Below are 125,304 nucleotides of genomic sequence, written 5' to 3'. Positions count from 1 at the left end.
CAAACATGACCGGATGACTTATTGGTATACAGTACTGTATTTGTATCCACTAGTATGTCTGCTGTACTCTCACATTCCCGGAATGTGACAGTGCAGAACTGCACTGACACCTGTGGAACAATATCATCAGAATTATAACAGTACAGTATTATAACAACAAGAACTTCAAAATGTTAAAATTGTTGAGCTGGAGTAAAAAAAACAACATTGAGAAAAGTGAATACAACTTCATTGCCATTTTAGAAGTAATTCCAATTGTTACAACAAATGTGGTGTGTAAGTGAAGAGCAATTCGATTCAATTATTCATATTTTTATATCTGGAAGCAGTTTATGCAGTAGGCTAACAGCCAACTGGACCAGGGTTCAGTTCCCGGGGTAGTACGAGAAGTTTGGGTACGTTTCTTTGCAAGTGATGTCACTTTTTTTTTGTTACCTAAGATTTAATACGTTCCCGGGAGTTTCCTAACTGTTGTGGGTTGCATCCTGAGGACGTACAGTTGCTGGTCTAGGGCCCAAGACCTATGGGGGATCTAGATAGCCTAACAGGCTTCCTTATGGCAGCCTGTCCTCTTCCCTAATATATCGCATTTTTAACATTATCGACCAATCCGTTAAAAATTAGACGTATTAGTAAACATTCAAGCACAGTAAGATTTACGTAAAATGCACTAAACATGGTCTAATAAGCAAGGCCCGATTAACCTTACAAGCAGAACGATTTTCCATATTTTCAAATATTTCCTTCCAAGTACAATTGGGTTCGTTCTCGACTTAAAATCGAAAATTCCGGGTTCGAATCTTTGGCGGTACAGAAATGGTTGGGCAGGTTTCCTTTCACATAATGTCTCTATTCACCTAGCAGTACATAGGTACCCCGGGAGTTATGCAATTGTTGTGGTGTTGCATCCTGGGAAGGGTCTGTAGTGCGACCTGGGGTGGGGAGAGGGCTCACTGTCTTAAGTATATATATATATATATATATATATATATATATATATATATATATATATATATATATATATATATATATATATATATATTAGTCATTAGACCCTTCAGATATGCCGGTATGAGGTACCTGGAGCTATGCAGTTACTATAAACATCCCTGTGTTATTGAGGATATCCTCATAAACCACCAAAGGTTCCCTAGTGCAGGCTAACAGATTACATTCACCTGTGTGACAATTGTTGCTAAACATCCTGCAAGATGCGGGCCGGGGGACCCAGTATCACCTAGTTCTTTGCAAATACTCTGCAACGAAGGATATATAGGATAGTTTATGGTAGTCGCATAAATTCGTATGTACTGTACCTAAGTACAGTACATACAGATTGTGTAAATCAGTACAGTACAAATCAATAAAACATTCATAATTCACACAGCGCCCAGAAAACATAGCATAGTGGGGACTGAGGTTAGTGTGAATTGCACCGGCCGCCTGCGTTTATGTGTTGCTGGTTGGCAGATCGCTCCGCCGAACTCGTTCCTCAGAAATTGTTCCTCTTATTTTATTAGTTATAGCGTTCGATAGGTTTGCATTAACATTTTAAACTGAAGTGTATTTAATTTAACTGGAAGGGTAATCAACTTTAGTGGTTTTGACACTGCATCATTTCAGTTGGTGGTATTTGCGTGGTATTCAACTACTATGTGCCGGGTGACTCACTATGGAATGAGAGATTCGTCAGTTGCAGCCGACACCTGTCTGCCACAGGTACTACTACTCCTACTGTCTACAGGTACTACTCCACCAATCACAAAGTATACTTTACAAAGGTCAGATCAAATAAACTAACTTCGTGAATATACACAAAGAGACTAGGCTCGATTACATGTGACTCAAAAAAAAAATTGTGTTTCATACACAAAGAGACTTGGGGGGCTACACTAGGCTCGGTTACATGTGACTAAAAAAAAAATTGTTTCATATATACACTGCCAGAAATCTTAGCTAGATATCTAAAGTTTGCTTACTGTATGTAGGTAGTGCACATGAATAGTAAATTGCTAAATTAATTTTGGGATTCACTCAGATGTGGCCAACAAATTTCTGAACTATACAAGCACATAGAACTATAACCAAATAATTTATAATTTATCCTTAGCAATATGGAGGAGAAGCCCCGAAAACACCTCAAAGTAACCTTAATGTCAACCTCAATAGAAAAATAATAATTAACTTTATAAATAATAATTCAACTCTTAATTGTTCTTCAAGACAACGGTTATGTAACATTATGCTTATCCCTGTTTCTACAAGAGTATCCGACTCATTATTCTTACTCAATACTGAGTAAAAAATATATACTATCTTTTTAATTATACTAAAATAATTTACATTTTTCCATTTAATCATATTTAAACTATTTGCAAAATAATTCCAGTTTTATGAGAGTCAAATTGTAAGAACTGGCTAGAATATCAAGAAAAATATTACACAGGCATTTCGTCAAAGTTCTTCTAATTGGTAAACTCATGTATGTTTTTTTTTTTTTTTTTTTTTTTGAAATATATACAAGAGTTGTTACATTCTTGTACAGCCACTAGTACGCGTAGCGTTTCGGGCAAGTCCTTAATCCTATGGTCCCTGGAATACGATCCCCTGCCGCGAAGAATCGTTTTTTCATCCAAGTACACATTTTACTGTTGCGTTAAACAGAGGCTACAGTTAAGGAATTGCGCCCAGTAAATCCTCCCCGGCCAGGATACGAACCCATCACATAGCGCTCGCGGAACGCCAGGCGAGTGTCTTACCACTACACCACGGAGACTCCATTTTATATCATATGATTACGTTAAGTGAGACCGATATTAAAGCGTTTGGTGAACCATACTGTGTAGTTACTAAGAGGGACCTGTATCCAGCTATTACGTTTCTTGACAAAGCCACACACGTGGTACCTGACCTGTAGTTCTCCAAGAGTTTCATCTGATGCAACATCCCAGAGTTGCATCGCTTCAATGCACATCAAACTTTTGCACAATGAAGGTAACGAAATTTACCTATTTTGGGAAGTATTTCTCCAGGTTAAAGTATCGTTTTGGGTTTAGTAAGGAAGTGCTGTTCCTCGTGCCATTATACCAGGAACGTATTATACTCAGTAACGACATATTTTTATATCGTATAATGTTACTCCTCAAAATATCGTTTTCTTTTATAGCCCCAAATAATTTAGTTTTCTTTAGTTTTAAATTGAAGGCTGACTAAATTAAAAGCTGACGGCCCCTATAACTGATACATTTTTTATTTAATAATCATTATTTCGTTTTGTCGGAGACAGGAAGCGCGCATATATAAATATATATATCCAGCAATTATATATGAAGTTGAATATGACCAAAAGGGTAGATAATTCTAACACGAATTTTCTTACATCCTTCTTCACTGTCGAGGGTAATTGATAGATTAACTCTCCAAAATTCATTCTTTATTCCTGGTCTGACGCCTGAAAACGTTTCGTAATGCTTATTACATTTTCAAAGATTTACTTTACACATAAAATACTTTCATACTGATACTCGCTTTGGGTGAGGTGATATGGCACAAAAGTTTTGGGTGAGGTGACAAAGCTATGACAGAACACGAAACAATGGGTATGAGAACATAAGAATGGAAGTAACTGCAGAAGGCCTATTGGCACATATTTTCTCTTGCTTTTTTCATGTTGATTCGGGGTCTTGAAGTGGGTAGAATATAGTTGTACATTAATTGGTTGTTGATTGCTGGTGTTGACTTTTTGATGTGTAGTGCCTCGCTGATGTCGAGTCTCTAGCTATCGCTGTATTTATCGATGATTTCTGTGTAGCTTGTTAAGATTTCTCTGGTTCAAGTATGTTTATTGAGATAAGCAAGAAATACATCTCAAAGGGATAGAGTAGCTTAGGCTATTTCTACCCCCCATTTCTCTGGTGATGGTCTGGTTGTGAGAAGAGATTATATGCTCCTTGAAAAGCTCGGAATTTTCGTTATGTGATATGCTACTCCTTTTCAAGTTCGGTGAAATGTACTTAATTACTGTCATGTTTACTCACGAGATTTTGATGTTGCTTAATTGTTTTATTTATTGTATGTATGTACCTTACCTAAATAAAAATTATTATTATTATTATTATAATTATTATTATTATTATTATTATGTTGGTGTTCTAGTTTTGGTTCCTTGTGATCTATGTATTTGGAATCATGCTACGTGCTTTTTTTTAATGTTGTTCTTTTTTATATAAAAAGAAAAAAAGTATATTGATCAATGCAAATCAATGCCATAATTGTCCTGAATTCCTTCGCTCCACATTAATAATGTTCATCGTGTTCTACTGATGATTATGATCACATACTCATATTTGTGTACGGGCAACATAAAACATCCACTAGACAGTGTGACATTGTAATTGCCAGAATTAGGCTGGAATATTGATATCCTAGCCACCTACGATATTGATATACCACCTGCAGGTGGCTGCAGGTAATGAATCCCCCAATGGTGAACATTCCAACTGTAAACTATGTGAACAAGAGCTGGGACATGCTCTCCAACACTATATCTGTAATTGCCTTGTTATCAGTGATTTCAGACCAAATGGTATGAGGTACTATGAGCTCTGTAATTACTTCATACACTCAGGAATATTGGAAGATATTTTGTGCTGTACCCAGATTGATTTTGATGGTGGGGGCTAATAGTAGAGTAGTATTAATTAATTAGTCTACTATTAGTTATTAATAGTAGATAATAATAGCCTTACATTTCATGTTCTCTCCTAATTCCATGCATGACTAACCATCCTGTGAGATGGTGATATTAATTTAAATTAACTTATAGCTATTTTTGATCGACACTGTGTTATCTTTCATACAGAATAGAGTAGCAACACATTGCTAGGTATGCCTAAGTTTGTTAATAAAAAAAGGGCATAGCTAGGCATATTATCTGAAAACAGAAAATATTTTTTTCCTGCAGAAATGTAAGATAAATGTGTGAGTGGGATCCCTGGCGTTTATGGGTCTCTGTTGCGGTTGTGTAAGACTCTGGACACTGTGGACCACCTCTGACTGAGACTGAGTGAGAGAGGTATGTAGGTGGAAGGAAATAAATGAAAGATAGGCTAGTGGATATGAAATAGAAATAATATATACAAATCTTAAAATATAACTAATAACTAAGAATACAAATTTCATATATATATATGAAATTTGTATTCTATATTTGTATATATGTATATATTTGTATATATATATGTCGTACCTAGTAGCCAGAACGCACTTTTTGGCCTACTATGCAAGGCCCGATTTGCCTAATAAGCCAGGTTTTCCTGAATTAATATATTTTCTCTAATTTTTTTCTTATGAAATGATAAAGCTACACCTTTCATTATGTATGAGGTCAACTTTTTTTTATTGGAGTTAAAATTAACGTAGATATATGACCGAACCTAACCAACCCTACCTAACCTAACCTAACCTATCTTTATAGGTTAGGTTAGGTTAGATAGCAGAAAAAGTTAGGTTAGGTTAGGTTAGGTAGGTTAGGTAGTCGAAAAACCATTATTTCATGAAAACTTGGCTTATTAGGCAAATCGGGCCTTGCATAGTAGGCTGAAAAGTGCGTTCTGGCTACTAGGTACGACATATATATATATATATATATATATATATATATATATATATATATATATATATATATATATATGTCGTACCTAGTAGCCAGACATATATACAAATATATATATATATATATATGTCGTACCTAGTAGCCAGAACGCACTTCTCAGCCTACTATGCAAGGCCCGATTTGCCTAATAAGCCAAGTTTTCCTGAATTAATATATTTTCTCTAATTTTTTTCATATGAAATGATAAAGCTACCCATTTCATTATGTATGAGGTCAATTTTTTTTTATTGGAGTTAAAATTAACGTAGATATATGACCGAACCTAACCAACCCTACCTAACCTTCTTTATAGGTTAGGTTCGGTTAGGTAGCCGAAAAAGTTAGGTTAGGTTAGGTTAGGTAGTCGAAAAAACATTAATTCATGAAAACTTGGCTTATTAGGCAAATCGGGCCTTGCATAGTAGGCTGAGAAGTGTGTTCTGGCTATTAGGTACGACATATATATATATATATATATATATATATATATATATATATAAATATATATATATATATATATATATATATATATATATATATATATATATATATATATATATATATATATATATATATATGTCGTACCTAATAGCCAGAACGCACTTCTCAGCCTACTATTCAAGGCCCGATTTGCCTAATAAGCCAAGTTTTCATGAATTAATGTTTTTTCGTCTACCTAACCTACCTAACCTAACCTAACCTAGCTTCTTTTGGCTACCTAACCTAACCTTACCTATAAATATAGGTTAGGTTAGGTTAGGTAGGGTTGGTTAGGTTCGGTCATATATCTACGTTAATTTTAACTCCAATAAAAAAAATTGACCTCATACATAGAGAAAAGGGTTGCTTTATCATTTCATAAGAAAAAAATTATAGTAAATATATTAATTCAGGAAAACTTGGCTTATTATGCAAATCGGGCCTTGGATAGTAGGCTGAGAAGTGAGTTCTGGCTACTAGGTACGACATATATATATATATATATATATATATATATATATATATATATATATATATATATATATATATATATATATATATATATATATATATATGTCGTACCTAGTAGCCAGAACTCACTTCTCAGCCTACTATTCAAGGCCCGATTTGCCTAATAAGCCAAGTTTTCCTGAATTAATATATTTACTGTAATTTTTTTCTTATGAAATGATAAAGCAACCCTTTTCTCTATGTATGAGGTCAATTTTTTTTTATTGGAGTTTAAATTAACGTAGATATATGACCGAACCTAACCAACCCTACCTAACCTAACCTAACCTATATTTATAGGTAAGGTTAGGTTAGGTAGCCAAAAAAAGCTAGGTTAGGTTAGGTTAGGTAGGTTAGGTAGACGAAAAAACATTAATTCATTAAAACTGGGCTTATTAGGCAAATCGGGCCTTGAATAGTAGGCTGAGAAGTGCGTTCTGGCTATTAGGTACGACATATATATATATATATATATATATATATATATATATATATATATATGTCGTACCTAGTAGCCAGAACGCACTTCTCAGCCTACTATGCAAGGCCAGATTTGCCTAATAAGCCAAGTTTTCATGAATTAATGTTTTTTCGACTACCTAACCTACCTAACCTAACCTCACCTACCCTTTTCGGCTACTTAACCTAACCTAACCTATAAAGATAGGTTTGGTTAGGTTAGGTAGGGTTGGTTAGGTTTGATCATATATCTACGTTAATTTTAACTCCAATAAAAAAAAATTGACCTCATACATAATGAAATGGGTAGATTTATCATTTCATAAGAACAAAGTTAGAGAAAATATATTAATTCAGGAAAACTTGGCTTATTAGGCAAATCGGGCCTTGCATATTAGGCTGACAAGTGCATTCTGGCTATTAGGTACGACATATATATATATATATATATATATATATATATATATATATATATATATATATATATATATATATATATATATATATATATATATATATATATATATATATATAGTTGGCAAGCACAACTAGGTGAGTACATTTAGTGAGCTGGGAATATTTGGCTAAAAAAATCTGGTGCTATTTTGAAATGTACAAAATTATGAAGAAATTGATATAATAAAATATTAGTTTAAAATTGAACCTAAACTATGTTTACAGAATAATACAGAGCTGCTTCCATTATCTCAATTAATGAGTGTCAGCAGTCTTTCAATGATCAGTTAATTCAAGATTTCTCAAAATTGTACCATACTGAATATATATATATTCACATGTATGAACTGAATGCATTAGCTCGGGCTCTTTATATTAATACAAGTAGAAAGTTAATGTTGTATGAGTAAAACTCCACAAATATTAAATACTATAACAACAAGTATTAGACAAACAGTAGTTTGGATATATGGGATATTGTAGAGACAGTACAGAAAAATAGGGAAAATTAAAGGCTTGAGATAGTTAATGGAACTGCCAGACTGGCTGTCTGCCTTCACTAAGATACAGTTTTGAAAAGCTTATTATGATTATAATTATACACAGTATATGATCACACCATACGCAGTAATTGTAAGAGAAATATGATTATACAGTACTGTATTAATACATTAGATCTTTAACAAAAACCTGTGTGTGTTTTTATAACTGTTTAGAGTATTGATTGATCTTGCTGTATTAAATTCCTAAACCTGTAAGAAAATAACATGCAAGTTTAGCAACTATTCAAAACATTCAAAGTTTTCCAAACCTGGAACAAATTATCATGTGTTTCTATAACTGTCCATGGTATTGATATGATCATTCTGTATTAATACTCCAAACCTGTAAATATCCACCGTTTTCAATAATGATATAATCATTCTGTAATAATACCTCAATCATTTGTAGCTACTAAATATCAAGTGTTTTATTCTGCAGAACGTGTGAGTGGTATATGTACTTACCTAATTGTGCTTGCGGGGGTTGAGCTTTGGCTCTTTGGTCCCGCCTCTCAACTGTCAATCAACTGGTGTACAGATTCCTGAGCCTGCTGGGCTCTATCAGTATGTGTGTGTGTGTGTGTGTGTGTACTTACCTAATGATTGTAAGTAACAAGTATTACACACACACACACACACACATCATGTGTGTGTGTGTGTGTGTGGGTGTGAGGAGGCGCCGAGAAGCAGCCTCGTGTGTTATGGGGCGCTGTTCGTGGTGGGCGGACATCAACGTGCTTCCTTCCATCCTCTTCTCTCCGCTGAGAAAAAAAAAACGAGAATCGCCGCTCGGCTCGCTCCTTAATTTGTTAGCTCTTGGACTCCGTCTTTCTAACCGTCGGCTGTCTGATGTACTGACTCCTAACTTATTTTATCTCTCTCTCTACCCTCCCGTCCCATCCCAAATCCTTATCCTGGGAGTTAGACAGTTAGCTGTTACGGGCTGCTTCCTGCGGATATGTGTGCGTATATGTGACATAATAGAGGAAGAAAATAGATCAGTTAGAAAGGCGGGGTTCAAGAGGTAATAGCTCGATTCTGCAGTCACACATAGTAAATTCAGTAGTAACAAGCTGCCTTATGCATCTATCTGTTTGTTACGAGGCATATATTTTTTATTAGAAGTGGGAACAGGAAAATAGATCCTGTGACCAGGATATATTGTTTACCAGCTTATAATATTGAGCCATGTCCTGCTACCGGAACAACCAGGGGCCCCAATTACTGCTCAGAGGGCGAGCAGGTGATTATTTCCATCCCGGTGCAGGGGTAGAGACCCTTCTATCCCGGTGCATGGATAGAGACCCTTCTATCCCGGTGCAGGGGTAGAGACCCTTCTATCCCGGTGCAGGGGTAGAGACCCTTCTATCCCGGTGCAGGGGTAGAGACCCTTCTATCCCGGTGCATGGATAGAGACCCTTCTATCCCGGTGCATGGATAGAGACCCTTCTATCCCGGTGCAGGGATAGAGACCCGGCCGGGATTCCAGCTTAACTGTATATAATCATTGGTCTTATTATACCTTATGCACATTTATAATATAATGAATGCTGACAGAAAAACCGCTGCCAATGGTGTATATTTTCATACATTAAAATTGGGCATAAATAGTGTACCTTATCCTTCTATAAGTTGTAGAAGGAAAGCTTATCAATATATACACACCGTATACTCAATTTATTGGTGTACCTACACTGAGAGTTTACTGTTGGCCTGAAATATGTTCAGGACTAAAGTATACTTACTGGTTGGTCAGTAAGCTGTTATGGTGGTTTTAATAACCCTCCAGAGGTTGATAGGCCTAAATCCCAACACCAAACCAATCTTCGGAGGCATATTAACATATAGTACTCCAAAATTAGTTTCACAATTGTATTGATCCTTGACTCGTGTCGGTGACGAGTCAAAGGACACGTTTCGGTGACGCTCTCATTAATATCTTCAGAGGCAGATGGAAAATTAATACAAATTTGCTAGTTTGACAGTATGTAACATCATGCAGGATGAGATGAGGTGTTACCCAATAGAGGGGACTGTGCAATCTTGACCTGAATTCTCAATGGTCGGCTGGAGAAGTTGGTAGGGTGTCAGCTGGCAGTTCTTAGTCCAAACAACCATGCTGCTAGATTAGCTAAGCGTATATAACACTCTTGAGTGATTATCAAGCAATGAGGCAATAAGATGAACCTGAGTGGGTTCATGCTTAAGCGTCATCATAAATTGTCAACACCATTAATCACATCATAGTACGTAACCTGAAGTGCATACGTAGGGCCTTATTGATTTTCTACCTGTTAATGCCTTACTGGTCGTTATTATCTACGTTAACAAGCAAATGCCGGATGGAAGGTAGTCTCAAGTGTGGCCGCGGATGGGTACCTTCATTTATTTATAGAGTGCGTATGTAAACAGTGATGGACGACCCTGATTGGTCAAGTCTCCTTTGTCTCAACCCCCAGTACAGTGACTCGCTCTCTATTAATTACCCTTTCTCCTCTAGAATCATGCCAAGTGGCCTTAACTTTACAAGTATACATGTAAAAAATAATCCGGATACAACATTATTTATATTCGCTTGACATATTTGTAGGAGTTGAATGGACTATATAAAGAAGGTTCCCGCGTCTCTGCCTGCGTCACGGTGACGTCACGATGTTTACATTACGAGCCGGCGCCATAATGAGCGGGATGTTGAGTGCTCTCCAAAGTCTTGTCATTCGCAAATCTAAACCTCACCAAATGCTGTTAACTTTAATCTCCGAATTAGTTCACTTACGTCATTCAAGTAAGATCTATTATACTGAGTTACGGTAGTATGATTGTCGGTGGGAGGGGGCGGTCAGCTTGGTCTCAGAGGGTACCGATGCCTCACCTGCCCTGAAGGTTGACGGCTTATGTATTCATTATCTGTGTTTTTCATTTAGTGTCGCCAAGTCTCTCATGCTGGTGTTATTTTGGGGTCATAGGCACTGCGACATAGTAACTATGAGGATTAGTTTCAGCGGAGCAGTTTACATCATACAAGACTTAGATTCGTCACAGCAAAATGCCACATTATTAAACTGGTAAGTGACGATTCTTACAGTCATGTAGGATGTAAATTGCTCAGCTTATGGGGTGTTGTGGTCTTCTTAACCCAACTGTGTAATAGAAAACTATTGATATATATATCCCAAAGGATACTTGATCAACTAGGCTGTGACTCATACGTCAGTGTGCGAGCAGCCGCGTCCAACAGCCTGGTTGATCAGTCCAGCAACCAGGAGGCCTGGTCGACGACCAAGTTCAAGTATGTTTATTGAGATAAGCAAGAAATACATCTCAAAGGGATAGAGTAGCTTAGGCTATTTCTACCCCCGACCGGGCCGCGAGAACGCTAAGCCCCGGAAGCACCTCAAGGTAACCTCAAGGTAAGGTAAGGTATACATTAAGCCGTGCAACTACGTTATTAAAATAGTAACTTCCTTAGCTAAATGAATTTTGTGGTTCAGTTTCCGAGCCCCTTTTGTGCCCTTTTTACTGCCACCCACGGAATTGGGGCACATAAATGAACAAATCATCATCCTGAACACTCCACGTGTAAATTCTATTAGCAAAATGCACCCCGGAACTGGGTCATCTATGGTACTTTACGTTACTGAATCTCCCGTCATTAGAATAGACCTGCTGGTATGAGGTACATGGAGCATTGTAATTACCCATTTTCATGTTCTTCAAGATAGCCTGGAGATAGAGTTTGGAGATCTTAGCGCCTGTTATAAACCTCTGTTACCTGTCATGTTTAGGGTACCACATAAGTGCAGATCTTCGTCAGTTTGATAATAAAAGCGGTCATGTATTTCTTAATTATGTTGGATTAATTTCGTTATGCAGCTTGATTTGATTGAAGACCACATTGACCGTGACAAGGTAACTGAGAAAAGGAGGATAGAAGAATAATCAGTCAATCCGTACGCTGGTACATTTGTTGCAGCCGGCAATCCCAATCATTATGGACGAAGGGGAGGTGGCCGCGGGAGAGAATCAGTAATAGCAAAAATTCGTCTTGGATATGGGATGAATCCATGGAGATTCGGGATGGAAACAACAGCTGAGCAGCAGAGTTGCAGAATCTGTGATGAAAGTGACGGGCACCACCTTGACCCACTACCTGAAAGAATGTGAACATCTAAGAGACATTATAAATAGTAGTAGGCTGCCATCAGTCTCAGAAGACTGTGGAGTTGCGTTCTGGTTGTCTACAATTTCTTCTTCATTTATTCTATATGTGTATAATAATAATAAACCCCACATTGTTTGAGTTTGGGAAACGCGATTTGTCAAATATATATGTTCTTAAAGGATTCGCCTATTTTGTACCCGCAAGATAACGTAAACTTGAAGAGTTGATAAATGTTAATCTTAAGATTTGTTCATTTGTTAATCTTCTTGTTTGTCTCAAGCTGTTCACTTGAGACAGTTAAGCAGGTATCAGCTGTGTCTAGGTATAAGTGACAGGATGAACAACCCAGCGGGTTTTCTTCCTACGGGGGGGGGGGAGGTATCGTACATTCTGCTATGGGGGTGTGTCTACTCGCAGGATGAGTGGCGCTGCCCAGTAAACTCGCCCTTAGGAGGCAAAATTAAAAGAAATTTTACTGGCTACCGCGTTTTCTGCTGCTTCGTATCTTTTTGGCTTTACACTTCAATGCATCCCTTGTTCGGGTTGTTCCCCCCTTTTTAGTTTTCCTCCTAATTATTAAAGTTACATGTTTCTTCCGCAACCTTCCTTGCGCCTCTTCTGTGATTATTCGTTATGTTTGTTTTAATACTAAGTATTCTTCTCTAATTTTTTTTAAGTTACATTTTCTTTCCTCTTCTGTTTTCATGACATCTTCATGTTTTATGTCCCTGTTTCCTATTTTAGTCACTCAAAGTCATTCTTTAGTCACTTTAGTCACTCCTGACATTCCTTCTTCCTCCTTTACATCCTCCTCCTTGTTCCTTCTCCTCTGGCCTGCCATGCCTCTCCTCTCCCTCACCCCCTCCCCTCACTCCTTCTCAACCCTTTCCCCCCCCCCATCCATCACCCCCCCCCCTCCCCTGCCGGCCTGAAGTAGTCACGTACACCCGCAGAGTAATGCAGCTTCCTATCATTGTTGATATTTGCTATCTCCTCCCCCCCCCCTTCACCCCTACCATGAGCCCCCTACACTGTCCATCCCTCACCCCCTACCAGGAGCCCCCTACACTATCACCCATACCAATAGCTTATTACATTATATCTCCCTCACCCCAAACACCCCCCAATACACTATCATACACCCCCACCAACTCCCCCCATTACATTACATTACAGCATATCACCCTCACCCCCAACACACACTTATACAGGCCTCAGAGAGCTGTATCTTCCTCACCCCACTGAAAGAAGTCGTGGAAGCTACCTCCATGGACCAGATTCGATTAAAGACCAGATTAAGGCCAGATTCGACAAAGAACTCGAACATCAGAATAGTTAGATTATAGCGTAACAGGTACAAGAAGGCTGGGATAGGCGGGCATAAAGAGGTAGATACACCTCTTGATTCCGCATGCACTGTACGACAGCCGGGTGTAGTGATGAGTAAGTACACCAACAGTCTCGCTACCCTTCCTAGGATTCCCCCCCCCCCTTCTCCACCGCCAACCTTCCTAGGACGGTAGAGCGATGGTCTTGCTTCATGCAGGTCGGCGTTCAATCCCCGACCTTCCAAGTGGTTGGGCACCATTCCTTTCCTCGGTCCCATTCAAAATCCTTATCCAGATCAGAAAAAAACTCAGAACGAAGTGTGCATGTAGCACGGGCTATGGTGAGCCCGTAACCTTATCCTGATCTCTTCCAAGCACTATATAGTCGTGATGGCTTTCCCTTTCCCTTGATAATTCCCTTCCTTTCCTAGGATCCCCCCTCCACGGCCACCCTTCCTAGGACCGCCCACCCTCCACTTCCTAGCTCCTGGCGCCCGCACCTGCCTGGCTGAGTCAAGTGTGTGTGTGAGGGAGGCGTTGTGTGCCTGTTTATGTTGTGTTATATTAAAGAGTTCTCGCGCACTCCTGGGTATTGCGGTGGCTGCTACTGCTACTTCATTTAACCCTTTATTGATTGCCCGAAATGCTGTGCGTATTAGTGGCTCTAGGCATTGTATGTACTAGCTCTATCTAGAAATCCAACATTATGTTTGTAACTCATCTTGTATGTATGTACTTTTACCTGAATAAACATTTGGATGAAGGATTTTAGTGCGATTTTGGAGTTCAGATATAAAGGGAAGGCAGAGCACAGTGTTGGAAGCAGGTTTGGTATGAAAGAAATTATGTTTAGCTTGAGAATAGGCACAGTTGATAAAATGTAAGAGGTACCCAAGGAGAAAGAATGATTAGTAAATAAAAAAAATCTGAATGCAGAAACTGAGGGTCACAGATGTGTAGAGTACGCAGGAAGACAAGACACAAGGGCCAGATTCACGAAGTCGTTACGCAAGTACTTACGAACGTGAACATCTTTCCTCAATCTTTGACGGGTATGGTTACATTTATTAAATAATTTTCAAGCATGAAAACTTCCCAATCAACTGTTGTTATTGTTATAAATAGCCTCCTGGTGCTTCGGAGCTCATTAACTGTTTAATAAGTTAATTGTAAACCAAGCCGCCAAAGATTGAGAAAAGATGTACAGGTTCGTAAGTGCTTGCGTAGCTGCTTTGTGAATCTGGCTCCTAAGAACACTCCTTAAACCTGCACGTAAGTTTGGATGTCTGTGAGAGTAAGTTGCATTAAAGTGATGCTCACTTGGATCAGTCTGGATACGTTTTTACTCCGAGAGCATATGGCGGTGTGCTGGCAACTCTTGTGGGCCAGAGTATGGGGGGTAGAAATAGCCTAAGCTACTCTATCCCTTTGAGATGTATTTTTTTCTTGTCTCAATAAACATACTTGAACTTGTGGGCCAGATCTTGAACTAATTGCGATATAAAAGACTATCGATATATTAAACTGTATGATAAGCGCATCAAAACTGTAATTTAGCTAAATTAATTTTGGGGTTTAGTTTTTTAAGCCCATTATGTGCCCCTGTAACCTGTTCCCCTACCGTCCACGGGTGGGTATAGGGTGCATAATAAATGATCAAAATGAAGCAACAGTCGCTCACTTACTGACGACGCAACACAATTGCTCTGATTAATGCTGGAGATGACGTTGATTTCATGATGTATAGTTCCATAGAGGAAAGATATAGAGCACATGGATGGAATATGAGGACACGCTTAGAGCTGGGGTGTGAGAATGGAGTTTTTTTTTACTATTTTCTACCACAGATGTGGCCACACATTTATAATGCTAACCATCGTATATACATTTTCTTCTGTCCTCCATGGACAGGATGATAGATTTGTCAAACATATAGTTCAGGGATTTATTGAACAATCAACCACAGAAAGTGTTTGTAGTGCTTTTAAAATGCTAGGCTAAGCTACATACGTAAATGCATAGATACACAGATTTATGTATGCTGCATAAAGTGTTCGATGTGTCTTTTACATAATGTCATTAATGTACATTTACAAAGGCGAAACGTAACTCTGATTATCTTCCACATATACTTTATACACATACATATACATACATACATATATACACACATACATTTCTCTCTTTTACTCTGACAGGGTGAGATAGCTGATAGAGAAGCTAGTGAGCAATTAAGAACTTTACCACTGAAGGTGATTTAGATGCCTTTACAAGCTCAGGTTATATAGTTACATCACATACATAAATTGTATAACTGATACATTACATGGTCAATCTAGGGTACAAGTCCAATATATCATCAAGTGTTCCAGTACTCATATAGTAGTTACAGAGTTCAGCATACCTCAGCCCAAGAGGGCGAAAGTCAGTCAATATGGGACATTCTACAATATAATGTTCAAGGGAGTGCATGTTTTCTCTTTCACAAAGTTGACACATTGTGTACTCGACATTTGGGGTTTTGAGAAAGCTGCCAGATACGTCTATATCCCAGGCGTATTCTGGCCACTATAACAGTATCATGCCTTGAGATGCCAACTTGTGATGGTATCCATAGGAATTTAATTTCAAATCTGTTTTCTGTAGCAGCTAAAACGTTCATTCGAATATCACTGACTATTTTCTGGGTGTCACTACTATGTGCGTTCAATGTCAGGAGTGCACTCTGCGAGTCACAGTATATAAGTCCACTGCCTTTGTCTTTTAAAAATTCAGTGGCAAGGTATATGCCTGCAAGTTTGGTTTGAGTTGTACTTGCCCAGTCATTGACGCGCTTCATTGCTGTATGTACGAGAGAAGATTGTTCAAATCAGAGGGCTAAGAAATTGAAATTGAAATAAGTTTATTGAGGTAAAATACACACAAGGGGATGAGGTAGCTCAAGCTATTCTCACCCCGTTCAGTACATCGTGTTAATACATACATATACACACACATCACCAACAATAAACATATTACCAAACATTCTGAGAGATAAACATATACATTTCCTCCGTTACACAAGGCTAGGCTATCCCTCTACTTCACCAAGGAATCAATGGTGTCATTAATGTCGTTTATAGATGCATTTTATTTTTTTAAATTTTGCCCCGGAGGGCTCTAGTTTATTGGGGAGCGTTACTCATCCTGTGAGTGAACATAACGCCACGATCCAGGCCTTGTGTTGCCTTGGGAGGCAACACGACCCAAGGCCAGGGGCCAGATTCACGAAGCAGTTACGCAAGTACTTACGAACGTGTACATCTTTCCTCAATCTTTGACGGCTTTGGTTACATTTATTAAACAGTTTACAAGCATGAAAACTTGTCAATCAACTGTTGTTATTGTTATAAACAGCCTCCTGGTGCTTCGGAGCTCATTAATTGTTTAATAATTTTAACCAAAGCCGCCAAAGATTGAGAAAAGATGTACAGGTTCGTAAGTGTTTGCGTAACTTCTTCGTAAATCTAGCCCCAGGGTCATTTGTACGACCCTGGCCTTGGGCCGTAGAAAGGTTAGTAGATGGGTATGTATGGATGTAGATGGATGGGTAGGCAGAGCGGTAGGTGGGTGGGTATGGTGGGAAGTATAGATTCGTACTCGTTTGGGTTCGAGGAGTATGACAAACAATTCTGCCTGAAGAGTGGAGGCCTAGTTATCTATACGATCTCACCATTCCTTCCCTCCCCCGTCCTATCCCCGATCCCTTCCTAGTGCTATATAGTCATAATGGCTTGGCGCTTTCTCATAATTCCCGTCCCTTCCCTTCCCTTGCTCACTACTGCACTTGCAGTAGTGAGCAAGGAACCATTAGTTGAAATAGTTAGGCAGAGGGAGCGCTCAATGACCAAAACATCAATTTGGGTTGAGGCCTTTTAGTCTGCTTCAACTCGAACCATGGATGGATCTTTAATCATCTTGGGTGGGAAGGGATGGGTAGTAATTTTGAAAGAGGTGATCTCCCATGGTGCAGGAAATTGTCGTTGTTGTCTCTCTTGACAAATATTGCCAACCTGATCCGTTCGGAGTTAGTTGCAGTTTAGTAATCTATTTTGAGGGATGCTGACCATCGATAAGACAGGCTTTGAGAACGTCTGTGCAGGGGTTAGGGTAAGCATCTTGATACCAATTAAAGCATTAATTTCACAGTAATGAAATTGTGAAATTAATGAAACTAATCAGCATCCTATTCCCTCATGCGATGCTGAATTCTTTCCTCATGTTTAGTAACTTGAGGATGATCCTCATGGCTTAGTTTTGCAGCTTTTTCTAGCCCTGCAAGCATTCTCAGGCACTAGAACCCAACAGAGGTTCAGAATAATCAATTAAATATCATAGGTATTAGAAAGAACAAAGAATTTTATTTAGAAACTATGTGATCATGGAATTATGTGAATTTTATTTAGAAACTATGTTATCACTCCTATGATTATATGAATTCTGAAATATTTTCATAAACCTGATCTCTGAAAAACTTTGAATTTCTCCCATATGAACTCTTAACAAACTTCTATGAAATTATTTTTCTCATAAAAATCCTTTAACTCCAAATGAGTGATTTTGAAAACAAACAAAAATTGTCCGTAGAGTTTACCTGGAACGATTTTTAAAATTAACTGGAAACCCGACAGTCCAGCGGACCCTTCCCTAAATTAACTGGAAACCCGACAGTCCAGCGGACCCTTCCCTAAATTAACTGGAAACCCGACAGTCCAGCGGACCCTTCCCTAAATTAACTGGAAACCCGATAGTCCAGCGGACCCTTCCATAAATTAACTGGAAACCCGATAATCCAGCGGACCCTTCCCTAAATTAACTGGAAACCCGATAGTCCAGCGGACCCTTCCCTAAATTAACTGGAAACCCGACAGTCCAGCGGACCCTTCCCTAAATTAACTGGAAACCCGACTGTCCAGCGGACCCTTCCCTAAATTAACTGGAAACCCGACTGTCCAGCGGACCCTTTTTCCCACAAAAAGAGAGCCGCTGGACTCTCATCCCTGTCATGCAAGAGAGTTATCTCTTGCAGCTCCGAGATAAAGCACATCCTGGCTGGCAGTCTCGGCGGGAGATATCTTATCAGGGACAGCCCGCTATAGCAGATAAGTGTGAAGAGCCCAGCAAGAACTTATAGAGTGGCATTACTCAAACTTTTTACTTAATAAAGCGTCAGAAAATATCAGTAGCCTAATGCAGTATGGTAATTTTGACGGAACAAGTCTGATACATGAACATACATAATATGTATGAAAGTACGATAAATAAACATTACAATATGTATGACAGCACAGTCAGTAGACACATTGCCAAGTCATTTGGGAATAATAGGAAATGACATTCAGACGAAGCTGCAAAACTTGCAACTAAGAGAAGAAATGTAGATATTTACGTACCACAGAGTCTGTCACAGATTAAGAAATTAATTAGAAATAGAGCAGTACAAAAGATGTACAGTGACCACAACACAGCAGTTGCAACATCAGGATCTGTGGATTGGTACAAGAATTCAACCAAATATGAACTACTTATTTTGCTGTGTGAAAGTAGAACAACAGAAGTACACTTACATCGCATCAGGCTTGGATACCCATTTGCATGGGAAATAGACTTACAGGTTCCAGAAGATAAGAGAAAATGTCAGCACTGTTGTTGATTCCTTTCACATTGGCCTGCAGAAACATGATAAAGTTGACGCCCTTGCTAAGGTTGCAGTAAATAAAGACAGTATTGAACGGAATCTTGAGTTATCAAATAGATTCCATAAAAGTGTCATTGGACGAGAACTCCTGGATGAATTTGAAGAAAGTAGAACAGTGCAAACTGGAACTAGCAGGTCCATTGTTTATCACAATGAAATGTGTGACGTAAAACATGTGTATGGGGGCAAGTAACAAAGTCAGTAGACTAACAGATGTTGTCACACCTCGTATAAGACTTGGCTACAAGTATCTCTGGCAGTTCGGCTTGTATAGGGATCTAGATGAAGTAAAGTGTGTGGACAAAGACAGGGACACACTTGAGCACTATATCTTGGATTGTAGTAAAATTGAGCCATTTAGAGATAAATCTAAACTCACGCTGTATGATATGGCAACCTATCTTATTACTAAGGATAAAATACCTGAAATCCTTGCACTGTATCCATATTTCGCTTCCAGTAGATAAACGACATATGAGCTTAAGAAACAAGTAGTGTATTATGAATTCTAATAATAAACAGCAGCTCCCCTATGACTCTCTAATATCTCCATTGCTCAAAGAATTATGTATTAGCGATAAGAACTACCATGTATAATGACTTACTGTACATATATAGCTCTTGAAATAGAACATTCTCTGTAACTAGCTGACATTGTAATTATAAGTTGTGAATGATAGATGAATGATATATTGTTTATGTAAGAGTCTAAGTTGAGGTCTGATAAAGACCTTTTGTGCCCTCTGTAATGCTTTTTGCGCTACCGCTCACAGGATGAGTATGGGGTGCACAATAAACTAGCCGCCCCCCCCCGCGGCATCAATTAAGTCAACAATGTGGAGAAATGCCCAACAGACCACTGGAACATTATCTAACAAAGTGCACAGTTACAAACCCAATACAATTTCAACTTAGATTCAACAGACCAGAAATTGTTAAACACATGGGGGGCAAAATATTACTTAAGCGACCATACGAGTCATAAATACTCATACACCGCCCAAGTAAAACAGACACAAGCAACACTTAGTGGGCCAGCCAGAGGCTTAGGGCCCGCGCAGGAATATCACTGCAAAAACAAAAGCAATTAGACACTGTATGACAGCACAATCAGTAGACACATACAATATGTATGACAGTACAATCAGTACACATACAATATGTATAACAACACAATCAGTACACATACAATATGTATAACAACACAATCAGTAAGTATATACAATATGTATGACAACACTATTATGTATGTTTGATGTATATAATATGTATGACAACATTATGTATGACAGTATAGGGTCTCGTAGTACAGTTGGCCTCGTTGTCGACTCACAATCGAGGGATCCCGACTAAGATTTTCGGGCGGAACAGAAGTGGTTGGTTGTTTCCTTTCACCTAATGTCTCTGTTCACCTAGCAGTAAACAGGTACCCGGGAGTTAGGCAACTGTTGTAAGGGGTTAAGGAGGGGTCAGTAGTTCGACCTTGGGAGGGAACCTCGATACAAGCCTATATATATATATATATTTATATACACACAGGCTTCATGTCCCCGAAACTGGGGATTTGGGGGATTATACATTACAACACCATAAGCATATAGTTCATCGTAGTCAAAGACAGGAAGCCTGTTAGGCTTAGGTTGGTCCTTCTCCTAGGCTCCTAGGGCCAATTACTGACGACCTTGCGCAGGATGCAATTCTTATTATGCTCCCGGGGTACCCATTTACTGTTTGGTGGACAGAGGCGTCAGGTGAATGAAACGTGCCCAAGCGGCTCTGTCCTGCCGCGGGAGTCGATGCAGGGATCTTGTGACAACACTTATCATAGACATGCAAATTATATATCACAAAAGTATCAGTAAACATAGGCAGTATGTAGGTTATAAGAGCACAATCAATGATTATAGCACAACATTAGCAAAGGTAGGCTAATTATCAGGAGAAAGCGCTAAGCCATTACGACTATATGACACTTGGAAAGGATATGAGGAATAAGGATTTAGGATGGGACGGAGGGAAGGAATGGTGCCCAACCACTCGGACGGACGGTTGAACACCGACCAGCATGAAGGGAGACCGTCGCTAAACCGTCCAGCCCAAGTGGTTGGGCCACAGCCTTGTCAATAAATATAAAAAAATCCTATAGCTCTAGCCTTTATTTAAAGGCTATAACAACGCATTTATCTGCTTGATATACATAACTATCATACAATATATATATAAAATATAAAGCTAATAATAACACAGTAATTATATCTTAAAGTAAACAATAAATGTTGGTTAACATAAGATTGTCAACATCTTGGAGTGACAAGATTATCAGCTGCTAAAGTGTCCCAAGACGAACCGAAACAGCGTCACTTCCTTTGCTTTCAGATGTGTGAGTTTGGGTGTCTAATCATCAGCCGCGTTTTACGACTTACTGTCTGCAAAGGGGCATTGTAAATGATTGTATATATGTATGTACATGTATGTATAACATTAACAATTGTGTGACTAGCTTCAAAAGATTGTCACACTTGTTTAGCTAAACGAACTCTGGGGTTCAGTTCCTGAACCCATTATGTGCCTCTGTAACCCTTTCCACCACCGCCCATGGGATGTGTATGGGGTGCATAATAAAAGAATCAATCAAGGATCATTGTGTACGTTTGGTTTTGGCCTCACGGCGGTGTTTATTAAAACACCAAAATAAATCACTATCCAACCAGCAAGTATACCTTAGTCTTGACCACAGATCAAGATTATAGTCAACTTTCAGTCTATATATTAAGAAGTAGGGTATACCTCTGTAACTTTATGTTATTATACAATTTGTATTACATTCAGATTTTTTTGTATTTTTTACTTTATATTTTAAAACAATGATTTGTCTACGTGCTAAATGTGTTATCTTCTTTTAACTTGTCACGGCTGGAAATACACAACTGAACTATAAACAACACCAATATATAATAATAATAAAAATAATAATAATTTAGATTTAATTAAACAAAACATTGTCCCATAAAACGCTACATACAAGTTTACGAATGCGAAATTGAAGAAACCTCCAAATTTGGGCAAACATAGCCTAAGAATTGGGTTACAAAATGCTTCACCTATCATACTTTCAACAGAGCCAAAATAACTAACCTAAACTATCCCCATGTAAATAGTCACATGTAATTGTATTCAATTGAAGAGATAGTTTTTGCCTTATATTGTAATATATTGCCCAACACACGTTTTGAGAAAATTAGTAAAGGTTTCCAACTTTTAAACAATTACAAAATAGCACGGAACCTAGGACCACCTCAACACAATGCTGTTCATATTAATGTGACCCTTCGACTATCTCGACGGTCGTAGATAACTTCCCGCTGGACACTAGGCTCTACTGTCGTCTCGTGGGCCTGACGTAGATAATAAAGCTGAACAGTATACTCGAATGTGTAACTTCACATGATCCTGTCGTTGATATTATCTCCACGAAGACAAAACAGTGATAATAACACCCACAAAGTGAAAAACCCGTGGTATTAAAAAAGCTTTCCACTTGTGAGGTTTATCATCACGTGAGCGGCCTGGCCAGCAAGCCTTGCCGACGGAGGTTTTTGACCTTTGCCCAAGTTGTGTGTTGACCACCATGTCTGCCAGCGATGATCTTTACATGGTGAACTCTGGACTCAGAGCTACCTATTTAATTGATCAGAGACAAACAGGCGACTCTGAATCCAGCGTAGCCCCATGACTCTGTCCTGGGCTGGGAGCCAAGTTGATGAGGTTAGTGAGCCCGGTCTTCTAAGGGATGTAACAGTTCTCCGCGACATTGGTTATTACTGGAGATTTGAGGTACAGTACTTCGTAAAACCTTTTACCCCAGATTTCACACATTCAAAGAATTCACACACACACACATTTCCAGAGTTATGCAGCAGCAGGGTTTTACAGTAGCAGGGTTATACAGTAGAACAGTATTGCAGTAGCACGGTATTACAATAGCAGTGTTTTACTGTAGCAGGGTTATACAGTAGCAGGGCTATACAATAGCACGGTTATACAGTAACACGGATTTACAGTAGCAGGGCTATACAGTTGCAAATTGTTATAGTTATACAGATACAAAAACTATGAGGAGGATTAAGACAGAGGAAGACAGTATGAGGCTACAAGATGACCTAGACAAGCTGAAGGTATGGTCCAACAAATGGCTACTAAAGTTCAACCCAAGTAAATGTAAAATAATGAAACTAGGTGAAGTAAATAAAAGGCCAGACACTGGATACCGAATGGGAGATGAAGTCCTTCACGAAACGGACAGAGAGAAAGATCTAGTTGATAGATAGACATTAAAAAGAACCTGTCTCCTGAAGCCCACATCAAAAGAATAACATCGGCGGTGTATACGAGGCTGGCTAACATCAGAACTGCCTTCAGAAACCTGCGTAAGGAATCTTTGAGAAAACTTGTATACCACGTTTGTAAGACCAATCCTGGAGTATGCGGCTCCAGCATGGCGCCCTTACCCTGTCAAGCACAAGACGAAACTGGAAAAAATTCAGAGGTATGCCACTAGGCTAGTCTCAGAACTAAGAGGCACGAGTTATGAGTACAGGCTGTGTGAACTGCACCTAACGTCGCTGGAAGACAGAAGAGCTGGGGAGACATGATCACCACATACAAAATTATCAGGGAAATTGACGGGGTAAACAAGGATGGATTATTTAACACGGGTGGTACACGCACTAGGGGACACAGGTGGAAGCTGAGTACCCAAATGAGCCACAGAGACATTAGAAAACTTTTTCAGTGTCAGAGTAGTTAGTAACTGGAATGCATTAAGAAGTGATGTGGTGGAGGCTGACTCCATACACAGTTTCAAATGTAGATATGATAGAGCCCAGTAGGCTCAGGAACCTGTACGCCAGTAGATTGACGGTTGAGAGACAGGACCAAAGAGCCAAAAGCTCAACCCCCGCAAGCACAACTAGGTGAGTACAGTAGCAGTATTATACTGCAGCAGGGTTATACAGTAGCAGTATTATACTGTAGCAGGGTTATACAGTAGCAGGGTTATACAGTAGCAGGGTTTTACAGTAGCAGGGTTATACAGTAGCAGGGTTATACAGTAGCAGGGTTATACAGTAGCAGGGTTATACAGTAGCAGGGTTATACAGTAGCAGGGTTATACAGTAGCAGGGTTATACAGTAGCAGGGTTATACAGTAGCAGGGTTATACAGTAGCAGGGTTATACAGTAGCAGGGTTATACAGTAGCAGGGTTATACAATAGCAGGGTTATACAGTAGCAGGGTTATACAGTAGCAGGGTTATACAGTAGCAGGGTTATACAGTAGCAGGGTTATACAATAGCAGGGTTATACAGTAGCAGGGTTATACAGTAGCTGGCAATATAGTATCAGATAATATAGTAGCTGGGTTATACAGTAGTAGGTAATATAGCAGCAGGGGTATCAGTAGCAGGATTATACTGTAGTAGGTAATATAGCAGCTAGATTATAGAGTAACAGGTGTTATAGTAGCAGGTGATACAGTAGCAGGTAAAATAGTAATAGGGTTGTACAGGAGTAGGATTATGCAATAGCAGGGTTATACAGTGGCAGGGTTATACAACGCCCGCCTTCGCGGTCGTCCACTTGATGCCCTGTGCTTCACTGTGTCCTGGTAAGAGGCATTTTGAGAGGGGAAGGGGGGGGGGAAGATTGGGGGAGGAAGAGGAGGGGGGGGTTATGGAGAAGCCTCATCACGTCCAACTCCCCAATCCCCCCCAGCCCCCCCCCCCCTTTCTCCTAGACCCAACAACCCTGTCTCCTAACACATAAATGTTTCAGCCACAAATGATTTTTTTTCACATTGAAATGCTTTTAGACGTTCAGTTGGCTTTATCACCACTTTCATCCTAAATTGATTTTTGGGGATAGTTTGAAAATATGAACTTACGTTAAGGCCACACTTGTTAATTCAATTGTTTATACAGTATTGTACTACAAAAATGCACTATCATTTATTTTGCCATAGAGTACTCTATTTGTAAGTTGTAATTATATTTACACATCACTTCTAGGACATTTTCCCCACTACTTTTCTAGGGCACTACCACAGCACTTCTCTAGGACACATTGCTCAGTAACTTCTAGGATACACAATCCCGTCGCCTCTCCAGGACACAGTGCACCATACACACTCCAAGACACTACTAGAATGCATTAAACTATTAACAAAATAGGACACATGCAACACGTGAGACACAGAGAGAGAGAGAGAGAGATTACACTCACGTAACAAAATACTTTTTATGGGATAATTGGCCACGTATCCGAAGGCCCATGTGTAGCGTGACACACGCAAGCCCCTCACCGATGTCACCGACGGCCGCCCCGAGACGCAGCCAAACACGGAAATAGAAATAAGTATTTCCTTTGTATACCTGTCCGACGGACGTGATACTGATCGCACACTTAGGGCTAGAGGATTTTACCACGGGTTTACCACAAGTTTACCACGGGGGTACACTGCCACCAACGGTACTTTGCACGTGTTGGAAGACTCTGGCGCGGGGGAAGGAGGAGAAGGAATAGGGGTTTCCAGGACGGCAATGATCACTTGCAAGATTGTCCAGGTGCCAGCACTAGAGTGTCTACGAGAGCTACGAGAGGAGAGGGACGTGGTATTCTACTGGCTGTGGGGGGATTTGAGCGTGACACATGGTCGCGGGGTTCGCTCGTTGCCACACCTTCCCCTTCCCGATAACTTGCCGGGATATCGATTTGCGCAGACTTGTGCTGGGGGAAGTTTGAAGGCGGCACAGAAGCATTGGCATTGTGTGTAAAGAGCGGGGAAGTGTGTGGCGAAAGCCAGGGCGGTGTGGTGTAGCGAGTGTAGCAGATCTTGAGGTGTTAATCCACGCCCCTTCGGCCCCTGTGACATCATATTACGTCACGGCCGACGTCACCAGGAGGCGGGGAGAGCCGGGCGGGGATTGGCCGAGCGCTGAGGAGCGGCCGAGACTACATGGAGATCTGCACGTACACACTCAGTGCGGGTCGGGGAAGGCGGGTCGACGCACGCACTCGGCCGCCTCCTACATGACTAGTGACATGAGTTGCTCTTAACCTCCCCGCCAACCTCTCTCACATATATAATTACGGATTATATATATTGGGTTGCAACATTATTTTAAGACGAAGTTAATGATGGCAAGGGTACATTGAACCACTTGTTGATACATAAAAATTTTTGTCATGGTCTTAATTTTGCTTTTTGACCATTCTGTACATGACATGTGACAGGATAGCTGCTCACTTCACCATCACAGATAAAATTAGAAATGCTATATTACGTTGCAACCTTTTTTTGCAGACGATGTTAAGATATCAAGCTTACACTGAGCCACTTTATGTGTACAATTTTTAGCACTACGGTATAATTTTACATTTCCAAAAGCCAACGCCTGGCCTGTGACGTCAACAAATACCAACTGGAGAGAGAGACTTCCGCTGTCACTATGAAGCCTGAGACTTTTTGAAATACATGCCAGGGTTTATTTTTTGTTTATCTGTTTCCCTATAGTGTAATTATTGATTTAAACGCAATCAATTACCCATTAATTAGTAATTTCTCAAACTTTAATTATTTAAGAAGTTGAAAATAGAATTGGGGCCGACTTACCATGCACCGTATGGGACAGGTTCTATTCACTCCAAGATGGTGTCAATAAGGATAGATTCTGTAGGCCTACCTGTCTATCCTATAGGCATAGTGTTTATCGAATGTTTGCTATTTCAATCGTATTCTCAAAATGTAACTTAAAGTCCTCTAAAGTTAATTTGTCTTAGAGAGTCACTTGGGAGATAATTAGCCTAGATTCCTGCTGCATGTGTTCGGGAGAGTTTTATGTTAGTAACATCGACAGTGTTTGTCTCACTAGCTTTGGGAACGCTGTAGAATTAGCAAATTTCTTAGTAATGCTTTGCTATCTATTTTGTGTTGTTTTTACTAATCGTTGATAACAAATTGCTTTCGAACTTACCAATATGTATATTGTTAAGATTTGACATCTTCCTGAAGTTATCTTGAATATCAGAAATACAAATCAACATTTATACAACAAAATATATACCGAGTTCGCAGATGTTTTATCATCATCTAACTATATGATATATGATTGTACGTGTAGGCGGGTTGAGCTTCAGCTCTTTGGTCCCGACTCTCAACTGTCACTCAACCGATGTACAGGTTCCTGAGAATGTATGTAATATATATATATATATATATATATATATATATATATATATATATATATATATATATATATATATATATATATATATATATATATATATATTATATATATATATATATTATATATATATATATATAATATATATATATAATATATATATAATATATATATATATATAATATATATATAATATATATATATATAATATATATATAATATATATATAATATATATATATAATATGTATATATAATATGTATATATAATATATATATATATATATATATATATATATATATATATATATATATATATATATATATATATATATATATATATATATATGTCGTACCTAGTAGCCAGAACGCACTTCTCAGCCTACAATTCAGGGCCCGATTTGCCTAATAAGCCAAGTTTTCCTGAATTAATATATTTTCTCAAATTTTTTTCTTATGAAATGATAAAGCTACACATTTCATTATGTATGAGGTCAATTTTTTTTTATTGGAGTTAAAATTAACGTAGATATATGACCGAACCTAACCAACCCTACCTAACCTATCTTTATAGGTTAGCTTAGGTTAGGTAGCCGAAAAAGCTAGGTTAGGTTAGGTTAGGTAGGTTAGGTAGTCGAAAAACAATTAATTCATGAAAACTTGGTTTATTAGGCAAATCGGGCCTTGCATAGTAGGCTGAGAATTGCGTTCTGGCTACTAGGTACGACATATATATATATATATATATATATATATATATATATATATATATATATATATATATATATATATATATATATATAATGTCGTACCTAATAGCCCTAATAGCCAGAACGCACTTCTCAGCCTACTATGCAAGGCCCGATTTGCCTAACAAGCCAAGTTTTCATGAATTAATTGTTTTTCGACTACCTAACCTACCTAACCTAACCTAACCTAACTTTTTCGGCTACCTAACCTAACCTAACCTATAAAGATAGGTTGGGTTAGGTTAGGTAGGGTTGGTTAGGTTCGGTCATATATCTACATTAATTTTAACTCCAATAAAAAAAAATTGACCTCATACATAATGAAATGGGTAGCTTTATCTTTTCATAAGAAAAAAATTAGAGAAAATATATTAATTCAGGAAAACTTGGCTTATTAGGCAAATCGGGCCTTGCATAGTAGGCTGAGAAGTGCGTTCTGGCTACTAGGTACGACATATATATATATATATATATATATATATATATATATATATATATATATATATATATATATATATATATATATATATATATATATATATATATATTGGGTTCTACCGTATTTACACTTGAAATTGGGTAGAGAGTCTGCCTTCAACACATCACTTTCTAGGGCATTCCATTTGTTAACTATGAAAAATTCGTTCTAACGTCTCTTTTAAGTTTTATTAATTTCAGTCTTACTTGGTTGCTGGATGAGTGTGTTCTGGCACGGGTGTTGGCCTCAATAAGGTGACCTGGAGTCATTGTACCAGGTACTCTCCGTGGCTACGGTATACATAATACACCTTACTATATACCTTCACACACACACACTACCATCACTACTGAGTATATACACCTTCGCAAACTACCATCGCTCATGAGTATACCCTCATTCCATACGCGCTTAGTTTCTCTAGATTCGTACGCTTAAAGTTAGGCAAGAACACTTAATATTAGACGCTTGTCCAGTCGTCTGAACAAGTTGAATCATCCGTATGAAAATGGCAACTCAAACACGCCACTACAATACCATATTTTATCAACACAATAGCGACCAAAATACACATGCAGATATGCTATTGTTGTGACGCTTTAAGTGTTGTGTAACTTGTGCTTTTGTGTTATTTGAATAATACTGTTTTGTTATTTATTCAGACTTTCTTTTTTAGGTTTAATTTTTTTTTTAAATTTTGCCCCGAGGGGCGAGTTTATTGGGCAGCGCCACTCATCTTGTGAGTGGACACACCGCCATAGTGACAGTATTGGGCAGCGCCACTCATCTTGTGAGTGGACACACCGCCATAGCAGCATGCACAACACTCCCCAATAGGAAGAAACCCCGCTGGGTTGTTCATCCTGTCACTTGTACCCAGACACAGCTGGGACTTGCTTAACTGTCTCAAGTGAACAGCTCCTCAAACAAGAAGATTAACATCTATCAACCCTTAAAAGCTTACGTTATCTTGCGGGTGCAAAATGGGGAAATCTTTTAAGAACAGTATCAATATTTGACAAATAGTGTTTTCCTAACTCAAACAATGTGGGGTTTATTATTCTACACATATTCCTAATGTCTCTCAGGTGTTCACATTCACGTAGATAGTGGTCAAGGCGGTGTCCATCACTCTCACCACAGATTCTGCAACTTCGCTGATCAACTGTTGTTTCCATTCCAAATCTCCATGGATATTTGTATCCAAGACGGATTCTCGCTATTACTGATTCTCTCCCTCGTCCTCCTCTTCGGCCATAATGACTGGGATTACCAGCTGCAACCATGTTGTACCATCGTACAGATTCACTGGTTTGTGCTTCTATCCTCCTTTCCTCAGTTACCTTGTCACGGTGATGTTGCCTGACAATACCTCTAATTTGTAGTTGAGTCTTGGGTATGAAGTATTCAATATGGTCTCCTTCAGCGCCTTCAGTTGCCAGCACATCTGCTCGTTCATTCCCACATATTCCAACATGGGAGGGGATCCACAGAAACTTGATGACTCTTCCCTGATTGGTAAGTACTCTCACAGCTATCTTAATTTCAGCGACGTAAATGATTGTATATATATGTACATGTATATATAACATTAATAATTGTGTAACTAGCTTCAAAAGATTGTCATTTGCTTAGCAGCTAAACGAATTATGGGGTTCAGTTTTTGAATCCATTATGTGCCTCTGTAACCTTTCACCACCGCCCACGGGATGGGTATGGCAGGCATAATAAAAAAAAGAAATAGAAAATTGAACCCCATACCCATTGTGTGTGTTGGTAAACACAATCTACAAAAGGTCGAGGTATACAACTCAATATTCGTTTAACTAGGCCGAAGTTACAACATTGATGAGCTAGTTACAAAGTTTAACATACGTCTACATCAAAATTCTTTCATCAAACTAGATCATTATGGGCCCCATCAATTCTAAACTCATTTTTGTTAAGCATTTCTTCACTCTTCATTTAATTTACTTAGATTGTAGTAAAATCAGAGAGACGTGGGTTGTTTGGTGAGGTCACAGGGTTACATGAAGCCAAAGAGAGCCAACACACTCCAGGAAACATCTACGTACCTGTTCAGAAAATTTGCCGCGCTGTGGACAGGATTCGAACCTGTGCGGGCAGAGCCCAATGGATTTCGAGTCCATCTCCTTAACCACTCGGACACCACAGCTGCGGATGTTTATAAACGCAGATTATTTTTGTATTGTTTTACTCGGAGTAGCTATTGGTAATAAGCGTATAATGATTAATAATTCATTGTCGGGGAACAGGCAGCCAGTTTATATATACAATACGTGTTATCCTTGCTTATAAAGAGGTCCCCTCCGCTCCACCCGCCCAGGCTGCAACCACACAAGCTGACTAACTCCTCGGTACCTATTTACTGCTAGGTGGACAGTGGCATTAGGTGATTAGGAAATGCGCCCAACCATTTCTGTCCCGCCCGGGACTCGAACCCGGAATTCTCGATTGTGACCGAACCCGAATGTACTACCGGGATCCTAAATATATTTATTATGTGATAGTGCTAAAGGATTTGTTTCATTTGAAGAAAGTCTTTTACATCAATTTTTATTAGTTTTATTATTAACAAGCTTAGGCATACACAGCATTGTGTTGCTACCCTATTCTATATGAAAGATTACACAGTGTAGATAAAACAACTAGCTATAAGTTCATCTAATAACCCCATCTTATTTATTTATTTATTTATTTATTTATTTATTTATTTATTTATTTATTTATTTATTTATTTATTTATTTATTTATATACAAGAAGGTACATGGGGGGTTAAGAGAGAACATGGACATGATGTTGATTTTACATTCTTGTAAAGCCACTAGCACGCATAGCGTTTAAACAGATAATTTTAAGTAGATAATTTACAGTAAAATTGACAAAAAATGTTTACAGGTACTTTACAGCTTTACTTTACTGGTACAGGTACAGATAATTTTAAGTAGAGAAATTACAGTAAAATTGAAAAAAAAAAATTACAGGTACATTGTACGAAATTTTGACACAAAAACAAAGATTAGAATAATACACAATAATAACAATACACTATAATGAACAAGGATTACTAGGTATATTAGGGTAAAATTTCAGGGTTATACATTGGTTCACTGAAGCACAATTTGAGGATCATTTCAAGGAATAATGCAGTAGATATGCACTCAATATAACAACCATGATATCAGATGATATCTCAGATTACAATGGTAAAGTTACAATTGAACATTGAACAATTACAGTGTTCATCTCATAGAACGGCCAATCATACATAGAATCAGGAGAGAACATAAAATGTAAGGCTGATCTATTAGCCTCTACTAGCAAAATCTGGGTACAGCACAAGAATATCTTACAATATTCCTGAGTGTATGAAGTAATTATAGAGCTCAAAGTACCTCATTTGGTCTGAAATCACTGATAACAGGGCATTCACAGATATAGTGTTGGAGAGTATGTCCCAGCTCTTGTTCACATAGTTTACAAATGGAGTGTAACTCGGTATATATATATATATATATATATATATATATATATATATATATATATATATATATATATATATATATATATATATATATATATATATATATAATATGTATATATATATATGTATGTATATATATATATGTATATGTATATATATATATATATATATATATATATATATATATATATATATATATATATATATATATATATGTGTGACATTCATCAATGTTTCCCATTGTTGTGTTTTTCAAGAGATCCATAACCTTTAAGCACCTTTTTGCATTATTATTTTTGTATCAACCCATGTATATCTTGTAACCATCAAATGCATAATAAAGCACAAAAAATAAAAAAGGAAGGGGGTGGTAGGAGAAAAGCACACAGAAACTGTATTGGAGGGGATCTAAACATTCCCTCTAATGCGTTATGCGTGGTTTCCTCCGAGGCTATGGGTCCCCCTTCTTCCAGCTAGAGGTGGTACTCCCTTCTATATATATATATATATATATATATATATATATATATATATATATATATATATATATATATATATATATATATATATATATATATATATATATATATATATATATATAGGGGTACCACCACTGGTTTAATTAAAGGGACCCACATCCTCGAAGAAGAAAATAAATAGTGTTCAGAGAAGACCTTGTGGATTCTCACTGAATACTTTAATCTTTTCCTCTCCTACCACCCCTATTATTTATATATATATATATATATATATATATATATATATATATATATATGCAATTGACGATCACAAAACACTGATCATTTTATGCGGAAAATCCACAGAGAAATATGAAAGGAGGTGAACGTTTCGGCTTGTTAAAGCCTTTGTCAACACCAGACTGACTGACTGTCAACACCAGACTGGTGTTGACAAAGGCTTTAACAAGCCGAAACGTTCACCTCCTTTCATATTTCTCTGTGGATTTTCCGCATATATATATATATATATATATATATATATATATATATATATATATATATATATATATATATATATATATATATATATAGTATATATATAGTATATATATAAGAGGAGGCCGCGTCCTCTCGCCTAGGTCACCTCTACATACACCTATCACTTCTCACTCTCTCACATAAGGAAATCATCTCCTATTGTTGACCAAACCACACACTAGAAATTCTCATATTAACTAACTGTGTGACCCACCATATATGTAAAGGGCCTTGTATAGTGACTGTTGTGAGCCTTTTGTTGAATCACTTGTGATACAAAAGATTATTGATGTATGTATTTGTGTAGGTGTTTAAATATGTATGTGTATGTATATGTGGATATATATATGTACATGTATGTATTAGTATGTGTACATGTATATATAACATTAATAATTGTGTAACTAGCGTCAAAAGATTGTTTTTTTGCTTAGCTAAACGAACTAGAGGGTTCAGTTCCTGAACCGATTATGTGCCTCTGTAAGCCTTTACACCACCGCCCACGGGATGGGTATGGGGTGCATAATAAGGAAAGAAATTGAACTTATGAGATATATATCATTCATATTCTCAAATTATTATCTCATATTAACGCCAATGTATATATATATATATATATATATATATATATATATATATATATATATATATATATATATATATATATGTATATATATATATATGTATATATATATATATATATATATATATATATATATATATATATATATATATATATATATATATATGTATATATATAATATATATATATAATATATATATATATATGTATATATATATATATGTATATATGTCGTACCTAATAGCCAGAACGCACTACTCAGCCTACTATTCAAGGCCCGATTTGCCTAATAAGCCAAGTTTTCATGAATTAATGTTTTTTCGTCTACCTAACCTACCTAACCTAACCTAACCTAGCTTTTTTTGACTACCTAACCTAACCTTACCTAAAAATATAGGTTAGGTTAGGTTAGGTAGGGTTGGTTAGGTTCGGTCATATATCTACGTTAATTTTAACTCCAATAAAAAAAAATTGACCTCATACATAGAGAAAAGGGTTGCTTTATCATTTCATAAGAAAAAAATTATAGTAAATATATTAATTCAGGAAAACTTGGCTTATTAGGCAAATCAGGCCTTGAATAGTAGGCTGAGAAGTGAGTTCTGGCTACTAGGTACGACATATATATATATGTATATATATAATATATATGTATATATATAATATATATATATATATATATATATATATATATATATATATATATATATATATATATATATATATATGTCGTACTTAGTAGCCAGAATGCACTTCTCAGCCTACTATGCGAGGCCTGATTTGCCTAATAAGCCAAATTTTCATAAATTTATATATTTTCTCAAATTTTTTTTCTTATGAAATGATTAAGCTAACCATTTCATTATGTATGAGGTCAATTTTTTTTATTGGAGTTAAAATTAACGTAGGTATATGACCGAACCTAACCAACCCTACCTAACCTAACCTAACCTATCTTTATAGGTTAGGTTAGGTTAGGTAGCCGAAAAAGTTAGGTTAGGTTAGGTTAGGTAGGTTAGGTAGTCGAAAAACAATTAATTCATGAAAACTGGGCCTATTAGGCAAATCGGGCCTTGCATAGTAGGCAGAGAAGTGCGTTCTGGCTACTAGGTACGACATATATATATATATATATATATATATATATATATATATATATATATATATATATATATATATATATATATACCGCTAATATACATCCAGCCCGAAACGCTGCGCGTACTAGTGGCTTTACAAGAATATAATTACTAGGCTATGTATCCTCACAATCCCAATGTACCTTCTTGTATATATATAAATAAAATAAATAAATAAATAAATAAATAAATGTAATCATTACTACGGATTACACTAAATATACATATTCGATAAACTAGAGCAGAAAGAAGAGAAAATAATACTGAGAAATAGTTTGGCGTCCCAAGGTTATGGTTTCCCATAGCAAGTGGGGGGTGTAATGGGTCTCCACAGAGGTGGCAGTGTGTGTGTATATCAGCCAGTACCCCGCCTTATGCAGCCCTCTTGTCATTCTCCTTCTGAATTTGAATGGCACACGCATTTTGATGAGGTGAGTGTGTGTGTGTGTGTGGTGGTTGGTGGGTAGGACGAGAGCTGTCTTTTTAACGTTAGTGGCTTCTTTCAATCGCTATGCAAGTATTATTGACTATTAGTTAACAACAAGAAGATGACAGACTTCATCCTTCAGACTTCATCAGCCATCCTGTGGCTGAACTAGCCACAGGATGGCATCTACATATACATATAAATGGCAGCACAGCATCTACATATAAATTGAAAACTTTTTAACAAACATTTAATGAAGCAATTTCAACGCTCTCCGTTTATACATAATAGCCGACCTCTCACGGTGTTCGAAAGAGAACTTCACAAACGCCTCCAAAGGATACCTGGTCAACGGGGCCAGGTATCATCATCAGACAGGGCCATTCTACATCAGACTGCGAGCAGCGGCCTCAAACAGCATGGTTGACCAGACCACTAACCAGTCTTGATCAGAGACCGGGATGCAAGGATATTGATCCTTGGAACCAAGGTAACCCCCCCCCCAAAAAAAAAGGACACTGATTGAATAGAAGTTAAAGATTTTGATCGACAAATAACGAGGAGGTGGAAGTGAGATATATAAATATATACATGGATCAAGATGACCCAGTGGGCACAATATCCAAAAATAACGTTCAATTTTTATTTTATATTTATACAAGAGTTCTTACATTCTTGTAAAGCCACTAGCACGCATAGCGTTTCGGCAGGACCTTAATACTAATGTTTCCCTGGAATATAACCCACCAAATCGTTTAACAACCAGGTACCCATTCACTGCTGGGTGAACAGAGGCTACAGTTACGGATTGGCGCCCAGTCAATCCTCCCTGGCTAGGATACGAAGGTAGTCAGTTATGCGCCCCTTGGGAGCCTAATGTAACACTGGCTATGTTAAGGCACACCTCGTAGGGCCGGCGTCAACGGCCTCTAGTACTCACGCTCTTCTCAAGAAAAAACAAATAGAGTACTGTACGTAAAAACTAGTTCACCATAGGCGGTTATACAGCTAAAAGGGCTAATGATTCGATTTGGTCCCATATCCTTTTTTTAAGAGTAGGTTTCAGCTAAATTGGACCTGCATGGGCAAGTTTTTAAATGGCCACTGCTTATTTGAAAGAAGTAATAAATAGGTCCCCCAATTCTGGCTTGTGTTTTTCTCCCCGATCAGAAATTATTAAGCATCTGGCAAGCTCTCTGCAAACGAATACCATGATTAGACAATGCTATTAGCGTTGCTTGGTTTAATATGTGTTGGTGAGGTAAACGATGTTTGTTGCTCGGTACTGATAATATCTTGTGTTTTTGTTATTATTAATACAATAGGTACATCTGCATTTGTGCAGCTGCCCTAGACTATATGAAGGGGAGTACAGTGTCAAAAAGCTATCTACGTGATGCTAAATAAGCCCCATCACACAGGATGGTTAGTCATACAGAGGCATGTGATAAGTAATCTGCACTGGCAGACTCCAGGTGCATTATGAGCCAGCATTCAAATTGCTGAATAACTGTGGGAAATATAAACAACATTTCAGACTAGACTTCATGAAAATCCCACGGGAGGAGGGGGGAGGGAAGGGGCCTTAGTTCTCTATTAATTTCGATATTTCCTGAAGTCCTTAAAATTGGGCCGATCCAGACTGGGTTATGCCACTCCCCTACCCAGCCCCAGGCCTCCAACTTCGAATAGATATTCTGTTGTGTAGACATACAGTAGATCAATATATCCCCCTTAATACTACCCAAAATATCTTATGCGATAAACACCCTAAATACATTCGATATAACAAACACAATCACTGAAAGGGGTGTAGACTTTGTTATGCAAGCCCCTTGGAAATCTCCGCCAGCAGACTTTAAGATTATGGTTCTTGAAGGAAAAAAGAACCAAACAGATCCTCATCTGCTACGTAATATTGCACAGATGCATATAGAAGCAAACTTGGCATCCGACAGCTTCACATACTTCACAGATGGATCAGTAGACCAGCAGGGACAAGAAACCGGAGCTGCAGTTAAAGCAGGAAACTCTGTAAATAGTTGGAGACTCTCAAATGGGTGTTCGACTTTACAGAGATGCTAGCCATTCAAAAGGCTTTGGAACATGCTCTTGCTGAACACGGACAACATGTTATCATACATACAGATTCGAGAACTGCCATTGAAACCTTGCAACAAGAACACATATGTGATAACATCCATCTTTATTTATTGTTGCCGCCGGAGGCAGCTAGTTTATTGTGCACCCCATACCCATCCTGTGAGCGGTAGCGCAAAAAGCATGGATGCTTGAAGCAGCCCGAGGGGCTGGGCCCACTCTGATCAAGAATAATATGATAATGAACAGGAAGCTTGTGTGCTTGGGTTCTAATCATGTGCTTGGAGGGAAGCCGATACCATCACTTGCTATAATGTTAAAATGTTAACTGGCTGATAAGTCAACATGCTAACAGATTAACATGTTAACTGGCCGACAGTTTAACAGGCTAACAAGTTAACATGTTAACAGACGGACAGATTAAATTAACGTGGTGATAGGTTAGCATGTTAACAAGAAAGAATAACAGTAGCACTGACCATAAAATGTCTTCTTCGGTTGACTGGGAGATGAAAGCATAGTATTTATTTGTGTTTATATTAAGAGGGAACACTTCGGGTGGATTTGTGTCCTGTTCTCTAAAGGTACAGCATGATTTGTGGGTAGGGGCTTCAGGAAGGATCGAGGGAGGGAGGTATAGTGATAAGAGAAGGAAGGTAGCCAGGAAAATAGGGACAAAGGAAGGAAGGGAGGGAGAGAGAGAGAGAGAGAGGAGGATAGGGTGATTATACAGGCATAGAAACTTAAGGTATTGTTATTATTGGTGGCAGCAGAAGGCAGGTAGAGAGGAAAGACTGAAAAGAGACATGAGACAGCAGGCAGTTTTTCAGGGCGGTTGGCAACCAGGATCAGTGGACAGTGTCAGCAGGATATACAGGTAAGTGTCAGAAGAGTCATGGCCTGTTTGACGTGGTCTATGACTCTTATGTGACGTAACCAACACAACATGGAGTACGTGCTCTCTCAACCGTCCGCCGCGACTCATTTTTAGGGCAACTAAACTATGTTGATCTTACTGGACCTGAGATCATCTTGCTCACCTCTCTGGCCTGGCCAGTGGTACAAGTGGCTTGCTTTCCCTCCCCCTCCCTCCCTCCCTCCCTCCCCCCTCTCTTCTCTCTCTCTCTCTCCTCTCTCTCTCTCTCTTTCTCTCTCTCTCTCTCTCTCTCTCTCTCTCTCTCTCTCTCTCTCTCTCTCTCTCTCTCTCTCTCTCTCTCTCTCTCTCTCTCTCTCTCTCTCTCTCTCTCATATATATATATATATATATATATATATATATATATATATATATATATATATATATATATATATATATATAAAATACACATGTGAGGATGTACAGGGACTTAATATCTAACATATTCAGAGATTTGAGTAAGGGTGCTGAGTGATGTCTGGGGGCCAGAGTTAGATATTGTCCCAATAGCAGCTTTGTGTTGAGTAATTAGAATGAAATTATTAATTAGTAAATTATTTTGGGTAGTAGAACAAATACCATAGTTGAGATAAGGATAGATGAGAGAGTAATAGAGCGTCACCAGGGCAGGGCGAGGTACATAATATCTGATCTTAGAAAGAATGCCAACAGTTTTGAAACTTTTTTTATATATTTAGAATGTGTCTCTGGAAATTCAGTTTGTGGTCAATGAGAACGCCAAGGAATTTGCCATCTACTTTGTTAAAAATTTGGGTCTTGTTTATCATGAGATTTATTTGATTTGAGGATTTATTGCCAAACAAAATATAGAAAGTTTTCTCAAGTTGAGGATGAGTTTGTTGGCAGTTAGCCAGAGATATTCACTGTGACATTTACAGCAAAGGGGTCAGGACTGGAGTAAATGAAGGTTGTGTCGTCAGCAAATAGAATTGGTTTAAGGTGTTGGGAGGCATTTGGAAGGTCATTAATGTAGATGAGAAAGAGGAGAGGGCCAAGTATGCTGCCCTGAGGAACACCAATGTTGATAGGTAGGGTGGGAGAAATTGAATTATTCACAGAAACATACTGGAGCCTGTCGGTAAGGTAAGATTTAAGGTATTGCAGGGAGTGACCTCTGACTCCATAATGATGTAATTTAAGAAGAATGTTTTGGTGGTTGACAGTGTCAAAAGCCTTACGCAGGTCTACAAATAACCCAACAGGGAACTCATTTTTATCAAGAGCTGCATGTATCAAGTTAATCATACTGATAAGTGCATCGTTAGTGCTTTTTTGGGGGTCTGAAGCCATATTGACAAGAGCTAAGTATATTGTGTTTGTCTAGATAAGAGTAAAGCTGCCTGTAGATTAGTTTTCAAATATTTTTGACAAGTTTGGCAGACTTGATATAGGTCTTAAGTTGTTGACATCAGTGAGATTACCACATTTGTGGACAGGGGTTACTCTCACTTTTTTTTTTAAGAATATCTGGAAAGGTTTGGAGTTTAAGTGACTTGTTGAAGAGCAATGCAATGGCAGCAGCTAAAGAGCTGGAGGCTTTTTTGTAAATTAGAGTTGGTATCTCCTCAAGGGCACTAGACTTGGTTTTAAGTGAAAGGATTATCTCATTAACATCAGTGAATTAGCTCCTTTCACATATTAAATATGCGAAAGGAAATACAGCAGACATATATATGTGTATCTTTGTTGTACGAGGACACCCAAGGATTATCCTCAAGGCTTCGTTCTGCAGTTTTCAAGCCCTCTAAGCTTTCTTTCAGGCACCAAAGCAAGCAGAGGTGCAGCATAATCCACTAAATCTGATGTATGCAAGGTACATATTTTCGACAAATCTGACATTGGCACTATAAATCAGCAGTCAGATAATTTTTTTATACAAGAGTTCTCATAGTTTTGTAAAGCCACTAGAAGGCATAGCGTTTCGCGAAGGTCCTTAATCCTAATTTTCCCTGGAATGCGACCCAACGAATCGTTTAACGGGTATCCATTCACTACTGGGTCAACAGAGGTTACAGTTAAGGATTGCTGCCTAGTCAATCCTCCGGAACCCAGGTCAAATCGCTTGCGAAGCGCGCACAAGGGCGAAACAGTAGCAATCTCCAGTCCCTGACAGAATTCGGCTTCCTTACTGAAATCTTTGAATATGTTAAATCAAATGCACATCCTCTTAAATGCATGTACTCTGTATATATAAAACTCTTCACTGCCACGCTAATTCTGCGGACCTTAACCTATAACAGTGCTGTAACAGAACCCATGGACACCTCACGAGAAATATATATTTTTGTGATATTCCAAGAGTGCGACTTAAACACAGTAGAAATGCTCTGCATATTAAGGGTCCCAGACTGGGAAATGACTTTTCTAATTTTCTTCATCAATTCATAAATGTTACCTTATCTCACTTAGTTTAAGAATTACCACATTCAATTTCTTTCTTTAAGCTTGTATATTGTTCTCCTATTGTTTTTTTTACATTAAACCCGAAATGCTGTGCGTATTAGTGGCTTTAAGCATTGTACATAATATCTAGGATCCTCCAAGGTTCATATTTTTTGTTTTCACGTATGAACTCTTGCTTAAATAAAATATTAATATGTTATTGACCTAAATTTACCTGAAGAGCACCATCTCTATAGTGGCCATGCCAAAGATATTAAGCCGGCGGCTTGTCAGATGTATAAATCTATCGATTTCATTATTAAATTCAGCAGAAATGTGATATTTACGGCTTCGGCGGATTAAGTTAAGTTCTGAAGAATGGTTCTGTTACAATGTTGGCTTGTAAATTACGTTCTTTCAAAGTTACAAAAATATCTAAAGATATAATCACCAAAATATGTACTTTCACAAACTGTACCTTACGTATATATTTTTTGTGTATGTGTATAATAAATATTAAAAAGGGGACTCATTTGACTTCACATGGCGGGAAGCATCAGCTGTTACTGTTTATGTTTGAAGTGTGAGTTGGAGCCACTGAGTATTGGTCGTCGCCTCTCAACCAACAAGATTTCCTGAGGTTTAGAGATCGAATTTTGTACTCAAAATGGACGATTTTCCTAATCCAGATGATGAATACGAGATGCTACATGCCGACGAGATGGAGCTCTTGCAGGAAATGAACGGTGAGGTGTTTGTTGGAGGGGAGGCGACTATATGCTATATAGTACTTGGAAGGGGTCAGGATAAAAAAAAAAAAAAAGTTGCTCCTGTGCCAGTAAAGTTATGAGCTCACCATAGCCAGTGCTACTTTGAAATTGTTCCGAGTAGCTGAATCAATAACAACAACGTCAGGATAAAGATTTGGGATGGGACGGGGGAAGGAATGGCTCTTCAAGCAATCGAAAACTTCTCTTGGAAGATCGACAGCAAGAACCTCATACTTCCAATTATAAATGACCTAATTGATGCACAGAGTAAAGGGTCTCGAATCTCCTTTGTATGGATACCTTCACACATAAATATAACCCATCATAATGAGACAGACATTGCAGCCAAATTAGCGTGTAACAAGTTTGAAGTTGAATTAGATCTAGGTATCCCCATCTCTGCTGTCAAAACTGTATTGGTCCAAACATTCAGATCTGATAGGAAAGAACTTACTGACTCCCAACGACCTGAAAGTACTAGTATAAAAAGCTATGATTTGTTCAGATCTGAAACCTACATCTATGGACAGCACAAAACGTCCACTAGACTGTGCGACACAGTGGTTGCAAGGATCAGGTTGGGTTACCGTTACCTGTGGCAGGTGGCTGCAGGTGACGGATCTCCCAATCCTGAGCACTCCAGTTGCAAACTCTGTGAGCAGGAACTACGGCACGATCTCCCGCACTACATTACTGAATGCCCAGTTATTAGACCTTTCAGACCAGTTGGCATGAGGTACCTGGAGCTTTGCAATTACTTTATTCACTCTCGTATTCTTGAAGATATCCTCACAGTATACCCAAAATTTGTCAGTGCAGGCTATTAAACACATGGCCCTGTATGACTAACCATCCTGCGAGATGGGGACTTGTATTACCACTGCTGCCTTATTCAATCTTGTGTTGTTGATATCCTCAAAATGCTTCCGGAGTCTGCCAGTGCAGACCGCCTATCACATGTCTCTGTATGACTAACCATCCTGTGTGATGGGAAGTTTTTAGCATCACCTAGTTAGCTTTTTTGACACACTGTACTCCACTTCATATAGTCTAGGGTAGCTGCACTAATGCAGATGTACCTCATATCTTAAAAAAAAAAAAAAAAAAAAAATGGTGCCCAACTCTCAACCAATTCCTCTTGTAATCCTTTTTTGATTGTGTTGTTCCTGTTGTACTCTACACATACCGAATGTCATTTTAAAAAATACCCACTGAAACACCATCTATACACATGTAACTCCCTATGTTGTGTTGAATTACTACTATATGGAAGGTTTAGCGACGGTCTCGCTTCATGCAGGTCGATGTTCAATCCCCGACCATCCAAGTAGTTGGGCAACATTCCTTTCCCCCCGTCCCATCCCAAATCCTTATCCTGACCCCCTTCCAAGTGTTTTATAGTCGTAATGGCTTGGCAATTTCTCCTGATAGTTACCTCCCTTCCCCCAAGCACGACCTAGCGAGTACATCTTTAAAATTTCCTTTTAAGGAAAAATATTAGTTGGCAAAAAGCTTCAATAAAATACAGTATTGTAAAGGTCTTTCATCATATTTCTTTAATACTGTATCTTTTCTTTTATTTATCAGATTTTGATGAAGAAGAGGCATCAATACAAGCAGCAAGTATTCCTCCAAGTATCAAACGCTGTCTGAAATTTGAAAGTCCGTCTGTAACCAAAGTGGCAACTAAGTCCAGTTTCTCTTCAGATAGTAGTGAGTGTCTTTTTTTTTTTTTTTTCCAAACAAACTACACTACAATTGTGTAAATAATGCATGTATTCAGTAAAAATATAAATTAAAATATTCATATAAATTAACAATTAGTTATATGCAGCTTAAGGTTAATAGAAAATGAAAGATTGTAGAAATGGATAAATGACAAATGAATACTGTACAATTATCTTGAGTGTGAATTAATGGATAAGAAAGAAAAAAGGATGGGAAGGAGAAGTTGATTGATATAATAAGGGAAATGAGATGGTTCAGAAGAAGTCGATTAATGTTTATTAAGTTTGTCTGAAGGCAGTTGGCCTGCAGTAAAAGGGCTCGGGTTGGTAGTTGACATGCAGGGAGAGAGCAACTTCAGGATTACCATGCTCCTGTATGAGAGTAAACAATTCTATTAAGGAATTTAATAACAGCACAAAGAAAATGCCCTGCACAACCTTGCAAGGCATTTTCACTTGCAGGGTGTTTGCAGAAAAAGCAAACGCACACGAACTCCGTGTATAGGCAAGACAACAACGTCTCTCTCCAGGCATTTAACAATGCACAAAGAACAGGGCTCCATCAAGGAACATGTAATCCCCACACACACACGAGATGATCATCAGGGATATTTTGACGAGCAACACCGAAATAATTGATACAATAACAATAGAAGATTAGACATCGGTGAAGTGCTGCATATCAAGAAATCTAGACCAGCAATCAATAACCAGCTAATACTCAGTTACACTACTCATTTCAAGGCCCCGGGCCAATGCAGAAGCTGGACTGAATGACCCTCCAACAGGAATGGAAGCAACCAGAAGAACATAAGCTGCCAACATGTCACACTCTTAATTTAATACCCATTAATTTAATACCCCATGTAATGTCATTCATCCATATATCACCTAACCATCTCACCATAAGAGGATGCAACCAGGTGCCAACACAGTAGAATTTGTCTTTGAGAATGTGAGGTGAGACCTTGCAAAATGCATCACTAGGCATCAGACCCAAATAAAAAGTAAAAATTAACTTTGGAGAGTTAATTTTTAATCTTCTTGTTTCAGTGAAGAAAAATATAGGAATACCGAGAAGATTCGTGCCAGAATCATCAATCTAAAACTTTGTCATTTTCAACAAAATTAAGAATACTGTATATAATATTGTGAAATTTGTTGATTATATGGACTGGGGGTATCCCCCCCCCCCAGTCCATATAACCAGTCAACAAATAAATACCCTCTCAAAAGCTGCCATAATGCTGTACTTGTAAGGAGAAATACAGTAAGTCAAATTGGAGGTTTCACTCTGAATTTTTTTTTATTTTGTATTTCCAAAGGTGTAATTGAAACCACCTTGCCAGAGGAGATCCAAAGTGGAACTACTAGTGTTCATAAGAGACTGTTGGATGATCTACGCGAAGATGACTTGGACCTGTACTTGAATGAAGATGCGGCAGAAAACAGTAGGTATCCCATTCACCTGGATTGCATGGATCTCGAACTGTGGGCCCCGTGCATGTGAGGCTGTAGCTCTATCAACTCGGCTATGAACAGTCTTAAAAAGATTGTTTTGGTATTTTTAATTTTGCTCATAGCCCAGTTGATAGTTACGGCCTCACATGAGTGGGGTCCACGGTTCAAGACCTATTCAGTCCAGGTAAATGGAATGTTTATTTCCACGGAAGTGTGGATGGCAATTTAAACAATAGATAGCTTGCACAGGTATAATAATAATAAAGGTATAATACAGTACAGATATTATACCTTTATACAGGTATCTATATTATATTATTATCTGTATTATACAGGTATCTGTCATATTATACCTGCATAGGTATAATATGACAGAGTACTGGGAAGACTAGATACCACGAGTGTAGTTCTCGTCCTGTAACTACACTTTGGTAATTACAGTAATCTGCAGTATCTTCCACCATCACAGTATCCTCTATAGTTTACATTCAGACTTGGCATTTCTATTCCTCTTTATTTGAATCTGTTAATGTTGATACTGTACTAGTAATCAAATTATCTAAAGCTAAGTACAATATCTTTGACTACTCGGATTACTGTTAACTTAACATTATTCATTAATATCTAATTTTCTTTTAAATCCCTATGAATAGACAGATCTATTGCACCACAAACTCTGCCAAAGGCACTCTTGTGTTAAATATGGTCATATTACAAGTGCATCTGCTAGCTAGGATTATTAGGTTGCTTAATTACCCGTAGTTTTTGGTATGAGATTGTCAACTTTGCTGTGAATGACAATCACTGCCTGTTAGTTATTTTAATTGAGGAAGAAAATAGGCAAGTAGAAAAATGTTATGCTTGAATGTAGAACAGTTTTTGGTAAATGAAGAACAGGTTAGCTGGTTCATATTACAGATAAATATGGCATTCCATAGTAATTTATTTACTAGTTAATATTTCAAAGATGCAAAGGAAAAAATATTTAAAATTTTTTTTATTTGTGCTTCAGGAAAGAAAAGGCGCAAACTACCGATTCCTCTTGTTGGTATAGGCACCAGAGACTCGACCTTAGAATTGGAGGCACATGAAGCAGACTTATCCCTCATTGAACGTATTACAGAAATACGCAAAAGTCTCCACGTCAGCGAGTTCCAAGAGTCTGCACCATCAACTGCAGATGAAAAATGGTGTGCTATTTCCTCTTCATGTTATTACTGAACATTTAGGTGGATTTCAGCACCAAGTCATTCTTTTTTTATTAATATTCTACATATTTATTTGCACACCTGTATGAACAGTGCCATAGTTCAAGTCTATTTCTTGGTCAATTCTTTCACTGTATTTTGTTCTCTGTTGTGGGAGGTTTGTAAGATCCACAGGAGGAGGGGACTTATTGTGGTAAATAGACTAATTTCCAGGCTGCATGTTATGAGCTATATTTGATTTTGGTATTTTAGTGACTTAGTGATGCCTCCCCCACCTGATGGTGAGAAACTGGGTAATGATAATGAGTGCTTGTATGTGCAGCAGTTACGAGAGAAGTTAAAAAGTCTTGATATGGTAAATGCATATTATTGTGTGCTCGTTGTATATTTCAATTTTTTTTGCCCCTGCAGTGCTAAACGTAAGTGTCTTTTTAGCACGATTGAGTATTTTCATAAATTAAATGTATAGTATAGCCCACTTATGGGTTTCTTACATTATCAATAACAGAAATAGTTATGTAGAGGTTTCTTTAGAAGATGGTTTGCTGGAGGTGGTGTCTGGCTGTCTTGCTTGTAGTCACTTTGTTAGATACATGTACACACTATATCAATGGTAGTATCCCAAAATGACATGAATCTTTTCTGGATATCACCCTTCTAGGAATTGATTTTTCCTCCTGAGTATAATAATTACACAAATATATATAGCTTTTATCCTCCTACATAAAACTGACTCTGTTGTTTTTAATTCATCCCATTTCCATTGTCACCTCTTTACAAAATGAATACAGTATAAACATTTTTTGTTACTTCCTAAGTCTGTACTGTATTTCAGGGAAATTAAATACAATTATTATTTTAGGGCTCGACATGTTGCACATATTCATCGACACATACCAGATGGGGCCTTCCAGGCCATCACAACTGAGACTGGTGAGCGTTTTTACCTAAATAAGATAGAAGATGAAGAATGGGACAGGCAAGTGACCTCTTTAGCTGCAGTTCAGAAGTCGGCTCGTTTTCTCAACATACCGTACTCTGTGCTGAGAGCACGAGCAGAAAATGAGGTGAGAAATGTTATTAAAGTAGATATGCATGTGCATTTTGGGAATGGGCAAATAGTGAAGATTGAGGTGAAGGCACATCTTTTGTAAAAAATAATAAAAAAGGCCAATGTAGCCATGAACTGAAAGGGGTGTATGCTGGTGTAGTACAGTCAGTGTCTTCACAATCAGAAGATCAGTGTCTTGGTAGAAGTATTAAAGGATCAGTGTTAACACATCAAGAATATTTGATGTGGGATTAATGTCAATGGGGTAGGAGAGGGAGGGTTGGGGTAGAATCTGTATTAGACAAATTTACCCTAATTTTTTGCAATTTTCTTCAGCAAATTCGACAAGATGCCAGACGAGCTGCACAGATGCAAGAAGCTGAGGATTCTGGCATGGAGTCTGGTGTGGAGGACGAGGATGACACAAACAAGGAGTCACTCTGGGTGGAGAAGTTTAAACCTAAGCATTATTTTGACTTGCTCAGTGATGAGGTTAGTATGTCTTTAAAGTTGAAATGGGCTTCAGATTATAATTTTAAATATTGAAATATTATAGGAATTTGTGACATACTCAGATCACAAACCCATTGAAATGAAACTTAACATTATTACTTGTAACACGTCTAAAAAAAATTGTCTAGCAAGAAGGATTATTTAATAAATTCAATTTTAATAATATGAGGATTGACTGGGAAAAAATAAACATACCAGTAGAACTTGCAAACATTCAATGGGGAAATTATTTTAAAACTCGATAATAAACCCCAACTAAAGGACTAGAACAATTGTCTGCTAAGGCATGCAAAGTTTGCTTGAAGCATGTTCCTCTGCAGAAGGTCAGAAAGAAAATCAGCTTAAAGACCTCAGATGAGACTACAGGACAAAAATAACACAAGTGCTAAGAAGACACAACTATCTCAACAGAGAAAAATCTTTTAAACAAGATGGTTGAAGAAATGGAGCAGAAACTGATGAAATTGACGTGATGAAAAAGAAACGTAACCTGTTCAAATATGACGAAAAATGCAGAGAACCCATTCAGACTTGATAAAAATAACATAACCCATTTAAAAATTAGGAAAAAAAGCACAGAACCCCTTCAGATATGGAAAAAGTAACATAACACGTTCATATGATACGAAAAAGACAGAGAACCTGTTCAGACATGAGGAAAAGGCAACATAATCCGTTCACATATGACAAAAAAGGCACAGAACCCGTTAAAAAAAAGTGGCAAACGCCCAACAAAAAGTTGCAAATGGCTAACAAAAAAGTGGCAAATGCCTGACAGAAAAGTTCCATGAGGCCAACAAAGTTGCTAAAATCAAAATAAATAACCTCTACAAGTATACTGTACTTACAAGTACAGTAAAGGTTTATACACAGGATGACAGGAAAATTAGTGAAATCGTAAAAGATCAGTATGAAGCTATGTTTAGCACCCCAAATAAATAACATCAAAGTGGTAAATCCGAGTAACTTCCTTATGAACGATATCAACATATATCAACATATCAACACGTTCACTGCAGATTTTAAGAGAAATTGACAATATGCACTCAGCCCAGGGTCCAGACTATTGTACTAGAATTCTCAAATTTGTAAAGAAAATAAAAGTATCACTAGCATAAACACTAGGTGTAGTGTGTGGAGAAAAAGCTTGGATAAAGGATAGATACTGAAAGCACTTCAATAAGAAAATATAGCTTCCCAACACAAGATAGGGAGCAAAGCATGGGCTAAAAATTATAGACAAGTCACAGTAACATCACACACATTATAAATTTTTGAATGAGTGATCAGAAGTCAGATCTCTAGTTTTATGGATAAAAAAGACCTCCACAACCAAAGTTAACATTGATTGGGAATACTGTATCATGCCTTTCACAATTACTCGACCACTATGACAAAATCACGGAACCATCAGAAAAAAAACAAAATGTAGATATGGTATACACGGACTTTCAAAAGGCATTTGGTAAATGTGATCATTGGAATGATAGCCCATAAAATGAGATCAGTAGGAATAACGTGTAAAGTAGGTTGATAGATTTCAATTTCCTGTCAAACGGAATGCAGTGAAAGAGTAACAGTGAAACAAAATCACATCCAAGCACAGTGAAAAGCTCTGTATCTCAAGGCACAGTTTTTGTATCCCTGTTTTTTCTTATTCTCACATCAGAGATAGGCCAAAATACAAATTGCAGCTTTGTATCATCTTTTGCAGATGACACAAAAATTAGCTTGAAAATTACTTCTAAAGAAGACATTGAAAACTACTAGCTGATATTAGTAAAGTTATTGATTGGGCAGCAGAAAATAAAAAATAAAATGATGATTAAAAAGGGTAAATTCCAGGTACTTATGTATAGAAAATGGACCTTAAATGAAATACAAGGAACAAGACACAATTTGAGCTATTCACAGTAGGAAAGCAGCACATAAAGGATCTGGGAATGAAGATGCCTGACAACCTAACATTTAGGGTAACTAAGCAAAGTTAGCATTGGCTAGATAAATAATAGGATGGATTTTAAGAACCTTCAAATCCATGAATCCCATCACAGCATTCATGCTATTCAAATCACTTGTGCTGTCCTGCCTCGAGTATTGCTCAATACTTATCCATTCAGAGCAGGAGAGATTAATGAAATACAAGGAATACAGATAACATGTGTGGCACACAGACACGATAAGGCACCTAAATTATTGGGATCGTCTCAAAACTCTCAAAATGTATTCTTTGGAAAGGAGGCAAGAGAGATGTCACAATATATATATGGAAAACACTGGAGGGCCAGGTTCCAAATTTGTACAGTAAAATACAGTAGCAACATATTGGAGTGAATGATATAGTAGGAAATGCAGAATAGAGCTAAGCCAGTGAAAAGCAGAGGTGCCATAGGCACAATTAGAGAAGTCTGGATGAACATTAGAGATCCATGGCTGTTCAATATCCTCCCAGCAAATCTAAGAAATATTGCTTGAGCAAAAATAGTTTGTCAAGGAAAAATATGAATTTCCTTGAAGTACTGTGGACCAACTGGGCTGTAGTAGATGTGGGCCTTTGGTCAGCTCCAAACAACAGTCTGTTGGATCAAACTCTCACAAGTCAAGCGGTGCCCCAGGCTGGGCTTGGGGAGTTGAATTCCCAGACTCCACTCCAGGTACATATGATAGGAAATTCTGGTGGTATGATAGTGGACCTTCTCCCTATTAATGTAAAGACAGTGATGATGTACAGTACTTGTATAATTTGTTGTCAGACAGAAAGTTTGTGTATATACCAGTATTAAGAAATATATACTTTAAGCCTATGTTGAGGCCCCCCCCCCCCCCAAGGGCAAACCACTGACCCTCCCCAGGATGCATCTCTACAACAGTTGTCTAGCCTCCTAGGTATCAATTTACTCTTCAGTAAACAGAGACATTAGGTGACAGGAAAGTGCCTAACTGTCCCACCCAGGAATCAAACCCTGGATCCCCAACTGCGAGTCGAGAATAAAACCAACTGTACTAAGAGACCCTGTATTTTAGTTGATGTTGAGTTTTATTTCTTTCTGAATTGAGCTTCAGAAATCCAGAACTGCTATTTTCACGGAAGGTATTAGTAGTTTTCTATATGACGGTTAGTTTCCCATAATCATGTTTGTTTGTGATGAGTCGCTGGAATAGTTACATATTTTGTAAAAGTTATTAAATTATTTATATAAAGTTAATGAAATTTTATTTAATGTGCAGTATTTATGTATATTATATGTTGGCTGATAGAGATGTAGTATTTTATTAGGATCAGTTAGAAACACAGTACTGTAGTGCATTTTATATGAAAATTAAAATTGCTTATGATTCATAAAGATTATTGTTGCTCGGTACTATAATCGCTATTTATATTTTCAGTCTACAAATCGTACAGTACTTCACTGGATGAAACTTTGGGATAAACTTGTTTTTGGGATTGATAAAAAGCCTAAAAAGAAAGAAGAGAAGAAAAAAGACTTTCCAGGTGAGGTGAATGACTAATGCAATGTTTCCCGAGTGTGGTTTGTCTTTTCTGCTCTGGTTGTTTTTAAAATATAAACTGGTTTATATTTAAAATATGTAATGTTATACTTAACAAATTTTAATTTCTCAGATAAGCCCTTCAACAAATTTCCAAAGAAAACTGGCACAGAAGTTGTAGATGAATTGGATGAAAAAAACCGTCCACAACAAAAGGTATGTACTGTACAGGTTATGCATGGTCTTCATATAGTACATTAATGTATTTTCTAAGTAGTAGTAAAATGCACTGTGTATCATTTTTTTAATGAATTAACTAATCTGAAGATGGGCGGGTTGATACTTGATAAGCAGAGTCAGGATGAATGGTTTACATTTTTGTAGGCTCCTTGGCTGTAAGAAACTGTAAAGCTTTGAAAAGTCATTTAGAAGGGGGAAGATGTGCGGTGGACAGCGTGTAGTAGATGGTGACACCTCGGAGCATTGCTTGTGCAGCTTTCGTGCGAGTGCAAATTTGTACCATTAGCAATTGTTATCCATACAGTAAATTAATTATATTAAAGTGCACAAAATATTTAGCAGTGTATTATTTTAAAATTTAGTTTCTTTGATCTTTAAGATGATAATGAAGCGAAAGTACATTCATTTGTATTTTTACATGTTCATTTCTTGATAGTACTCATTATATGTGTTTTAACAGGTTATTCTTCTATGTGGACCACCAGGATTGGGAAAGACCACATTGGCGCACATAATTGCCTGTCATGCGGGCTATAACGTGGTTGAAATGAATGCCAGTGATGACAGATCAGTCGACACGTTTCGAACTAACCTAGAAAATGCAACATCCATGAAATCGGTATTGGGTCCTGCCCCACGACCCAACTGTCTAATCATAGATGAGATTGATGGTGCTCCAGCTGTAAGTCTTATGGAGGTTATTTTTCCTTTAACAAAAGATGGATAATGCATCTCTTTATGTGATGCAAGTTCTGTACACTGTATAGTGATTTAGTCAAAATATTCATAAGCAATGAGTTCAGTTCCCTATATATTTTCCCCTTCCATGCTGTTACCACCCATGAAAGTAGGGAACGGGGTAATGATAATGATGAGCCAGATATAAAGTAGCAGTGAATAATATTGATCAATGAATCAATCATAATGGACATATTGAGTACAGTAAATTTTGTTTATAAACCAGTGTCACAGATTTGACCTTTGGTTCCACATGTGTGGAAAATTTTTCCTGGTGTGTGGAAAATGGTTCCTTGCTCATGGGTCACCATGTAATAATATCTCCATGACTTAAAAACTTCAAGTTATACCTGACTGCAGTACTACTGCACAATATTTTTGACTGGGTTGTCTACATCTCTTGCACAGCCTTCCATCAACCTTCTGATCAACATGCTCAATGGGAAAGAGACTGGTGGGAAAGGAAAGAAGGGAAAGAAGAAGGAAGGGCCATTATTTTTACAGAGGCCTGTGATTTGTATTTGTAATGAACTTTACACTCCAGCTCTACGACCTCTACGTCAGATGGCTCTTGTCATCCAGTTTCCACCAACTCCAACTTCACGGTAAAAATTTCCCTTTTTCATGCACTAAAGAATTTTTTTATGTATCAAAGATATATATACCATAGTTAAAAGTGTAGGATTCTACTGTTTTCTGACAACGTCTGCTTGCAATGACTGCCTGATTGTATATTGCATGTGATAGACCACTTGCAGAGGTTATTTAGGAAATTGGTTTAGATTGCCAGAGCATACATCCTCAGGTCCAACTTAACAATGTAGGGCTTCACTGCAAGTGGCTTTCTCAGACAGGTGTGCCAGAGATCATGAGAAACTCCTGCACATACTTGGGCAGGGAGACTCATTAAGGTCATCATTGTTATTAGTTTTTTATTAATTCTAGTGCGATTTACTGAATGAGCAAAGGGATTCACAGTATTTCTATAGGAGAAGGCTTTACTGAAATGTTGTGTTCAGTAACAAGTTTATTCAACAAGGTTTATCACTAAAACACTTGGAATTTCTTTACCCTAATTGGAGTTGTACAAAACTAATCTGGACAAAGGGACATGTATAAGGCAACTATAAACAGTAAATGGTACCCTAAGGAACACCTCAGTTTACACTTTACTAACCACCTAATTATTTCAATGCTCTGTTCACTGCCTTATTAAAGTGGGCACGTGGAGCTCTGATCAGATGCTCAGGTTTACATGTGCATATGAAATCAATAATTTCTGCCACATATGACTGCTGCTGGGCAATATCTGCCACATATGACTGCTGCTGGGCAATATCTGCCACATATGACTGCTGCTGGGCAATATCTGCCACATATGACTGCTGCTGGGCAATATCTGCCACATATGACTGCTGCTGGGCAATATCTGCCACATATGACTGCTGCTGGGCAATATCTGCCACATATAATTTCCTCGACATTAGATCTGGCCAAGCATCATGGAAGGTTTACTATGGGTCTATAACACCAAAACCACTTTCTGTATGCCTGATGGCAGGCTGTTGTGCCAAGTGAATGGTGTAACAATGGGTTGTCTCTTGGGTTATCTTCTTGAGGTTATCTTGAGATGATTTTGGGGCTTAGCATCCCTGCGGCCCGGTCCTTGACCAAGCCTCCTTTTAGTTACACACACACCCCAGGAAGCAGCCTGTAGCATCTGTCTAACTCCCAGGTACCTATTTACTGCTAGGTAACAGGGGCATCAAGGTGAAAGAAACTGCCCATTTGTTTCCGCCTCCACCGGGTATTGAACCCAGAAACTCAGGACTACAAATCCCGAGCATTGTCCACTCAGCTGTTAGGCCCCCTGTATCTTTAAGACCAACATCTTCCAATTTTTATGTAGGTGACATAAAAGCAGAGCTGCAAAATTAACCCTCAGATGTATGTTTTGTAGATATGTTGATATCCACATATTGTGTGTCAAAATTCATATGTGAGCTCTGTGTACACAACAAAATGAAAAAAAATAAGTGCACAGATTTCCTCAGTATATATATTATATATATATATTATATGTATAGATATATATATATAGATATAGATATATATATATATATATATATATATATATATATATAGATATATATATATATATATATATATATTATAGATATAGATATATATATAACTTACAGATTGTTTTCTGCTGCAGTCTCTGGTTTGGTTTTAAGTTCATTAATGTAAAGAAAAAAAATTTTTTTAGTGAGAACTTTGTTTTTGTCGTTAATTTGGAGTTTGAATGGGTGAAGCAGGAATGGTATGTTGTAGCTTGTTTGATATTTTTTTAATATTTATTATTGACTGTCTCTCATCAAAGGTTTATTTATAAAAATTTCTAATTAAATCCTACATTATTATTATATTCCTAAAATTCATGATTAGATTTCACACCTGATGTTATTTTGTTTACAGGCTGGCACACAGGCTTCTTGAAATTAGCAGGAAGCGACAATTAAAAGCTGACCTGACGGTCCTCATGGCGCTCTGTGATAAAACGGAGAATGATATCCGATCTTGTCTCTCTGTTCTGCAATTTGTCAGGTACTGTGTTTGCAAGTTTGATTTGAAGTTAATTCTAGTACCTTAATTTTCTTTACCAAGATGGCTTTTTAATAAACAATTTACTTGACCAGTTGTCCTCATTTCATGGGCTTAACTCGAACACTTCTGTACAATGTGGCAGTGTCTTATTTTTCTCGGCCAATACCCTTTCAGTAAATATTGTTGCAGTATTTGTTTCTGCATGTCTCTTGCTTGTCTTTTCATGTGGTGTTTCTTCCCTGCAGCTTTCTTCATTTAGATAAGCTTGTTGAGGGTAATCTTTATTCTGTACCTGCAGATTTTCTCAACTCAGATAAATATGAATTGTTTTACTCGCACACAAGACAAGCTACTATTTTCTCGACAGTCTTAGTGTGCAATCACTACATTCAACATCAACTTAGGACATGCTGTGTTAGCCGATGTTATGATGTGGGATCAGAACATTGTTAGAGAACGTAACGAAAGTGGAGTTCCTTATGGAAACTGGGGGGAAGAGAGGGAAGGTATAAGATGGTCTGGTACTGGGCACAAGTCCAATTTTGAAGCACTTCATTCCAGGAGTCTCTTAATTTATATACACTGTTTATAAATGTAAAATATCCATGAGTAGAATAATGGGCTTAAGTGTTTGTACATTTATTTAAAATAGGAAAGTAAAACAGAAAAATAGTGTGTAGTACAGTATCTTGCTCTTAAATTATGACTTAAAAAATTTACTAAATTTTGGAAATAAATATGTAAAAGGTAGTGGGATTTCAAATAAAGATTTGGGTAAGATTTTTATAATGATAATATAGACTGGTATATAATCACTGTGAATAAGTGTTTGCTAAAGGTAAGGATGGGAGGAAGGGAGGAAAGACAAAGAATAAAATAGGCATATGGCAATTGAATGAAAAGTCTGGTGTGTTTGTAAGCTATGCAAAAAAATATAATTTACTATAATTACATTGGAGAGGGTACTGCTGCTCTTTATTGCTGAAATATAATGGTGTTGGTCTTTATCAGTATCCTTAATACTCTCCTCTAGTTCTCATCTATCTTGTTATGGGCTGATGCCTCTTCACTGAACACAAGTGGTAAATAATGATGTAATGGTGATGATGATGACGACGACGTTTTACACGCAATTTATGAAACTAGAAATACCACTGTTAGGCTTTGCTGGTGAGTGGATTATTATTTTCCCCATGAAACTTCTTTGTAGAAGGTAGTAAGAGTGTTCAGGTGTCATTGAATGTTACCTCCATGACATCCTTTTCTGTTGAGCGCCTTCAAACCAAAGAAATTCTTTCAAGGCAAGAGCTGCCCCTGTCTATGCATCTTGTCTTGGTGTGTGTGTGTGTGTGTGTGTGCCTCTCTTGCCCCTCTCCACAATTCTCCCCCACTTCATAAAAATGGGAAGTGAGGTCAAAGAATGATATACAGTATAACAGTCCAGCATGACCTGACATTGGCATTTGGTTTCAGGAGTACAAAGAAATCCCTGAGTCTGAAGGACATTGATGGTGCTTCTGTCGGACAGAAAGACTATCAGCGCTCTCTGTTTAATGTCTGGCATCAAATATTCTCTATACCAAGACCTAAACGGTAAGTCTGCTCCCTATTAATTATACAGTAGTCTGCTATCAAGAACACACAAAAGATAGACATAACACAAATAAATCTGCATGTGACAAAAAACATTAATGTAGTCTTAAAAATTAATAATACAGATTACAAAGTTGAAAAAATGTCCTGAATTTTAGTAATGTGGGGTTGAACAAGCTTCAATACTGTACTGACTTGCATTCCTTTTTTCATAATATGATTTTTCAAGTCCCATGTTTTCATAAATTTTTTGACATCTTCATTTCTGGGCAGATACAAAATTAGTAGTGGGATAAGGATGTACTGTATAAGGATTCATACAGAAATCTAAGAATGCTATTAACAGCCTAATTTATTTTTCATACATTTATTGTTTACATTACAATCAAATTTTTAGTTTTGATCAATTATACTATACTAGCCCACACTGCACAATATATGTAAACAATGAGAGAAGCCAGAGTGCTAGCCAATTCTTAAATAAAATGGTAACAAATATTAGATATATATACTACTACAAGATACAGTACTAACAACATAATTATTTTTCCCAACAGAAAGAGACGGGCAAACCCGCATGAGCTCCAGCATAATGATGGCGTTCTCATAGCCATGCCAGAAATAAATGAAGACATTGAAAATTTTGGTGAGCAAACATCTACGGCTTTTCGTTTTCAGAATATATTGAAGACGACTCAGTCATGTGGAGAGTATGACAGACTCACACAAGGATGGTTTGAGAACTTTCCCAGCATCAAATTTAAGCACACAAATATGGATCCTGTAAGTAATTTTACTACAATGGCCAGTAGTACTGTGAAGTTTTATTTGAAGTAATGTATTTTTCTTTTTGTAATATCTGGTGTATGGCTTTGTGTATCAATTTTATCAATTTGAAATTTTTAAGACTTGTATATGTCCTTCCAAGGTGATTCTAATTGTTATTGAGCCATATTTTTCTCTCGTGACAGATTTTAGATACTTTATAAATTGAGGCAGGATTGACCTTTAGCAATATCTTGAAAACAAATAATGGAAGTGTTTATCTTTAATATTAGTTTAAGAGAGACCTGTCCTCCAGTCTCTGATACTCTCTCTTAATGTTTTTCAAAAAGAGCTTCTAATGTTCTGAATACTTTTCTTCAATTAGCCTCCCCATTTGCTTATTTTCTAGCTTAATAGATCTTTACTCTTATACTCCTGGTTTTCATGCCCCTTCTCATTCACTTTGTAATCCTAAAATTCCAATTTTCATTCTTCTATTAAGTTGTGCAGCTCTATTCATTTCTTTAGCATTCTTAACTAAATTTCTTGTATCCATCTCGCATGCCACTAAAGTTCTTTGTTTAGTTCCTTTCTCTAAGTTCACTATCAACTCTTCATTTGTACTAGCAATCCAATGGGTCCCAGTGCAGTGTGGTATACTCCATAATGAACTTATACATCACCTGGCCAAAGCGATGCACAACACGCCTTAAATTACCCATCATCATCCGGGAGCCGGTCGGCCGAGTGGACAGCACGCTGGACTTGTGATCCTGTGGTCCTGGGTTCGATCCCAGGCGCCGGCGAGAAACAATGGGCAGAGTTTCTTTCGCCCTATGCCCCTGTTACCTAGCAGTAAAATAGGTACCTGGGTGTTAGTCAGCTGTCACGGGCTGCTTCCTGGGGGGTGGAGACCTGGTCGAAGACCAGGCCGCGGGGACACTAAAAGCCCCGAAATCATCTCAAAATAACCTCAAGATCCAATTCCTTGTGTTGCACATAGTAGAACTTTCAATGATACCATCACTCAATATGTTGTAATGAAATGGAAAATGTGATGCTCATCTTTGTATTATGGGTCCATAAAAAAGAAATGGGAAACTTTGAAACATGTCAGGTATTAAAGCAGAGAAATTGATGTAACAGTGACCAGATTGGACACACCAAACTGGCAACACACAGCTCTAAATACAGAACAGACATCATTGAACTCTGCATCCACTGTCATGTGCCAGAAATAATTGAACACTATCTACTTCACTGTTTCCAACATTATAGGGCCAGAGTAAACTTCAAGCAAGTACTTATTGCACTTAAAATACCTTTTACCATATCTAGTCGGCCAACAAATTGGGCCACATTTGACCTGTCACATTTATACCTGGTGCCACCAACAGCCAAACACAGAGAACAACTGCCTCCTCACAGCACCAAGGATCAGTTGACACTATAAATACATCATCACGCCCTACGGTGCATCAAGTCTCCCTCTGACACACACTGCCGTTTAGTCGCCGCTCCTCTATTTACACTGCAACACAACAAACACTTTCGAAACCTTGTCAATCTCAACATTAACACGTCTCCCAACATTTGTAATCGTGCAGTCATCAGGAGGATAAACTTGTCATGCAAACTGCTTGTACCATCAAGAAGAAGAAGAAGAAGACATTTTAAATATAAAGTTCTTATAGGCCATTGCTTCCTGCGCCTCTGAAGGGGGCCAGTTTCTGGCTTTTGTGGTCCCTGGTAGATGAAGGACTTCTGAGAATGATGACCCCCAAGCTAATATAGCACTATATCAGTTCGGATAGCTTCAGGGAGCCTCTGAGGCTCGCCCAGAAAATGCATTTCATTACATTCAATGCTGGTTTTTTGCGTACGTTTTAACAATTGTCTGTAGTGAGACGTCACATTGTCATCAAAAAGGTTTACACAACAGCTTGCTTCAGCTTTATCTGGGCGAATCTTTTCAGCAAAACTTTGCAGTTCTTCCCATACTGTACACAATTTCCTACCCAGATCAACCATGCGCATACAGTCTTCATGTTTACGAATGATCACTTTTTTTTTCTTCTATCGTCATCCTCACAACCATTTCCTTGGGTTGAACTTTACTACTGACATTCTTTGAGCTCATGGCATGATATATAATGAGAACTTTTATGTTAAGCAATAAAAAAATAAGCACAACAATGATGAAATTGTTCACAGAATTCAGTCACGGTTATCATTAGGCGGCATACAAGTGTAAGCTAATCTTACCGACGAGACAAGTATGAACAAGCGTCATACTCTGGAGTGAATGTCGTACACCAAGGCATATTTTCCGACAATTTTCGTTGTATGAGAACAAATTTGTATTTGGGTGCAATTGTACACCGAGGTTCCACTGTATTTTTAGCTTATGAAGAAATTTTGGGAATATGAATCATTAGCAAAGTATGTTAAATAATTTCTAGGTTTATAGTTGAGCTATCATTTTTATATTTGTATTTTTTCAGGTTTCCATGGGACTTGAATGGGCAACCTTTACAGACTTAATGCAGAAGGAAATCATGCACAGTCAGTCATGGACAATGATGGCCTTTCTGCCATATGCCTGTGTGTCATACCACCTTCTCTTTGCTTCTCACCACTGGCCTAAAATACAGTATCCGAATCAAATGCACGAGGTAATTTTAGTTTTGTATTGTGAAGTAATTAACTCAACTTGCAGCCTTGTAATTTACTGGTGGCTGTTTCAGGAACTAATTATATATTGAATTATTTGTTTTGGTCATGCATATGACTTTTACCAACATCTTGGTAATGCTTATCAAATTCTCTCAGATTTAGTACACATGCCCTCTGGTTTGTTTAAGGTAATATATATTCATTTTAGGTTCTGTAGCCACTTTGATGGAGATTTAGATATTCAGTACCAATTTTTTCTTTGTAAGGGAGTTGTTCAGTCATTGTTGAATATTGTATTGACCACAAACAAAAATTAGTTTTACATAAGTTATACAAGTTAAATGCCCTTTTGATCATAAAATTGTCTGATCTGCTTTAAAGATGTACAGTCTTTTAGTGTCAGTTTTATCAATTTAATTTCTCAACTCCTACCCTCAGCTACTCCCTTGTGTAAGATACTACTACATCCTTGGAATTGGAATGAGTATTCGGCCAGGGGGTAACACATACAGCATACTGGCACAGTTAATTCTCAAAACATCCCAGCAGGGTTATAATGGGCTGAGGAAGTCACTAGAGAAGTAAATCAATTCAGTCAAGAGATAAACCATTAAAGATGTAATAAACCCTCCCTTGGCATGACAAGTGGCAGTCAAACAAGTATGGGGTTTCTCTTTAATTTTCACAAACAGTACTGTACTTTTAAATTCTTCATACTTGCAAACCACCTCCACCCAACCTTGTCTCTTAATGTATAATAATAATAATAATGCATTGTGTCAGGGGACAGGCAGCCAGTATATATATACATGTTAGATTTACTATTTATAGAAGTCCCCCAAGGTCCAATTACTGACCCTTCCCAGGATGCAACCCCACAACAAGCTGACTAACTCCTGGGTACTTATTTACTACTTGGTGAACAGGTGAGGTGCCCAACCATTTCTGTCCCTCCCGGGATTTGTACTAAGAATTCCCGATTGTGTGGTGTTCACACTTTGCATTTCTGCCCACTTGCCTCACCTTCCTCTCCTCCTACCCACAAATTCACTGGAATACTCTCTTGTCTGCCAACATTCATATGTTCAGAATGACAAAATCAACTCAATATGCTCTCTTCAGTCTTTTAGTTTATCGAATTTTGCACACATCTGTGACATTTTCAGTCTCTGCTCAGTTTTCCTCTTAGCACCATACATGCTTTTAAGGTTGTTCATTCCTAATCTCTAATTATTAAATTTTCATGTTCCTGGATGCATTTCCTTTTACCTGATGGACCTGTTCACCTAGCAGTAAAATAGGTACCTGGGAATTAGGCAAGTGTTGTGAGTTGCATTGTGGAAAGGTCAGTAGCTGGCCTAGGAGGAACCTCAATGTGCCTAAGTACAGATGTCCTGTTCTTAACAACAAGAATTATATTACACTATGGTCTCGCATCCATATATTAGTGTTGGAAGTTGTGCTGCTTCATGCAGCCTGGCTACGGGCAGAAGGCACTGAACTACAGGCCATGATCGTTAATTTGTATGACATGCAAGGCGATGTGGCCAGACCGCATTTTTGTGGAGTGTCAGAAAGACCTTGGCACAGTACCCAGTAAGAGGCTGGTGCAAAAGTTGGAGAAACAGGCAGGAGTAACAGGAAAGGTGCCCCAGTGGGTAAGGGAGTATCAAAGAAACTGAAAACAGTGAGTTAATGTAAGAGGAAAGGGGGGGAAGACCTCAGAAAGATCTCATGTTCCATCACATGACTTCATAATGGCTTAGGATGGACAAAAATGTCTTAATACCTTTATTTCCAGATTTGTGGGTTGTGTCTAATTTTCAGTGATGTTATTGTTTAATTACTTAAGTGTAGTTACAGGATGAGAGCTACATTCATCGTATCCCGTCTTCCTAGTAGTGTACTCTTTGTCTTGGGGTGCTTTAAAACCTACTTATGGTTTAATGTTAACCTCTTTTGGTTAACATTTTTTTGACAGCTTTGTTTTCTTACATAAAGTCTATGACCTCTTGTTCTTGAGGTTCCTGGTTTCAAGAATTCTTCTTTATAAATTTTGTCAATTCCCATTACTATTTTGTACATAGTGATCATATCACCTCTTTTTGTTGTCTTCTAGCTGTGGTGTATTTAATGTCTTGAGTCTCCTCATAGCTCTTGATTTTTAGTTCCAGAAGCCATTTAGTTGCATGTCTTCCACCTTTTCCAGTTTATAGATGTGCTTCTTGAGATATGGGCATCATACAGCCAGTACATATTCCAATTTTGGTCTTGCAAAGGTCATGAGCAATTTCTTTAATATTTTGCCATCTATGTATTTAAAATACAATTCTGAAGTTGGAAAGTGTAGCATAGGGTCCTTGCACAATGTCCTTTATGTAGTCCGTGGGCGACAGTTTTTTTTTTTTCTCTCTCCTTGAAGCACCCTATTTCTTTATCAGAAATCTTTAGAGCCTCTTCACATAATTCGCAGGTTTTGTGGGGCCTGTTTTCTCCAATTCCACATTCCATAACATGGCATTTATTCACATTATATTCCATCAGACAAGTATTGCTAAGTCACTTGTTTTGTCCTGGTCATCTACCCAACCACTTGGGCTGGACGGTAGAGCGACAGTCTCGCTTCATGCAGGTCGGCGTTCATTCCCCGACCGTCCAAGTGGTTGGTCACCATTCCTTACCACCCCCCCCCCCAGTCCCATCCCATCCCATATCCTTATCCTGATCCCTGCCCAGTGCTATATAGTCGCAATGACTTGGCGCTCTCTCCTGATGGTACACGTACGTCCTGGTCATCTTGAAAAGCATGCCACTCATCTAAGTCTTTTATCTTCCCTAGTAGCTCAGTATATCAGTAAACATGTTCATATAATTTTGCATTCCTTGTGACTTATTGTCTGCATATGAACCGTGGTTCCTCACAGACAAATCAGAAATTGTTGAAGAACAAGAATTTGCAGACAGCCATGGTAAATGAAATGAGTCCACTAACACGGGTGTTTGCGGGAGGAAGTTCACTAGTGCAAGATATTCTGCCCCATCTGCTCTACATCATTCAGCCTACTCTACGTCCAGTAAGTCATTGCAGTTTTGGTTAAAATAGGTAATGTGTGCATAACTTATTTATTTAATTATTTATATACAAGAAGGTACATTGGGTTTGTGAGAATATATAGCATAGTACAGTATTTACAATCTTGTAAAGCCACTAGTATGCGCAGCGTTTCGGGCAGGTCCTTAATCTAACAGATAATTTTAAGTAGGTAAATTCTATCAGAATTAATAAAATGATAACAAATACATTGCAAGAAAAAAAATGAGATGAGAGAGATTAGTATAATGATGATATGCAGAATGATATAGTGCAGTTTTTATTAGTTTTAGGGATGTAGAGTTATGGAACAAATTACCGGGTAATATAATGGAGGATTGTTTCAGGTGCAAGTTATAGTAACCTGTCATCAAAAAATTATAGTACCTATAGCTACTGTGGATGGTAATACAAAATGTGGACGGTTGTAGTGGGGGAGAAAAAAAAAAGTACACATTTTGTATTTTAGTATTTTGTCGAGGGTATAAGGAAGGAGAGAACCATATCTACATTTTCCTATTACAGGTAGAGGACATAAATGTGCTATATTAGACTTAAGATTTTATAGGTTTGACCTGGGATTGTTTATTGAAGCCTATGACAGGTTAAGCTTGTAGTTTGTTTCACTTTTTGTTATGCCCTTTAGAATTCCAATTATACAAAAACATAAGCTGTCTTTGGCGACAACAGTTACATATTGGCGGGTGTTGGGGTTGCCACACCCGGATATCACGTGTGTTTAACTAGTGGATATATATTTGATGTACAGTATTTCCTCAGGATGGTATGTACAAGATCTTTAGTGTGTGTGGATAAGAATTTATATTTTCAGTTTTTATGCTGGTACCAAAACTTTTGTGCTGCAAAACTTCTGAAATGGTAACTAATTTGGCTTATTTTTATGTCGGTTTTATTTCCCTTAGAATGGGTCTTTTAAGGCCTTGCAAACTTTCACTAGTTACCCATTTAATTCATAGGGTGTATTTTCTTAATCAGGTGAATACTCAGCTGTACAGTAAACAAGAAAAGGAAGACTTGGCTGGACTGATCAATACCATGATAAGTTACAACTTAACCTACACTCAAGAAAGAAGCTTAGATGGGCAGTACTCCTTCATCTTGGATCCGTGAGTTGATGAATTTGGCAAAAGATTTTAGATTTGTAATAAAGGGAACTACAGTGCTTAGGTACTTAATATACATCTATTTATCTGTATCACTGATGACTTATTCCTTTTTCCTTTTAGAAAGTTCCTTATCTTCAGATATTTCAAGATATTTGAGATTGGTGAAGACTTTTGATGGGACAATTCAAACATTTCCATTGAGAAACAGATTGTACAAAAAAAAAAAAATGGATTCCCTAATCATCATATACAGGTGTTTAAAGTAGAAAATCAAAGGCACAAGTAATAGAAATGCAATAAATGAAAGAATGGGGAACAGTAGAGAGGATGAAGATAAGTGGCTTTGGGTGCAATGCAGTTTGAGAGTAATCTAAGACAAGAAAATTATTCAGTAGTTCATCCATGGACAATTAGTCAACCTATGAGAGACTGAGATTGAGAAGCTTCATTTGCTAGGTTTTGGTTTGTGCATATGGTTACAGTTGTGGGTTGAACAAGTGGACAGTCAACTGCCTCATTTATAATAGAAGTTGCCGAAGAAATATAAGAAAATTCACTTTTGCAAACAGTGTGGTAGATGGATAGAACAAGTTAGGTAAGAAGGTGGTGGAGGCCAAACCTGTCAGTAATTTCAAAGCGTTATACAATGTGTGCTGGGAAGACGGGAAACCACGAGTGTAGCTTTCGTCCTATAGGACGTAGGTATTGTAACTACACTTAGGTAATTAAGTACAGTAATTGATAATGCACAGGAAGGTTGCATAGAAAATCTTATTAAAAAATAAAATATTAGTACGTTGTGTTTAGTTTATTTAGACTTGAGACTGAAGTTTTAAGAAATTATTTTACAATAGAGGCAAAAAAAAAAGCACCTTTCAGTTTTTCATTTTTAAATGTAGCTTTTATCAAGAGGTTCCTAATTTCCCATAATTGCAATAGTATACTGCATAACATTAATGTTAAGTTGTCGATCAGTTGGTGTTGGATACCTATGGCAGCTATACCTGGGGGACATACCTTGAGGTTACCTTGAGATGGTTTCGGGGCTTAGCGTTCCCATGGCCCAGTCCTCGACCAAGCCTCCTCGTAGCTGGACTGGTCAACCAGGCTGTTGGACGCAACTGCTGGCAGCCTGACGTACGAGTCACAGCCTAGTCGACATAGTCAAGGTTGTGATAGTCCTTTGTCTTTAGCTAAACATACACACTGCTTCACTATTTGGAAACGTAAATCTTCTATATCTTCACATTTCTCCTTTAATGAATTATGTTTATTTTACTTTTTTATTCTTTGTTTACTTCTTCTGTATTTTTCTTACCTTCTGAAGCACTCTTCATTCCTTGCATCAATTGCCATTTTTCTAAGTTTACCCCAAATGATAACTGTTGCACCCAGGTATTGGCCAGACTAATAAGTGAAAAACTTAACAAATGTTGCAAGAGCTTCTGTGGATGTGTTTACTATGTAAAAGAATTATATAGTGCTAATAATTATTGCAGATAATTCACCTTAAATATAAAAGGAGGAAGATTTAAACATCTGAGAAATATTCTACATGAAGTTTGTACATTACAGCTTCGTAACTTTTAAGTACTTTGAGCTGTTGCTTTCAAACTTTGAAATCCCGTGGTCCCCCGTGTCGTAGTGGTAAGACGCTTGCGTGGCGTTTCGCGAGCGCTTTGTACTGGGTTCGAATCCTGGCCGAGGAGGATTTACCGGGCGCAAATCCTTAACTGTACCCTCTGTTTAACCCAACAGTAAAATGGGTACCTGGTTGTTAAACGATTAGGTGGGGTCGTATTCCGGGAAACATAGGAGTAAGGACCTGCCCGAAATGCTACACTTGCTAGTGGCCGTACAAGAATGTAAGAACTCTTGTATATACAGTATAAATAAATAAATAGAAGAAAAATGAGCTCACTGTTTCAGGGCCCCCTAAATCAAACATGATTTAGATTAGTTATATGCCAGCTAAATGCCAAGATTAGTCAAATGTCAGTGACAAAGGTAAATTGTTCTTTGTAACTGGGATGAGTGCATCACCCGAGGTTACTACAGCCGTAACTACATTGTCTAATGAAATTTCTATCTAATGCTGTTTCAAGGACTGTCATTCATTTGGCTGCTTGTATTTTGGCTTATGCTTTCAGCTGTTAATTCATTGATTTGATTTTGTGTGTTTATATATGGACAAGAAGGAACAATGTGGGTTGTGAAAGTAGACATTTTGGTGATTAAGTGATACATTCTTGCAAAGCCAATAACAATATTTTTATCAGATTCTTATTTGGAAAGACTTACTTTTTACAGTCAAGCACACGGGCCAAGTAAAGAATCTTACCTTGAAAGTCAACTTCTAATAGAGAAACTTGTTTTTTCAACATGGTACTTTAAAATATTGTCTTCAGTTTTTCAGAAAAAGTTTGTGAGGGTTATCCTTGGAGTCGCAATGAATTTATAAGTGAAAACTCAAGGGTACAGCAAATGTAATTTGGCTACTTATTAACAATTAACTTTGATTTAACTCTTTAACTTTACCAGAATTCCTAAATTATCACCAGTTGGTCCAAATGCTGTCTTAAAGCTTTGTTAGAATAAATATAATTTTTTTGTTTAGTGTTTTTTGTCTCAATCATTTGAAGGTCACTAAATTTGTATTGTTTCACATCAAAGACAAATTTTTATTTGACTTAGAAATACTGTATATGTATAAATAAATACAGTAGAGAGACTGTTATAGCTATGGATAACCTTGTAGACTGTAGTGTTGTATGTTCTTTCAGGAATATGGAAGATGTTGTTCGTTTCCCTGATCTTAAGCCGTCGAAGCAACTTTCTTATCCTATTCGGCAATTAATTTCCCGGGAAATTGAATTGGAGAAAGTACGCAGGGCCGAAACATACTTTGTTAATCAAAAGCTGGTAAGATTCGATTTTACGGTATTTAGAAAATGCAATTAGGATAAGTTAGGATAAGTTCGTAAGATAAGCTCCTAATTTCTCTTTGTTGCCGATTGGTATTTGGGAATGAGTTTTTGACATCTATTTTCTTACATGGGTTAGGTACAGGAGAGGAATTAAAGTGGTGAGTACAGGAGAGGGGTTACGGTGGTGAGTACAGGAGGGGTTACAATGGTGTGTACAGGAGAGGGGTTACAGTAGTAGGTACACGAGAGGGGGTTACAGTGGTAGGTACAGGAAAGGGGTTACAGTGATGGTGAAGCATATGCTGTGGGAGAGGTAAAAGGTAGATGTAGATACAGTACAGTATACTGTATAATGTATCTGAAAAAATCAGGTATTTTGCTTTTGTTCTTAGAACCCTAATACAAGCACTTCCAGGACATAAACCCATTTATTTAAAAAGAGCCAAAGTGTGACATTACTGTCCATTGTACTTATCATTGTCATGTTAAAATGTCTTCACTTTTTTAATGTGTTAGACTTTTTTGTGACTTTCTTTACATGCACTTTAAATTTATATTATATAATTGTATGCATTTGTTTTTTACTATAATTCTGAATTTTATGATTATTACTTTTTTTTAGAATGAAGAGGCCAGATTTAGTGCAAAGCGTCATGCAATAGAAAAGCAGATTTCAAGCAAAAAATCAACTAAGGACCTCTCGGAGGCCAACACCGCTTCCAAAAGCTCAGTGCCAAATCATCTTCAGAAATTGCAACCTAAGCCTATAACTGAAACTTTTTCCATAAAGGTAATGCAAGGTTCTTTCAGCTTGGCTCTAGTAAAAAGTATTTACCACTGATAATTAATTTTTGACTTGTAGACATTGTCTATTGTTCTTACTAACCTGCTTTGGAACATTTTAGGACAGTGCCTCTGATGTAATTTTGATTTGATTACAGTGTGAAAGTTTTAAGCTGTGTGATCCACCATTCTGATTCTCTGCCATTTCTCTGTAATTTGTAATTCTATGTGATGCTGTGTTTTTTTTTTATTCTGATACAGACCCTTCCTGAAATAAGCATGTTGAGCTCGTGCACAAATATAATTGACAATAAAAAAAGGCTTAGCATATTTTTTTGAGAAATAAGGATGATAGACCATGAGGTGTATGGGGACATATTGCTCACATGCAATTTGTATTACCATGCACAATAGATTTTACCCCAAAGCAATTAATTTGGGCTTGTCCTTTGAGTCATCTAGCTTAAGTTTCTCCTGTAGTTACAAAAACCTTTCCACTACAAATAAAAAATTGCAGAATATCACATACACTATTGATATTGTGGGTATTGTTTTCCAGCCTTTCCCTTTCTCCACCCCTTCCTTATTCCTTCCTCCCTCCTTCCCTCCATCATTTGTTTTTACTTCAAATAAGCTGGCTATAACTCGTACTTTAGGCTGGCAGTAAATCTTAGGATAATGGATGCTTGTCTAAATCTAGGATCCTGCATCCAAGTTTTTGGGTACCAAATGTGTGTGTGTGTGTTCCTCTGTGTTCTAGAACTTTTTCATACTTGCTCTTAAGTCGTGTATGGAGGTGTGGCTTCCACCACCCTCTTTTTTTTTTTTTTTTTCCCCCAGTTCATTTCATTTGTTCTTCACTCTCACTGTATATGAGTATTTCCATACATCTCTTGCTATATTTGTTTCTGGCTTCCACCCATGCTCCCCTTCATTCTGTTTTATCACTGTGGAAGAGACTATCTCTATCTAGCTGGCCAATCCCTTGAAGTACCTCATACAATGTGACTGTATCTCTTCTGAACCTTCTCTTCCAATGCGGTCACATTGCACAACCTTAGCTTGCCAATTACATATGAATGTGATGAGCAATTTTTCTAATTTCATTCAATGTGTAGATTTCTTTGTTGCACTTGTATAGTATGGATTATATAATAATGTTGTTTTTAATCTCATCTTATCTCAAAACTTTAATCTTGAAAGTATTGTTTTGATTATGGACTAATATGATTTACAATTATAAACACATGTGAGTAGCGAGTAATGTTTTTATAAGTGCACGAGTAAAGTTAGCATTAGCTACGCGCACAGTAGCAAACATCTGGTATGGCTGGGTGTTGGTGAATACACAATGGGCAGGAGGAGGAGGAAATGTGAGGAAAATAAAACACCCTCGGTTGTTAGGGTCTACAGTTGTGATTTACTGATATACGAATAAGGAATAACAAATTAATATATGGTTTCTTAGAGAAATGGATATTCTGAGTATTATATATCTTTGAGGCCTTCTTTTTAGAGTTTAAAGTATCTTGGAAGATTTTTGTTTTCTATAACTCCCTAACTAACTATTAAGTTGTTAATTTAAGTAGAAGAACTCCCAGAACCTCGTCCAGCAGGTAACTCGTGCTGTATTTTAATTTGTGTTTTTATATCAGTGTATTAGAATTGAGTAAATAGAACTTATTTCATAACATTCACTGTAGATTTCGTGCACAAGTAGTCTTAAATATTATGATGTTCTAGCTAATGATGAGATTATCTTACTAAACACAATTTGCTGAATGGCATTCCTCAGGGAAGCTGCAAGACGTCTTCTGGAGAAGCTGTACAGGTATGATTAAATGGAAAAAGAGTATTTTTGCTGTTGATTTGAACAGTTTGCTTAGATTTTTGTTACTAATTGATATCTTGCATCAAATATGTTATTGTACTGTTTCTATTATATAAATGTTGCATAAGTTGATATACTACTTTGTCAGGAAATTAATATATATATTGTGGGAAGGACCCCCAGTTTCTCGTTGAGCATAGTTCAGTTACCACCAAGCCTTAACCCAATACACCGGGCCTCCGAGACCCATCTGTTGCCTACCAAGGTAAGGCAAGATATTAGAAACTAGATCAAAATCTGGGGCCAGATTCATGAAAGCACTTACGCAAGCACTTACGAACGTGTACATCTTTCCTCAATCTTTGAGGGCTTTGGTTACATTTATTAAACAGTTTACAAGCATGAAAACTTGTCAATCAACTGTTGTTATTGTTATAAACAGCCTCCTGGTGCTTCGGAGCTCATTAACTGTTTAATATTTGGAAACAAAGCCGCCAAAGATTGAGAAAAGATGCACAAGTTCGTAAGTGTTTGCGTAAGTGCTTTCGTAAATCTGGCCCCTGGCTCTGTGAGGTGAGGGGAGCAGGGGATCAGAGATTGGCAACAAAACTGTGGTGAACCCACCAGAAAGAATACACAGGATAAAACAAGCACGGTAAATACCCTGACTGATGCGCCTCACCACCACCAGATGGCAACCCAGGTCACTGGGCCAACATGCTCCGTCATTGGCTTCTCACTTATAGCTTACTGAACTTGTGTTTGCATTTCATGAACTTTGTTCTTTCATGAACTATTTTTTTTTTTTTATGTGCTGTCTTGTAGCCTTAGTACATAGTATTTGAGTGCTCCTTTCTCTGTTGGATTTTTTGGGCTCAGATTGATTCCCATGGTTCTCACATCCTTTGTTCTAAGGCCCACCATTCCCACGTCCTGTGAAGTGATTCAGTCCAGTCAGCTGACTGTTTCCCAATATAGGAATGTTTGCTAATTTGGTGGCTTTGCCATTTTGTCCACAGCTGATATCCGGGTTTGGGACCTCTGGCAGTCCCAATGATTACCACTTTTTCTTTGTATGATGCCTTTATCTCGCCACTCTTGTGTGCGTTAGAACATTTGGTGCATGGTTGATGTTGCCTTAGGTCCAACTCTTTTGTCACTCTTTTCTTACAAATCAGCCCAGTCAGTATTTTCTGGCTTTCATGAAAGCTGGCTTCTCTGGTGAGCCAGATTCTGGCCTTGGTTCCTGGTAGGCAATGGATGCATCTCGGAGGCCTGTGGTTTTAGGCCAAGACTTTGCAGTACTGTACTTGAGCTAAGCTCGAGAAGCCACTGGGGGTGGGGGTGTCGGACACCAGAAAAAAAGGTATTTCATTACATTCAACAATTTACTTTTATTCATTTTAGGCTCCGAAGGACTTTTTTGGCAGAATAATTAGTCGGCCTGTTGACCAGCAGATAAAAGGTAGGTTTATTTATTATGAATTCTTACTTATGATCCAGCAACCCAAAACTCTAAAGTTTATCTCTTGCTGAGGTGACATTTATTTCTAATATGGTTTAAGGTTTAAGCTAGTATACAACTGAAACCTTAAATATGCTGGGTTGTGGTAAAAATTTGCCCTATTCACATATCATTAGCTAAATTATCATTTATTAATTTATTACCCCATTTTCCACTTTTATGGGGGGGAAGGAATTATCAGCCTGGAGAATACAAAAGAGAAGTATTGGAAGAGAATGGTAAAGCTGTTCAAAATGTCACTCATCCATTTACCAAATCTTACACGCTACAGTATTTAGCAGTATGGAAAGCCAACACCAGAGTGGTGTTGGCTGTCATACTGGCCTGACAATTCAACTTCTTAAGTTTGATTCCCACTGAGACACTGCTTCAAATTTGTTTTAGGTATTTTCCAGAGTACAATCATGTCTTTAATGGCTCGTCACAAATATCCAGCCAAATAGGAAGATGTATGTTCCTGGTGTACTCGGTCTGAAAAGGTGAAACTAGATATAAGAAAAGGATACCTCACAAATACCTCCCTCCCTATCTCTCTTCTGATCTCCAGGCTGTTCCCTTCATTTCCCTTCTAATATCCTTTCTCCAGCTCCTTCCCTACCTCCTTTCTCCATCCCATTCATTTTTGTCTCATTCATCTCCTTCTTCCTTCATCTTCCTCCTTTTGCTTTTACTCATTTCTGTACTTTTCCCTGTTTACCTGTTCTTAAAAAAATATAAAATGCTTTACAGATTCCACCAATGAGATCGTCAAGAGCGACATTTGGTTCCGTTTCAAGGAGGGCTATAGTAATGCTGTTAGAAAACCCATCAAGATGAGCGACTTGGCTTGAAGTTTCATCGAGTTATTAAGCAAAAAGTGTTCGAATCCATTTAATGTAATTTTTGAAAATTGAAGTTTAAATATATTTTTTAATTATGTAAGCAAATTTTATAAAAAAATATTTAAGTCTGTAGATGGTATTTTTTACCTGATCAAACCTATATGTGCCACCTGCCCCTGAGGACTTGGCATCTTCACAGCAGAACTTGTGCAGTTTTGTATGCTCTTCCTCAGCATTTTTTTTTTTCAGTGTCAGTGTTCATTTGTCATTGTGATTGACTATCAGTGCCCTTATGGCTCTTGAGTTTTGACCCTTTGCATCCTGTGGTGGTTGAAATATAATACTGTACTGACCATTTCTCATTTCTAGCAGATATAAGACGATCAAATTTTGATGGGGTTCCCATTTGTATTTGCAACATTTCCCAGAAAAAGATTCCTTATTCAGATTTCCATGCAGTCATTCTGCAATCCTTGCTCGTTGGCAGGGTAGTTGGGCTGGCATTACAGGTAACAAACTGCATGCTCTAAAAAGTGACCTATTTCTTTGACCTTCCTCCTACCAACATGATAGATGATGGGAAGTGGCTATGGCTAGGTTGCATATCAGTCACACTTATCTTGTGGGCACTTAATATACAACGTCTTGCTCCTGTGTTTCCAAACCTCATTATCCCATTTAGTTGTGCACCTCCTCATAGAATGTCTCGATTTTCAGGATCGTTATATTTGCTTTCCTAATGTTCTTCCAGGTCACTTGTCCCTCGATAGAAATCTTGGTGAATCTGATATCTTTAATGTTACTATTTGTGTCCCTTTGTTCTTGTATTGACATCTTGAGTGATACTTGACATCTTTTGAATATCCTGCAATACTGTGTTAGTCTTCTTGGCTTGGTACCTTCTTTGACAATTACTTGTTGCATCTTTAGAAAAATGTAGTCAAAATTTTCAGCAATAAGTTAAAATGAGAAAACTTAAATTATAATAGTACTGTATGGCATAATTATTTCCGTTCTTGCACAAGATTTCCGCATGCACATTGAAAAATGGAACAGGGATATTATGTATTCTTCTGACTAAGGTCAATAATGTCGTTCGTGGATTGAGAATTCCCGGAAGATTGCAAGTGTGGTATCCATTTTCTAGAAGATTTAGATAAGGAACCTTAAATTACAAATAGGTGCCACTGACGTGTCTCATGTTAAACACAGAAGGTAATTGGAAAAGAGGATAGTGGAACATCCGGAGATAAATGGCTTTGTAATGGAGAGGTAGTTTAGTTTTAGAAAGTAAAATCATGCCTGAAAAATTTGATTAAGTTTTACAGCAAAGTTGCTGATGTATAACGACAGGAATGAAAATGGACAGAATACATTGTCTTAGATTATCAGAAACCTTTGATACTTTCACTTCCACACAAAAGGCTGATTCACAAGATACTGGACTGAATTAGAATTTTATATAAAAATTATTGTAATGCCTCTCAGGAAAAGGTCAAGGTCAGGAAAAAGGACGTGGCAAACATGGGGTCTCACAAGTTATGGTACTTGAACTATTCCTGGTTTCTTGAATACTTCCTGATAAATGTAAATGCCTTCTCGAGAGAAATAGGAAGGATTGTGCATGGCAACTCCTACAGGTGATGCAATACGAATAAGAAGTGTATGGACCAAAGAAAACTACACAATATAAACTAGAAGGATCTAATCAAGTTGCAAGAAGACCTTGTGATTCTCTTATATATATATATATATGTCGTACCTAATAGCCAGAACGCACTTCTCAGCCTACTATTCAAGGCCCGATTTGCCTAATAAGCCAAGTTTTCATGAATTAATGTTTTTTCGTCTACCTAACCTACCTAACCTAACCTAACCTAGCTTTTTTTGGCTACCTAACCTAACCTTACCTATAAATATAGGTTAGGTTAGGTTAGGTAGGGTTGGTTAGGTTCGGTCATATATCTACGTTAATTTTAACTCCAATAAAAAAAAATTTACCTCATACATAGAGAAAGGGTTTGCTTTATCATTTCATAAGAAAAAAATTATAGTAAATATATTAATTCTGGAAAACTTGGCTTATTAGGCAAATCGGGCCTTGAATAGTAGGCTGAGAAGTGAGTTCTGGCTACTAGGTACGACATATATATATATATATATATATATATATATATATATATATATATATATATATATATATATATATATATATATATATATATATATATATATGTCGTACCTAATAGCCAGAACGCACTTCTCAGCCTACTATTCAAGGCCCGATTTGCCTAATAAGCCAAGTTTTCATGAATTAATGTTTTTTCGTCTACCTAACCTACCTAACCTAACCTAACCTAGCTTTTTTTGGCTACCTAACCTAACCTTACCTATAAATATAGGTTAGGTTAGGTTAGGTAGGGTTGGTTAGGTTCGGTCATATATCTACGTTAATTTTAACTCCAATAAAAAAAAATTGACCTCATACATAGAGAAAAGGGTTGCTTTATCATTTCATAAGAAAAAAATTATAGTAAATATATTAATTCAGGAAAACTTGGCTTATTAGGCAAATCGGGCCTTGAATAGTAGGCTGAGAAGTGAGTTCTGGCTACTAGGTACGACATATATATATATATATATATATATATATATATATATATATATATATATATATATATATATATATATATATATATATATATATATATATATATATATATATATATATATATATATATATATATATATATATATATATATATATATATATATATATATATATATATATATATATATATATATATATATATATATATATATATATATATATATATATATATATATATATATATATATATATATATATATATATATATATATATATATATATATATATATATATATATATATATATATATATATATATATATATATATATATATATATATATATATATATATATATATATATATATATATATATATATATATATATATATATATATATATATATATATATATATATATATATAATATATGTCGTACCTAATAGCCAGAACGCACTTCTCAGCCTACTATTCAAGGCCCAATTTGCCTAATAAGCCAAGTTTTCATGAATTAATATTTTTTCGTCTACCTAACCTAACCTAGCTTTTTTTGGCTACCTAACCTAACCTTACCTATAAATATAGGTTAGGTAGGGTTGGTTAGGTTCGGTCATATATCTACGTTAATTTTAACTCCAATAAAAAAAAATTGACCTCATACATAGAGAAAAGGGTTGCTTTATCATTTCATAAGAAAAAAATTATAGTAAATATATTAATTCAGGAAAACTTGGCTTATTAGGCAAATCGGGCCTTGAATAGTAGGCTGAGAAGTGAGTTCTGGCTACTAGGTACGACATATATATATATATATATATATAATATATATATATATATATATATATATATATATATATATATATATATATATAATATATATATATATATATATATATATATATATATATATATATATATATATATATATATATATATATATATATATATATATATATATATATATATATGTCGTACCTAATAGCCAGAACTCACTTCTCAGCCTACTATGCAAGGCCCGATTTGCCTAATAAGCCAAGTTTTCATGAATTAATGTTTTTTCGTCTACCTAACCTACCTAACCTAACCTAACCTAGCTTTTTTTGGCTACCTAACCTAACCTTACCTATAAAGATAGGTTAGGTTAGGTTAGGTAGGGTTGGTTAGGTTCGGTCATATATCTACGTTAATTTTAACTCCAATAAAAAATAATTGACCTCATACATAGTGAAAAGGGCAGCTTTATCATTTCATAAGAAAAAAAATATAGAAAATATATTAATTCAGGAAAACTTGGCTTATTAGGCAAATCGGGCCTTGCATAGTAGGCTGAGAAGTGAGTTCTGGCTACTAGGTACGACATATTATATATATATATATATATATATATATATATATATATGTCGTACCTAGTAGCCAGAACGCACTTCTCAGCCTACTTTGCAAGGCCCGATTTGCCTAATAAGCCAAGTTTTCCTGAATTAATATATTTTCTCTAATTTTTTTTTTATGAAATGATAAAGCTACCCATTTCATTATGTATTTGGTCAATTTCTTATTATTGGAGTTAAAATTAACGTAGATATATGACAGAACCTAACCAACCCTACCTAACCTAACCTAACCTATCTTTATAGATTAGGTTAGGTTAGGTAGCCGAACAGGTTAGGTTAGGTTAGGTTAGGTAGGTTAGGTAGTCGAAAAACAATTAATTCATGAAAACTTGGCTTATTAGGCAAATCGGGCCTTGCATAGTAGGCTGAGAAGTGAGTTCTGGCTACTAGGTACGACATATATATATATATATATATATATATATATATATATATAATGTCGTACCTAGTAGCCAGAAGGCACTTCTCGGCCTACTTTGCAAGGCCCGATTTGCCTAATAAGCCAAGTTTTCATGAATTAATATATTTTCTATATTTTTTTTCTTATGAAATGATAAAGCTGCCCTTTTCACTATGTATGAGGTCAATTATTTTTTATTGGAGTTAAAATTAACGTAGATATATGACCGAACCTAACCAACCCTACCTAACCTAACCTAACCTATCTTTATAGGTAAGGTTAGGTTAGGTAGCCAAAAAAAGCTAGGTTAGGTTAGGTTAGGTAGGTTAGGTAGACGAAAAAACATTAATTCATGAAAACTTGGCTTATTAGGCAAATCGGGCCTTGCATAGTAGGCTGAGAAGTGAGTTCTGGCTATTAGGTACGACATATATATATATATATATATATATATATATATATATATATATATATATATATATATGTCGTACCTAGTAGCCAGAACTCACTTTTCAGCCTACAATGCAAGACCCGATTTGCCTAATAAGCCAAGTTTTCATGAATTAATATATTTTCTCTAATTTTTTTCTTATGAAATGATAAAGCAACCCATTTCATTATGTAAGATGTCAATTTGTTTTTATTGGAGTTCAAATTAACGTAGATATATGACCGAACCTAACCAACCCTACCTAACCTAACCTAACCTATCTTTATAGGTTAGGTTAGGTTAGGTAGCCGAAAAAGTTAGGTTAGGTTAGGTTAGGTAGGTTAGGTAGTCGAAAAGCAATTAATTCATGAAAACTTGGCTTATTAGGCAAATCGGGCCTTGCATAGTAGGCTGAGAAGTGAGTTCTGGCTACTAGGTACGACATATATATATATATATATATATATATATGTCGTACCTAATAGCCAGAACTCACTTCTCAGCCTACTATGCAAGGCCCGATTTGCCTAATAAGCCAAGTTTTCATGAATTAATGTTTTTTCGTCTACCTAACCTACCTAACCTAACCTAACCTAGCTTTTTTTGGCTACCTAACCTAACCTTACCTATAAAGATAGGTTAGGTTAGGTTAGGTAGGGTTGGTTAGGTTCGGTCATATATCTACGTTAATTTTAACTCCAATAAAAAATAATTGACCTCATACATAGTGAAAAGGGCAGCTTTATCATTTCATAAGAAAAAAAATATAGAAAATATATTAATTCATGAAAACTTGGCTTATTAGGCAAATCGGGCCTTGCAAAGTAGGCCGAGAAGTGCCTTCTGGCTACTAGGTACGACATTATATATATATATATATATATATATATATATATATATATATATATATATATATATATAATATGTCGTACCTAGTAGCCAGAACTCACTTCTCAGCCTACTATGCAAGGCCCGATTTGCCTAATAAGCCAAGTTTTCCTGAATTAATATATTTTCTATATTTTTTTTCTTATGAAATGATAAAGCTGCCCTTTTCACTATGTATGAGGTCAATTATTTTTTATTGGAGTTAAAATTAACGTAGATATATGACCGAACCTAACCAACCCTACCTAACCTAACCTAACCTATCTTTATAGGTAAGGTTAGGTTAGGTAGCCAAAAAAAGCTAGGTTAGGTTAGGTTAGGTAGGTTAGGTAGACGAAAAAACATTAATTCATGAAAACTTGGCTTATTAGGCAAATCGGGCCTTGCATAGTAGGCTGAGAAGTGAGTTCTGGCTATTAGGTACGACATATATATATATATATATATATATATATATATATATATATATATATATATATATATATATATATAATGTCGTACCTAATAGCCAGAACTCACTTCTCAGCCTACTATGCAAGGCCCGATTTGCCTAATAAGCCAAGTTTTCATGAATTAATGTTTTTTCGTCTACCTAACCTACCTAACCTAACCTAACCTAGCTTTTTTTGGCTACCTAACCTAACCTTACCTATAAAGATAGGTTAGGTTAGGTTAGGTAGGGTTGGTTAGGTTCGGTCATATATCTACGTTAATTTTAACTCCAATAAAAAATAATTGACCTCATACATAGTGAAAAGGGCAGCTTTATCATTTCATAAGAAAAAAAATATAGAAAATATATTAATTCAGGAAAACTTGGCTTATTAGGCAAATCGGGCCTTGCATAGTAGGCTGAGAAGTGAGTTCTGGCTACTAGGTACGACATATTATATATATATATATATATATATATATATATATATATATATATATATATATATATATATATATATATATATATATATAATGTCGTACCTAGTAGCCAGAAGGCACTTCTCGGCCTACTTTGCAAGGCCCGATTTGCCTAATAAGCCAAGTTTTCATGAATTGTTTTTCGACTACCTAACCTAACCTAACGTAACTTTTTCGGGTACCTAACCTAAGCTAACCTATAAAGATAGGTTAGGTAGGGTTGGTTAGGTTCGGTCATATATCTACGTTAATTTTAAATCCAATATAAAAAAATTGACCTCGTACATAATGAAATGGGTAGCTTTATCATTTCATAAGAACAAAATTTGAGAAAATATATTAATTCAGGAAAACTTGGCTTATTAGGCAAATCGGGCCTTGCATAGTAGGCCAAAAAGTGCGTTCTGGCTACTAGGTACGACATATATATATATATATATATATATATATATATGTCGTACCTAGTAGCCAGAACGCACTTTTTGTGCGTGCGTTCTGGCTACTAGGTACGACATATATATATATATATATATATATATATATATATATATATATATATATATATATATATATATATATATATATACATATATATATATAATATGTTTTAAAAAAACATTTCTGATTGTGCTAGCACATGAATGCTGTAACCCATTCAGCTAAAGGAATATTCGTGTAGTCTTTGTACATCGAATCACTTTTTTTTCCCCTACCACATAAGGTAGGTATAGTGTCATCATAAATGAACTAAACTAAACTCGTGTTTAGTTTTAATAGTAACTACAATTTTGCTTGTATTTTTACTAAACTAGTACTATAGTATACATAGTACATTGTAATTAATATAGGTGACTTATTTACCACGTGTCCGCCTCGCCCCTTGCTAGTTGACACGACGCGATCATAACAAGTGTCGGTGGTGGTGTGTGGTGGTCACTTTTGTCAAGATACTGGTGAATTACCTGGATGGAAGTCACATATTTGCGAGCATGTGTAGCGGGACTGCCAGGCAAGAGTAGCCTAACCAGAGCAGACATATTTTAACATGGACGTAAAGGTTAAATTGATATAGAAAGTTTGTGAGTGTCATTATTGTTGGCGCGTAATTGTTCCATTTCTAGCATAAATAAATGCCGAGGAAGATGTACAATTCAGGTGGGAAGTTGTGCCCGAATAAGTCCCATTAACCCAAGTTTCAATTAGTGATTTTAGAAGTATTCAAGGACAGTATAGTGTCTTTTGTACTGTTCTCAGTTCAGATAGTTTTCACGAATTGGTCTAAACCGAAGCTCACCCATCTTAAACTATCAACCTATCCATCGATCGAGGATCTTTCAAGTTCAGTGTTACACCACTTACGCTTACTAAGTTGTTGGTCCGAGAAAACGTTAATATTGCGGTGTTTTAAATCTCGTTAGATCATTAGAAATGTGACGTTGTGGCCGTTAGCGTCAAAATTACTGTGCAATAGGTGTTTTAATTAAGAACACCAATGGAGGATCTTCGTTAAGGTAAGTAAAAACAAATGCAGTTTTTATTATTATTATTTATACATGGTAATCTAAAAGTCTCCATACTTAAGAAACTTAACTCAAAGGTTAAGTTATAAAGTGTAACTTTATTCACAAAATATGCTTCCATGATTGCCATTACTATGGAAACAAACATTACTATGGCAATCATGTTAGGCTTATGTTAGGTCACGTGACCTAACAAGCCTACCCCTTCCATTTATCTTTCTTTCTCTTTCCTTTTCTTTCTCTATCCCTTTTTCTGTTCATTGTCTTCTACGCTCCCTTGCTATCCTCTTCTTATTCCTATCTCCTTCTCTTTCGGTGGTTATAATAGGAGCTGCCTCGTATAGGCCCTCTGCAGCTCCTTATTATTATTACTATCTCCTCTACTACACCTTACTTTGCACCTCAGCTCTCTCTTGCCTATTTATTGCCTGTTTCTACTTCCTCATCACAATCAACTTGAGAATGGTCCAGGACGGACCGAAACGTCGTCGTCCCTTCACCTTCTAGTGTGTGGTCTGGTCAACATACTTTAGCCACGTTATTGTGACTCATCGCCTGCATATGTATACCATATATGTTCTCTGTACTCCCTCTTATTTCAGCAATCTCTCCTGCTCTGAAGGGGGAAGTGAGTACTGAGAAGTACTCAAGAAAGTTACAAGTTACTCAAGAAAGTACTGAGAAGTACTCAAGACGGGACAACACAAGTGATTTGAAGAGTACAACCATTGTGATGGGATCCCTGGATTTGAAAGTTCTCGTAATCCATCCTATCATTTTTCTGGCTGGCGCAATATTTGCTTGGCTTATGCTCCCTAAACGTTAGGTCGTCAGACACATATTCCCACATCCTTTACGTGCCGTTTTCATATTATGGGCAGATTTGATTATGTTTTGTACCCTGTATTGTGTTAAAGGTCCTCATTTTTACTGTACCGAGTACCTGGAATTTATCACTGTTAAACATTGTGTTATTTTCTGCTGCCCAGTCGAAAACTTTATTAATATCTGCTTGTAGTTTTTCAATGTCTTCAACATAGGTAATTTTCATGCTGATTTTTGTGTCATCTGCAAAGGATGATACGAAGCTGTGACTTGTATTTATCTGATATGAGAATAAGGAAAAGGCAGTGGGGCAAGGAGTGTACCCTGAGGTACAGAGCTTTTAACTGCGCTTGGACTCGATTTTATATGGTTGACTGTTACTCTTTGTGTTCTGTTCGACAGAAAACTGAGTATCCAGCGTCCTACTTTACCAGTTATTCCCATTGACCTCATTTTGTGTTCTATCACTCCATGGTCACATTTATCGAATGCCTTTGCAAAGTCCGTGTATACCACATCTGCATTCTGTTTTTCTTCTAATGCCTCAGTGATTTTGTCATAGTGGTCAAGTAGCAGTGAGAGGCATAATCTTCCCGCTCTAAATCCATGTTCGCCTGGGTTGTGGAGGTCATTGGTTTCCGTGAAACTAGTGACCTGACTCCTGATCACTCTCTCAAATACTTTTATTATGTGGGACGTTGGTGCAACTGGTCTATAATTCTTTGCCAATGCTTGGAAAAGATGCTTGAGGAGTTCACCTTGAGTGGGAGAGAGAGCCGCATCCATATGTTGTCCAAATGATTGTAACCATGTGGGGTATATTTTGTGAATAAAGTTACACTGATAAACAGTGTGCTATATAGTCGTAGTGGCTTGGTACTTTCTCCTGATAATTACCTTACACTTTGATAAAAAGTGCAAATTTTCCGTATATATGGAGGCTTTTGGACCACTGTAGTTTTATAGTGAATAGGTTAGTTTAGTTCATTTATTATGCACTCCATACAAATCTTGTGGGCGGTAGTGGAAAGGGTTACAGAGGCACATAATGGGCTCAGGGACTGAATAAACAATTTACAATGAGCTTGTAAATAAAATCCGTTTTAGATATTTTAAAGATAAGGGAAAATAAGAAGCATCATAAGTTCAATACATTTAATTAATAAACAGCCACACAAATCATTCGAATATGAAAATAGCAATCAATGTGTTTTGTGTATAAATGTCTAACAATTCAGTCTTAATATATCACATAATAAATAAAATACATTACATTGGTTTACATGTTGACCGGAGTTGAGGCTTTTGTTTCTTCTAAACCTACACAACTCGAGTAGCTCCGTAAGATGGTTTTCTCCGCATAACTACCTTATTCTATCAGTTGCATATATGTATATGTATAGCATATAATAAGTGCATTACTTTTTCTATATTAGTTTCCCATTGCCGGGATATGTATGATGTTAGGCTTATCAACGTTCTCTATATATAGGTGGGGTTTTTAAATGTGGGTATCCATACACCCACCCCCTCCATTTGGATATGGGGGAACATAATAATAGGGGTTGAGACGCCATCTCTGAACAATAAAAAACAGTTGTTAGAGTAGCATTAACAATCATCATTATCAATACAGATTGAGGGGGTGGTCATGATAGTACAGTTAAGTTCGTTCTCGACTCACAGTTTGGAATCCCGGGTTCGAAACATTATGCATGCACAAATAACTGAAGATTGTACAAATCTAAATTACACATTACATTAAACAGCATTACAATATTACCGTGGCGAGACAAACGTCAGCTTTCCTCCGTGAAATTCAAGCGGCTTGATCTCCTTACTGAACTTCATGCTAAGTCGAGCACCAGGGAACGCCGCCTGGAAGGGCTTGCGAAGTCTAAGGAAAAACACTCCACCATAGATCTCATTCCAGATACTCTGAGCGTCGAGGCTGTTTATGTCATTCGTCAGTGTTTGGGCGGAACGGATTGTAGCCAATGGTTTTTCGGTGCCTGGAGCTTGAAGGGTAGGAGGGAACACCGATGCGTCAGGTCCCAATGTCTGGTCCCAAACTTGCCCGGTAGAGGGGTGTTGGAGTGCCCGATCGGTAGGAACAAATTGCGTTTGGGCTGTGATTGTTGGGGGTATTAATGATTTGGATAACTGTGATAATGATGTTAGTGGGAATTTACTTTGAGGAGTTTTCGCCGTAGTTATTGTGATTCTGCCCGTCTCTGCAACTGTCTTTGTTGTAACCCCAAGGTTTTGTTCTCTAACGGGAACTGGAACACTTGTGGATAAAACCTCTACAGATAGCAGAGGAGTCAGATTATTGCAACCAATTCTATAAATGTCTCTATCTGAAAGACAAATCCCATTCTCTATCAATGCTTGATGGACATTTAGGGTGTAGTTATCTAAGATTGATTGCAGTGAACGAAGGAAGTTTCTGTAATCCATACACGAACATTCACCGATAGTGTTGTTGGGTACAGCAACATTAATCGTCGGGTTAGTTAGGAAAAAAGCGTGTCTGGGAATAGTTCGTGTAAGTACATTATTAGTAAAATGAAAGAAGGGTGTAATGGTGCTCCCGCCAAGTCTGGAGTAACGGAGGTCCAGCAATGTCCCGGGGTCTTGGCTGTGATCTACTACTTGACTGATGTAGTTGTTATCGATGATAACACCACTGGAGTAGTTGCCACTTATACCTCCAGGATAGAAATTATTCACACTGCTTCTGGTTAGGTAGAACAACACATTGTTTAATTTGATGGCACTGTTTACAATCTTATTTATTCTGCATCCGTCTATTTGAGCGACGTCTGCCTGCTGGAACCATACGCCACGCTCCCGGATGGTATCTATGAAGGAGTTCTCCAGAATAAAATAACCAATATTACCATTTCCCCTTCCAAAAGCGTTCCTTTCGATGTCACCAATTTTTGAATTCACGAACTTTAAATCCCTAATATACGCAAGATTTGAGAATGCATCGCTGGATATTTTACCTATTTCAACCTTCTCGAAGACCATACTGACAATACTTTCCAGGGCGCCAAAACTGAAAGCAGGAATAACAGGAATGTTGGTGTCGTGTATGTCAACAGTAGCAAGGTGAGGCAGGCCGTACAGGAAGGCTTGAATGGGGAGCCTCAGAAACTTTACTCCCCTGATTGTGAGGGATCGAAGAGGTAGCGGGGCTAGGGAGCTGGAGATACCAAGTGAACTGCAGCCCTCAACAGTCAGGTTGAACACGTTGTAGGGCAGCTCCGAAGACCTGATGGTCACCCTCTGTTGGAAGAAAGGATAGATGGAAATGTAAGTACGATAAGCCGTGCTGTTGTAGAATGAAGTAGACACTCCAAGGCCAGGCAGAGACCACATTCCTAAGCCCATATTTACTATGGAATTCTGTACAGGAAACTATTAAATATATGTTGTCCGTTCATCAAGGAAAGGAACCCGGATAAATTCTATACCAGTACTAAACACACAAATTATATAGACAAATAGCCAACTTACATTATCATTACCCAGTTTTCCACTTCTTGGGACAGGAAGGCAACAGCCAGGAAAAAATAATAATAGAATAAAATGTTATAGATATTAAATCTATATAAAACATATTGTCTATTCGAAGTAGGAGGCCAGATGCTAGGGATTAGCCAGACTCGTCTGAAACATTGGGGTATGGGAGTGTCATAGGCCAGTCGGGGTCGGCCCAATTGCCATACTTTAAGAAATATCGGAATGACAAATTACCTTTAGGGTATCATGGTCCAGTGGGTTAAAGCTCGTGGCTGGGGTGACTCAGAACGCTGGTTGGAATCCCCGGGTTGCTCCAATGAGTTCCGTATAATGTATTTCACGCCATCGTGATTTCCTAGTGTGTAAATATCGACATCTTAAGTGCCCCCCCCCCCCCCTGCAATTCTCATGGAGTGTGAAATAAAATTATTGTTGTGAAACCCGGAGGGAGGGAGGAAATTATCAGAAGAAAGCGCCAAGCTATCACGACTATATAACACTTGGAAAGGGTCAGGATAAGGATTTGGAGTCGGACAACCATACAAGTGGTTGGGCCATACAACCTGTCCTCTTAAAAATATCGTCGCTTTTGGCCGTTTGCCCGTACGGCCGAAAATGGACGTAATTTAAAAATGAAAAAAAGAATGAAAATATAATTGGGATTCTATTTTCAACAACAGTAAGTTAAGGGTCCTCTGATAGGTTAGGTGGGCAGGAAATTCTCATAAAGTTTCAAAACGTTAATTGAAAGCTTCCTCTTTTAACCTTACCGCGTAAGCCGAACGACTCAAACAGAAAACGGAACAGTACGTCAACTTTTGTGAGTCGATTTCATTTCAAATTACGTCCAAATTTGGCCATAGCGCGCATACGAGGCAAAAGTGACGTTATTTTTAAGAGGTTGCGGACGGGGGGAAGGAATGGTGCCCAACCACTTGTATGGTCGGGGATTGAACGCCGACCTGCATGGAGCGAGACAAGTGGTTGTCTCGCGTCCAGCCCAAGTGGTTGTGAAACCCGGAGAAATTGATGATTACACACGCCGTTTCACAGGTGAAATGGGGGAGATGGGAAGAGTAAGATAAAGGGGGTGGTGGGAGTGAGGGAAGGAGAAGAGGGCAAAGAGAGAGAGAGAGGAATAAGGAGGGTGGGGAGGGGAAGTGGAGATGGGGATAAGGAAAGAGAGGAGAGCGTGAAGAGGGGGGAGAGACCAGGGGTACCCCATATAGTAATAAAATAAAAATGTCATTTGTCCATTCAGGTGGATAAACTAACTTCCCCACACTCCAGCAGCAACCCGCTACTTCATGTGACTAGGTGTACAGGGCTTCTAGTAAATTGCCATGATTATTGTATGCAAGTAATTTTTCTTTATAAAATAATATACAATATAGAGATCATATATTAACTCCATTATACAGTCGCTTTCCCCGAGTCTTCTCCCTTACTACATTCCATGAGTTGTTCACTCATTTAAATTAATTATCTGATAAAGCGTGGATCTCTAACTTAGATATTTATTTTATAAAATGGAGGAGTTTACTTCTGACCTTTATGCTGCTAGGGAGATTTTTAGTGCTGAATGCATCAAATGCCTATGATTTTAAAATCTAAATTCTTTGACTGCATCTCTGGCTCACACAATCATGATACAAAGACCAATCATTGTTCTCAGTCAAGGCTACGAAACTTGTTAATGTTTAGCGTGGCCACATGACCCGCCGGACTAAGAACTAGATTATCTTATTAAGGGCTTTATGATAATTTTTTCCCTTTCAAACTTTTCTGACCATCAAACTTGTTGGAAGGAAAGTACCTGCCATGACTGATAGAAAATTTGTAGGAAATTGAGTGATAACTGTTATAAACATTTGAATGAATTAGAACACAGCATTAGGCTTGCTGACCCATATATGGGATTGGGATTCAGAATGGGTTTTGTAACCACCTGCATCTAGTAAATATAGCTATTAAGTTTGAAGTATAGATAGTTATTACCTAACACAATGAGTAATGTGGGTGTTGCTGGTAATATTTGCCGAGCAGATACAACTGTTTCTTTGGTGAAGTACAAAAAGAGGAACGGGTGTCGCGGCGTAACATTGTAGCTTCACATGCCGGATAAAAGCAGTAGTATCTAAGACTTGAGTTGGTATACATCTTGCTAACATAACGTGTAACGTCAAACGTCATGGGTTCGTATCCTGGCCGGGGAGGTGTTACTGGGCGCAAATCCTTAACTGTAGCCTCTGTTTAACTCAACAGTAAAATGTGTACTTGGTTGTAAAAACGATTCTTCGCGGAGGGGATCGTATTCCAGGGATCTGCCCGAAACGCTACGCGTACTAGTGGCTGTACAAGAATGTAACAACTCTTGTATGTATCTCAAACACAAAAAACCCGCTTCGTACAGAGTATAAAAACGACTGATTTTTCTGTAATTATCCCATAGCCTGTGCTACATGTAAATTTTAGTTTCGAGTAGCTAAATCTAAAAAAACAAACATCAGTTATTATCAGCACATCTTCTGTGCCAGGTGAGTTCGACGGGCTCACGTTGCAACGTTTTGTTCCGAGTAGCAGAATCTAAAACAACAAGAAGTTATTATCGTGAGCTTGAGGATGTAGCATGTATGGCAGCCACTTCTTTCCACAACACAACCGATACGCCTTCAGGACAATGATTTCATAAACGACAACTGCACGTTATTAATTGTTTACAAATCTTTATCCTCGCATACACGGTGTGTCTACTTATGCCACGCGTTGTAGAATACAGTAATTTTGTATGTCTTTCTGATGATTTATAATATATTAAAGATAATGCAGGTACTGTCTTTGTATGTGATAACCACTCTATTCCCGCAAAAACATGCATTTTTATTTGTCAACGTTCTTAACACTCATCGATCTTCAATTAGATGGAACATATTAGGATTGGTATGGATTCAAAATGTATATTAATCTGTGTCCTTTCGAAACAATATATAATACAATGAGGAAAATGGATTGGTTAGAAAGGCGGAGTCTATGAGCTAATAGCTCGATTCTGCAGGCACAAATAGTAAATACACACATGCATACACACACACACACACACACACACACACACACACACACACACACACACACACACACACACACACACACACACACACACACACACACACACACACACGGGCTTTGCCCAAATGGGCAAAGTTTCTTTCACCCTAAGTGCCCCTGTTACCTAGCAGTAAATAGGTACCTGGGAGTTAGTCAGCTGTCACGGGCTGCTTCCTGGGGTGTGTGTGTGTGTGTGGTGTGGGGGAAAAAAAGTAGTTAGTAAGTTAGTAGTTAGTTAGTAAACAGTTGATTGACAGTTGAGAGGCGGGCCGAAAGAGCAAAGCTCAACCCCCGCAAAACACAACTAGTAAACACACAAACACCAAACACACACACCAAAGAGCCAAAGCTCAACCCCCGCAAGCACAATTAGGTGAGCACACACACACACACACACACACACACACACACACACACACACACACACACACACACACACACACACACACACACACACACACACACACACACTGTAGCGATAAATGAAAACTGATGAGTAAATACATTACCTCTCTAGGTTGGCACTTGCAAAACACATCGATGCCCCTGGAGGTGCTGAGGCACTGGCACTGATGAAGGTCACACAGGGAGGTGGCCAGGGCACTGCCTACAAGTAGTGCCGCCAGCACCACAACACTCGTTGACCTCTGACCTGGCGTCAACCGCGGGGTCATCATTCACAACAGTATCAATACTCTCTTACTTATGTATAAGTTACAGTTGTCTTGTGGCCTTAGCAATATTGCTAATAGAAACTGCAAAATTTGTTAATTTTGGTTTAAACATAAAATTATGATGGCCTTTCGTATATTTATAATATTATTTCAAGTATTTATAATATTTCAAGTAAATCTATTTAATGAGGATATTTGTTTGGTGGAAATATTTAAAAAAAACGAAAACCCTACATGATGTTTGCTTACCAAACTCGAGAATGCCAATCATAAATATTTTCCACGTAATTTACAATGGAAAAAGATGAATCTTAGTTCTTAAAATTTTAACAGCGTTTATTTTGTACGAACGTTAAGTCCTAAATTATCAGAAATTATAGAAAGTTTTGAACTGCTAATGTAAAAAAAAAAGTTGCATTTAATGAACTGAGTGGATAAATTGAGTGGCGTGACTACGGATTAATATATCAATAAAGGGATTGATCCTTTTCATATTTACAAGAAAAGGAAAACATATACATTGTTTTTTTTACAAGTGTAAACATGCAGTGTGTACACCGCTTAGACCAGGTTGTACAGGCTTAAAACCTACAATAACCAACGCCACCGAAAACCACAAAATGTCACTCTGATATATCACAAATGTCACCAGTTCCTCATGAGCACACCGAAGGAGGCACCTGCTGGTCTCCACACAACCTTTCAAGACACCACCATGCCGTTGAACGCCCACCACAAGTATCTCCAGTGACTGCCAGCAGACTTCTGCTCTCCCGAGAGCTATGAACCCTCGTCACGCCGCTGGGAATGTCTTTGTGTCCCGGGGGAGATATGGGGAATGGGGTGGGGGGGGAGAGAGGTGGAAGAGTGGCCGGAAGAGTGTAGTGAGAAGGCTCTGGCCCGGCCAATTGCTGGCCAAGACTTCACGAAAGGGCCAAGGGCGCTCCTCCCACCAACAGGGTCAGTCATGCTGGAGGAACGCTTAATGATATATCGGTGAGATAACAAAAACACGAATATATTGGTGAGTTTTATTGATATTGCGATCAATTTATAGAGATCAATTCATATGATTTATCAATCATACAATTCCTTAGTATGTAAATTTAGAAAGAAAACGAATAATTGATTTAAATGTGATGTGTATGAACTGGAGAAGATTAGTAGGTAGCTAAATTAGGCTGTAAGGAGAATGTACCAAGCACCTAAAAAGAGAGAGATGAGGACTAGGCGTATAACCAACTTGGATCTATGACTACAGATGTGGCACGAGGAGCACACCTTAAAAAGTCAAATGAAAATAATCTAAGGAAGAAGTTTGAATTGACGTATTGAATTGGAAGATGCTGGTAACGATTAAAATCATGGTTGTTTGATTAGCTGACGACGAAAAACTGGAAGAAGATTGAAAAATAAATGATATATGCTTTTTCACGAGAGCGTGACATCACTGGACTAATGTCGCAAATACTAGGCTACTGGTGTGACGCTTAGGTTATTGACATGACTGCTAGGGAATTGGCATGACTACTAAGAAACTGGCATGACTACTTGGCTACTAGTGCGACTACTGGCGTGACTAAGAGGCTACTAGCATCTTTTGTTGAGTGATCTCATGGCTACGTTGGTCAATCTCTCAACTTTCCCCACTGACCTTGAGACCCAACAGCAGAAGGCCGGTGCGGGCGGGTGGTGATGAAGTGGATGCAAGAGAAAGATGAGACACAAGTGGGAGTTAGACGAGTGAGGGGCTGGTATCAACCTGTCCTTACAAATAATACACCGTATTTTGATGTCAAAATCCATGCACAACGGACAAAATACTGCGTACTATAAATCATAGCGGCTCGCAAACAACTGCGATTTCTATGCGTGGGTGGTTAGGTTCGGGAATTTTACTACTACTTCGCCACCAGGATATGAAAACTAAACCCAAAAGGCTGGCTTCCTTGTCAAGTATGTACACATGTTCTCATCCACGGCACTTGGATTGTGAACCTATACGGGGCTTTAGGCAGGGCACTGTGCTGGGCGTGGCAGTGGTGGGCGTGGTAGGATGTGTCGCGGGAGTATTAACAGCACTGATACACTTCATGTCTGACCTTACCTGCCCTCTATAATGGTCTCCACGCTTCACTGGTCAAGTAGAAGTCTTTATCAGCAGAGTCAGAGCGCCCTCCTGGTTCATATTTTATATACACCTCATCTGTATGTGTTTGTGTGTTTGAAGAGCGAGCTTTAGCTCCTGGGCCTGGCCTTTCAGTCACCAGTTGCCTATTTGTAATGGGTCCAAATCATCTTGCTAGTAACCATTGAATTAGCCTTGGCTACCTCTCCTTTTACCTTTTTTCCATTTGTTCGGTATTCATGCATTTAACAAGTATTTTCTTACATTCTTATGGTTCATCAGAACTTATAGTTTCTCCCATGACCTCTGGGTCTCCCCCCTTGCCCAATGTGTACAAGTCTGTGTGCGTTGCTGAACGTAACGTTTATGAAGCTGGATTAAGGTGAATCCACCAGTTAGGGGTACAAGAATGGCTATTTGATAACCTAAATTTATTTATATGAAGGATACCATCTCCTTAGTGGCCTCGATGGGGACATGAAGCGGGTTTTATCAAATGGTCCTCCCCCCCCCCCCCTCCCCATTGTTCCTGAGGATTTTGTTCAATTGGTTTTTGAATTTAAATTAATGTCTTGGCATTCACGGCTTTAGCATGTGGACGGTTTTAGCATGTGAACGGCTTGAAAATTAACTCTATTATGTCATTACCGGGGTTCTTGATGTGTGGACTAGTCATGTAAATTTGCAGACTACTTCAGTGGCTATGTATGCTAAACCACTGACTACGCATTTCGCTCGTATGCGTTACATAAGGCCAAAAATTGTCGTACTAGAAAACGAAAGTTGTTGTTGCTGTTGTTATAGATTCAGCTACACGGAACAAGTTGCAAGTATCACGGGCTATGGTGAGACCGTAGCTTATCTGGCACAGGAGCGGTGCTGTGTGCTACGGTCCGATTGATAAAGATTAAGCCACCCAAGAGGTGGCACGGGCATGAATTACATCTTGAAAAATGAAAGCGGCTCACGAAACTGACGTACTGTTCCGTTTTCTGTTTTGGATCCTCTGGTAGAGTAAGAGAGGACACTTTAATTTGACCGTTTTCTTGAGGTTGGAAACCTTAGGAGGACGCCCTGGGCCTTGAAGGAAGGTGTGATAGAGCGAAGGCTCTATCGAAGGTTCCGTTCCCAGCGCCAAGCTGGGAACGGAAGGCCAGTCTGACCGAGCGTGACCGGAAGTTCCAGAAAGTGGTTTTGACCAAATTCGAGTTAGATGGAGAACACACACAAATTCCAATATCCTTAAGGTAATTAGTTTAACTATAATGACAATATTTGTATTCGCTATGTCTGGTAAGAACCAAGGAGCCTCACCCGACCACGTCTCCAGCAGGCCGTCAGAATATGCTGGCCGTTAGGGAGAGCCACACTGCACACACGGCAGCATGGAGCACATGGCCGTGAGGAAGGTCGTGTGCCCAATGCGGAGTCTCGTCGTGACAACTTCATGGCGTCTGTTTAGCTGAATGGAGAAAACCCAAGAGGTACACACTAGATTTGACCAACGTGAGATCGTTAGTGGCAATCCGGGCCTAGAGATACTTGTCATTTGAATATGTAATGTCAAGCGCACTCATAGATTGAGCTAAGGGTAACGCTAGTTTTGACTAGACTGAACTCGTCAATACAGCCTATCCCCTCTTAAAATGATGGTACCTTTAGCAACTATTTGGTCAAATGTACCAATATGTACCGTTAGACCCCCAAAAGTTCACGTTTTGAATTATTGAATTAGCCCGAATGGCATTCTAGAAAATCGGAAATGTAACTAAAGAACTTAACCTAACCTGTGTAAGAATCCTAGGCCACATAGACACGCACAGACCTCATATATGAACTATACTAGACCCAGGAATGCTTAAGTTTGGTGTTTAGTATTTTTTTTCTCTCTCGGACCCTATAAAATGAATAGTACAAAACGTGAACTTTTTTTGATCCAACAGTACATACTGATACTTTCAGGAAAAATAATTGCTATGCGTACAAAACTTGTAAATGGATAGGTTGTGTTAGTAACAAGCTGCTCCTAGAGATACTCGCCATTTGTAATATATGATGATATTTACACTTATTGATTGGGAGAACGTAGAACCTCAGGGGGGTACAGATATGAATAAATTGAAGGCAAAAAGAAATTTTCTAAGCTGTGTAAAGGGACCCACAGGAATATTGCTGAAGATGGTGCTGGTGGGACTGGGTGGTGTGTTGAAGGTGGTGCTGGTGGTGGGACTGGGAGGTGTCTTGAAGGTGGCGCTGGTGGTGGTGTTGAAGGAGGTACCCGTTGCTCACCAACCGCAGGCCACACACACTACGTGCAAGGCCAATGTCTGGATGTAAATGCGTTATTTTTGTATGTGTGTAGGTGAAATCATCTGAGGTGCAAACAACTGTCACACAATAGAAAAATATGATGAATAGCGATAGTGTAATTAAACCTTTACCATAATGCTAGGCCATGGTTGTTGTTTTAGATTCAGCTACTCGGAATAAAAAGTTCCACAAAAGTCTTTTCTTTTTGGAACAAAAGAACAAAAGTATGGTGAGCCCGTAGTGAACTTGTGGGCCAAGGGCTTTAGTGTTTGATCTGGATTTAATTTTTGTTCTCGGTTGACGTTAGTACCACAATTGCCGTCCTACTTGCAGTAGGTAATATTTTCCCAGCACTAGGAAGGAACATTGCTTCAACAACCTAATTAACCAAACCTAATCTTATATTAAAACCAATGACCTTGTTCCTGCCCTAAGTGAATGTTAAAAACAAATCCATCAGTAGCCATCCTCCAAAGGATACCTGATCAACCAGGCTGTGACTCATACGTCAGACTGCGAGCAGCCGCGTCCAACAGCCTGGTTGATCAGTCCGGCAACCAGGAGGCCTGGTCGACGACCGGGCCGCGGGGACGCTAAGCCCCGGAAGCACCTCAAGGTAGCCTAACATCATACTGTAAATTTGCAACTACTCCTTGCCCGAAATTCTGTGTGTAATTAGTCTGTATATATATTACAGTATACAATTGATATACCTACTAATTAACTGCGGTAACATGTTCCTATGTATATTTTTTAACTAAAAGTATTATTATTATAAAGTTATACACACCCAGACAATCGACTTGAGAATGGTCCAGGACGGACCGAAACGTCGTCGTCCCTTCAACTTCTAGTGTGTGGTCTGGTCAACATACTTCAGCCACGTTATTGTGACTCATCGCCTGTATACACACCCAAAATGTTAAATATGTATGTTCCATGTTGAATTCAGGACCATGAGTTGAATTCAACTCACGTATGCACAGCGACAAAAACTGCAGTGAACATAACCGCAAAGTTGTTTTCAGGAACGCGTTTGTGTGTGTGTGTATATGCGTACCTAATAACCAGAGTTACCTTAGTTTAGTTACGAGGCACATAATGGGTTCAGGATTATAAAAACACATGGTTGAGGTGAAGAAGAATGGGGAGTCAACTACGCAAATCTACATATTACATGAGGTTCGAGGCTCCTATCGTTCAAGTGAATAAAGTATATATATATAATGCACACTGCATCCTATAACAGCATCATTTACGCTAAGCTACTCTACGTCATCTTTTTCCCCATAACAGGATGTAGAATTTCACATCACCTCAAAATTATTATAACGCATTTTAACTCATTGCCTTAATAAAACCAAGTATACATCATCGTACACTTGCCATATGCACTACGCTTCGTGCGCTCTGCAACCCGACAGCCAAGAGCAAAAACGCATTTTTCCCAGGGAACAAAGAGCGAGCGAAATACGGTCCAGCATCAGCACAACCATCTCCGGGCAAACACCTCAGCTCTACGCCAGGCGGAACAGATAAGCATGGAAGTCACTGACTGATCCTGCTTTCCTGTTGGGAGTTTACATAGATTGATTTGGGCATTGTCGCCCGGATTCGGTTAGGCAAAGTGGGGAGGGGGAAGGATAGCCAATAAACTAGCCTTACATAGATTGATTTAGGCATTGTCGCCCGGATTCGGTTAGGCAAAGTGGGGAGGGGGAGGATAGCCAATAAACTAGCCTTCTTGATTGGTAACCCCAAAAAACATGAAGTGAGGGAGGCGTGATGAAACCATAATTACTTCAGCACGAGATTATCAACTCCAGTTTACAAAACTGACAGGTGACTCACGAAAACTTGGCAACAGAACATGCAGATAATGGTTACAAGGTTGTTTACACACAAGGTGGCCTGTTAAGTCTACTATCTCAAGGTACAATACTGTAGCCTACAGTATTGTACAATATTGTCGCCTACAATACTAATACTGTAGCCTACAGTATTGTACAATATTGTCGCCTACAATACTAGGCTACAAGGTAGCCTAGTCGAACAACCATTATAAAAGCCTTGAAATATTACATACAAAAATAGCATCGCTCCAATTTATCAGCATACCTGAATCAGATTTGAGAAATCTTTCTGCATTTAAAAAAAAGCAGTATTAAACATGAGGCAATTAGTAGAAAATTTATATTTATTGACTTCTAACAAAGCCCCGGAAATTTCAGAGGCTACCAATTTTTTGTAATTATTTAGCGATGTCTAACAAATAGCAATAATTCCACGTATGTCACACACCTTCACCTCCCACCAACTGTTATTAGCACCACAGTCTCTTGTTAGTACCACCATCACAACCTCCATCAACTACCATTTCTAAGAAATGGTAGTTAACAATCATTAGAGACCAAATTCAAGGGAGAGGGGGGGCGGTAAACAAACAAGGTTCTATCCACGATAACAAACTGAAAACAGTCAAATAAATAAACCAAAAAGTCAAGCAAGGATAAGATAAATAAAACAAGTATAGCAAGGTAAAATAGACCTGATAAAATCAAAACGGAAAGAAAAACATGAACTAATTAGCAAGAATAAATTTTTTTTTTACAAGAAATTCAATAGTATATTATGATTTTATTCGTGAATGGTGTAGCAAACAAGCATTTTCTTCAACATCATATTGCAGTGATGTTGATTCAACATCATATGCACCATATGGATAACGTGACATCTGCCTGGGCACGCCTCGAAGTCATCACTTACTGGAGAAGTGATGACCAAATCATCAGAAGATGGAGAAACGACGACGTATATTAAGTCGTGTGTGGTCCAGGATGGACCGAAACGTGGTGTGTAGTCATATCCATCTTCTGATATATGGTCTGGTCATATCTTCAGCCACTTTATTGTGAATCATCGTTTGCACTTACTGGAGAACTCTTGAGATCCGGTTCATCACCTCATCCATCGCCAGCGAGAGTCTTCCAGGTAATAAGAGAAGAGGATTTCTATAACCTTCACGCAAGACATTACACACTTCCTGTCGAGTTAACATAAGGTTTGTTTAAATTAATCGAAATCTCTTACTTTCCCGGCTTAACCGAGATGAACAGTTACTGTGAGCTTGGACTCTAAGCCCCGAAACCATCTCAAGGTATCTAAGGTAACCCAGAGGGGTTTTCTTATTGTTGGAGGTGTTTACCCAGCCCGTTCTTCCGAGCCTTCCAGGCCTTAGTAAACTGGTGTATTAAATTGCCGGAATCTAAGCTACCTGAGGACCCACGAACAGAAAACGGGACATCACGTCAATTTCTCGAGCCGCTTCCACTTTTAGTACATCAGTTTTTGGCTTATGGAAATTATAAGTCAAAATGCGATATACTCTTCAGGAGAACTTGTTGTTGTACATGCTGCTTGTACAGCATGATGAGTGATGCTGCCCAATACTGTCACTATGACAACATGTCCAGTCACAGCATGAGTGACTGTCCAATAACTGGCCTTCCTGGGCGAAATTTAAGAATTAATATTTTTTCAGACTCTTGGTAACTCCAGGTTAGGGCGGGACATTCTGGCACGATTCCTTGCACCTGATGCAATAGGTACCCGGGAGTTTGTCCATTGTTATGGATCATATCCTTATTTATTTATTTATTTATTTATATACAAGAAGGTACATTGGGTTTGTGAGAATACATAGCATAGTATTTACAATCTTGTAAAGCCACTAGTACGCGCAGCGTTTCGGGCAGGTCCTTAATCTAACAGATAATTTTAAGTAGGTAAATTCTAGCAGAATTAAGAATTATCCTGGGGTAGGTCAGTCATTGACTTAGGCCAGGGGACCTCGATTATCCTAACAGGTTTCCTGTCCTGACAGTGAAAAACCATTCTGTACTTCGACTAGCAAAGCCTTTAATATCGCGCTTCACCAAACATCCACTAGTAAAGTAGAGGTGCATGGTACTCAGTTATACCAAGTTGGAGTTAGGTATAGTTATTTGACAGGAAAAAGAAGGTTAGTATAAATGGGGTTAAGTCCGAGTTGGAAACCGTTTAAGTGGAGTGCCCCAGAGCCTTGTCTAGGGGCCTCGTAATACATTTGGCTTCATTCTCGACTCTAAATCGGGGATCCTGGGTTCGAATCCCGGGCGATACAGAAATGGTTGGGCACGTTTCCTTTCGCCTAATACTCGGGAGTAATCAGCTACCCTGGAGTTAATTAACTGTTTTTGGGTTGCGTCCTGGGGTGGGTCAGTAAGTAGTTTGACCTCAGTACAACCCTGAAGTATATATTCGCAGGCTTCCTGTCCCGAGAAAAATGAATTATTATTAATTATGTATAAACGATTTACACACAAGACTGAAGATCATTCACTTGCAAATTTGCAGACGATACAAAAGGTCGGGAAATATATTCATGTGATTCAAAATTACTACAAGGCGATCAAGATACGCTTTTAAAATGGACCAAATATTGGCAGATACAGATTAATGTAGGGCTCTTGAGCTTTGGTAATGATAATGGTTACCATATATCAGCTGAACAATGATGAAATTGCTAAATTTAAATACGAAAAAGATCATAGTCGTATTTAGTAGGAATCTTAACAGGGTTAGTAAAAAAAATCATCAGATCCCGGCCGGTTTTATATGATCGTCGCTCCTGGTGGATGGAGTCCTGGGACCTTCTGCCCCCTGCCCTGTATGGCATGGTGCAAATGTTTACATGTACAGAATAAGGCTAATAGGAAAATGTTTACATGTACAGAATAAGGTTAATAGGAAAATGTTTACATGTACAGAATAAGGCTAATAGGAAAATGTTTACATGTACAGAATAAGGCTAATAGGAAAATGTTTACATGTACAGAATAAGGCTAATAGGAAAATGTTTACATGTACAGAATAAGGTTAATAGGAAAATGTTTACATGTACAGAATAAGGCTAATAGGAAAATGTTTACATGTACAGAATAAGGCTAATAGGAAAATGTTTACATGTACAGAATAAGGCTAATGGGAAAATGTTTACCTGTGCATAATAAGGCTAATAGGATTCTGGGATTCATATCTAGAAGCATTTGGAATGAGACATCCAATGTTATTCTTCAATTTATTTTACCTTTGTTTGGCCCCACTTAGATAATGTAGTTGTTTTGGACTTCGTACTATAGAACTGAATTGTACTATAGAATGTACATAAATTAATTTGAACGTGTTCGGAGAAGGATGAGGAAGTTAATCCCAGGAATTCAAAACCTTCCTTACTAAGCGAGATTAAGAAAGCTTAATTTACATTCACTAAATGGATGATAAGTAAGGAGTAATGTGATTGAAGTATGCAAATGGATGAAATGTTTGCCAAATTTGATATTATTCGTTTGTATCGTATTTGAGGCAAAGGATTGTGACGTTGTGTATCTTGACTTTAGCAAAACATTTGATACTGTACTGAGCTCACGAAAGACTGGAAAATTCGAGCTCGTGGTATTGGGGGGTTTACATCCTACGTTGGATAGTTATTAAATAACTAATAATAACAGCATAGTTATTAAAAAAAACAGTAGGCTTTCTGCAGTTTCCAATGTTCTTATGTTTGTATAACCTTAAAGGAGGCTGCGGGCATGGAATACAAATCAATTTAATAAATTAAATTTAATAAATTTGTATTTATACAAATCAGTCGATTGGGCCGAAAGGGGAATCAGATTCCTAAGGGAAGAGAAACCCTCATGAGCCAAGTTACAAGTGTTCGGCAAATGCATTCAATGTTTACCTAGACCACCTGATTGATACATCCAGGATCGAACGCCGATCCCTTTAAGGAGTGAAGCCATCGCTTCACAGACCACTCTTAAGTGGATGGCTAGATAACTATCAGGGGAACGTGCCAAGCCAGCATGACTATAGGAAAGTGGATGGATAGTGTCCTATATAAAATCACACTAGCTGCAGTACATATATAAATTATATATAACAAGATTTATATAAACTTTTGAATGTATTATCCTGAATGAATTATAATCAATATTAAAGCTTTCAAGTTTTATAAGTAGGAGTTTTAATTTAAAACAATGAAAAATAAATATTTTTATTCGATATTTAAAACCTGTATCCTTCACATATGAGTGAAGGATGAGCAACATCCTCACAGATGAGTGAAGGATAAGCAATATCCTCACAGATGAGTGAAGGATAAGCAACATCCTCACATATGAGTGAAGGATAAGCAACATCCTCACATATGAGTGAAGGATAAGCAACATCCTCACATATGAGTGAAGGATAAGCAACATCCTCACATATGAGTGAAGGATAAGCAACATCCTCACATATGAGTGAAGGATAAGCAACATCCTCACATATGAGTGAAGGATAAGCAACATCCTCACATATGAGTGAAGGATAAGCAACAAAGTAACAAGAACAAATGCATTCAACACGCAAGAGTCAATATAAAAATATAAATATACACACTAAAACCACAAGACACTTGTTAACCGTTGGGCTGCTAAACTATTAATCGGGAGAAACAAGCAGCAAAGGGTGGGCTCAAAATAAATTAAAACTGTTGAAATTATGCATAATAGGGAAAGCAGTAAGTTCAGCAAGTCCATATTTCAACTAATACAATAATTGTCTAAATAGTCCTCGCGTAAATAGCACACAATGGTGAAAATATCACAGACACACATTTAGACACTTCACCATAATTTTCCCACGGGTAATTTTAGAAACAATCACCCAAAGGCTTATAACAGGATGAAGGGAGTTTGTTAAATTCTGTAGTTTGTATATATTTGAGGAAACAAATATATACAAACCGCTTGAAAACCTTAGCGATGGTTCATGTATCGTGTGATGTTCATTTGGAAAAGGCTTGGCATATTGTTTTTCCATAGTCGGGGACAAGAAGCCGATACATAGGCTTATCGGGGCCTCTCCGCATCCTGAGGCTAGCTATTGACCTTCCCCAGGATGTAGCCTACGAACGGTGGCAGAACTCCCGGGTACCAGAGCTCGGGAGCCAGTCGGCCGAGCGGACAGCACGCTAGACTTGTGATCCTGTGGTCCTGAGTTCGATCCCAGGCGCCGGCGAGAAACAATGGGCAGTTTCTTTCACCCTATGCCCCTGTTACCTAGCAGTAAAATAGGTACCTGGGTGTTAGTCAGCTGGGGGTGGAGGCCTGGTCAAGGACCGGGCCGCGGGGACACTAAAAGCCCCGAAATCATCTCAAGATAACCTCAAGATACCTATTTACCGCAATATGAACAGGGCATCAGGTGAAAGGAAGCATTGCCCAAATGTCTCTGTTGTGCAGCAGGAATCGAACCCAGGACCTTTCAGTTGTGATAAGACGGCACTGACCAAAAAATACACACAACCCAAGATATAACACTGATAGCATAAAATTTTACAATAAATGCCGAATATTCCAGGGTTTAACTCTGAAAAAAAAGCCAAAACACTAACAATATAAAGACCACTTTAGTCACCGCTCAAAAATCTAGAAATATTGAAGGCACTCGTGAGGACTGAAGACAACACGTTGCCGGGGAAAGACCAAAATGTTGTGGTGCTTGTAGTCAATGAACTTGAGTTCAAGTGCTTTAGTTCAATGTAGTGAACTTGAGAGGTTCACCCCACGTACGAGAAAGTATCAGTACATCTCTTAATCCATTACAAGCACACGCTTAAACCACTGATATAACTGTCTCTGTGATGAACAACAGTACCACTGATATAACTGTCTCTGTGATGAACAACAGTACCACTGACATTAAATGTCTCTGTGATGAACAACAGTACCACTGACATAAGTGTCTCTGTGATGAACAACAGTACCACTGATATAACTGTCTCTGTGATGAACAAAAATACCACTGACATTAAGTGTCTCTGTGATGAACAACAGTACCACTGATATAACTGTCTCTGTGATGAACAACAGTACCACTGACATAAGTGTCTCTGTGATGAACAACAGTACCACTGACATAAGTGTCTCTGTGATGAACAACAGTACCACTGACATAAGTGTTTCTGTGATGAACAACAGTACCACTGATATAACTGTCTCTGTGATGAACAAAAATACCACTGACATTAAGTGTCTCTGTGATGAACAACAGTACCACTGATATAACTGTCTCTGTGATGAACAACAGTACCACTGACATAAGTGTCTCTGTGATGAACAACAGTACCACTGACATAAGTGTCTCTGTGATGAACAACAGTACCACTGACATAAGTGTCTCTGTGATGAACAACAGTACCACTGACATAAGTGTCTCTGTGATGAACAACAGTACCACTGACATAAGTGTCTCTGTGATGAACAACAGTACCACAGACATAAGTGTCTCTGTGATGAACAACAGTACCACAGACATAAGTGTCTCTGTAATGAACAGTACCACAGACATAAGTGTCTCTGTGATGAACAACAGTACCACAGACATAAGTGTCTCTGTAATGAACAGTACCACAGACATAAGTGTCTCTGTGATGAACAACAGTACCAGACATAAGTGTCTCTGTGATGAACAACAGTACCACTGTCAAAAGTGAGACGGTTGGAAATAACGTTTTCTGACGGATTAATTGGGTAAGCAGCGAGACATAGATATATGGATGTTGTTTGTAAACAAAAAAATGCTAAAAAAAATCAAAATAATAAATAATGAATATCAAATGAAAGGATGATGGTGAAGGAGAGACGTAGAAGGAAACATTCTAGGAAACCAACCAACTAACAATCTTATTTCACCTGACAGAACTAAGTTATTCAAAACCAAATCTGACAAAAGCAATTATAAATATGGCATAATATTACAATTTTCTCATACCTTCTGCTCTCACCTGTTTTAAATGTAATTCTAGGCCCAGTCACAAAATATATTTGGTAATTATATATTCTCTACATTGTACACCGCACCATTAATGATAGTAACATTTGATGGCCAAAGATGAAGGGACTTGTAGTTTCTTATTAAATCTGTGGCAGTGTTTAACTGCGAAAATATGCTTTAATTTTTTGTTTATGCAAATATTTATAAAGAGAATCAAACCGGGAAGACTATTTACATTTCTATTTAGGCTATTCAAATTTGTTGTTTACTAATACGCTTCTAAAAATACTTCTTCATTGGACTATTAATTTACAATGATGAATGCCATTTGTACCAAATATTCCCCACACCAAATGAGTAGATCTATATACAGATTAATAATATATATTTATAATTTTATTGTCAAATATGACGCTAAACAGTATATAGCAGATGCTTGAATTAATATCTAAATTATGCATTTACTAACCTGTTCTAAAGGTTGAAAATGAGACACAACATATTAAGAGAGAGAGAGAGAGAGAAACACTGACAAGTGGAAATACAGGTACAAATAATGTTAGTGTATTGAATCAACATGTTGGGTGTCTGTCGTCCGCCATAAGGGTGTTGGCAGCGCCTAAGAGAGTACTTCGGCAGATCTCGCAGTCGTCGTTGGGGAGGTCGAAGGCCCAGTGTCCTGGTAGTCATAATAATCATAGTACTGATAATCATTGACAATACTGCGATCATGAGATGGCGATGCAGGTGATCGTCTGTAGCCGGTGCTCTCTCTTGAAGTCGAGTTCTTTTCGGCAATAAGATCGTGGTGTAGACTAATGCTAGATGGAGGTTCGTCATTCAAGACGAAGCGTTGGTGGGGAGGCAGTTCGGCGTTGAGCTTTTTGAGGCCCTGTTCAATGGCCTGTAGAAGCATAGGGCCCTCTTCTAGATCAAACAGCTCGATCTGCCCTTCCTCGCGAGATTCTTCCTCCTCTTGTCCTGGTGGGGAAGTTATTAGAGGCGTTAGAGAGAATCAAAGTGGTGGAAGGTGGCGAGTAAATATTATGTTAGGTGGTGAATAACATCAAACGCTATGGGGGAGTGTGAACAATATATCAAGACCTTTTGAGTAGTTAACAACTTGTCGAAATCACGAGTACTGCGAGATTCGAATCCTCAGATTATTTGAATCCTCAAATAATCTGAGGATTAATAAATAATCTTTGTAGTTTCACATTGGGTGGCAGATTACATGGTTGGAGAATTTGCCTTACTGGGAATTATCAGAAGTGAAGGCTGTTGTTAAGACAATATGGGAGGGGTGGGGGGCTAGATCTTGTGCAACCGGTGTGGAGGGTTACCACCTGTTTGGAAGTGTGTGGAGGGTTACCACCTGTATGGGGGGCGTGTGGAGGGTTACCATCTGTATGGAGTGAGTGCAGAGGGGTGCTATCTGTATGGAATGAGTGTGGATGGTTGCCATCTGCATGAAGTGAGTGTGGAAGGTTACCACCTGTAAGCATAGGTATGGAGGGTTACCATCTGTATGGAAGGAGTGATACAGGATACCATCTGTATGGATGGATACAGGATACCATCTGTATCTTGGTGTGAAGAGAATATGACTGTAGCTAGTGTAGAAGATGGGTGGATGACAGTAGCTAGAGTAGAAGGAGGGTGGATGACAGTAGCTAGAGTAGGTGGGTATATGGATTTAAGCTGTGTGTTAGGAGAGATAACACTGTAACCAAATTGAGTAAAAGATAATTTGTCACCAAAATGTTTGGCAGTCTGATAGTTTGATCACAGGATAGTTTGATCACTGGATAGTTTGACTATTGAATAGTTTGATCACTGGATAGTTTAGCAGTTAAATAGTTTGATCACTGGTTAGTTTGACTATTGAATAGTTTGATCACTGGATACTTTGACTATTGAATAGTTTGACTATTGAATAGTTTGAGCACTGGATTGTTTGACTATTGAATAGTTTAATCATTGGATAGTTTGACTATTGAATTGTTTGACCATTGAATTGTTTGATCACTGGATAGTTTGACTATTGAATAGTTTCACCTTTTTTATATATATACAAGTTCTTACATTCTTGTAAGGCCACTAGCATGCATAGCGTTTCGCGCATGTCCTTAATGTTCCCCGGAATACGATCCGCCAAATCGTTTAACAACCAGGTACCCATTCACTGCTGGGTGAACAGAGGCGTACAGTTAAGGATTGGCACCCAGTCAATCCTCCCCGGCCAGGATATGAACCCAGGTCAAAGCGCCGGGCTAGTCCTTTACCACTTTGCCATGGGGGACTGGGCATATGAATTTTGACTACTAGTTAGGTTTGACTACTAGAAAATTTAACCACTAGTTTGACCAGGTAATAGGTTGGAAAGTAGATTGTGTACCAGATTGACCATTAATAAACAAAATTGGTGATTTGTTACATATCCTAATGAACCTAGTCCAATTTAAATGTGCTTCATTGTGCTAATATATGTACATGAACGTACATAAACACATGTACAAGTATTATCTGCCTGTGTAAATGTCTAAAAGAAACAACATCGCCTGACCCAAAATTGGTACGCAACAGCACAGCACTCACTATCCCCAATAGCAAGATTGATCAGGGTTCGAACCCTGGGTAATATGGAGTTATTTTGCACTGGTCAGTGTTGATCCCTGTGCACCCAGCAATAATTGGGGACCTGGTTGTAAAGCGAGTAGCGAATCATGTTCTGGAAAAAAAAAACGCTAGTAGGATAAGGCTTTAGGTGGAAGCAAGAGGTGTTAACATGCAAGCAAGAGTCAAAAGTTATTATGTTAAGAAAGAGATAAGCCAATATGGTTATATAACACAAGAGTATTGTAAAACTAGTCAAACATATTTTCACAAGTTAAAATATTTTTACTGCTGTACTATTTTGTAAACAAAATATTTTTACTGCTGTACTATTTTGTAAACAAAATATTTTTACTGCTGTACTATTTTGTAAACAAAATATTTTTACTGCTGTACTATTTTGTAAACAAAATATTTTTACTGCTGTACTATTTTGTAAACAAAATATTTTTTACTGCTGTACTATTTTGTAAACAAAATATTTTTACTGCTGTACTATTTTGTAAACAAAATATTTTTACTGCTGTATTATTTTGTAAACAAAATATTTTTACTGCTGTACTATTTTGTAAACAAAATATTTTTACTGCTGTACTATTTTGTAAACAAAATATTTTTACTGCTGTACTATTTTGTAAACAAAATATTTTTACTGCTGTACTATTTTGTAAACAAAATATTTTTACTGCTGTACTATTTTGTAAACAAAATATTTTTACTGCTGTACTATTTTGTAAACAAAATATTTTTACTACTGTACTATTTTGTAAACCAAAATTAATGTCTGACTATTGACCTGATGTAAATGAACATATTTTAAGTTTTATCTATACATGCGATATAATTAAGTATAGTGAAGTATTCACTATATAGTATATATACTTGACTAGTGAAGTATACTTCACTAATGAAGTATACTTCACTAGTGAAATATATACTTCACTAGTAAAGTATATACTTCACTAGTGAAGATAAAAAATCGTTTTATCTTGACATCTGGAATAACTGTGAATACTGCAAAGTCTTGACTACTAACCAGAGATAACTTGAACCTGAGCCTGAGGTTTGTGTGATCGCGCCTTGCTCATGATGGCTGTGTAAATATCAAGGGGACTGAGTGTCCCTGTCAGGGGCACCTCCAGGGACACGGCTCCGCTCCGACCTGTTGCAACATCTCCGCCCCTAGAAGATGAATTAGCACACACTCAACTGACTTGCAATGGATTGCTAACAAATAATTTGAATGTAGCAAGTTTAAGCAGATTTAAGGATGGATTTATGTAAATTCTTGCGTTATAGTTAAAGGAGACTTTATACTATGCAAAATATAAACACACGAGGGGTGATTATACCAATGACAAAATCTTTTGGAGCAATGAAATGGAATCGAACTTATGTCGTGAGCACACGCCAGTCTTACCAACTTAATACTACGTATCTAAATGTATTATAAAGGAGAAAGATTATTTATCTTACCCCTGTCTTCGATTCACTGATGGTGCTCTGGAATACAAGTTGAGGTGGAGAACAATCTCATGTTTGTTGACATCATCTTGAGGAGAAAATCGTTCTCTTTGGCTGTATCCACCGTTGCTGTAACCGTTTACGTAATCACTGTTGGTGTTGAAGCGTCCAGTGTCGCCGGGGATGGAGATGCTGGTCTGAAATGGTCTAGGACCTGAAGCTGTTGAAGAGTCTTCCATAGGGTAGACGTCTAGCATAATGTTGAAGGGTAGGGATTTGGTCTTGGTTGGGTCGTAAGTATTCTGCACTGGAGGGAGGAGGGAGCTGCCACTGTTGTGGGAGTTGTAGCCTACATTGTTGAAGTGGCTTCCACCATTATTGTAGGGATCGCTATTGACATGTTGCCCTCCGTTATAGTTTTGGCCTCCATTATTTAATTGGTTTCCTTCATTGAAACTGTTACCAACGTTAAAATGATTATCATTATAGTTGGTGCTACCTCCACTGTTAAATCCATGAATACCACCTCCACCACTTGCAATATTCCCATTTCCGTCTCCACCTCCAAAACCTCCACTATATTGATTACCTCCACTATGAAAGTTATTTCCATTTAAATTATTCCCTCCAGTGATGAAACCATTACCCCCACTGGTGAAGCGGTTCCCTCCATTATTAAAATCATTCGGGGATGCCGTCCCGAAGTCTGAATTATCTGTTCCTTCGATATTAATGTCCGCGAAGGGATTTGGCCCGACTACGTGATCTTGGCTACCAACGGTGAAACCTGGAGGTAGATTCACCCGATTTCCCTGACGATTTTTATCATTCATGTACTGGATGATGTCCTGGATGCTACCTGAATCAGGTGGGTACTGGAAATCCTTCGGTGGGCGATGCCTTGTGGGCCTTCGAGGAGGTCTCCTGGGTACTGCAGGCATGCCGAGTGGAGGAGGTACTGGTGGTAGGTGGTAGCGGTATCTTGGAAGAGGCTGTGGGTGTGGGCGTGGACGTGGGAAAGGCTTTGGTAGAGGGCCAGATATTCTTGAGCTGGGATGCAGCCGAGGTCGAATGTGTCGGGCTTGAGGTGGGCCAGGCCTTGGGCCATTTAGTCTTTGCGGCACTGGTGGATTGCCATAGGAAAGGTCGGGTGTAGATTGAACTCCTGGTGACAAGGGTAACCTACCTAATCTTGCTGGTCTAGCCATCATTTCAGATGAACCATCTGTTGCGTGTGGCCCATTGTTACCTATCCTCCTAGACCCCACCGTGCTTTCCCGGTTCATTGTACCCGGAGTTACGTTGGACCCTGTATTGGGGCGATTCATGATTTCGAAGAGAGAGTTCCAGATGTCCTGGCCTGTACTGCTTGGTAGCTTAGTACCGAACCCACTTACCCCATATGTTCCCTGACCATTATTTATTCCAGTCATAGGGTTTCCATTATTAGTGTAGGAACCAACATTTCTTTGACTGTATATATTTGGTATGGGTGAGCTGTGTTGACCCGTTAAGCTTCCTCCAGTTGGCTGATTAATATTGCCCACTAGTTGACCTACTCCTACAGAATGACCCAAGTTAAGCTGCTGACCTCCAGACACCCTAAGAATATTTGGAGGAAGACTGTTGCTTAAGATACCGGATGGCAGTCGAGATCCTCCGACATGATTAGGGACAATGGGAAGGCCGTTGGAGCTTCTTCCTTGAGGTGTTCTTGAAGGAGGGAGGCGAGGCATCGGAGGATGGCTGTTGGAACGCATGGAAAAGGAGTTAAACTGATGTTTCGGTGGAACATCAATCATTTTATGCACCAATGGTGGTCCTTGGACTGGGTCTCGAGGAGGCAAGGACTGATATGGGGGTCTTAGAGGGGGTACACCAAATTGTGGTCGTCCGTTATTTGGGAAAAAGCTTCCACTGCCACCACTAGGCGCAATCATCACGGGGACAAGAAGAGGATTGGAGTGTGAGTGACTTCTAGCTTCTTCTTCCTTCTTTTCCTCTTCCTCGTTATTAAGCAAGACAGGAATATATCCCATATAAGATCTTCCTTCTGCATCCGTCTTATTTTCACGTTTGAAGTTCATGTCTCTAGTTGCTATGTGTCCTTCCTTCTCTCCATTTGGCTGCCAAACTCCTAAAGACTGATCACCCGAGTCATAACTCTTCGAGTCTTCGATGGTGTGCGAGTCAGACTCCAGCAGTCCTTCGAGGAGAGGCTCTTCTAGTCTCTCCAGGTCTGTGAGGATGGTCGAGTTGGTTACGTTTTCCTTGTGTTTCAGGAGGTCTTCAGTACCAATCTCAAAGTTGAAAATATCCAGCGGTGACGACTGGCCCATGATGGTGGTGATGATGACGTAAAACTGGAAAGAGAACAAAAGGCAGATCATAAGTCGCAACTACCGGGGCTGAAACACATTATCTAACGCGCACATAATCCGTTAGTTGTTTCAAAGCGTTATATGACAAAGAGTGCTGGGAAGACGGGACACCACGAGCGTAGCTCTCATCCTGTAACTACACTTAGGTAATTACACATATATATATAAAGTGAAAGTGATGATGTTTCGGTCCGTCCTGGAGCCTTATGTGACGACGTTTCGGTCCGTCCTGGAGCCTTATGTGACGACGTTTCGGTCCGTCCTGGAGCCTTATGTGACGACGTTTCCGTCCGTCCTGGAGCCTTATGTGACGACGTTTCCGTCCGTCCTGGAGCCTTATGTGACGACGTTTCCGTCCAGACCCTTCACCAGGACGACTCAATAAGGGTCAAAGATGGACCGAAACGTCGCCACTTTCACTTCATTCATATGTGAGGGATGGGTTAGTATTATCATATGAATATTTTGGTCTATTTACCCCCTTTGCGCCTTTTATAATAACTGGAAAGAGTTGTCATAATGAAACAGACAAGCATTCAGCTGTTAAAACTATTTTTTAAGAAAACATTAAATGATAATCAGTTATTGAATCTCATTTTAGGGACAATATCACCTCCAAAAGAACAACAATGCGCAAAGTATTTTCTTAAGTATAACTAAGCTTTAAAAATGTCAACCAAAAATTAGGTAGTGAAGATGATATTCTTAAAACACATTCCAGAATGCAAGATATACTTGCAGGCACAGTACCTGCAGTACCTTCAGCACAGTGAAGGATATCTTGGTACTGCCAAGATATCCTTCAACACACCCCCAGAACTATTGACTATTTACTTGGAAAAAAAGAACCATTTGAACATTAAGCATGTTGGAGAACCTTTAAACTTATCTGCATGCATGTTGAATAAGATCAAAAATTTCCTAAACTGTATCTTGCCCCGAGTTATAAGGGATAAGTTACTTACCACAAGCACCAGACCCATGGATATGAGGAATCCTGACACCAGTTTGGCTACTCTGCACACTCTCCCTCCTACAGTCTTCCTGGTCCCACGCTCCTCCTCATACTCGTCCTCCTCCTCGTCTCTTGACGCTGCTCTTCTCTCCAACATTCTGCTGCTGCTGCTGCTGTCTGTGCTGTCATCACCACCACCACCACCTCCTCTCTGTTCATACTGCAGTATGGGGTAGGTGCTGCTGGTGCTACTCGTCTCCTCCTCCAACGCCCTGTGGAAAGTTTGGTCTTGTATCTTCCCTGAATTTACCTGAGTTACAAAATCTCTCTAGTGGCCTCGATGGGGACAGCAAGCCAGTGGCTTGTTGAATGTCCCCTCCCTCCCCCCGCCCCTCGCCGCATTTTTCTTGAGAATTTGTTCTAACTGGTCTTGTTTTTGGTCTATAGGGTTCTTAGAAGGTTATGTATAGAATCATATTGATTTACTTTAGATCTGGTTTTATATCCACATTTTACAGAGGAAATGAAACCTGTAAGCCCTTTTTAATGGCAATTATTATTTTAAATAAAGATCAAGTAGCAAAGTCACATAAAAGGTTTAAGAACACGGTAAACTATTAGATGGGGTATATATATATATATATATATATATAACTGAAAACTCACACCCCAGAAGTGACTCGAACCCATACTCCCAGAAGCAACGCATCTGGTATGTACAAGACGCCTTAATCCACTTGACCATCACGACCGGACATAATGAGGTGATAGCCGAGGCTATTTGAACCACCCCACCGCCGGCACTCGGATAGTTATCTTGGGCATAGCATTTTACCAAATCACCTCATTCTTTGGGGCAACACGTGAGGAACACAAATGCGAACAAGCCTGAATGGTCCCCAGGACATATGCAACATAACATATGGACATATGAGTTTTCAGTTGCATATGTCCTGGGGACCATTCAGGCTTGTTCGCATTTGTGTTCCTCACGTGTTGCCCCAAAGAATGAGGTGATTTGGTAAAATGCTATGCCCAAGATAACTATCCGAGTGCCGGCGGTGGGGTGGTTCAAATAGCCTCGGCTATCACCTCATTATGTCCGGTCGTGATGGTCAAGTGGATTAAGGCGTCTTGTACATACCAGATGCGTTGCTTCTGGGAGTATGGGTTCGAGTCACTTCTGGGGTGTGAGTTTTCAGTTGCATATGTCCTGGGGACCATTCAGGCTTGTTCGCATATATATATATATATATATATATATATATATATATATATATATATATATTTATATAATAAGAAAGGTACTATCTCTAGTTGGAATTGGTACCCATAGACTCGGTATGTGTGTGTGTGTGTGTGTGTGTGTGTGTGTGTGTGTGTGTCTCACCTGTGCCTGGAAGCTGATGTATGGGCTGGACACCTGACGGGTGAAACTGAGTTCCTCCTTCTGCACCTGGACGAGCAGAAGGGCCCGCTACTTCTGCTCCGAGGGACTCTTGACACACACCCTGATGGCCTGGTAGGGGATCTTGACACACCCCCAGAGGGCCTGGTAGGGGATCTTGACACCCTCTCACAGGGCCTGGTAGGAGATCTTGACACCCTCCCACAGGGCCTGGTAGGGGATCTTGACACCCTCCCACAGGGCCTGGTAGGGGATCTTGACATCCCCCTAGAGGGTCTGGTAGGAGATCTTGACACTCTCCCACAGGGCCTGGTAGGAGATCTTGACACCCCCTCAGAAGGCCTGATAGGGGATCTTGACACCCTCTCAGTAGGCCTGACAGGCGATCTTGACATCCTACCAGAGGACCTAGCACCGGCCCTTGAAATCCTGAATGGGTCATCCCGTTGAGGCGATGTCCTATGTGGGCTGGGGAGTCGACCCCGTGACCTTGAGTGACCCTCGTCTTCTCTCTCCCGCGAAGTCATAGCTGGCCCTGGCTTGGATGACCTGGGGCGAACCATCGCCGGTTTCACTGTGAATTATGGAGACAAACGACATAGTGAGAGTCATGGGCCACACGCTGGCCTGTGAAAGGGAGAAGCCTAATGCTAGCAGCACCGTGAAGTAATAAATGCTAGATTATAACACATGAAACACTTTCTAACTTCACTTTTCGGTAATATCATTATATCATCATACCTGAAAAAAATTTATATGTTAATTCTCAAAGAACCGTCTATAGTTACTTAGCAGCAACATCACTCTTAACTTCTACATTGAATCCTTCAATTTAAAAATTAATACCGGTACCATCTGTTTTGAGTTTCCAAAGGATATTTGAATTCATGACTAATATCCAATGTCGATGACAGGAATCCTATGTTCAGTTTTTCCGAAGCCAGACCTCCTTCAGCTACGGTCAAGTACTGACCCTCCCCAGGATGCAACCCTCCACATTTGTGCCTCTCTCTTATACCTCTTTTCTGTTAGATGAACAGAAGCACTAGGTGAAAAGAAACTTGAGCAACCATTTTTGCCCTGCCTGGGGGATCGAACCTGAGTTCCTTAATTGTAAGGAGAGGAGGATACTCACAGTGCTGTACCTTGAGGCCAGACCAGTGTATACGAATTTATAGATGGAATGTGACTTATCTTAAGTAGCTGATATATATATATATATATATATATATATATATATATATATATATATATATATATATATATATATATATATATATATATATATATATATATATATGTACTTACCTAGGTGTACTCGCCTAGTTGTGCATGGTTGCGGGGATTGAGCTTCGGCTTTGGTCCCGCCTCTTAACTGTCAATCAACCTCGTGTACATATTCCTGAGCCTATTGGGCTCTATCATATCTACATTTGAAACTGTGTATGGAGTCTGCCTCTGCCTCACTACCTAATGCATTCCGTTTGTTAACTACTCGGACACTAAAAAAAAATATTTTTAATGTCTCTATGGTTCATTTGGGCACTCAATTTCCACCTGAATGTGTGTGTGTGTGTGTGTGTGTGTGTGTGTGTGTGTGTGTGTGTGTGTGTGTGTGTGTGTGTGTGTGCCCCCTGGGTTAAACTGTCTTTATCTACTCTATCAATTCCGGTGTATTATGTTTACTATCTGTATTATGTTTGGGTATCATGCATCAACTTGTGATGACAGAGGATGCTAGTAGGCCTAGGCTAACAGAAAGTGATCATCTAAATAATTGAAATGATTTTTGAAGGTTATCGGCACCAGGCGTGTCTGCTGGTGAACTATGGCAATATCGCAAATATATAATGTATACTTTATATATAAACTCCACTATATAATGTCTATAGTTACTATGTTCCGAAATGTTGTATAAACTCAATTATAAAGGTATAACCATTTATGAATGGATTTAAATTGGATACGTATATATTAAGGAAAGACCTGTGGTAAAAGCTGGTCTGGAATTAAGGCTTCTTGAGGTTATCTTGAGATGATTTCGGGGCTTTAGTGTCCCCGCGGCCCGGTCCTCGACCAGGCCTCCACCCCCAGGAAGCAGCCCGTGACAGCTGACTAACTCCCAGGTACCTATTTACTGCTAGGTAACAGGGGCATTCAGGGTGAAAGAAACTTTGCCCATTTGTTTCTGCCTCGTGCGGGAATCGAACCCGCGCCACAGAATTACGAGTCCTGCGCGCTATCCACCAGGCTACGAGGCCCCCCTATAGGCTGTTGCATTATTCAACAAATTTACAGGGGGATAACAATAGACATGGGATTGTTGGATTTTTTAGACGTAGTTTAGATATATGAATGAGTTTGAGTGGATAAAAACCGTCGTTCATGCCTCGTATATGTTTTTATATCACTAGGTTTCTGCAGTTTCTTGAATTCCTTCGTTCACATTTGACTTCCAAAATAATGTGTTACTACTACGTTATCCAGTCATATGGGTTTAAATTAACAAGTTATTGTACGAGTTTATGACAAGAGGAAATAGAGGTGGATCACATGTGACGTCATTAGCCCCCCTCCCCCTCCCCTAGGGCCTAGGCTACGCTAATTTGCTTTCATTTATTAAATACTACACAATATAAAGATCATATTTACATCAATTTACGAAGGAAAATACTACATTTATATATAGTTAATATAATTTTCAATACATCAATGTTTCCAATCATGTAATTCAATTCTCCGTCTCGCTTACACACACTTAAATTCTAATTCCCCTTTCATACGCCGTTTGTTGTTGTTTTAAATTCAGCTACTCCGAACAAAAAGTTCCAAGTAGCACGGGCTATGGTGAGCCCGTAAACGATATATGAAATGAATGTTTCATACGTAGGGCGTATGAATGTTTCATACGCCACATTCTACTCCCTTTATACCATTCAAGTCTTCCTCGTTCTGTTCCCCTTTACTCAATTCTAGGTCATTCTACTCCTCTTATCCCAATCAAATCTACTTCCCTTATCTCACTTAAATCGATCCCTATACTCAGTCTAATACCCCTTACCCCCTATTAAAATCTACTCCCCCTTACTTCACTCAGATCTATCCATTCTATTCCCCATACTTAACTAAAATCTACATTATTTTAATCCCCTTATCCCACTCAAATCCACCCCATTCGACTCCCATTACCCCACTAAAGTCTATCCTATTTACTTCCGTTACGCCACCCAAATCTAACCCATACACACACCTCACCTACTTAACACTTGTATACCTACCCCAAATTATATACCACGTCTTCCACCTATTTTTCCGGAGTTACAGCCCCGCTCCTGTGCCAAATAAGTCCACTACGGGCTCACCATAGCCCGTGCTACTTTGGAACTTTTTGTTCTAAGTAGCTTATGAATCTAAAACAACAACCTATTTTTCCCCATTAAGAAGTGGGTCTTCATAGCCCGGGGGAGTTGCGGGGTTGGACTCCGTTACCCGGTCGAGAGCAGGAGAACGGTACCGGGGTGACTCCTGCTGTGGCAGATGGCTTCTGGCGCCTCCCTCCCTCCCTCTCTCTCCCTCCCTCTTCCACCGTTACTCCAACACTCCTTGGCTCATTCTCTCTCTCTCTCTCTCTCTCTCTCTCTCTCTCTCTCTCTCTCTCTCTCTCTCTCTCTCTCTCTCTCTCTCTCTCTCTCTCTCTCTCTCTCTCTCTCTCTCTCTCTCTGTCTCTCTCTCTCTCTCTCTGTCTCTCTGTCTCTCTCTCTGTCTCTCTCTCTCTCTGTCTCTCTCTCTCTCTCTCTCTCTCTCTGTCTCTCTCTCTCTCTCTCTCTCTCTCTGTCTCTCTCTCTGTCTCTCTCTCTCTCTGTCTCTCTCTCTCTCTCTCTCTCTCTCTCTCTCTCTCTCTCTCTCTCTCTCTCTCTCTCTCTCTCTCTCTCTCTCTCTCTCACTCTCTCTCTCTCTCACTCTCTCTCTCTCTCACTCTCTCTCTCTCTCACTCTCTCTCTCTCTCACTCTCTCACTCTCTCACTCTCTCTCTCCGATGCACAGAAACCCTAGATCAGGGTCTCGGTAGCATATAGTTGGGTTCGCTCATGACTCACAATCCGGAATCCCGGGTTTGAATCCTGGACGGGACAGTAATGGTTAGGCACGTTTCCTATTATCTAATGCCTCTGTTCACCTAGTAATAAATAGGTATACCCCGGGAGGTAGTGAACTGTTGTGGAGTTAAATCCTGGGGAGGGACAGTAGAGAGAGAGAGAAACAGACAGATACACAGTATATAGATATATGGGCGAATAGATGGAGAGAGGTATAGATAGATGAGCTGATGGGTGGATAGATATATAGATAAAAAGATGATATACACAATACACATAGATCCAAAAACCTTTCATACACAATACACACACACACAACTAGGTAAGTACTCATCCATAGTCATATATCCATAACCACACAAACATCCATAGCCACACTTACACAAACAGCCATAACCACACGTACAGAATATACACACACCTATATCCACACAAACACATGAAACATACCCAACCCACACAGATGAGGAGCCCTGCGGTGCCAGGGTGACCTCATACTCATTGGGAGGGGGGGGGGGTTGTAGGCTAGGCTAGTTGTAAGGGAGAGGAGGGGGGGGGTTGTAGGCTAGGCTAGTTGTAAGGGAGAGGAGGGTGGGGGTTGTAAGCTAGGCTAGTTGTAAGGGATAGGAGGGGGGGGGGAAGAAGTGGAAGTGGGGGACCCCTAACCTGTCTTCAGTACGTCCCTCTTAACTATTCCATTATCTCTCCTCCCTCGCTCACTAGCTGAACGAGACTAAACTTTACGAGCGTTTTATTTTAAATATAAAATATAGGTTAAAATAATAAGATAATCTACAGGTTAAAATATAGTTATTTTAACCTGTAGATTATCATATTTAGTTTCCTAGTCTAATGTGCTTGTGAACAGTTATCACATTTTGTTTTATAAGTTTTCTGTAATATTTTAGATTTGGGTAGGCTATTGTTCCAAAGGCTTGCTGGCAAGTAAATTGCCGGCGGAGCCTTTAATACACACATACACTTCCTACAGAGGATAATACACACGGGGTATTACCCTCTGTAGGAAGATGTACGTTAACTGGTTTGTTCTACAAGACGATTTAGCAGGCCAGAACCTGCAGCCTCATAGATTTTTACGCTATTGCGATTTCACTGCGTACCATATAGCCTCATACTTGCGCTGTGGTCGGATAGACATCTTGAAGAATTGACCAGGTCTTAGGTTTCCATTTTACTCCTTATCTTCCAAATATCGGAGTGCATGCACCGGCTTATCGTCTTGAACAGAAAGGACGAGACTTCATATTACCGAAGAAACGGTTAAGAGTAAAGAGGATGCCATAGCCTACCTATTAGCAGCAACTTCAATGGACTGTGACTGTGTATGAAAGTGACTTATTATGGGATGTTGTTGTTTTAGATTCAGCTACTGGGAACAAAATTTCCATGTAGCACGGGCTATAGTGAACCCGTAAAGAAGGCAAGTGACATAATGAGAAGAAAGTGACCTAGATTGGGAGGCTACTTAATCTGGGAGGAAAGTGGCATAAAATGGAAGGAGAGACAAAATGGAAAGAAATTAACCTTGGATGGGAAGAATGTGACATATAATGGGAAGAAAGTGACCTAGAATAGGAGTAAAGTGACTTAGAAAGGGCTATATGCACCGAACTAGCACTAATTCTGAACATTGTTTTGGACTAAAGAATTTCTGAAGGTTAGAAAATAAAGCAAACTGCTTCCTTAAAGACCCTAACTGGTAATTTATCTGACTGTGAAAATGTAATATTAATTTAACTTTTAGGTTAAGTTTACAATTCCACCAGACTCCTCAGCCTTAAGAGACAAACCGGAGAGGACATAGCTCTGTGGCTCAACAAAACCCCCTAGTTTAGTCTTACAAAATAGAATACTGTCTTCTATCCTTCGGTCAGAAAAGAGGATTCTCAAAAAACATTTAATTGGAGCCTTAAAACATTAAACCCTAAACTATGCCTAATTACATTATTAATATTTATGCCAGAGTATATATAACGGAAGTATACCACTCAGTGCATATACACTGAATATACTGTAATTGTTAACTCGATTAAAAATTAACTAGATATTAAGTTAAAAAAAAGGGAGATTTTGGTCATATTTATCAAAACAGTCAATAGCATAGGGCCTAAAATAGTATAATAACTTGCAATTAATCATACTTTATAGCATTAACGCGGTGCTACATAAGGTATGATTAATAATGGGTAATAAGAGCGAGCAAGTTGCCTAACACACTAGTTAGTGACAGCAGAGAGAGTAAGCACCCTCGCCTCACCCTGGAAATTATATCTCACGCATACTACTCTGTGGCCTAATTGTGTATACACACACACACACACACACACACACACACACACACACACACACACAGCTCTGTTCAACTGTCATAATACTTGTATTGAAGCAGGAAACTCATAAATAGATGCATATTAATTCTCAATTATCTATCGTGACGCTGCGCAACGCGTTTCTCAATTATATAAAATCAATGTACCCTTAAACTTTCACTTCATATAACTTTGTTGATAAATTTGAAAAAGATAGAAATATTTCAAATGTATAAAGACCACTGTTGTCTCCATATTAATTAACGGAATATGCCTTTACCGGCAACATTCTCATTTTCGAAAACAAAGTCACATTTGTTTTTTGTTAAAGCTTCATCCAAACATGATAGTACTTATGGCAACTATTTGATTGAACGTACAAAAATAGACTGTTGCAGGCAACAACGTTTTATGTGTGTACTATTTTGTAGAAGACATTAAAAAGCCAACCCCCCCAAAAAATACTCAAATGTTCCCTACTCGTAGTGTGCGAATATACGTATTCAATTAGGTATAAGATTGTGTATATTAGGCATAAGATTAATTATTTAGGCCCAGGAGGGTTAGGTTGTTTACTGTTCCATTTTTTTTAAGCATGGCATTTGAGGTAATCCATTAGTACAAAACATATTTTTGCGGGGGACCGACAGTCCATTTTTGTACGTTTGACTAAATAGTTGCTATAAGTCTTTTATTATTTTTGGAGGATGGGCTCTTTTTTGGGTAAATGTATTGTCGTCCACAAGTTTCCGCCTCAATACACGGCCGTTGTCGACTATTACAGCAAATTACTCCTGATACCGCTGCAGCTGGGCGAGGCTTCTGGCTCTCTCTCGTGCGTCACACACGCACACACACTCACTCACACACACACACACACACACACACACACACACACACACACACACACACACACACACACACACACACACACACACACACATACATTAGGAAGTAATGTGGTGGAGGCTGACTCCATACACAGTTTCAAGTGTAGATATGATAGAGCCCAATAGGCTCAGGAACCTGTACACCCGTTGATTGACGGTTGAGAGGCAGGACCAAAGAGTCAGAGCTCAACCCCCGCAAGCACAACTAGGTGAGTACACACACACACACACACACATATTAATGCACTAGGAAGTGATGTGGTGGAGGGAGACTCCATACACAGTTTTAAGTGTAGATATGATAGAACCCAAAAGGCTCAGGAACCTGTACATCCTTCCTCGATCATAGCGGCTTACTTTGCGTTTATTAAACAGTTTACAAACTTAGAAACTTCGTAACCTCTCGGTTTATTATTGTTACAGTCGGCTTCATAGCGCTTCGGAGCTCATAAGGTGTTTAATAAATGTAAACTCAGTAGCCATGGTTGAAGAAAGATTTTCAGGTTTCGTTAGTAGACATGTAGGTGCTTTCTGGCCCACTTGCCAAGACACTAAATTATATCTAATACATACCGCGATAAGTTAGAGAATTACACCTCACACACACACACACACACACACACACACACACACACACACACACACACACACACACACACACACACACACACACACACACACACACACAATCCACCTGTTGATTGACGGTTGAGAGGCGGGACCAAAGAGCCAGAGCTCAACCCCCGCAAGCACAACTAGGTGAGAACTAGATGAGTACACACACACACACACACACACACACACACACACACACACACACACACACACACACACACACACCTGGTATGCACACATGGCGTGCGCACTGATCCACTTGATCAGTGGTGTTAAACAAACCACAACATTGAGGCTGTGGACTGGAAAATGTAACATAAACGACCGGAACACTCCAGAAGAGCAACTGGAAACTGGAAGATGATGATATTCACACTTCGCGGCACTTCCCGTCCAGTGATTCGCAAAGAGTATGCGCTCGTGACTAACTCAGTGAAGCACTTTAATGGTCAGTGTTAATGGGGTGGATGGAGGGTGTCTCTGGGGTGGGTGTTCCTGGGGGTGTAGAACCTCCTCAGTTCATGTTTAAAGTAAGTTTATTGAGATAAAATATATCCAAATAGGATAGAGTTAATTGTCAAGAGAAATTACCTAAGCCATTACGACTATATAACACTTAGAAGAGATGTAAGGATAAGAATTTAGGATAGGACGGAGGAAAGGAATGGTGCCCAAGTACTTGGACGATTGAACACTGACCTCCAAGAAGCGAGACCGTTGCTCTACCATCCAGTCCAAGTGATTGGACCCAAAAGGATAGAGTAGCTTAAGGGTGTTCTACCCTCCTGCAGCCTCATCCCCGCTCAGCGTTTTCCAGATGCACGCAGCCGTCCCATTTAAAAAACTCACCTCTAAAACACTCTACCAATTATTACTCTCGCTGTTATCGATATAAATACAGTCTTTATATCTCACTCCATATCTTCAGAACGCTAGCTTTCTATAATAGAACAGTAATAGTTCCAGACAGAATTACTCGGCACATAGGTGTAGGCGAGGGACTATTGTAAACCTAACGTGTAAGATACACAGTAGTTAACCACCAAGTAGTTGGAAAGGATACAAGTCACATCGTCTACAAGACGGTTCACCAATGTATTTTAAGATTTACCTAACTTTATCCAACTTAACCTTACCCAACCGAGCTTAATACATCCTAACCTAACGTTGTATACGGTTTTGACAATCCGAAAACAAGCTTTGTCGAAACTGTCTCGTTGTGTACGATTTGACCATACCCCGTTGGAAAAGGGTTACAGTATTTTCAATTGTCGTCAAGAGCTAAATTCTTAATTATAAGTTCTCACACTTGCACTGTTTCGCACTGAGGTGTGTCTGGGTGGAGAGTGTGGCAACTCAGGTGTAGGCTCTGTCGTTCGCGGGAAATTTCAACTTTTTCCGACCTCTTATACCAGCCAATTATAGTGTCTTGATACTTTCACTATTCCCTTTAAAGTATTACCCAAGTGTTGCGAAGCTTAGTCCATGAGAAACTATCTTTTTTTCTTAATATGAAATATTTTTTATTAAAAAAGTTTAACGTAAAATAGTCAATTGTCAGGATTACCATAAAATCTAGTATGGCGACTTATTGTACCTTCCTGATTGTACTGATTGTACGTTTGTCACTAAACCCGCCAGTCACCTCCATTCTCACAAATTCAGATGGACTATGAGCTCGTGACAGCCCAGTGAAGAAGCACCCGTCCTCTTTTTACTCCCTTTATATATTTATTTTATATTTTGAGTTCATTGACACGCGTAGACGTGCTCTTTCTGATTTATGCTTTCAAGTCTTTGAGGCTTCCTGTGAAAGTATGACAAAGTTCTCGCGAACTTGTCTTTCTCCAAATACGTGAGCGTGGGAAGATGAGATGGCCATATTACTGGCAATCATCTCGATTTCACTGATAAAAGCTGCCATTATTAAATGAATTAACGACCCAAAAATTGCAAAGATTTATAGATCCCAATTCAGAAAAAAAGAAAGTTAAGCTGGCGTCCTTTTCGAGAATTTGGATATAATCTCAAATAAAGAAAATTTGGCTTTTATGATAAGAGCAGAGTTATTTAGTCATTTCTGTATCATTAATGGGGATCAAAGCTATATATTCGTAATGGCTAGGCGCTGTCTTCGGGTATTTCCCTCCCTTTCGTATCATTAATAGGGATCAAAGACCATAGATTGTCCTGGCAGTTTTGTTACCTGGATACTGATTAGTTATTGTGACGTCTCTGACCTGCCTACTGTGGATTCGTAATTGTGACGTCTCTCTGACCTGCCTACTGTGGATTCGTAATTGTGACGTCTCTCTGACCTGCCTACTGTGGATTCGTAATTGTGACGTCTCTGACCTGCCCACTGTGGATTCGTAATTGTGACGTCTCTGACCTGCCCACTCTGGATTCGTTATTGTGACGTCTCTGACCTGCCCACTGTGGATTCGTTATTGTGACGTCTCTGACCTGCCTACTGTGGATTCGTTATTGTGACGTCTCTGACCTGCCTACTGTGGATTCGTAATTGTGACGTCTCTGACCTGCCTACTGTGGATTCTCCCTTACTTCACCTCTCCCCTTCAGCCTTCACTAAATGGTCGAATGTAAAGTTTATAATTTGTAACAATTTGTGGTCTAAACATGTTCAGAAAAATCTCGAGCACATAATATGAAAGTTTGAGCCACACTGAATGTTTTGATGCTGATTAAGGCAATGCGTGCCCAGCCTCGTCAACACGTACTTGTTTGATTGCACAGTTGAGTCTTCGAACTGAGATGCTCATGAGCTAACGTTCACACATACTTCCTCAGGGAATAAGCTCACTATCACCGGTCGGCCGAGCGGACAGCACACTGGGCTTGTGATCCTGTGGTCCCAGGTTCGATCCCGGGCGCCAGAGAGAAACAATGGGCAGAGTTTCTTTCACCCTATGCCCCTGTTACCTAGCAGTAAAATAGGTACCTGGGTGTTAGTCAGCTGTCACGGGCTGCTTCCTGGGGGTGGAGGCCTGGTCGAGGACCGGGCCGCGGGGACACTAAAAGCCCCGAAATCATCTCAAGATAACCTCAAGATAACCGCAGAACTAGTATAATGATGAATCCCTCCATTTATCCGCATGCCGCTCTGCGAGCAGTATGCCACCTTCATCAAATTCGTACATAATAGTTTTGCTCTTTTTATTACGAATTATTTTTTGAATGGAGAGGGGGGGGTTCAGGACAAAATTAAAAAACAATGTATGAAATGTCCCCGGCTTTGGTGATATTTTTCTGAAATATGAGATATTGCCTCTGTAACCCTTTCCACTACCGCCCACAAGATGGGTATGGGGTGCATAATAAATGAACTAAACTTGGGGACACGAAGCCCGTTAGATTTAGTGAGGTATCCACAACTAAGTATAAAGTTGTTCGCGCAGTCACCCATCCGGTCAATAGTCATACCCAAAGGTTATAACTTGATTGACCGAACGACTCGCTAGTGTAGTAGTGCTTTTGTCTTTTCTTATATGACTAGGATCCTCGCAAGGGCCGGAGATGGCACATGCTGTCAACCAGAGACTGCGCCAAGCCGCTGATAGCATACACATCGAAACTAGATATCAAATTATAATCTAATACTAGTACTTAACACCGCACTTCCTTTGTTAGGTATTGCAATAAGAACTTGGTACTCTTTTTGTTGAAAATTAAGCCTCAACCAGGGAGGAGGTAGACAAGTTCAAGTATGTTTATTGATATAAGAAAGAAATACATCTCAAAGGGATAGAGTAGCTTAGGCTATTTCTACCCCCCCCCCCCCCAAGGAGGTAGACGACCGGGCCGCGGGGATGCTAAGCCCCGAAAACAGGTAACTTGTTTAACCACGTTAACCACAGTAACGTCACAGTAACTATGGGTCAAGTACTCGAACAAGATAGGCTATTAAGAGCCATATACAGACGAGCCACAATAACGTGGTTGAAGATATAGCATTAAGCGCCACGTTTAATTATGTTCCATTGAATATGACTGCATATTCTGTATTGATTATTTTCTTGTTCAGGGCTTCCATCCCTCTGACTAGTGCTCTTGCATCTTTGTTTAATTTGAAGATGATTTCTCCAAATGTCATTTTTGTTCGAGGTGAAGAAAATTAAATAATTAATTGTAGAATGTATTGCAGTTATTATAAATTTTACACAACGTTTCGAACCTACATGGTTCATTCTCAAGTGAAGGGACATTGTTGTTACTGTTGTTTTAAATTCAGTTACTCGGAACACAAGTTCCAAGTAACACGGGTTATAGTGAGCCCGTAGTGGACTTACCTGGCACAGGAGTGGGGCTGTAACTAAGGGACTTGGGTTTAGTCTATGTAAGATGTAAGAAGATTACAAATTCTTGAAGCAATCTACATAATAATAGAATTACCCACCATAAATACCCAAGTTACAGAACTTTTTTGTTTTTGGCCTTAGGGGATTAATACGTCAAGATGTGATGAGCAGCTTCTTCCTCCTCCCCCTCCACAACAGCTTCTCCCTCCTCCCCCTCCACAACAGCTTCTCCCTCCTCCCCCTCCACAACAGCTTCTTCCTCCTCCCCCTCCACAACAGCTTTTCCTTCCTCCCCCTCCACAACAGCTTCTCCCTCCTCCCCCTCCACAACAGCTTCTCCCTCCCCCCCCCCTCCACAACAGCTTCTCCCTCCTCCCCCTCCACAACAGCTTCTCCCTCCTCCCCCTCCACAACAGCTCCCTCCTCCCACTCCACAACAGCTTCTCCCTCCTCCCCCTCCACAACAGCTTCTCCCTCCTCCCCCCCCTCCACAACAGCTTCTCCCTCCTCCCCCTCCACAACAGCTTCTTCCTCCTCCCCCTCCACAACAGCTTCTCCCTCCTCCCCCTCCACAACAGCTTCTCCCTCCTCCCCCTCCACAACAGCTTCTCCCTCCTCCCCCTCCACAACAGCTTCTCCCCCCCCTCCACAACAGCTTCTCCCTCCTCCCCCTCCACAACAGCTTCTCCCTCCTCCCCCCTCCACAACAGCTTCTCCCTCCCCTCCCCCTCCACAACAGCTTCTCCCTCCCCTCCCCCTCCACAACAGCTTCTCCCTCCCCTCCCCCTCCACAACAGCTTCTCCCTCCTCCCCCTCCACAACAGCTTCTCCCTCCTCCCCCTCCACAACAGCTCCCTCCTTCCCCCCTCCACAACAGCTCCCTCCTTCCCCCCCTCCACAACAGCTCCCTCCTTCCCCCCTCCACAACAGCTCTCTCCTCCCCCTCCACAGCAGCTTCTCCCTCCTCCCCCTCCACAACAGCTTCTCCCTCCTCCCCCTCCACAACAGCTTCTCCCTCCTCCCCCCCTCCACAACAGCTTCTCCCTCCCCCTCCCCCCCCCCCTCCACAACAGCTTCTCCCTCTCCTCCCCCTCCACAGCAGCTTCTCCCTCCTCCCCCTCCACAACAGCTTCTCCCTCCTCCCCCTCTACAACAGCTTCTCCCTCCTCCCCCTCCACAACAGCTTCTCCCTCCTCCCCCTCCACAACAGCTTCTCCCTCCTCCCCCCTCCACAACAGCTTCTCCCTCCCCCTCCCCCCCCCCCTCCACAACAGCTTCTCCCTCCCCTCCCCCTCCACAACAGCTTCTCCCTCCTCCCCCTCCACAACAGCTTCTCCCTCCCCTCCCCCTCCACAACAGCTTCTCCCTCCTCCCCCTCCACAACAGCTTCTCCCTCCTCCCCCTCCACAACAGCTTCTCCCTCCTCCCCCTCCACAACAGCTTCTCCCTCCTCCCCCTCCACAACAGCTTCTCCCTTCTCCCCCCCCCCCCACCTACAACAGCTTCTCCCTCCCCCTAAGTGCCGCCCCAGTCTCCTAAAACATTCTATTTGCAACTTACTAAAAAATACGTTGAGAACTTACCATATCTTTTTCACTGCAGCTGCCTCACCGTCGAAGCACAGTTAACCCCCATTCTCGCCAAACACAATATGAACACGTTTTTTTTTTCCAACTTACAGTTACAAAATCTTGTCTCTGCAATTACATCGCATTTGATAACCATTCAATTGAATTTAATGGTAAACACTTAGACATTTTAATTTTGCCAGTTTTCGTCAGTTTTAATTGATGATTTGAGAATGTTAGAAAGCACTGTAGAGAGAGAGGAGCGTTAACATGGTGGCGCGGTGGTGTCTGGGAGCGGACTGAAGCCTGTGACTGGGGCCAGGCAGGCAGCCAGGAGGGTTGCCAGGCACCTTCACCCGGGGCCCAGTGGCCCTACACTGATATATATATATATATATATATATATATATATATATATATATATATATATATATATATATATATATATATATATATATATATATATATATATATATATATATATACTAGTGGCTTTAGCTATTGTATATACTAGGTCTATCTATAAATTCAACATTATGTTTGTAACTAATCTTCTATGTATGTACTTTTAACTGAATAAACATTTGATTTGATTTGATAACTGAAAACTCCACATGTGTGTGTGTACCTATTAGGCAAAGTTGCCTAACAAACCGATCAAACCGATTCTCTCTCTCTCTCTCTCTCTCTCTCTCTCTCTCTCTCTCTCTCTCTCTCTCTCTCTCTCTCTCTCTCTCTCTCTCTCTCTCTCTCTCTCTCTCTCTCTCTCTCTCTCTCTCTCTCTCTCTCTCTCTCTCTCTCTCTCTCCCCCCCCCCCCCTCCCTCCCTGTCTCCTCTATTACGAGCCTGGGGCCCAATTTCACGAAGCAGTTACACAAGCACTTACGAACCTGTACATCTTTCCTCAATCTTTGGCGCTTTGTTTATAATTATTATACAGTTCATGAGCTCCGAAGCACCAGAAGGCTGTTTATAACAATAACAAAAATTGAGTGGGAAGTTTTCTTGCTTGTAAACTGTAATGTAAACAAATAAATGTATTAGTTTACATTTATTTAAAAAAATAAATGTAAACAAAGCCCCCAAAGATTGAATAAAGATGAACAGGTTCGTAAGTGCTTGCGTAACTTTCTTCGTGAATCTTTCCATAGGCCACTACACCATGGGGGGGGGCGAGGGGGGATTGTATGAAACCCTGATTAGGTTTCAGTGGAAGCCTCAGAAACCCTATATAGAGGATGAAGGGTTTTTGAAGATAGGAACGATAT

General features: G+C 38.8%; 3 protein-coding genes and 1 non-coding gene across 7 annotated transcripts; 1 reads left to right on the top strand and 3 right to left on the bottom strand.

The window, feature by feature from the left end:
• The first annotated feature begins 10,737 nt into the window (after nucleotides 1–10,737).
• Nucleotides 10,738–71,937, top strand: cutlet (chromosome transmission fidelity protein 18 homolog). Of its 4 annotated transcripts, none has more exons than XM_069324910.1 (21): nucleotides 10,738–10,885; nucleotides 43,224–43,349; nucleotides 44,689–44,814; nucleotides 45,837–46,014; nucleotides 46,895–47,099; nucleotides 47,420–47,575; nucleotides 50,984–51,089; nucleotides 51,219–51,301; nucleotides 51,786–52,007; nucleotides 52,472–52,668; nucleotides 54,542–54,670; nucleotides 56,144–56,263; nucleotides 56,821–57,046; nucleotides 59,533–59,703; nucleotides 62,629–62,778; nucleotides 63,792–63,922; nucleotides 66,706–66,844; nucleotides 67,472–67,639; nucleotides 69,428–69,463; nucleotides 70,871–70,928; nucleotides 71,718–71,937. In XM_069324910.1, the coding sequence occupies exons 1-21, from the start codon at nucleotides 10,753–10,755 to the stop codon at nucleotides 71,816–71,818; spliced, it is 2,961 nt and encodes a 986-aa protein (XP_069181011.1). In that variant the 5' UTR covers nucleotides 10,738–10,752; the 3' UTR covers nucleotides 71,819–71,937. The 4 variants fall into 4 exon arrangements, with proteins under 4 accessions (XP_069181011.1, XP_069181013.1, XP_069181012.1 ...); XM_069324911.1 differs by lacking the exon at nucleotides 10,738–10,885 and adding an exon at nucleotides 30,255–30,312; XM_069324913.1 differs by lacking the exon at nucleotides 10,738–10,885 and adding an exon at nucleotides 41,413–41,612.
• On the bottom strand, nucleotides 30,889–30,970 carry TRNAS-CGA (transfer RNA serine (anticodon CGA)). Its single transcript has one exon. It is a non-coding gene; the product is annotated as a tRNA-Ser (tRNA).
• Nucleotides 71,938–82,008: 10,071 nt separating the features above from the next.
• On the bottom strand, nucleotides 82,009–88,242 carry LOC123759220 (uncharacterized). The gene is made up of 2 exons (XM_045744101.2): nucleotides 87,929–88,242; nucleotides 82,009–84,077 (listed from the first exon to the last, which is right to left on the bottom strand). The coding sequence occupies exons 1-2, from the start codon at nucleotides 88,094–88,096 to the stop codon at nucleotides 82,563–82,565; spliced, it is 1,683 nt and encodes a 560-aa protein (XP_045600057.2). The 5' UTR covers nucleotides 88,097–88,242; the 3' UTR covers nucleotides 82,009–82,562.
• Nucleotides 88,243–98,614: 10,372 nt separating this feature from the next.
• On the bottom strand, nucleotides 98,615–124,322 carry LOC123759076 (uncharacterized). The gene is made up of 6 exons (XM_045743895.2): nucleotides 124,052–124,322; nucleotides 110,200–110,791; nucleotides 108,820–109,081; nucleotides 105,486–107,836; nucleotides 105,046–105,191; nucleotides 98,615–102,374 (listed from the first exon to the last, which is right to left on the bottom strand). Exons 2-6 carry the CDS (start codon nucleotides 110,778–110,780, stop codon nucleotides 102,013–102,015), a joined length of 3,702 nt encoding a protein of 1,233 aa, XP_045599851.2. The 5' UTR covers nucleotides 110,781–110,791; nucleotides 124,052–124,322; the 3' UTR covers nucleotides 98,615–102,012.
• Nucleotides 124,323–125,304: the final 982 nt, after the last annotated feature.

This window comes from Procambarus clarkii, chromosome 15 (genome assembly GCF_040958095.1).
Source record: "Procambarus clarkii isolate CNS0578487 chromosome 15, FALCON_Pclarkii_2.0, whole genome shotgun sequence".
NCBI lineage: Eukaryota > Metazoa > Arthropoda > Malacostraca > Decapoda > Cambaridae > Procambarus > Procambarus clarkii.
The sequence above is the reverse complement of the archived record's forward strand: the minus strand, read 5'-3'. Positions and strand labels throughout refer to the sequence as shown.

Coding starts and splice junctions, on each gene's coding strand:
- cutlet (XM_069324910.1), top strand. CDS start 10,753: ATGTTTACATTACGAGCCGGCGCCATAATGAGCGGGATGTTGAGTGCT. Junction 51,302..51,785: donor AAAACCGTCCACAACAAAAG/GTATGTACTGTA, acceptor GTGTTTTAACAG/GTTATTCTTCTATGTGGACC. Junction 66,845..67,471: donor ACTTTGTTAATCAAAAGCTG/GTAAGATTCGAT, acceptor ACTTTTTTTTAG/AATGAAGAGGCCAGATTTAG.
- LOC123759220 (XM_045744101.2), bottom strand. CDS start 88,096: ATGATGACCCCGCGGTTGACGCCAGGTCAGAGGTCAACGAGTGTTGTG. Junction 84,078..87,928: donor GCAAGTGCCAACCTAGAGAG/GTAATGTATTTA, acceptor TTCTTCCAACAG/AGGGTGACCATCAGGTCTTC.
- LOC123759076 (XM_045743895.2), bottom strand. CDS start 110,780: ATGGTTCGCCCCAGGTCATCCAAGCCAGGGCCAGCTATGACTTCGCGG. Junction 109,082..110,199: donor ACATCAGCTTCCAGGCACAG/GTGAGACACACA, acceptor AACTTTCCACAG/GGCGTTGGAGGAGGAGACGA. Junction 102,375..105,045: donor TCAGGTTCAAGTTATCTCTG/GTTAGTAGTCAA, acceptor CTTCCCCACCAG/GACAAGAGGAGGAAGAATCT.